This window comes from Malaclemys terrapin, chromosome 4 (genome assembly GCF_027887155.1).
Source record: "Malaclemys terrapin pileata isolate rMalTer1 chromosome 4, rMalTer1.hap1, whole genome shotgun sequence".
Classification (NCBI taxonomy): Eukaryota; Metazoa; Chordata; order Testudines; family Emydidae; genus Malaclemys; species Malaclemys terrapin.
In genome coordinates this window covers 132966764-133092363 of record NC_071508.1, presented here as the reverse complement: position 1 = coordinate 133092363, position 125600 = coordinate 132966764, and the positions used below count along the sequence as shown (strand labels likewise).

General features: G+C 46.7%; 2 protein-coding genes across 4 annotated transcripts; both read left to right on the top strand.

Annotated features, from left to right (window-relative positions):
• The first annotated feature begins 22210 nt into the window (after positions 1 to 22210).
• Positions 22211 to 93020, top strand: LOC128837216 (exocyst complex component 3-like protein 2). Of its 3 annotated transcripts, none has more exons than XM_054028202.1 (12): positions 22211 to 22258; positions 49285 to 49876; positions 62178 to 62289; positions 65394 to 65468; positions 70901 to 71001; positions 72880 to 72972; positions 74128 to 74260; positions 82715 to 82825; positions 84031 to 84186; positions 87118 to 87239; positions 88436 to 88624; positions 89516 to 93020. In XM_054028202.1, the coding sequence occupies exons 2-11, from the start codon at positions 49416 to 49418 to the stop codon at positions 88617 to 88619; spliced, it is 1548 nt and encodes a 515-aa protein (XP_053884177.1). In that variant the 5' UTR covers positions 22211 to 22258; positions 49285 to 49415; the 3' UTR covers positions 88620 to 88624; positions 89516 to 93020. The 3 variants fall into 3 exon arrangements, with proteins under 3 accessions (XP_053884177.1, XP_053884175.1, XP_053884176.1); XM_054028200.1 differs by lacking the exon at positions 22211 to 22258 and adding an exon at positions 46302 to 46706; XM_054028201.1 differs by lacking the exons at positions 22211 to 22258; positions 89516 to 93020 and adding an exon at positions 46302 to 46706 and having other exon boundaries at positions 88441 to 88599.
• Positions 25046 to 26823, top strand: LOC128837220 (uncharacterized). Its single transcript, XM_054028205.1, has 2 exons — positions 25046 to 25330; positions 26262 to 26823. Exons 1-2 carry the CDS (start codon positions 25075 to 25077, stop codon positions 26762 to 26764), a joined length of 759 nt encoding a protein of 252 aa, XP_053884180.1. The 5' UTR covers positions 25046 to 25074; the 3' UTR covers positions 26765 to 26823.
• Positions 93021 to 125600: the final 32580 nt, after the last annotated feature.

Below are 125600 nucleotides of genomic sequence, written 5' to 3'. Positions count from 1 at the left end.
TCTGGGAGCTGAGAAAGAGTACCTAAAGGGGAGCAGGGCTGGGGGAAGGCTAGAGGAGCTGTGGGAGCTCTAGCCTGGAAACCCCTCGGGCTGCAGGCCTTGTTAAAGGCTGGAAAGGATACTGGGGTTGCAAAGGGGCAGCCCAAGGGTAGGCAGAGGCAGCAGGTTCAAACTCCCCTTGCCGGTGATGAGTGGCACTTACACTGCAGTCTGCCTCAGGGAATGGGGGCTAGGTGATGACTAGCAGTGGCCATAGTTTGAGGTGAGGTGGGGATAGAGAGTGGAGATTCCCCTGGGGAGGGGAGACCCAGATCTGTGGGGGTACTGCCAGGAGGCAGCACCCTGGCCTGAAAAGGGCAACAGGGTCCAGGAGGGACTCGGGCCCAGTGGCAGGTGGGACACCGGCCTGCAGAGGGCATTCTGGAGGCTGGAAACACGAATTACCTGGATGACCAGCAGGAGGCGCTGCACCAGTAGTCCTGCCCCATGAGAGACCCCATTATTTTATATGTAGAGTTGGGATTATGTTTTACAATGTGCATTACTTTGCATTTAGGTCATTCTGAATTCTGTTTGATGTTCCAGAAAAACCAATAGAGGTTTCCAAATGCTTTTTGAGTATGGGATCAAACTTGCTGACTAATTCTAAGGTTTCTACATAATTGCCCTGATTCAGGGAGTGATCCAATTTGTTATGCCCATGAAATATCAGCTCTTGTTCTCTGAGATGACATACAACATGAATTACCAGTCTGGGCAAAAATAGCAAAATTCTGACAAACCTTTTCATTGTGTTGTCTCAGAGCAATTCTCTATTGCTCATCTCACTGAAGATGAATGTGAACATGTCCAAATGTTCGTAACTGTTTACAGGCTACTAGATGTTGCCGGCTAGTTTTGTAATGTCTGGAGGCATTGTGTAGGTTGTTTAGTTTAGGTCATTGTGTCCTGCCTTTTACCACACATACTTTTCATTGACAAACAGTAGACCGGGCCAGCAGTATAGCTTGTTTGTTTCTGCACCCACAGATCCATTCCTATTAGTAAACCATTTCACTGAAATCCTGTTTCAGCTCTTTTTCTGCCTTTCTTGAAGTACTCACTAATTGCTGGTTTTGTTGCATAGTCTCTAGTGCAAAATTTGTTCATTAATTCATTTTTACAAAACTTCCTATCCTGATGAAGAGTTTGCACCACTAGCTCTGTTCTATGATGGATGATTCAGTTCTTGAATGCTTAGCTACTTTTTCCAAAGCACAGCCAGTTAGGAAGTCAGCTGCCCACAGAGTAATGTTGCCTAGGCAATGTGATGCAACTTTGAGCAGTGCATGCTTTGCCAGCAAAAAAGAAGACAGCCAATGTGAACAGATTGATTACATGCAAAGCTTTCATATTCTTGTAGAATAAAACTTTTTGTGTGTGTGAATTCTGGGGCATGCAGTGCATGTGTTGCATATAAACATATCACACCACTGTGTGGAGATCTCAGCTGGCTCTAGGTAGCTATTGCCAGGTTGGATTTCTGCCAGGTTGGATGCTGTTCTCTGCAGGGCTGGACCTGTCTGACCCATGCACTGATCCCACAGCAGTTCAATGTTTCCCTTTGTGGGGAACAGGAGGACTGAGAGACTCTCTAAGCTGCTCTTGTTCTCACTCAGTTCCAAACTCAAAAGCCGGAACTGAAATAAAACTTATGCCCTTTGTCTCTGAGGGCTTGTCTTCACTACGGGCTAAACTGGAGCCGCTGTGATCGACGAAGTGGGCATTGATTTAGCGGGTCTGGTGAAGACGCAGTAAGTCGACAGGAGACCGTCTCTCGTCAACATAACATGGTATAGACCAGAGGTGGGCAAACTACGGCCCGCGGGCAACATCTGGCCCGAGGGACCCTCCTGGGATCTGAGCTCTGGGTCTGGGAGGCTAGCTCCCTCCACCACTGTTTCCCCTCCCCCGCAGCCTCAGCTCACTGCACTGCCGGCGCAATGCTCTGGGTAGCGGGGCTGCGAGCTCTTGCCAGGCAGCGCAACTGCAGAGCCGTGGCTTGACCCAGTGCTCTGTGCTGCGCAGTGGCATAGCTGGCTCCAACCGGGCAGCGCAGCTGGCGCTCTGGGCGGCACGGCTGTAGTGCTGCCAGCCACCGGTGCTCCAGGCAGCGCGGTAAGGGAGCGGGGGGGTTTGGGGTGGTGGATAGGGGTTCAGTGCGGTCAGAGGATGGGGAACAGGGGGGCTGAATGGGGGCAGGAGTCCCGGGGGGCAGTCAGGAATGAGAGGAGGAGTTGGATGGGGCAGCGGGGGGCAGTTAAGGGCGGAGGGTCCAGGGGCAATCGGGGGGTGAGATCAGGGAGGGTCAGGTGGGGGGGGGACCAGGCCACACCTGGTTGTTTGGGGATGGACAGCCTCCCCTAACCAGCATTCCATACAATTTCAGAATCCCAGTGTGGCCCTCAGGCCAAAAAGTTTGCCCGCCCCTGGTTTAGACGCTGTGTACATCTACACTTACCGGAGGGTCTGGCGGCAGGCAATCGATGTTCTGGGATCGATCCCGGAAGTGCTCGCCGTCGACGCCGGTACTCCAGCTCGGCGAGAGGAGTACGCGGCATCAACCGGGGGGCCTCCCTGCCGCGTCTGGACCCGCGGTAAGTTCGGACTAAGGTACTTCGAATTCAGCTACGTTATTAACGTAGCTGAATTTGCGTACCTTAGCCCGAAGTGGGGGGTTAGTGGGGACCAGGCCTGTGTTAAGTCAATGTAAGTTATGTCGACTTAAGTTACATGACTTAACTAGCGTAACTTAGATTGACTTACATTGCGAATGTAGACAAGACCTGAGTCAAGCTGACCCCTCCTACTGAGCAATCCTGACTCATCATTGGCCCAGAAAACTGCCTCTATAAATCAGTCAGAAATCTGAAGCCCTGTTGGCTTCTGTGGAGTTTAGTCTATTCTGTCCCCATTCCAGACTCTAAGCATGCTGGGAAATAGTTTCAGGGGACTCTGGTAGTCATTATTATTGTAGTTGATAGGGTAAGTCCTCTAGAGGCTCAGTCCAGCATTCCAGGAGCTGGCAAACGTTAGCTTTTTTTTCTTTTTATATTCTATTGATTTTTATTTTTAAAAATCCTGTTTAACTCATAATTTTTGGCACTTTGAGGCTTTTTGGTGGGACCCTTAGGTTTAATTTTCTGTGGTCATTCTGTACCTCTCTTCTGTCTTTGCCACTCTGTGCTTTGCCTCACTCCTAAGGGCTGCTGAATGCAGGCTAGATAATGGAAATGCAGGACTACCTTTGGTAATGAGGCAAGTGTCATGTGGCTATAACAGGGTGCCAAAGTCTTTGAATACTTCAGTGGTTTGTAGCTCAAATATTTATATTACTATAGTAAATAATTTGCCAAAGTAAAGAAGTGAATGGTACTTGAAATAAAATGTAGAGGCAGAGATTTTTTTTGTTTTGCATGTTTTGCCAAGTTCATTTACAATATTATATAATTAATAAAAACTAATAATGAACACTCATAGCTCATAAAGATCACTCCACACTAGGGTGAGCAGACGTCCTGATAAAATTGGGACCGTCCCGATATTTAAGTGTTTGTCCGACGTCCCGATCGATCTTCGTTGCACTCCGTTTTTTGTTTTTTTTCTCTGCCAGCAGCACTCGGCTGTTCTCAGGCCCCCCCCCCCCCCCCCCCCCCCCCCCCCCCCGAAAACCAGAGGCTGAAGGCATGCATAGCTAAGGGAGGGTGCATAATCTCCTCTGACTGCCTGCAGCACTCGGCTGTTCTCGGCTTCTCTCTCTCTCTCCCCCCCCCCCACACTTCTGGCAGCACTGGGCCACAGTAGGGAATTGGGAGAGGGAGCTGTTTGTGTCGTTACAAATCACACTTACGTTTTTTCCCTGCAAATAGCCCTGTAGACATTCTAGGGCTCCATCTTCACTGCAAAAAATGTCTATGTCCTAAAGTGACTTTCGAGGTTAGCTCTTGAAAAGCATCTTAAATGTAGTTTTGCCAGCTGATGCTGGTCTGCATGGTTAGGGTAAAACTTTTTAAAACCAATGGTTGAAACTCCAGGGATGGTTTTTCAAAAATCATGAAAAAAAAATTTCTGTCCATACTGGATGGCATATGCTTTCTACCTGAAACAATCTGGAAATTTCCAGAAACAGACATTTTTGTAGTGCTGACAGGACCGACAGTACATTTTTATACTATGGTTCAGGGAAACTATGCTAACAACTGTGTTAAACTAGTTTATAACTAGCAAAGTCCTGGTGCTAGTACTCTTTCTGGACCTGATCTTATACGCAGTGGTATAAATCAGGAGTAACTCATATAAGTTAGAGTTACACTGGTGTGGAAAAACTGGTATAAAACTGAGGTCAGAATCCGTCCCCCTGCATGCTTGTAAATTATCCTCTTTTCACTTGAATCTTTTATGTCACTTAAGTCTTGTCTACACTGGGATTTTTTGCCACTGTTGTAGTCACACTGATCTAGCCACATGAGTCTAAACCCTAGGTGGGGGTGATGTGAGGAATCCATGTAGACCCTGGCTTGCATTTCTGCAATTTACCCAAGTTTTTGTACCTAAAACATGCAACCACATCTCTGATCTGCATGAAACCATTAGGTTGTTTCTTTCAGCTGACAATCTGGTACCATTTCCCTCTCTGTACAAATGAACACAAGCTACTCCTATTTTTTTCACCCATTTTACAATCACACAATCCCTCTTCCTTGTGTAATGAAGGGATATTATAGAAGAATGCATGGCTTGTTTTCAGTTTTATTTTATTGCACCTCTCCTACATCTTGAGTTTTAGTATCCTATTAAAGTGGTTAGCATTTCTGTGGTCACATAGAAGGCAAAGCAGAGAACAATTGTTACTCTTCATTGTTATCTCCAACAGGTTTTTGTCAGAGTTTCTTCTAGTTTAATGTGCCACTTTCCCTTGAATATTGGGAATATAGCACATTCTGGGGTGCAATCCAGATCAGTGAGTGGTTGTGTAAGCACCTGCCCTGCAAACATGGGTGCCTCACAATGCTTTGCTGTTGTAGCACCCAACCTGTGTGGCTCACAAACAGCCAAACAACATGCAGGTCACACCCCGAGTGTATAGCTGCAGTCCTGATCCAGCAACTCTGACCCCAGCAGCCTATCAGCAACACACCAGCCACATTCTGGCTTCTAGCAGCCTGTTACCTGCAGTATGACCCCAACATATTCCCAATCCCAAATTTTCTCCAAAAGTGTGTGCTACGCTGTCCAGCTCTCTTCTGGACAGTTCAGATATTATAGGTCAGTTGCCCCTGTAAGGGGTCAGTATCCAACAGCCTGCTACTTTAAACAGAGTTACTAAACAGCTCAGTTTAAACACAACACTGGATTATTTTTGATTAAAAAATAAACCAAGTTTATTTAATTATAATGAGAGCAATTTTAAGTGAGTACAAGTATAAGGCTTTAAAGTCAGAAATGATTACAAGAGAAATAAAGATAAAATGCTTTCTAGTAACTAAAACTTAACAAACTAGACTTGGTTCAAGGTAAAATCCTTACCATATTTTCCTAGCAACAGGGCTGACCAAATTCTCACATCAGAACCCCTCCCATAGTCCAAAGGCTGGTTCCTTTGTCTTAGGTGAAAGAGAGAGAGAACCTGGGGTATTTTTGCCTCTCATTTTTATAGTCCAGTCACTCTTTGAAATGCATTTTCCTGACCCCTCAATAAAGTTCCTTCCCGTTGTGGATGGTGACATGGATTCTCGTGGTAAGAGGTTCCAGGCTGTTGCTTACTAAAATGCAGATTCTTCTCTTCCTGCCCTCCTTCGTTGCCAAAGAATGGCCACTTGACAGGTGATTGCAAATCAACTTTGACTCCTGGCTAGAGGTGTCCGCTTGTCCTTTGTCTTTGAGAAACAGGTTTATCCCCTCCCCAGCCTTGTCTGAAACACATTTCAGTCATAATTTCAGCTTACATTAATAACTTTACATATAATGTTGCTACATGCATTTCACCATGATATTATTGGCCAGTGAGTATTCAAATGATACCTCACAAGGCATACTTTGTACACAGATTATTATAATAGTGTGTAGGGTGTGAATACAGGGGGTGCATCCTGCCACAGCATGGTGTATTAAAAGATGTGTAATAAATACAAAATCATTTGCACTCTTGTCTTTTCCAAACATTCCTGCAGTACTACAGCTATAGCCAAGAGTTTTGTATTAAACCTGATGAATAGGTAACAACATATTACATTACAAATATTTTCTAAATCATAAATGCACAGAAAACAGACATGAGAAAAACCTCTTGGTTCAAATTCTCTGCTGGTGTCAATGCTGGCAACTCCACTGACATAAATGGAGTTGTACCCATTTGGACCAGCAGAGAATTTAACTGTTTAAATCAGATATCTCTGTCAGATATGCATCCGAAGAAGTGGGCTATAGCCCACGAAAGCTTATGCTCTAATAAATTTGTTAGTCTCTAAGGTGCCACAAGTACTCCTGTTTTCTCTGTCAGGAAGTTTTTCCTAATACTCAAGATAGCTTATCCCCCATTATTCCTGGTTATATCACTTCATGTCCACTCTAAATAATTCCTCACCACTCTTGGGAGTTCACACCCTCCTGACGTTTGTAGACTGTTAAGATGTCCCTTCATTTATACATATTCAGTTCTTTAGTTTTGATTAACTCTTAAGGCTTGCCCTGCGCCATTGTTCTAGAAGGGGTACTATCAATTTCCTTGTTCTGTGGTAAAATATAATGACACTTAGCCAAATTCATCTTCAGTGACAATAGTGGATTTATATTAGGGATTATTTTGTGTTTGATTTTTTTCTATGAATTACCTCATTTAACTTTACGTATCTCATTGTGCATGTTCACATATAAAGTACCTTTCATCCTGAAATATCTCGATCTATATACATACTGATTCACCATTCAAACTCAGCTACCTCAGGGCACAGCCAATACTTTGGGGAAGGGATATTTTGGTGACGGGCAGAGGGGCAATACTTCCATGGGAACTTTAGGTGAGATTTTCAAAAGCGCTGTGTGAGCTTAACTCTACTTTATATAGGCTTCAGTGGGGCAGATGTAGGCCAATGGTGAATGCTTTTGAAAATTGCACCGCTGATGCCAAAACTGTATGCCAATCAATTTATCTCCTTAGAAGGAGGAAAGGCAAGCCTGACCCTATTGGGATTCACACTTGCCATCTTCAGATAAGAAAATGTTCAATAACAGATTATTGTTGCAAAGTTACTAGAATCAGTATCTTCTAGATACCCTTGATGTCCACATTTGTTTCATCATCTCCCATAGTTGTTAGGCCCCAATCCTATGAACACTTATACACATGCTTAACTTTAAGCACCTGAGTGCTTGAAGTCAATGTCATTACTCACATACTGCAAATATTTATGCATATGCTTGTATCAGGGCTTTAAAGGTGACCTACAATGGGGGTAAAATTGGTTTGTGCCTTTTTTCTTCATGCCTACAAGGGCTTGGGTACCATTTTTGAAAGCACCTGCACTGCTGAAAAAATTACACATTGTATTTTGTAGGGTACGGCTATGTTTTAGCTTTGTTTTTACATTAGAAATTCAGATCTTGCTTGCTCTAGATGACAGTGAGACAATAACATTAGTAGAAAGAAGGGACTTTTTTAGTTAAACTGTTTTTTAAAAAAAAAACAAACCAAACCAAACCAAAAAAAAAAAACAAAAACAGTTTTAAATCTGGTTTTGTTAACACCTATATAACTTCAGTTACTAATTACTATTTGGATAACGGATCTCTCAGTTCAAATGTAAGAGTTCTCAAGAAACATATTTTGATGCATTCAGCAGGTCCCCTAGCAGAATATGACTTGACCAGACTTGATAAGGCCACCCACCCCGCTGTTCATTCCTCTCTGCCTCTTCCCCTGAGGCTGCTCAATTGCCACTCACACTTCTCTGCAGAGGAGTGAATGGCGGGTCGGGGCCGGGGGTCTAGGGGGTAGAGTCGGGGGGGGGGAGGGCCTCAGGTTGGAGTGTGGGAAGGGTCAGGGTCTGGGTGCCGGTGGCCCTCCCACTTCTAGGGAGCTTTGCTTCTGGCACTCCAAAGGCAGTGGGCCAGTGCACCTCCAAAGGGAGGTGACCCACGCCATGCAATTGCCCTCCCACATGGCTCAGCCTCCCCAAGCCTCTTATATATGCCACCCATGGATATTCCTGATATTTCTAAGTCAAAAACACAGGCTACTCCACCCCCCCACCCCAAACCAAACATTTAAAAAGTACAGATCCTGGAATAGGGTCATTAGTGTCATTAATACATGCCTTCTCAACTTACTATTCTGTTGTTCACATATTGCTACATGGGAGGTGAGTCCTGGGGGCTCCTGGTGTGGGAAAGAGTGTCCCAGTATGGAAAAGTTTGAGAAGCAGTGACTTAGTACATATAAAGAAGGGGGGGAGGGGAGTACAGTCCCATTTTAAAATAATCCTTTCCTGGTCACCAGGAAAGAAAATGGTTAGTTGAATGAGTATGTGATTCCTTATGCCGTGTTGTCAGCTCCTTGCTAGTCACATGATTAGGGAGGAGCCAGTCTGGCTGTGATTCCAGAAACTCCAGCCCTCTCCTGAATTTCAGCTCAGAAAAACCCTCTCTGAATTGCTGCCTTTCTCACTTGCCCATCTCCTGGGGTGAGCCGTTAGTCAGGGCTGCATCAGGAGACTGGCAGGGCTCTCCCCACCCCGCAGCCCACAGTAGCCAGAAGAGTTTTTGTATTGGCAACATTAATCACATGTGTGCATACACACACATGCGTGTGCATACACACAGGGAGTAAATGGGGGGGGGGGGAGTTCAAAAATCAACAGGCAGATCAAAAACCACTAAATAAATAAGTAAATATATATAATATAATTTTAAAAATGTTTTTGGGGCCAATCTCATGAATGTTGGAGGACTGACTCATGATTTTTGAACATTTGTGGTTGTCAAGAGTGCTTATTTCACTGTAGTGTGGGCTGTCTCAAGTCACCAGTAAATACCAATGGTGATCTCTGTGATTGGGAAGGCTCCGTGGTGGTCGTCATCTGCCCTGAGGATAACACTTGGGCTTGCATCCCAGGTCTTACAGAACAATATTTAGTAATAAACATTTGATAAATGTTCCTGCGTTTTTGCAGACAACCAGTTTTGAGTATTACAGCGATTGCTGCTATCATAGAGGTCTGCTGAATATCTGAACCATGCAGAATGAAGAGATTCAAAGCCCATCTCTGCTCAAAATAACACATGTTGGCCTGTCTGGTGAGTTGGTGCAAAGGAGTAGCAGGAGAGGTGCCCACTTACTCCCTTGCACCAGTGCCCCATACCACTGCTTTCTGTGTGCAGGGGAACTGCTACTCCCCCCCCCCCTCTTGTGCAGGTGGGCTCAGGCCTCTCAACACATCCAGTGGCACAGTAATGCTGGCGTGTTGGGAAGCATGTGCTGTGACGTGATCACCAGGTATATCTGCACTGCAGTTAGACACCTGCAGCTGGCCCACGACAGCTGACTCTGGCTCACAGAGCTTTGGCTAAGGGGCTGTTTAATTGGGTTGTACACACTTGGTCTGCGGGACCTTCCAGAGTCAGTGCAAAACCACACAGCCCCTTGCTTTGGGCTAGACTTCACACTGACCATTTGATCCCATCCTTAGGAAATGTTTCCAAAGGCTGTTCTGTAACTTAATTTAGGCTGTGGAGTGTTTACCTGATCTCTGTCGATTTACTTCTCATTGTTCTCTCAATATGCAAACAGAGTTGTGTGTACCATAGTAACACTTCCATTACTGTTGAGAGATCTGTGGAAAACCTGATCAAGGTTGAACTTTAATCTCTGTGCATATTGAGATATACTCGGGACTATGACTCTACAGCACAAGAGGGAGAGTACCAGCCTACTAACATTTATGAGAGAAGAGATGTTATAGTTATATACCACCCACAACAAACTCCTTTGTGTTCTGTATTGCACTGAGTGTGCTGGTACTTCTTAATAAATAACTAACCAATGGGCCAAATCCTTACCTCTTTACTCAGGACTGAATAAAGTCCTCAGCCTTTGGTCTATTCTAATAAAGAAGTGGGGTTGTGCTCCTAAATCCCTCAGGCATGTTTGACAGCCCTCCATAGATAATTGGGGAGGAACACTCATTTCTTACTACTTATATTGTGGTAAGTGCCTACGAGCCCCAGAATCCCATTGTACTAGACACTATACAAACACAGAACAGTTTGCAGGTTCTCATCAATGACCTATTTTTATTTCTGTCCTCTTCTCTGTGACATTTCTCAGACCCCAGTCATCTGTGCCTCAGTAAATCAGGGAGCAAGTTGAACTGACTTGCATAGTTCAGAGCCACGAGAAAAGCATTTCTAAGTTAGACGATATTGCCATTCAGAGCAAAGGGGACAGTGCTCGAAAGTCTCTGCACTTTGACCAGAATATGAAATGCAGATGCTGCCTAAATGCCCTTGAGAATATTGCTCCACTTCTCGGCATTGGCCTGCTGTACTCTGAGTGGCCTTGAATGCTCTGTATTATGTACACTTCTCCCCCAGCCAAGCAAAACTATTTGTACAGCTGGCTTTGCAGCTACTATCTCAATGACATGCAGGCTGGTGAAGAAGGCAGAGTACTTGAATACAGTGTTGCGATAGGGAATGCCCCAGAGCAGTGTTTTCAATAACAGATTACACTTCACTTTGGCTTGGTATGACAGGCTGTAAAGACCCATCTGGAAGCTGGAAGAGAGGGTTAAATCTAGGGTGACCATATTTTCTCCAAAGGAAAAGAGGACACGTTGGGCTAGCACAGGGGTTGGCAACCTTTCAGAAGTGGTGTGCCAAGTCTTCATTTATTCATTCTAATTTAAGGTTTCGCGTACATTTTAACGTTTTTAGAAGGTCTCTTTGTATAAGTCTATAATATATAACTAAACTATTGTTGTATGTAAAGTAAATAAGGTTTTTAAAATGTTTAAGAAGCTTCATTTAAAATTAAATTAAAATACAGAGCCTCACAGACCGGTGGCCAGGACCCGGGCAGTGTGAGTGCCACTGAAAATCAGCTTGCGTGCTGCCTTTGGCATGCATGCCATAGGCTGCCTACCCCTGGGCTAGCACAAGCCCTGCCCCCCTCTGCGCGTGGGGCTGGCGTTGCTGCTAGTCCCCTGCGTGAGGCTGGGGCTGGCATCACTGCTCACCTGAGCCTTGCCTGCCGCCTGCCCAAGCCCACCCTGCACGGGGCTGGCATCGGTGCTTGCCCCCCACATGTTCCTCCTGATCAAGTTGGCAAGAGCAAACGGGACAAATGCTCACTTTTGCCAAAAAATGTCAGGACGGGTCTTAAAGGGACTGTCCTGGCCAAAATGGGATGTGTGGTCACCCTAGTTAAACCCCTTTCCCGGGGAACGGGAAGGACTAAGGACCTTTCTCTGAGTGCAGGCCCCTGCAGCTGTGGGGCATTAGTCAATCCCCTCTAATTGTAGGAGGGAGCTGGGGGTTGAGTCTGAGAGAAAAAAGGAGGAAGGCTGGCTTAGAAGAGAGGTGAAGAACTAGGTTTTGTTTCCCCTCCTCTCCTCTAGAGCTTGGCTGAAGTGACCTACATAATTAGACTTTTTTTTTCTTTTTTAACTTGGCTGATGAGGGCCATGCCTCCTAGCCTTGCCTTGGACTTGGCTGAAAAAAGCCCTATTGTGTCTAATTTGGGCCTTAGAGGGGTAGGACGTTCCTTATGTTTACTTTTCTATTTTACAGTAAAATGTACTATAAGTCTGCAAACTCAGCCTAGCGGTGCAGAATCCTTTCTTGTTCTAACTACCCTGCCCTACTACATTTAAAAAAAAAAAAAAAAGTAACTGTGGGTTACAGATGCCTTGATCAAATAGACTCTGCCTTTCTGTTCCATTGTTTCTGTTTTATGCCTAAGCCATTCCTAGCTAAGATGACCAGATGTCCTGTTTTTCTAGGGACAGTCCCGATATTCAGGGCTTTTTCTTATATCGGTGCCTATTACACCCCACCCACTGTCCCGATTTTCCACACTTGCTATCTGGTCACCCTATTTCTAGCAATCCCTGCTTTGGTAAAAATGATTGTTCTGTATTGTGTGGTTTGAAAGTTTAAGACTGAACATTAAAGATGGGCCTGATCTGAACATCCCTGAACTGTGAAATCAAGATCTCGATTTGTGGCTTGGGCCCATTTCTACTAAATGTTTGTAACATGGTACAGTAATTTCTGCAGCTAGAGGCTGTGTTTCTTGGCTCTGTCTGAGCTGCCTTTGGTGTTGGACTTTTTGTGGGGGAGAGGTGGCTTCATACCATGTTTGTGGCTTCTGGGGTCAGCAGAACCAGTTTGGCTCCTGGTGTGTTAGTCCTGTAGCAGTTCTAAGTGATGCCCATCTGCTTATGGCTCCAAGAGGCTGTTCTGGGCCTAGGGAATAGTGGAATGCAGATGTCACCTGGCTGTGCCCCTTTTCCCTTGGCCTGCCCACTATGCCAATGGCTATGAGGGGCAGTGGTGTACAGCCATTGCACTAGCTTTGGTCACTTTTGAAAATTTGGGCCTAAGTGGGTTGCCTAAAGTGACAGAACACAGGAAAAAACAACAACCCGCCTATCCTAGCTCCAGCAGTCCTGTGTCTTAATCAAATCCTTCCCAAATTTCCATTGATCTTAATTGTGGAGCTTCAAAGGTGCTGACAAGTTTTGGCAACCCTAGACAACTTTCCAATATTTTAAAACTGGACACAACAGTCCCCCTGCTCACACACTCCCCTGTCCTCCCCCCCCGAGCTGGGCTGGGAGCTGAAGCAGAGCCTGTCCATGAGATGCAGGTAGGAGTTGGCCCTGACTGAGAAGGGGCTGGCGCAGGTTGATGACAAAGGTGGGGGTGTTTCTGCAGCAGGTGGGGAGCAGAGAGGAGGGTGGAAAATAGGATGCGATCCAAACACAATCCCGTGATGTGGATTGGCACCCACTGGCTCACAGCCATGCTGCCCCCAGCTCTCTGCAAGTGCCCTACTGTGGTCACACATGCTGCGGAGGGCACTGCCTTCCTCCCCTGGTTCTGGCACCCCTTTGGGCAGTAACCAGACTTTTGGTGTCCAGTCAGTACTTCTGACCAGATACTGTACAGGTCCCCTTTCAACTGAACTTTCTGGTCAAAATCTGGACACCAGGCAACCCTATCTACTAGACAGATCCGCAGTTACTGTGACTAGGAATTATCTTTTCTTCGCTATAGTTTTCCCATGAAAATAAACTAATGAGACTCTTCTCTTCAGGCTCTACTTTTTTACCCTTGCTGTCATCTCCTTTTTCTCATTCCTGCTTCCCCTCCTTCTCCCTAAGATAAGTACAAGTGCTGTTTGGAAACTAGGTAGTTGTATTTATTTCTCTGGTCTTGCTCTCCAAACACGAGCACAGCTCACATATATCTTATCAATTTAACAGGCTGTATCTGATGTCCTGGAAACTGGAGTGAGTGCATTATCGTAGCTTTCAGAAGGCAGCACAATGAGTTGTGTGATCTGGGGGTGTGGCTGCATGTGCTTACAATAAACTGGTAAGTCTGACTTTGGATGCATGTAAATAAGTCCCCAATCCACCAAAGGCTGCATAGAATCATAGAATCATAGAATCATAGAATATCAGAGTTGGAAGGGACCTCAAGAGGTCATCTAGTCCAACCCCCTGCTCAAAGCAGGACCAATTCCCAGCTAAATCATCCCAGCCAGGGCTTTGTCAAGCCGGGCCTTAAAAACCTCCAAGGAAGGAGACTCCACCACCTCCCTAGGTAACGCATTCCAGTGTTTCACCACCCTCCTAGTGAAATAGTTTTTCCTGATATCCAACCTGGACCTCCCCCACTGCAACTTGAGACCATTGCTCCTTGTTCTGTCATCTGCCACCACTGAGAATAGCCGAGCTCCATCCTCTTTGGAACCCCCCTTCAGGTAGTTGAAGGCTGCTATCAAATCCCCCCTCATTCTTCTCTTCTGGAGACTAAACAATCCCAGTTCTCTCAGCCTCTCCTCATAAGTCATGTGCTCCAGACCCCTAATCATTTTTGTTGCCCTCCGCTGGACTCTTTCCAATTTTTCCACATCCTTCTTGTAGTGTGGGGACCAAAACTGGACACAGTATTCCAGATGAGGCCTCACCAATGTCGAATAAAGGGGAACGATCACGTTCCTCGATCTGCTGGCAATGCCCCTACTTATACAGCCCAAAATGCCGTTAGCCTTCTTGGCAACAAGAGCACACTGTTGACTCATATCCAGCTTCTCGTCCACTGTGACCCCTAGGTCCTTTTCAGCAGAACTGCTACCTAGCCATTCGGTCCCTAGTCTGTAGCAGTGCATGGGATTCTTCCGTCCTAAGTGCAGGACTCTGCACTTGTCCTTGTTGAACCTCATCAGGTTTTTTTCTGCCCAGTCCTCTAATTTGTCTAGGTCCCTCTGTATCCGATCCCTACCCTCTAGTGTATCTACCACGCCTCCTAGTTTAGTGTCATCTGCAAACTTGCTGAAAGTGCAGTCCACACCATCCTCCAGATCATTAATAAAGATATTAAACAAAACCGGCCCCAGGACCGACCCTTGGGGCACTCCACTTGAAACCGGCTGCCAACTAGACATGGAGCCATTGATCACTACCCGTTGAGCCCGACGATCTAGCCAGCTTTCTATCCACCTTACAGTCCATTCATCCAGCCCATACTTCTTTAACTTGGTGGCAAGAATACTGTGGGAGACAGTATCAAAAGCTTTGCTAAAGTCAAGAAATAACACATCCACTGCTTTCCCCTCATCCACAGAGCCAGTTATCTCATCATAGAAGGCAATTAGGTTAGTCAGGCACGACTTCCCCTTCGTGAATCCATGCTGACTGTTCCTGATCACTTTCCTCTCCTCTAAATGTTTCATAATTGATTCCTTGAGGACCTGCTCCATGATTTTTCCAGGGACTGAGGTGAGGCTGACTGGCCTGTAGTTCCCCGGATCCTCCTTCTTCCCTTTTTTAAAGATGGGCACTACATTAGCCTTTTTCCAGTCATCTGGGACCTCCCCCGATCGCCATGAGTTTTCAAAAATAATGGCTAATGGCTCTGCAATCTCATCCGCCAACTCCTTTAGCACCCTAGCATATAGCATATAGAATTCGGTTATGTGCAAAATGAAGCAAAAACCAAAACTAGACACATAAAATGTTAATAGACATAAAAAGTTAAATGAGAACTTGAATGGGAGTTGCAGATGCTCAGCTCACCTCATGTATCTATGGCCTAGGTAGCAGTGAATTATTACTTTTACATTCAAGAGATGCAAATTTTTTTCTTTCAGATTTTTTCCTATGATATTTTTTTCTATTTCTTTAACTTTTGGGTGTGAGAGAATGTTAGTAACACTCCAGGATAATATTCTGTGTACAATACCTTCAGATATCCAATAACTAAGCTATGTGCTTATGCATAATTGCAGATGTTTACTCTGAGATACCAGATACCTACCAATGTACTTTCCTGTGTGAGCAGATCAAATAAACATGAATAAATAGTTTTTAAAGAGTCTTGGGGCTTGTCTACACTACAGGTTATATTGGTATAACTTATGTTAATAAGCCACTTCCATGAGTGATGTAAATTACACTGACCTATGCACTGGTGTGGACAGTGCTATGTTGGTGGGAGAGCTTCTAACACCAACACAGCTACTACCTCTCGGGGAGGTGGTTTTTAGGAGAGCTCTTGTCTGCATAGAGTGTTTTCACCAGGTGCACAACAACAGTGCAACTGCATCAGTGCAGCTGTGCCACTCTAGCACTTCTAGTGTAGACTAGCCTTTGGTAATATGGTGGTGGTGTTATTGTAATGGATTAGGTTAAACCTTGTGAAAGGTTGGATTAAATTTTGTTGTTATGGGTTAGGTGTAACCATCTCCCTCCATTCAGGATAAACATAAAGATGTCATTGTAATCATGTGGTTGAAACAGTTAAATGGCATTCATCCCAAACACGGGCCCATATATCTCCAGCCAAAACAAAGTCCTATCCGAGGCCACTCAGGACTTTGAACTATGCGGATGGCTGCTTGTCTGGGTGGTGTTTGGGTAAAGGTTGTGTGTGTTTGTGCGCAAATTTCTCACAATGCATGAACACAGAGTGCTGGCTGCAAAAGCAGGCTTGGAAATGCCTGCAAAGAAATTGTCTCCTGATATTTGATCAGTACTATGTTCAGAGAAATAGAAATTTATGTATAATCTTTGTAAACAGACAAGATTGAATTAAGGAGAACACATGGTACTATTATCAATATCTTCTCCTAACTGGAACAACCTGCAACACCCCAAATTTTGCTACCTGCTGGGGTCAAAAGTGATAATATTGTTTATTATTTGGATTATGGTAGCACTTAGGAACCCCAGTCTTGGGCCAGGATCCCATTGTGGTAGGTGCCGTACAAACAGAGCAAAAAGGCCCTGCTCCAAACAGAGTACTGCCCTAACTTGTGCCTGATTGCCTATGATTAAGATTCTGTCACAGGTATTTTTTTAGTAAAAGTCAGGGACAGGTTGCGGGCAATAAATAAAAATTCACAGAAGCCTGTGACCTGTGCCTGACTTACTAAAAATACTTGGGGTGGGAGGGAAGGGGGAAAAGAGTACTTCCGGGGCTTGCAGCTGCTCCAGCCCCAAGGGGACTGACTCTACCCCAGGCCCTACTTCGGTGGCTGGACACCACTACTCTGGCAGGCCTGGGGCCGGCCACCAGTCAGCTGTTCCAGGACCACTGCTCCAGCAGCCCCGGGGCTGAGAGTTGCTCCACCTCTGCCCCCAGAAGTCATGGAAGTCCTGAAAAGTTACAGAATCCATGACCTCCATGACAGAATCGTATCCCTGCCCATGACCTGAATGGGCCTTGCAGCAGCTGGAAAATACCCAGGACTGCATCCCTACACTTCATGCTGGAATGCCCTCTGCCTGCTCCTGCAACTTACCCTGCACTGTAGGCTCCTGATGACGGAAAGCAGAGTTGGCTGTTCACCTGGTGAGGAGGGCCTTCTGTGCAGGGAGTGTTCTCTGGAGGTACTGCAGGTGAACATGAATGAGGTCCCATGAGAGCACTCCTGGTAGGAAGTTCTGTGTCTGGTAATAAATGTCTGTGGGATCAGATCCTTGCTGAGTATCAGTAAATGGTTTGCAGTGGTTATGGGATATAACTTATATCATGTACATTTCATGTTACTAAAGTGTCATGTTAAATAAAACATTAGCCCCACTGAAAAGGGCACTGGATCTTAATTTCATGCTAAGGACAAGAAAACAAATGAGTGTTTAGAGCATGCAAGGAATGCAGAATCAGCCTGATCTGTTTCAGTCCTACCTCCTAGGATGTCTGGAGCTGAATCTGCTCTCACTTACACTCGTTTTACACTGGTATGACCAGTGATTACAGTAGATTGGAAACAGGCTGGGGGACCCTCAGTGTACCAGCCGAGGAGCAGGTGTGCCTGTGGAGGGACCATTGCTTACTCAAGCCAAGGGGAGGAGGAGGAGCAGTGCATTCCCCTCTTCCTCTCTTACATGAACCTCTGGGGGTAACTTCATGAACTTCAGTATAGTTACTCCTGATGTGAGAGCAGAATCAGAGTAGACCTTTTTGCGGTACTACTGGTAATTTGGCTCACATTACACTTCTGCTTCTGAGTTTCCTTATGGTTCCTGTAACCTGGCATACTGTGAAATTTCCCAATGGCTTGGGAAGGTCCCGTACAGTGTGACGTAGTAAGGAACTCAAAGACAAGGCCATTGTGGAGAAGTTCAATGAATTCTTTGCATCAATCTTCACTGCAGAGGGTGTGAGGGAGGGAGATTCCCACACCCGAGCCATTCTTTTTAGGTGACACATCTGAGGAACTGCCCCAGATTGAGGTTTCCATGGAGGAGATTTTGAAACAAATTGATCAATTAAACAGTAATAAGTCCCCAAAGCCAGATGGTATTTACCCAAGAGTTCTGAAGAAACTCAGATATGAAATTAGTATGTTACCTATTGCTTAAATAAGCCCCCATACCAGATGACTGGAGGACGGCTAATGTAATGCTGATTTTTAAAATCCCGAGGCGACGCTGGCAATTGCAGGCCAGTAGGCCTAATTTCAGTACCTGGCAAATAGGTTGGAACTATAGTAAAGCACAGAATTATCAGACACATAGATGAACATGATACATTGGGGCAGAGGCAACCTGGCTTTTGTAAAAGGAAATCATGCCTCACCAATCTATTAGAATTCTTTGAGGGAGTCAGCACACATGTGGACAAGGGTGATCCAGTGGATATTGTACGCTTGGACTTTCAGAAAGCCTCTGACAAGGTCCCACACAAAAGGCTCTTAAACAAAGTAAGCAGTCATGTGTTAAGAGGGTAGGTCCTCTCATGGATCAGTAACTGTTTAAAATATAGGAAACCAAGAATAAGAATAAATGGTCAGCTTTCACAATGGAAAGAGATAAATAACAGTGGCCCACAAGGATATGTACTAGGACCAGTGATGTTCAACATAATCATAAATGATCTGGAAAAGGGGGAAAAATAGTGAGGTGACAAAGTTTGCAGATTTTACTAAATTACTCAAGATGGTTAAGTCCAAAACTGGCTGGGAAGAGTTACAAAGGGATCTCACAAAACTGGGTGATTGGGCAACAAAAATGGCAAATGAAATTCAATATTGATAGATGTGAAGTAATGTACATCGGAAAACATAATCCCAACTATACATACAAAATGATGTGCTCTAAATTAGCTGTTACCACTCAAGAAAGAGATCTTGGAGTCATTGTGGATAACATCTGCTCAATGTGCAGTGGCAATCAAAAAAGCAAACAGAAGTTTAGGAAACTTAAGAAAGGGATATCATAAGGCCACTATATTAAATCCAAGGTACACCACACCTTGAATACTGCATGCATTTCTGGTCACCCACTCATCAAAAAAGATATTAAAATTGGAAAAAGTACAGAGAACGGCAACAAAAATGCTTAGGGATATGGAACAACTTCTATATTGGGAGAGGTTAAAAAGACAGACTGTTCAGCTTAGCAAAGAGACGACTAAGGAGGGCTTTGAGAGAGGTGTATAAAATCATGAATAGCGTGGAGAAAGTGATTAAGGAAGTGTTATTTACCCCTTCACATAACACAAGAACCAGGAGTCACTCAATGAAATGAACAGGCAGCAGGTTTCAAACAAATAAGGAAGAACTTCAAATAATGCACAGTCAACCTGTGGAACTCGCTGCCAGTAGATGTTGTGAAGGCCAAAAGTATAACCAGGTTCAAAAAAGAATTAGATAATTTCATGGAGGATAGGTCCATCAATGGCTCTTAGCCAAGATGGTCAGGGACACAATCCTATGCTCTTGATGTCCCTATACCTCTGACTGCCAGATGCTAGGCCTGAATAAAAGGGGATGGATTACTTGATAATTGCCCTGTTCTGGTCCTTCCCTCTGAAGCATCTGGCACCAGTTGCTGTCAGAAGACTGGATAATGGGCTAGGTGGACCATTGGTCTGACCCAGCATAGCCATCCTTATGTTCTTATGGTTTGGCACCAATATGTGTAATCCTTGCTGCTTGTTTTCAGTTATCTTTGAAGTGTCAGATTGTTGTTTTTAGTGGCAAATTGGTAAATATCTACATCAATGTGACTCCCACAATAATTGTTTTGTTTTTTACGTGTTTACTCCAAAAAAGATGGCTACAGAAATACTCAGTACAATTCATGCTTGTCTCTTACCATTAATGCTAGCTTTGCTCCAGTATGGATTCTCTGGCCAGTGTAGCTGGACTTTGTTTTCTTGAGATCAATGTTACAATATTGTGCCATAATCTATGTAGGCAGTAGTGTAGCACAGCTTAGCTTACCCAGTTTTTGTACCTCTCAAAGTTCCCAGATTGTGTGGAACAGCACACATTTCAGCAAGCTTGATGGAGATGTCCCATCACCCTGCTACACACCCAAGCTATCCTGCTTCTTGCTCACCAGCCACCTGACACATACAGCTGGTTTCTGAAACCATTTTGCTATGTGTTCAACTTGACAGACCATATCACTGTATCTTCCCACTCCTTTTAAGCCTAGTCATACAGGATTATAAGTGCTTGCCCTGAGCCCAGCACACAGCTTGCATAGCTCCTCCTTGCATAGCTCTACCTACTGCACACATCTATTGCCTGCCATTGCAGGGCCTAGACTGCCTATTCTGCAATGTGGAATGCTGCTAATTAATGCAGTTGTATTCATCTTCGTTCAAGGTGAGCAGGAACTAAATTGCAAATACAATTAGGCCACTGAGATCAATCATTTTTCTCCCAAAAAGGACATAGGTCATTCCAGAAGTTTGACATGTTCTTGACTGCTCAGAGCTAGGACAAGAGAACGGGATGAGCTTGGTGGAAGAATAGAGGACATGGGGGAGGGGAGGGGGGAAGCATGGGGTTGCTTGGAAGAACACAATGTCAGGAAAACATCAAGAGCTCTTGACTCTTCTTTGATCTGTACAGGGCTGATTAGGCAATTGGTTCTCAACAGATAGTACTACTAGTATCTTGATGCTACTTTGGCCTTGCATCTCTTTCTACAATACACTTGACTAGCAGTGCCCATTAACTTGCCTTGAAGGTGCTCTGAGTTTTCAGGTCAAAATGTTGGGCTTAGAGTATCTTTTCATTTTGTTTTTTTATTACAATTTCTATTTGAGCTTGTATGTTTGCTTTAAACATCAGTTATGCAGCCTGAAAGAAAATGGCATTGTTTGTAGCCAATGCATATCACATTTGTATTTTGCAGTGTATTTTTCCTCTTTATTTGTACATAACAAGATTCAGATGCTACAGTGGTAAAAGCCACATTTTGATTTCTATGACTTCCCCTTACATCTTTTTTTCAGTCGTGATGAGCGTACAGAGGTCATGATGTCTCTTTGTAGGGGACCCTGCAACCATGAGGCACCCCATGGTGGTAATCAGTGGTGCTGGAACTAGAGGTACTGGGTAGGGTTACCATATTTTGTGCCTCCAAATGGAGGACACTCCACGGGGCCCCGCCCCCAGCCCCGCCCCAACTCCGCCCCTTCCCCAAAGTCTCCGCCCCCTCCCCTGCTGCGGGAAGCCTGAAGCAGGTAAGGGGGAGTGTGGGGGGAGGAGGCGTGGCCCAGGCTGCCCCCCCCCCCGGCGGCTCCAGCCTGGGTCGGCTCGGGCCCTGGGGTGCTGGCCCCGGCCCCCGGCCGAGCACCCCCGGCCCGGCCGAGCACCGCCGGCCCCCGCCGGCCCGGCCCCGCCGGCCCCCGCCGGCCCGGCGCACCGCCCGGCCCCGCCGGCCCGGCGCACCCCCCGGCCGCCCGGCACCGCCGGCCCCGGGCCAGCCCCCGGCCCAGCGGCGCCGGATTTTCCCGGATATGTTCGGCTTTTTGGGATTTCCCCCCGGACTGGGATTTGAGTCCCAAAAAGCCGGACATGTCCGGGAAAATCCGGACGTATGGTAACCCTAGTACTGGGGGTGATGCCGCACCCCCTGGCTTGAAGTAGTAATAACAAACACAAGATTCATGGTTTCTATCAGCACCTCCACTATAAAAATTGTTCCAGCACCCCTGGTAATAGTGCCTTAGGGTGAGGCCCTACAAACAAGACACCTGTGTGGGGACTTCCTTCCAACTTCCTGCTAACAGCTGAGGGAATCAGGTGCAGCTGATCCTGGTTAGGCTCAGTACCTTAAAAAGCCAGGACAAGGAACTCTGAGGGAAAAAGGGGTCTTGTTCATATCTTGTTCAGTTTTTTATCATTTGGACTTTAGAGTGTTAAGCTGCTTGATGGGAATATAGAGATTTTATTGCCTTGTGTTATTTTGGTTGCAGTGGATGAGTTGCAGGGACAAAAACCAAAACCTTCTGAAAATAAACCTGAAACTATAAACAGGGTTTTTGTTGCTAAACTTGGAACTCTTGCTGGGTTTCATTCAGCTGCAGAGACCCAGCTTCTGCCTTGTGCAGCAGGTCTAGAAGATCTGAGTGTGGATTCTGCAGTCTTAAAGTGTCCTCTGGTATATTTTTGTCATAGATCCTTCTATCACATGCTGCTTCCTGGTTCATCACCACCTACATCTGTAAGCCTGCCTTTTTACTTCCTGTCAGTATCCCTGTCTAGTCTTATTTGCTCACCTGCAACTGTACTCTGCTTTGTCAGAGGGCCAACACGTCTTGTCAGCAAGGTTTCTTCATTCAGTCGTCTGGCAGAAGAGTAAGGGGTCTCAGTAATCAAATGTGAAACTAAAAAACACAAACAATACAGGCAGTAAAATATTCAGCATTCATTTTTTGTGCTCATAAACAAGTCAGACCATCACACAGCTTTCTAAAAATAACAGCTCTGGCAAGTGTTTCAACAGAAAAATGAGACCTAGTTTGTGTGCTACCCACACATAAGAAAGGAGCTTGTGAGGGGAAAACCCATTTGTCTGATGTGGTGTTTGAATCCAGTCAACCAAATCTGAGTTTCAAAGCAGCTAATTGGATTTTAATACCATCGGTGCCTCACCTGCCTCTGCTTTGCTAAAACTTCCAGTAAGTCTCAGTGATGAGACAGTGAAGAATGTCTTTCCAACTGAGCACACTGGGTACGTGTCTTATCACTGACCCTGATCATTTGTATGTGCAAGTGCAGCTTGTGTCCTGAAATCAGTGGGGGTTTGCCATGACCAGAGTCCTCTCATATAGATCCAGGATCTAGCCCTTAGGGAGGAAACTGCTGGTGTAGTGGGGGCTACAGTTACTGTTAAAAAAAGAAATCTTATCCCATCGTAGTCCTTGTACTTTAAAATGGGTACGTTACACATGGCCGGCTCTGGCTTTCTGGCTGCCCCAAGCAAAAAAAAAAAAAAAAACCCGCGGCGGCCAGAACAGCAAAGCGCAAAAAAAACCCCCTGCGGCGTGGCCGGAGCCAGGGTGCAGGGGGACTCTCCGCCCTGCAGATGTGTGCCGGCTAGTGGGGGGAGGGAGCGGGGGGAGAGAGAGAAGGGGGGCAGCCAGGGCTTCAGTGGGGCCCTGCCACGTGCCCCCTCCCACCGTGCCCCCTGCTCGGAGGGCTCCGCACCACTCCGGTCGGCTGGGAGGGAAGGACATGGGCTGCCCTGCCGGGCTTGCTGCAAGGCGCTCCCGTCCTCCATGCTGCTGCCCCCTACTGGGCGGCTGGAGCAGAACAAAAAAAAAAGCAGCCGTGCCGCCCTAGGATTGGGCGGAATGCCGCCTCCTATAAGCTGCCACCCCAAGCACCAGCTTGCTCGGCTGGTGCCTGGAGCCGGCCATGACTTTACAACATTAAAGTGTACGGTACATAGAGTAAGGACAGAAGAACTTTGCTCTTCTATAGTGCCTTTCATTTCAGGAAATCAAAGTGCTTTACAAGTATGAATTAAGCCTCACAACCCAAATGCATAGGAGTTAATAAGAATGGTTATAATACTCATCTTACAGATGGGTGAACTGAAGCACAAAGAGGAACTGATTTGCCCAGGACCATAGAATGAGTCAGTGGCAGAAACAGCAAGAGAACCAAGGAGTCCTGACTCCTAGTCAACTGTCAGACCATTTACAGAAAATCCAATTTGCCATATGGCAAAGTTTTTCACCCTGTTTATTCCAAGGAGGCATAGTGCTGGAAACTGCCTTGTTTGCCTAGTGGGGACAAATTGCAAAAACAGTCTTTGTCAGACTCTGAAATGAAAGCTAGTGCAGTGAGTGTTGCATTTTATGTGGATATTTGAGAATCTGTTACATGACTAATGAATATTGTTGCTTCTCTTAAAACTATAGCCTCATTTTCTTTCTATGATAAGCTTTCAGGCAATACTTGAATTCCTGACTCTCTGAACAGCCTCAATTGCTGGGAAACATTGTCATTCAGGCAGCGAATCTAGGTCAGCTGCTCCTAGGACTAGAACATTGAACAAAATGTACAGGCCTTGGGCACACTATGGGGATTTTTGTTTTGCTCATTATGAGCTCATAAATTTGACATCTAATTTGTGGCATGCAGCTATTGCTTTCTATGACCAGGATGGACTTAGGCGTTGCAGACTTGATGGACCACAACAGAAAATCAGTGATATGATGCAATGTTAACTGTGGATTTATACATTCATAGCAAAGTCAGCATGTTCATTTTAAGCAGGGAAATACTGTAATGTGCTGCACAAGGTCTGTTTTTAGGAGTGTGATGTGTAAAGGGGCTTCAGTTCAGCCTCTTGCATGGAAAGCCACAAGCCTTAGGCCTGGTCTATACTACGAGTTTAGGTCGACTTTAGCAGCGTTAAATCGAATTAAGCCTGGACATGTTCACACGACGAAGCCCTTTCTTTCGACTTAAGGGGCCCTTTAAACCGGTTTCTTTACTTCACCTCCGACGAGGGGATTAGCGATAAAATCGGCCTTAGCGGGTCGGAATTGGGGTAGTGTGGATGGAATTCAACGTTATTGGCCTCCGGGAGCTATCCCACAGTACTTCATTGTGACCGCTCTGGACAGCACTCTCAACTCAGATGCACTGACCAGGTAGACAGGAAAAGCCCTGCAAACGTTTGAATTTCATTTCCTGTTTGCCCAGCGTGGAAAGCACAGGTGACCACGCAGAGCTCATCAGCACAAGTAACCGTGATGGAGTCCCAGGATCGCAAAAGAGCTCCAGCATGGACCGAATGGGAGGTACAGGATCTACTCGCCATATGGGGAGATGAATCAGTGCTAGCTGAACTCTGTAGCAGTAAACGAAATGGCAAAATATTAGAAAAGGTCTCCAAGGCCATGAAGGACAGAGGCCATAACAGGGACGCACAGCAGTGCCGCGTGAAAATTAAGGAGCTAAGGCAAGCCTACCACAAAGCCAGAGAGGCAAACAGAAGGTCCGGGGCAGAGCCGCAAACATGCCGCTTCTATGCGGTGCTGCATGCCATGCTAGGGGGTGCAGCCACCACTACCCCAACCGTGTGCTATGACTCTGTCACTGGAGAAACACACAGGGAAGAGGGTTCGGGGTACGAGGAAGAGGAGGATGAAGATAATGTAGATAGCTCACAGCAGCAAGGAGGCGGAGAAACCATTTTCCCCAACAGCCAGGATATGTTTATCACCCTGTACCTGGAGCCAGTAACCCCCGAACTCACCCAAGGCATGCTCCCAGACCCTGAGGGCACACAGGGGACCTCTGGTGAGTGTACCTTTGTAAATATTACACATGGTTTAAAAGCAAGCGTGTTTAATGATTAATGATTAATTTGCCCTGGCAATCGCGGCCAGTACAGCTACTGGAAAAGTCTGTTAACGTGTATGGGGATGGAGCGGAAATCCTCCAGGGACATATCCAGAAAGCTCTCCTTCATGTACTCCCAAAGCCTTTGCAAAAGGTTTCTGGGGAGGGCTGCCTTATCCCGTCCGCCATGGTAGGACACTTTACCACGCCAGGCCAGTAGCATGTAGTCTGGAATCATTGCATAAAAAAGCATGGCAGCGTATGGTCCTGGTGTTTGCTGGCATGCAGACAACATCCATTCCTTATCTCTCTTTGTTATCCTCAGGAGAGTGATATCATTCACGGTCACCTGGTTGAAATGGGGTGATTTTATTAAGGGGACATTCAGAGGTGCCCGTTCCTGCTTGGCTGAACAGAAACGTTCCCCGCTGTTAGCCACGCGGTGGGGGGGAGGGGTGAAGTGATCATCCCCAATAATTGTGTGTGGGGGGAGGGGGGTTACTTGCGTTTGTGCTGCATGTTAACCTGGGAACCGCAGCCCCTCCTTTTACATTGCAAACCCATTTTAAATGGCCAACCCAACGGGTGCTTGGTATGGGAAATGAGGGCGCTACTGTTTGAAACCATTCCCACATATTAAGGAGGTTTTAAAAAGCCAAAAGACTGTGGCTACCATGGCTGCCTGCAAGCTGAAATCTGTTGCCTGGCACTGTGTGAGTGATCTCTCACACCAAACCGGCAGGCCCTCAATATAAGAGGAAAAATGCGACCTTGTAACGAAAGCACATGTACTGTGTAATGTGAACAGCAAAATTTAACGTGAAAGAGTGTACCCGTTGTTCTCTAAAATGTGTCTTTTTTTAACCACCTCTCTCTTCTCCTCCACCAGCTGCAAATGTTTCTCCTTCACAGAGGCTAGTGAAGATTAGAAGGAGAAAATGGCAGACTCGGGATGACATGTTCTCAGAGCTCCAGATGTCCTCCCACGCTGAAAGAGCACAGCAGAATGCATGGAGGCAGTCAATGTCAGACTACAGAAAAGCACAATATGAATGGGAGGAGAGGTGGCGGGCTGAATTGCGAGATGAACAGAGCAAATGGCGGGCTGAAGATGATAGGTGGCATCAGCTTGCAGACAGAAGGCAAGAGTCGATGCTCCGGCTGCTGGAGCATCAAACTGATATGCTCCAGCGTATGGTTGAGCTGCAGGAAAGGCAGCAGGAGCAGAGACTGCCACTACAGCCCCTGTGTAACCAACGGCCCTCCTCCCCAAGTTCCATAGCCTCCTCACCCAGACGCCCAAGAACACAGTGGGGGGGCCTCCGGCCACCCAGTCACTCCACCCCAGATGATTGCCCGAGCATCAGAAGGCTGGCCTTCAATAAGAGTTAAAGTTTTAAACTGCAGTGTGTCCTTTTCCTTCCCTCCTCCCCCACCCATCCCGGGCTATGTTGGCAATTATCCCCCTAGTTGTGTGATGAATTAATAAAGAATGCATGAATGTGAAGTAACAATGACTTTATTGCCTCTGCAAGTGGTGCTCGAAGGGGGAGGGGAGGGTGGGCTGGTTGGTTTACAGGGAAGTAGAGTGAACCGGGTGGGACGGAGGGTTCATCAAGGAGAAACAAACAGAAGTTTCACACCGTAGCCTGGCCAGTCACAAAACTCGTTTTCAAAGCTTCTCTGATGCGCACCGCGCCCTGCTGTGCTCTTCTAACCGCCCTGGTGTCTGGCTGCGTGTAATCAGCGGCCAGGCGATGTGCCTCAACCTCCCACTCCGCCATAAATGTCTCCCCCTTACTCTCACAGATATTGTGGAGCGCACAGCAAGCAGCAATAACAATGGGGATATTCTTTTCGCTGAGGTCTGAGCGAGTCAGTAAGCTGCGCCAGCGCGCTTTTAAACGTCCAAATGCACATTCCACCACCATTCAGCACTTGCTCAGCCTGTAGTTGAACAGGTCCTGACTACTGTCCAGGCTGCCTGTGTATGGTTTCATGAGCCATGGCATTAAGGGGTAGGCTGGGTCCCCAGGTGCCCATGATTGACAGCCACTGCAGTACGACGACGACGGATACCAGTCGTAATATACCATCTTCTACCAAAAGGCAAGGGGCTGCTGCTGTGTGCAATGCAGCCCCACGTCTGCCAGCCCCACGTCTGCCAGCACCCAGATCGCCGATGAAGGCTACCAGTCATACTGCACTGTCTACTGCCAAAAGGCAATTAGCTGCTGCTGTGTAGCAATGCGGTACCACATCTGCTGGCACCCAGATGACATATGGTGATGCTGAGCTGAGCGGGCTCCATGCTTGGTGTGGTATGTTGTTTGCACAGGTAACCCAGGTAAAAAGGCGCGAATCGATTGTCTGCCGTTGCTCTGACGGAGCGGGAGGTGCCTGACGACATGTACTCAGAACCTCCTGCGACACTGTTTTGCATCATTCAGGCATTGGGATCTCAACCCAGAATTCCAATGGGTGGCGGAGACTGCGGGAACTGTAGGATAGCTACCCATAGTGCAACGCTTCGGAAGTCGACGCTAGCCTCGGTACTGTGGACGCGGTCCGCCGACTTCATGCACTTAGAGCATTTTATGTGGGGACACACACAATCGGCTGTATACAACCGATTTCTATAAAACCGGCTTCTATAAATTCAACCTAATTTTGTAGTGTAGACATACCCTTAGTTAGCTCGAGTACAACTATACGAGGGCTCAGAGGGAGAAAATTGAAATGACTGTGAAAATGAACCTAAAATAACTTTTCTCTACGTACCATAATTTCAAATGTGATATTATAGGATCTTCCAGGTGCAGGGGTCAGATTTTCAGAATTAACCAGCACCCTCAATTGGGTCTAGATTTTCAAAAGAGATCAGCATGGTAGGTGTATAGCTCTTCTAAAAATCTGGCCAGGAGTGTCACATTGGGAGCTGCTGAGTGTTTCTGAAAATCTGGCTCTTGTAGGCATCTCTAAGTGGGAGCTGAGCTCTTTTCTTACCTGGCCACAATTGTGGGTGCTCACCATGGAAAATCTGGCCCATGAAATATATATTGGTTCCATTGGAAAGATAGGATTGTCTGTTTCCTAAAGCTCCTATTTCCCAGCCCTGTTGATTTCTGAGATACCTGATCTTACCTCTGCACTCATGACAGCTTTAAACTCTGACTTTCCCCAAGGACTAGAAATGGATGAGTTCTGATCCTGAGTTAATGCTTAGTTGTGTAGCACTCCTGTATGACAGCTTGCAAGCTAGCCTGAAAACCAATTTGTAGTTATGACTTGTAGCCTCCAGGTGGTGCTTAGCAGATGTGCCTGTGAAGAGAGAGCAATGCAGTGACAAAGAAATGTTGCTGATTAAAAATTAAAGAAGCACTGGCCTCTTGTGGCAGCAGAAGAAAACACGCAAACAGTTTTGGAAACCATAATGTGAGTTGTCAGTCCTGACTTGAGCTACAGCTGTGATATTCAGGAAGTTTGTTACAGGGCTTGCAAAATTAAACCTGAATTATTTATTGCAATAGGTGGCATATGAAAAATGTGCAAGAGGAGTTCTATCTATCCAAATAGGGCTAAAAAGACAGGTTAAACTGTTATATTGGGCACAAATGGACACTGTACACTATTAAAACATGCTTTATTTTAAAAAGTGCAGGCTAGTTCACTGAGCCATTTAAAAGGAGAAATAGTGATAGGGTTAACATGTTATTAATATCTTTAACAAATGGTACCCATTTATAATAAAAATACATTTACATTACAAGGGACCCTAATCCATGTTTTAGTTTTACCCTGGTAAACTTCTACAGATAGAGCTCTCATTAGGATAACTCTAATGATAACATTCCTAACACTTACTAAGGTGGAAACTAGAAACCTTGTTAACCTCTTCTCAAAGTTAATTGGCTCTGGGTTGCTTGCCCTCCAGGGATGCTATCCAGACTGACACTGCCGTAGGCTTCTGGGGATGCAGCATAAAAGCTGCTCTGTTATATTCCAGCAACATATGCTCCTAGTGGCATTCTGAGGCCAACTGAGATTTGCCCCCTTCCTTTCTGCTGAAGGAACCCATGTGAGCTCTGGAAAGAGGCGGAGGTGATGCTGAATGAGTGCAGGAAATAGCAGGATACAGGGGGTGAAAAGCTCACGTTCATGATCTCTCCTTCCTCAGGATCTGCTTTCCTGCTCCTTTTAGCCTAGCCCAGTAGGCTATTCTTTTCCCTGGCAGAGGAGTCTTTTGAACCTCTTGCACACTGGTAAGTGTAGTATGGATATATTGTCCTTTGGTTTGGCTGGAGGCATGTATAGTGTGGTGCAAGGTTAGACCTTGGGTTTGGCTACATGGACACTTAGTTTGCAGCAAACTAGGGTGTAAATCTACCCCTCACTAGCCAGGTGGACCCTAAAAATTCCATAGTGCACTTTGACCTACTATGCTTTGAAACCGGAGTAGATTAAAGCACACTAGGGAACTTTTAGTGCACAACAGCAGGGTCCATACAGATACGTGGTTGGCAGCAGGCTAGCTCGGGGTAGATGTACATCCCAATTTGCCATGAACTAAGTATTTGGTAGATAATCCCTGAATCTTGTCACATGGTTCCCACCCACAATTGTGGAGGTATTGGAGAAGCACATCCTCCAGAAGATCGGGCCTACCATTAGCAGGACATTCTTTCAACCATTACTTATTCCATGACCATTCATCTCCCTGATCACTCCTCATCTGTGAAGGCTCTTGTGCACCTAACGGAATGAAATATCCATTCTCCCTTAAACAGCCTATATTTCTAACTGTGCTGGGCCGTAGAATCCAATTTGGGGCTTTTGCTAAACTGCACCATTTTGAGGAATTCATTGATTTGGGCCCTCCATCCAGCTGATGCATTTGGAACACAGAAATGTCATTTTCCTTACTACAGCTCAGAAGAACCCTCCCCCCTGGTGTCTGTCTGGTGCTCCTGAGTTCCTAGCTTACCACATCATTGCAAAGACCATGTTTACTTTATATCAAATGTGCTGGAGTGCTTTCAAGGTTGTAATTCACTTTAGGAGCTGTGTTGGCATCTGAGAGCACCATGGGAGGGGTGTATCACTGATAGGGAGAATCCAAGGTGACTTTGTGCCGTCTTGTTATTTCAGGGACCACTATTTATATTGCTAGGGCTAAACTGCATCTTTAAGTCACTACATGCATTAAAGGTAGCCGCTGTGCTCAGGCAGCAGCAGCAGCTCCCAGGGGAATTTTAGTAGAGGTAGACACAATGCCTCCTGAGTGCTGGGAGAATGTGCAAAATAATGGCATCTTACGCCCTTCAACAGGGTGCGCTGTGGACTTTTCCTGCCCTGACCCAGTTCTGCTGGCCAGTATCATATGCCTGTGGGACCACGGTGCTGCCTTTTATTCCACCCTCCCCAACCCGTAAGTAGTTTTTTAATGCCCACCAGTGGTGTAAGGACCAAGATCGCTTCAGGCTTCTGTGGCACTTCTGCACCTGTGCAAGGCTAAACACAATCTAGCTCCCCTAACATGACCTTCAAAGATATTAAACCTGATTGATTTACCTTGAAATATTTTATTAAAAAAAAAAAAAAGCATTGACTTAGGCCAAGCATTCAGTGTGTGCTTTCTGAGGAACCTGTTAAGTTCCTTAGCTATGGTGTATGTATGGCACCCCTTTGCTTGCATGAATTCTTGCAGAGAGAAATCTTTCTCTTGCCCTGAAAAATAGGAGGAAGCTGAAATTGCTTCAATAGTCTTTTGTTAATGCTGGAGACCTGCTGTGTGAGATCAGTGAAAGGGTATTTCTGATTCCGTATCTTGGTTTGCTTCCTGAGATAACTGTAACCCTTACAATGAATCCATGCTGTTTGAATTAGTGAGAGGGCAAGATACAGATATTTCCATTACAACTTCTAAAAGTCCTGGCTCAGGCCCTATTTCCATACATCTTTGTAACTTAGGTGTTTTTTATTCTTTGTTTTTAAACAGTGAACTTACACACTCAAGATCTTTGTTTCTTCTAGAGCAATACAGAATGAGACAACTAAAATGTTTTCAAAGGAGCAATAAACTAGGTTACTAACTAAATGAAAATTGATATCAGTTTAAAGTCATTTCCTCATTTAAAAAAAAAAAGAAGAAAATATGGACTATGTGAATTGCCTACTGTAGCACGGTGGGCGCTCACCACCACAGCACCTCCTGCTGGTCAGTCCAGGAATTAGCTCATCCAGCCTCAGAGCGCCTCCTGCTGGCTGGTGTCTCCCTACCAGTACCTGCTTTTTCCTGATCTCCACCACTGCACTTTAGGCCCCACACCCATCCCAGTCCCCCGTGCCCCTTACCTTGGGGTGCTGCCCCACAGCAGTGTCCCCACACTCTGGGTCTCCCCTCCCAGGGAAACCCCCACCCCCTATGCCCACCTTGCCTCAGTGGCTACTGCCAGTCATCATCTAGCCCCCTTTCTCTGGGGCAAACTGTAGTCAGTATGGCCACTCATCATTGGCAAGGGGGTTGGACCTGCTGCCTTTCTAGCCCCAGCTGTCTCCCTGATTGGGTCCAGTCAAAATTGAAATGTTTCCATTTTCTTTTTTAACCTTTGCTTAGTACAAACTAAGTTAAATTTCAAAATGAAAAGTCATTTAAAAGAAAAAAGTGAAAACTTTTCATTTTGAAAATGTTCAATTGTCCCATTCTGATAATTTCAAAAATGGGTTCCCGCCCTACCCCAACATTTTTGCAAGTTGGGAAATTTATCAAATCCAACTGCGATGTTTCTCAGAGCACCCAGGGCTGTGAGTCACCTCGTTGCCACTTGCCTTCAGCTTGAGGGAGTCTTGTCTGTGCCAGCTAAGTGTTAGGCCCCCCGCAACACAACCAGCCACTCCAGGACTCTCCTCTGGGCTATGGTAGCCCTGCCTTTGCCCTGCAGGTTGACAAAAAACACACCCCAGCTCCTGTGTGGCTTCAAAGTGACCCTCTGTGGTGTCCAGCCCCAATCACTGGATACCCACAGAAATCCCAGCTCCTCTATCCCCAAATAAACAGTGTATCCCAGTGTCTCTCACACAGCACTTGAGTTTGATTATAGGAGAAGAAAAGGAAATTTATTTTAAAAAGAACAGAGATCCAACAAGAAACAAGTGTGAGCGATGGAAACAAATGGTTATATGTAAAACAAAATCATAACACGCTTGCTAGAGCCTAAACTTAACTCGCAAGGTATGCTCCTGTCAAGGCTGGATCCCCACTTTGAACTTTAGGGTACAAATGTAGGGGCCTGCATGAAAACTTCTAAGCTTAACTACCAGCTTAGCTCTGGTTCCGCTGCCACCATCAATTTTCCCTCTCTGGGAAGCCTTGAAAAACCTTCACCAATTCCCTGGTGAATACAGATCCAAACCCCTTGGATTTTAAAACAAGGAGAAATTAACCATCCCCCCTCCTTCCTCCCACCAACTCCTGGTGAACACAGATCTAATCCCCTTGGGATCTAAAACAAGGAGAAATTAACCATCCTCCCTCCTTCCTCCCACCAACTCCTGGTGAATCAAGATCCAAACCCCTTGGATCTTAAAACAAGGAAAAATCAATCAGGTTCTTAAAAAGAAGGCTTTTAATTAAAGACAAAAGTAAAAATCATCTCTGTAAAATCAGTATGGAAATTAACCTTACAGGGTAATCAAACTTAAAGAGCTCAGAGGACTCCCCTCTAGTCTTAGGTTCAAAGTACAGCAAACAAAGATAAACACTGTAGTAAAAGGTACATTTACAAGTTGAGAAAACAAAGGAAAACTAACATGCCTTGCCTGGCTATTTACTTACAAGTTTGAAATAGGAGAGACTTGTTTAGAAAGATGTGGAGAACCTGGATTGATGTCTGGTCACTCTCAGTCCCGAGAATGAACACACTCTCAAACAAAGAACACAAACAAAAGCCTTCCCCCCCCAAGATTTGAAAGTATCTTGTCCCCTTATTGGTCCTTTAGGTCAGATGCCAGCCAGATTACCTGAGCTTCTTAACCCTTTACAGGGAAAAGGATTTTGGAGTCTCTGGCCAGGAGGGATTTTATAGTACTGTACACAGGACAGCTATTACCCTTCCCTTTATAGTTATGACAGCTCCCATCTAAAGAAGTTTCTTACCCAAAATACTTTCCAGCATTTTCAGCCAAGCCTGGCTGAGATCCCTTTTTCGTGAAGCAAAATCCACTGTCATTTTACTTCCTCAGGGAGAGACGCTTGGTGTTCAGCTGTACCCCAGATAGTTTCCAAAGTTCATTGACTTTTCTCCTAAAATGACCCCTGCTGTTTTAGATTTTTTCTGCAGGCCCCTGCAATCTGTTGATTAGCATTTTGCTCAGACTGTAAATGGTCAACTATTGTGAACTATACAATACTTAATTTGCACATGACCTGTCAGAGAGAGATAAGCCTCCCTTTCTCCTGACACCAGTATGTGACTAACCACCTTTTGGTGACCTGCCTTAACTCTCAAATCTGAAGAACATATTATATATATATATATGGACACACACACACAATCCCTCCTTACACATGGGGGAAGGGATAGCTCAGTGGTTTGAGCACTGGCCTGCTAAACCCCAGATTGAGAGCTCAATCCTTGAGGGGGCCATTTAGGGATCTGGGGCAAAAACCTGTCTGGGAATTGGTCCTGCTTTGAGCAGGGGGTTGGACTAGATGACCTTCTGAGGTCCCTTCCAACCCTGGCATTCTATGATTACACTGCTCTCCAGCCAAAATGCTTCTGAAATAAATGTAGTCAAACTTTACTAATTCTGGGTCACTGAGAACGAAAATGATGCTTAAAATTGTTGATTGGCTCTAGTTTTCAAGATATGCTATTGGGTCAGTATATACGACCCTTGACTTGGGAATGGCGGAGGATAAGTGAGTTATAAAGGGAAGGGATCTCAGTTTAAACCAGAAATGACTAAAATACATCTTTGACTGGATCTATGAATAAATCTATGACTGGGTTTGGACAGTACTTGCTTTTTAGGCAAAACAATGAATGATGCAATCTGAAGCTGGTATTGCGTCATACGTGATGTGAATTGCATCATGTTATTCCTAGAAGTCGTGGATGATGCAATCATAACGAAGCTTACATCACTCTGCTGAACAAATTGCCCTATATCAGCTCTAGAAATCATACAGTGTCATGCTCTCTTATTTGTCAGTGTTTGATTTTGCAAAGGGACACATTTCTGTTTAGCCAAAGTGAGCAGAGATGCCTCATACTTGTGTGAACAGTGCAGATAACTTCTGCTATGTTTGTGGTGAAGTGACTTTTGCATCACAAAAGCGCAGTATAACCACTATGGTTAAGAAAGCCTATCACCTTTATTTTGGCTGCAAAATTGGAGATCAGGACAAGAGGTGGGCCCCACACATATGCTGCAACACTTGTGCAACAAATCTTCGCCAGTGGTTGAACAGGAAAAGGAAATCTATGCCTTTTGCAGTGCCAATGATTTGAAGATTGCCAACAGATCATACCAGCAATTGTTACTTCTGCATGGTGCCTCCAGTTGGGAAAGGTGTGTCAAAGAAGAAAAAGTGGACTGTGCATTATCCATACGCCCAGTACCCCATGGAGAAGGACTGCCGGGTTCCTGATGCACCAGAATCATTCTCACTTGAGTCAGACGAGGAAGAGGAAGAGGATGAAACTTCTGGTCCTGAACCATCAATGTCAGAGGACCCACATTTTCTCCCATCCTCCTCCTCTGAACCACACCTCATAACACAAGGTGAACTGAATGACCTTGTCAGGGATTTGGAACTACCCCAGAGTAAGGCAGAGCTGTTGGGCTCCAGACTACAGCAGTGGAATCTCCTGGCAGGTGATGTTAGGGTTTCCATGTTCTGTGACTGTCAAAAGGATCTTGTCCCATTCTTCTTCATGGAAGGTGATCTTGTAGCCTGCAACAACATTGATGGTGTGATGGCAGCCCTCAACATCGTTCACGATCCAGATGAGTGGAAACTGTTCATTGATTCATCGAAGACGAGTCTTAAAGCTGTTTTACTGCATAATGGCAATGTTTTGCCATCAATTCCAGTTGGTCATGCAGTCCATATAAAGGAAACCTATGACAACATGAAACAACTTTTGAGGTGCATAAACTATGACCAACATCAGTGGCAGCTTTGTGGCGATTTGAAGGTTGTTGCTCTCTTGCTTGGTCTGCAGACTGGATACACAAAGTACTGCTGTTTTCTCTGTGAATGGGATAGTCGTGCAAGAGATTCCCACTACATCAAGAAAGATTGGCCACTCCGACAGTCATTGGAGCCTGGGAGGAAAAGTGTTCAGCATCCACCACTTGTTGAATCAAGGAAGATTTTGTTACCACCCTTACACATCAAGCTGGGTCTGATGAAGAACTTTGTCAAGGCCATTGACAAAACACAAGCAGCTTTCAAGTACCTCCATGGAAAATTTCCAAGGTTAAGTGAAGCTAAGATAAAGGAAGGTGTCTTTGTTGGTCCTCGTGAACTTCTTCGAGATGATGCTTTTGACCATGCACTGCGTGGCAAGGAAAAGACGGCATGGAAAACCTTCCAGTTAGTGGCAATAAATTTTCTCGGAAACAACAAGGCAGACAACTACAGGTTGTTGGTGGAAAACCTCCTCAAGGCACACAAAAGCCTTGGTTGCAACATGTCACTAAAGATACATTTTTTGCACTCTCATCTAGATTTTTTTCCACCGAACTGCGGAGCAGTGAGCAACGAGCATGGCGAGCGATTTCACCAGGACATTGCAACAATGGAGAAGTGCTATCAGGCAAATGGAGCCCATCAATGCTTGCAGACTATTGCTGGACAGTGACAAGAGATGCTCCATTTAATGAATACAAGAGACAAGCCAAGAAGCACCGAGTAGATACTGAATAGGACTAAACTATGTACATAATAGTTTTTTGCCTTTTGTTTCATAATACATTTTATTTATATAACCCTTTTGCTGATTTTTAAAGTGTTACATAAACAGGACAGGTGAAATATTATCATGTAAAGCAACCATAAACATATGAAAAGACCTAGGTTTACAATTTATGATTAAAACTCTACTATCTACACAATATACATAGACATAAAATGTAAAAACTTAAATATCTTAGAAACAGTAGCCAATCAGTTGTTTTAATTGTCATATTTGAATTCAGCACATCAAAATACATAATAAATAGCACATTTTATCTCTGAAGCAGACGACGTCTCAAAAATTGTAGACCAGTGTTATCACATACATTTCACAATGATTGTGATAACCAATGTGACACAGGCTTTCATTAGAGAGCATATATGACCTTCTTTGGTGAAACTACTCTGTGGATCCCAGACTCAGGAGATCTCTGTCACCTTTATTCACCCCTGTGCCCTCTGCCAATTGGCACAAAGAGGTCCCTGGGTCACACTGACCCTTTCTCACCAAGTTTCAGTTTTGATGACTCTGCATATTTCCATGGGGAAAAAAAAAGTTTAAGTGAGAAATTCCCAACCAGGTTTAGCTGCTTTGCTTACTCTGTGACATTCCATCATTCACCTTGGTGCGATTTCAGTGCTAACATAGAACTCCAGCCCCACTGGACCCTGGCAAGCATCTGTTGAGGGATAGGAGAAAGTGGAGAGGTCAAGTCAATGACACTTTTTTGGATCAATATTTGCATTGCTTATTTAAAGAAGTTAAATAACCCAACAGGATAGTAGAAAACAATACTCTACTTCACATAGCATTATACACGACTAGTACTGCGTAACTAACAAAATAAACTCTTGTGTAGGAACATCACAAAACCTAGTAATTCTACTTGTGCTGTAGAACTAAAGAAAGAAGCACAAATCTAAAGAGAAGTATGCCTCACTAATGATTTACATAATTATTTCTTTGATCATTGACCTTTCTACTTACGAGTGAAGTAACACTTTTCTGTGAGTACATGGTGTAGTTTTGAAAAATGGTTTTGCATTAGTTTACATTCTAACTTGCTGCATCATTTGCTGTATTGTCCCCCGAATATTTTGTCACCACAATTAATATTTTTTCTGTCACGTATTCATGCATTTTGTTCAAAGTGGTGGTGACGTCAGTTTGTTTTGAAATCAAGCAAAAGGGGCAAGATATCCCTCTCTGGATATCTTGAATCCAGCTACCCTGGCAGCATTCATGTACAAGTTATATAGCAGCTTCCATTGAACAAACAATGTCCATTGTATATTCATCGTTGTCTTTACATAACCGATCCCCGTCTCTACAAAATGAGGTGGGGCACCATTAAATTGCTGCAGTTGGAATCTTAATTGTTGCAGTTGGAATCTTACAAAGGCATTGCATTGTAAGAGAAGTGCAGATAGTCTGACTTCCTCTGATTGGTATCTAAACCCAATGACTAAATTATTGCTCAAGTTAGCCATACAATCCATTTATTATAAAGAGTTTTTGTACACAGGCAAAAAATGGGAAAGTGCTAGATACCAAGGTTAAGTCTAAGATGACTAGAGGAACTCTGCAGGGAATTTATTTGAAATATTTTGTTTAAAAAAAGTCCCTAAAGATAAAGGGGTTACACAGTGTTGGAAAATGGCAAGAGTACCAAGGCTTGGCCACATCCAAGCAGCACGGGGCTGTTGCTGCTGTGCTACAAGATGCAGGAAACCCCTTTAGGCTGGGGACATTTGCTTTTTTCAGTGTCCAGAATCGCGTAAAGGGGCCAGGGCAGAATGGAGATACCCCCCCCCCCCCCCGCCCCCGCCCGCCCGGTTTGGTATAGAGAATAGATAATCTTTTCACCCCTTGGACTATGGATAAAATAGTGCTAGAGATCTAATCCGATGTCTGAAGCAAAGAGTTCCAGTACAGTGGAGGATTAGAGTTGGTAGGCCAGGCCGCAGCCTGGAAGAAGTGAGCTTTGAGGAGGAAGAAGCTGGTCATTTGGCACATGAGATCAAGGAGGCTGTAAAGAAACAGAATTACATTTATTAGAGTATTTTCTTCTGATCAGTTTTCTACTGTCATTCCATCCACTGCTATGGTCGATCTTTTGTGACAACAGCCTCTGATGGCTGTGGAAGATGGGAAGCAGGGAATGCAGTAAAAGGTTTTCATCAACACACCCAGCAGTGCCCCTTTGGGGGTTCATCCAGACCCATAAAAGGTCATGTCACCACCTGCCCTGTAACCCTGGGTGCTTCTGTGCTGTGCTGCTTTGGCTCAGAGCTCTGACACCAGCAGCCTGCTACAGTGCAATGGTTTCACCCTGGCTTTCACCAGTCTGGTTACTGCTTGCAGGGTGACGCCAACAGCCATTCCAGTCATGAGCTTCTTCAAAACCATCTCCCCTGCAGTGTCCAGTCCCTCTCACTCTAGCACTCACAACACCATCTCAAGTTGACTGCTCCTTTAAAGAGACAGTACACATCACCAGCCTGTCAGTTTGGCTGAGGATTGTACTCTTCAGTTTGAAACGCTGCACTGAGATGGGTGTGTAATAAAACAAGGTTAAGTTTTTTAACAAAGAGCAGCTATTAAAATGATATCAAGCAGATGGAATGGGGATAGAAATGGTTACACACAAACAAAAGTAACAATACGCTTCTAAGACTAAAACCTAACTTCACACAGTAGGGCTTTTTGTTCAGAGTAGTTTTCTCACTACAGTCATTCTTCCACCAGGGCTCGCCAGGTCCTGACCAGGATCCAACACAGAGCCCAAAGTACTTGATTTCTTTTTCTCTTCAGGTGAAGGACTCCAAAATGACTTCCTCTCCCTGCTTATAACCTCAAAGTGTTCCTTTGTTTTCAAAGTCAGGAAGTCCTCCTGGGAGCTGTCTCCACCAGGGAGCTGATGTCATGCTAGTTTTTGCAGTCTCCTCCCCCATTGTGATAGTTAACTAGCTATCTCTCCCATTCACTAGTTTGATGGCTTGGTTTATCTTTTATATAAATATACTTCCATTTTCTCTCCTTATATTGGAGAAACATTCAACCAGGTGGAACCACACTCCTTTATCTAGGGCAGGGTGATTTTAGCAACATATTTCCAGCACACATTTATAACTTTTCCTGTATCATCCATATATACATCACACAATAATATTAGTGACTAGTGTGTTACCAGTTAATATAAGAACAGCCATACTGGGACAGACTAAGGGTCTATCTAGCCCAGTTTCATGTCTTCCAACAGTGGCCAGTGCGAGAGGCTTCAGAGGGAATGAACAGAACAGGGCAACTGTTGAATGATCCATCCTCGTTCAATCCCTGCTTCTGGCAGCTAGAGGTTTAGGACACCTGGAGCATGGGATTGCATCCCTGATCATCTTGGCTAATAGCCATGGATGGGTCTATCCTCCATGAACTTATCTAATTCTCCTTTGAACCCAGTTATACTTTTAGCCTTCATAACATCCCCTGGCAGTGTGTTCCACAGGTGGACTGTGTGCTGTGTGAAGTACTTCCTTGTCTTTGTTTTAAACCTGCTGCCTATCCATTTCATTGGGTGACCCCTGGTTCTTGTGTTATGTGAAAAGGTAAATAATACTTCCTTAGTCACTTTCTCCATCATTCATGATTTTATAGCCATCTGTCATATCCCCCCTTAGCCTTCTCTTTTCTTCAGTCTCGTTAATCTTGCCTTATACAGAAACGGTTCCATACCTGTAATAATTTTTGTTGCCCTTCTCTGTACTTTTCCCAGTTCTAATCAGGATCGTATTTACACCTTATGCACCCCTAGGCACAGCATCTTCAGTGCCCCCCTCCCCTCCCCCCGCCTACAGTCGACCCCCCACTTCCCTGCCCTACTGGCCGAGACTGGCCCAGGTTCTGCACTTGGCTCCAGAAAAGGTGCCAGAAGTGGGGAAAGCAGCTGCCTTTTGCTTCCTGAAGGGGTGGGGGGGGGAAGGGAAAAGAAAGGGAGGGGGAAAGAAAGTCCACCCCCACTGCCCCTTGCTCCCCACCTGCCAGGGCAGTTTATGTAGGGAAATCTGCAGCTCCCCCTCAGGCAGGCTCCATGGGGAGGTCCGCCAGCTTCAGTTACAGGGAAGGGAGCCCTCCCAGCTCCACCTCTCCCCAGACAAATTACTAGCCATTTTGCTCAAACTGCTGCTTGCTGAGCCACCCCAGGCTTCACAGTCCTGTCAGCAGGCAGAGCTGGTACCTGGGACGCAGAGCAGGGGCAAGCCACCGTGGCAAGACTTCGGGTGACGCTGGCTCAGGAGAATCCAGCTCTGGCTCCTGCCGCTGGGACAGCAATTCCCCCAGCCCCCTTCCCTTCCCAGCAGCTGCAAGTGGCATGAGCCAGCAGGTCAGAGCCTGGCAAAACAGAACAGACTGGGGAGACCGCTCCTCCCCCCCACCATGCCCCAGGTTTTCTCCCAGGGCCGGCAGACCCAGAGCAGCTCCCGTTCCCAAAGCCCCTTCACAATCCAACTCCTGTCCCTAGCTTGAGAGGCACTGGGACAAGTGGGGCTTAGCATCTGGCCTTGCAGGGGGCAATGGAAGCTCTAGCCAGGGGGGCCCCCGCACACCCAGCTCTGGGCATTCCCCAGGTATAAACACATTTGTGATAGATGCATAGACAATATTCCTAACTTCAGATACCAGAATGATACATGCATACAAGTAGGATAATCATATTTAGTGAATCATAACCTTTTCAATGATATCTCACATGCCTTATCTTGCACAAAATACATCATAATTATGACATACTCATATCCTGATAATATTACTATGAGGAATATGGGGCATAATGCCACCATGAGCAATCCTGACTGGAGGCTACAGCAGCAAAGCAGTGTAAAGGGCACCCCAGATTAGAAGGCAGGGGTTGCACAGCTACTCACCAGTCTAGATTTGTACCCTGGGTATGTCACAATCAGAATTTCTCAGGTGATGGGAATTTCAGATTTTGACCAGCTCTTTTATGTTTATTCTATCAAACGTGTTTACAATTTTTTATTTCCTGCTTCCTTTTCTTGTTGCTAGGGAAAGTAACTGTTATCTGATGGTTTGCACCGTAGGAAAGAGCCAGGAAACTTGAGACACCAAGATAAAAATAGAAAATGTCGACAAAAAGCAGGATAAAATGTACATGGTTTCAAAACAGAAGCTAGTAGGATTTCCCTGGCATAGAAATGTAGGGATAACTTGAGGGTAAATTCTGGATGCCATACCCAGAGATTTAACTGTATGTATCCCATTCATTCTAAATCAGTGTTTCTCAAACTGGGGTCGCCGCTTGTGTAGGGAAAGCCCCTGCCGGGCCGGGCCGGTTTATTTACCTGCCGCGTCCGCAGGTCCGGCTGATCGCAGCTCCCACTGGTTGCGGTTTGCTGCTCCAGGCCAATGGGGGCTGCAGGAAGTGGTGCAGGCCGAGAGACGTACTGGCCGCCCTCCCTGCAGCCCGCCAGGGGCTTTCCCTACACAAGCGGCAACCCCAGTTTGAGAAATGCTGTTCTAACTGCTGCATGGAAAATTTACCCCTTAAGTTCTGATACCTAGTGAAACCATTCTTTAATGATATATGGTTTGTAACAACTATGGCTTTAATGGGACCAGATACTCAGCTGCTGGAAATTGGTGTAGCTCCTTGACTCCCTTATTAGCAGTAATGAGAGAAAAAGAAAACAAATTGCAATTATTTAAACAAAACAGAGCAAGTTAAGAGTGGAATTTCAGCTTAGCTCTGAGTGTATTAACATAAGAACAGCCATACTGTGTCAGACCAATGATTCATCTAGCCCAGTATCCTGTCTTCCGACAGTGGCCAATGCCAGATGCTTCAGAGGGAATGAACAGAATAGGTAGTCATCAAGTGATCCATCTCCTGTCATCGACTCCCAGTTTACCGTGGATTTATATAGTGGCATTATGATATTTTCTGTTTTATTATCTATCCCTTTCCTAATGGTTCCTAACATCCTGTTGGCTTTTTTGACTGCCACTGCACACTGAGCAGATGTTTCCAGAGAAATCCACAATTACTTCAAGATCTCCTTCTTGAGATCTTGGTAACAGCTAACTTAAATCCCACCATTTTGTATGTACAGTTGGGATTATGTTTTCCAATGTGCATTACTTTGCATTTATCAACATTGAATTTCATCTGCCATTTTGTTGCCCAGTCACCCATTTTTGTGAGATCCCTTTGTAACTCTTCACAGTCTGCTTTGGACTTAGCTATCCTGAGTAATTTTGTGTCATTCGCAAAGTTTGCCACCTCACTGTTTACCCTTTTTTACAGATCATTTATGAATGTGTTGAACAGAACTGAACCCAGTACAGATTCCTGGAGGACACCACTATTTAATGCTATCCATTCTGAAAACTGACCATTTATTCCTACCTTTTATTTCCTGTTTTACAACCCATTACTGATCAATGAGAGGTCCTTCCCTCTTATCCAAGACTGCCTACTTTTCTTGAGAGCCTTTGGTGAGGGACCTTTGCAAAGGCTTTCTGAAAGTCCAAGTAAACTATATGCACTGGATTGCCCTGTCCACATATTTGTTGACCCCCTCAAAGAATTCTAATAGATTTGGAAGGCGTGATTTCCTTTACAAATGCTGTGTTGACTCTTCCCCAAAAAATCAAGTTAATCTATGTGTCTGATAATTATGTTTTTTACTATAGTTTCCACCATTTTGTCTGGTACTGAAATTAGGCTTACTGACCTTTAATTGCCAGCATTGCCTCTTTAAAAATAAGCATTACATTAGCTATCCTCCAGTCATTACTCCTGGGGAATTCTGTGCCAAAAATTTAAAAATTCTGATCCAAAAAATAAAAAATTCTGCACACAGTATTTTAAAATTCTGCATATTTTATTTGTCAAACTAACACAATATAATCATCCTGGTTTCAGTTATTTTGGTAATTTATTTAAACTACAATACACTGGATGGAGAATGGGAGTGGGCAGCATTAGAGGAAATCCCCAAACCTCATTTGTCTAATAGTAATGTAGGTAAGTTTCACCCTGTATTTCTAGTTATTAGTCAACAAATATATGCAGCCATATGCTCAGTGTTACATCATAGGCAACTGAAGAGCAAGTGAGGGCTGATGAATCAAACTCACAATTTATATTGGCTACTGACCATCTCCAGAAAGCTCAGTAGCAAACAGTTCATGGAGCATAGTTTCATAGGAAATGTTTTCAGTCCAAACATTTAGATCAGTTCTAATCACTAAAGCACCATGAGCATTTATAAGCCATACTGTCCTTTACAATAAGACTCCTTTACAGCACTCTGGCAATGTAAAGGAGCCTTAAAATTTTTACATCTGTTTTATACTCCTGGGTAACTCACAAAGAGAATGGGAACAATTCACTAAGAACAATTCACTAAGCAGGCAGGCTCTGCTCTGTCTGAGGGGACAGAGCCTTCCCCATGCCTACCTGCTCAAAAACACCCCAAAGCCCTACCCCTCCATGCCAAGCATGTCGTAATAGCATGTGAGAGGGACAGAATGTCTTCCTCTCTCAGACGCATGACTGCCCAGCACCTCACCTCCCCCCTGGCGGTGATTTACATCTTTACTGGCTGCTCCAGGCACCCAAACCGACCTGCCTGAGCTGCTGGGGAGGGCATGTGACCAGTCTTGAGGCTTCCGTTTGCTTCTCCGTCAGAAGTCATTTTACTGCGGGGAAGCAAAGAAATCTGCAGGGGACATGAATTCTGTGCATGCACAGTGACACAGAATTACACCAGGAGTAAGTCATTTGGCACAGAGGCTGATTTAAGCAATAGGTTACATACCACAGTTAGTAGTTCTGCAATTTCATATTTGAGTTCCTTCAGAACTCTTGGGTGAATACCATCTGGTCCTGGGGACTTACTACTGTTTAATTTGTCAATTTTTTCCCAAACTTCCTCTGTTGACACCTCAGTCTGGGGCTGTTCCTCAGAATTTCACCTAAAAAGAATGTCTCAGGTGTGGAAACCTTCTTCATATTCTCAGCAGTGAAGACTAATGCAAAGGATTCATTTAGCTTCTCCGCAATGGCCTTATCTTCTTTGAGTGCTCCTTTAACACCTCAATTGTCTTTCTCTTATTAGTTTAGAGAGAGACTTTTAAAACATGAATATACTTTTTTGCAATTTGATGCATTAAATTAGATTTACTGTGTATGAATTCAGTCTGGTAAACATGGGCCAGAACCTCTTCCTAGATCTGGGCCCAAGAAAATGTCTGTAAGTGTTGAGGGGGCAGAATTTTCCTCTGCCCCCAATGTGGAGTTTGACTAGCAGATATACATAGTTGCGTACGCATCGGATTCTGCTCCTCATCATACCACTGGATCTTTTGTTAGCTGGGGTAAAGGACACATCATGAAGCACAGCCCTGTGGCTCACCATATTGAGGACCCTTTTCTGGGCTTCATGTATTTTACCACCACCCACAGTGCATTAGAACTTCACTGTTTCTGTTGTGTTCAAGAGGGAGGGAAAACATTTTCCCCTTTATGATGAGGTCCAGCGTGTTTTTCTCTGCACATAAGTGGGTCCATCCAAGTCCTGATCATTTTACTTCTGTAGTATCATGGAGGTGAGTGAGAGCAAGATTTGGTTTGCTGCAAACATCTGAGTTCTTGACCTTACCTTGCATGAATTGCTGGAGGGAATCAAAATCTCAGCTTGGATTCTCTAGTGTTTGCCAAAAGCAAATTTCAAATTGCATATTCGGTTATAGAATTCTCAGCTTTGTAATTCACACTCTGTGGTTACCTACTGCCAGTCGGGAGAGAAAAGCAATGCTATGTGATTTCTGGAAGCCAACAATATAGCACAAATCGCTAACATTCACAATGTGTGAATTATCTGCAACCCAAGAGTTATTAGCAGAAATGCAATTAGTGAATTCACTTGAATTACAAGAAAATCACAGTCTGTTTATGTACATTTCACAGACACACACACATAAATGACAACATTTGATGAATTGAAAACATTATTAATTCCAGATTCTTTGCTCTGCTCTAGTGGGTCATAATAGCAGTGGAAGAAAGTTGGGGATTATCACCATTTATAGGGGCACAAGTTGCCTTGCCCTTTAAATATTCAGGGTTGGGTCCTCAGCTGGTGTAAAATATCTATCGATCAATAGACTTTTGGTAATACAATGGATACATTTAAAGATACATTTTCATGTGTCTGTTCCTCTTTCCACACTTACAGCCATCCCCATGAATAACAATGGGAGTTACTGTATGAAAAGAAAGGCCCTAATTATGTAGGATACCATACACAGACAGGGATGAGAGAGGCTGGCTGGTTCTCTTGTTGGTAGATAACCCAGGGGATAGTTGCCCCCATAACTTTAAAATTTTCATTTTCTTAATTTAAAAATGCTGGGTTGTGTATAACTGCTGGAGGGCAGTCCCAGGCAACCGTTGGGTACCCCAGGAGTTCAGGTCACTCTCATCACATAAGAACCTCATATGAATGAACAATGAAAACCAATGCCAGTCCTTCTGGGGTTTGCAAACCCAAGGGCAGAATATTTGATTTTCTTAAAGATGGAGGCAAATTTGGGTCTAAAATAAGGGATGATCTTGGTGCTGAGAAATAATACAGAGTCGGTAGAAAGGCATGTGCATCAGTGTAGAGCTGCTGTGTGTATTCATGGACACTGTCAACAACAAAATCTCTTGGACTGAGAGGACTCTGAATCTAAATAAGTTGGCAGCATCCAGGGAAATTTTAGTCATTTAGAAACTGCAGAAAATTCCATTGGCTTTCCTCCAGCACTTGTGGTTAGGTTATATATTAAACATTTGCTGCTGTAATGCTGCAGGGGATCATTTACATAATAGAGCTGGTAGTTTATATATACTACTGGACTAAACAGTGATATGAAGTTGGCTGAGTGGTCTGAAAGTCAGTTAAAGCAGGAAGTAGCACTGATACTGAATCTAGGGACAGACGTCGTCTCACGGAGAGGAATTCTTAAGGCTGAGACTGTAAAATCACATTGAGTTACCGTGGTGCCAACATTTTCCAGTTAGCCTTCCCAACCTGATAGCAAACACTTAGCTCTTGCTGGGAGTATGAGGAAAATGAAACGTGTCTGCTGCCGAGTCACTGGAATGAGAAAGCTGCAGGTAGCATCTGGTGAAAATACATCAATACTTCCCAAAGAGGCTCAAAAGGAGCAGAAATCAAATGGGATAGCGAGAATGAAAAATATGGCAGACAAATTGCTGAAGAATTTGTCCCCTGTGACGGAGAAAACTGAAGAGAAGCCTGTGGACAAAGAGTCTGGTGGGAGGCAGCATCTCTCAGGTACTCTCTGCTAGTCTGTCCTCCCCACTGGCCTCCTCTGTTTCTTCTCACCATGGAGACTATTTTCATCAGCTCCTGCCATTTGGAATAGGCTTCCTATCTCTCTCCTCCTCCTGGATTCACCCCCGTTTCAAATCCTTTCTGAAATGTATATTTCTCCTTGCCTATGTTTTTAAATTTTACTCCCCTTTCTGTTGCTCATTTGTATTTCACTTTGCAACTGTATTATCCATCTCTGTAAATCACCTTGGGTTAGTTTGTAAGAAATATGTGATACAAAGCAGAGTTGGGTTGTAAGAGTGTTCATATGGTGGTCTGTTCTTCCAGTAATGTGCAGGGGAGCATGCGTAGGTAACCTATCCCAACATAGCTCCCTCTCCACGCTACATCTATTGGCAGGTGCTGGGCCCTTAAATGTCAATACCAAAGAAATCTCTTGCCACAGGCAATTGATATTTAGTGATTGTTGCAAGAACCAGAGAGTTAAAAGCACACTTTTTAACTAGATGCAATAAAGTGTTTTGTAGGAAGCTGGATTCTGGGAAATATTTTCCTATGTGAGTCCCCTCCTGCAATGCCCTCCTAGATCCCGACTCTAATGACAAACAGTAAAGTTATAGACACAGTTACAGGACGAGCTGGGCTTTAGATCCCTTTTAAGGTGTGTCTACAATGCCCTCAAGCTCAGGTTTGTGGGACCTGTGCTTGGGGACTTGGTGTTTCCAAACCCGTGCTTGCATATCCACAAACTGCATTGTAAACCTGGGTTTCACAGCCTTGCTCCCACATCCACACTGCACTATGCAGACCTTTTGTCACAGGTCTGCAGCTTAACCTGCATCCATGCTGCAAAATGACAGGGCTTGGACCTGAGTCACAGCAGGTCTCAGGCTCTGACCCACCCCCAAGCAGGGTCCTAGGATTCTGATCCTAAGTGATTGCTGACCTGAGTCAGACTGATTTGTGTGTGGATGGAAGGGGGTCTTGGGCTCAAACCTGAGTCACAGCCCGGGCTTAGTGTGCAGTGTAGACACACCCTTAATCCCTCTCGAGTGCACCCCTCAGGTGACAGACCTGGCTGCCTAAACCACTCCCAAGGTTGGAACCATGTGGCTTTACCACCCTTACACTAAATCTCAGGATTCAGCCCTCTGGCTAACCTGACAGACCCAACTGGGTTTCGCACCTGCAGGTCCTTTTCCTCTGGGAGCCTGTGACAAAATGGATTTGCAGGGACACAGAAACAGCTTCTTCAAAACAAAGCATTGGTTATTCACCCCAAGGTACAAAGCCTGCAAAGCAAAGGTACCCAGCAAAAATGCCTGTGTGCATATTCCCCCTCGCCTACACCTTAATCTTTCCTTGCAAGCTTTGATAAACTCCACTCAACACAGTTAATCCCATTTCTGGTCAGAAGAGTGACACTGCATTCTGCAGCATGCTCTGTGACTCCCTCTCCCAATGTGTGTGTCTGTCCCCATCATGACAACCCACTCAACTCCCTTCTTTCCTAGGCCAACAACTTTAAGGTTTTAGCATCCCCTTGGATCCTGGTTTAGGTCTGGGAAGAGTGCACCTTGCCATAGTAGCTGGAGCCAGGCATTGAGTATTCCCCAATCAATGGATCCTTGTTTGTCTCCTTAGAGACACTTTGTATTCTATGGACTGTACCGTATCTTTGCCATTGTTTCATTTCCTGTTGGTTTCCCCCTTCCAGCTTCTTTTCACTATGTGTAATCAGGCACAAGTATACTGAGGCGCCCATGATATGTATAAAAAATAAGACACAACTACCTCATTCTCCACAGGTATATTTGAAATCGGTCACACCCTGGAAACAATCACCAATCACACCTGCCTGTTCAGCATTGGCGCCCATGAGAGCAGGGTTCCCTTCCTGGCTCTGCTGTAGCTAGGCTTGGAAGAGTTAGATTTTTATTGGTAAATGTCGGTAAACATTGTTTTCCCTGTGTGCACACTAACTGACAAAAAATATTTCCATCACTAATAACCAAAATTTACAGATAGGCAGAGTAAGAAAACTGCTGCTTGAGAACTTATTAGAGTTTGATTTAAGGCTATTCACTTTGTATATTTTGACTTGTGATGTTGACAATTGTGTTTTAAGGGTTATAAAGCTTTAACTTTTTGAATTGCAGCATCTACTGCCATTAAATAATTATTGTCTGACTCGTCCCATTTCCCAGAACTGAGAAAGCTTAAATCCATAAAAAATTTTAAAAAGATTAAACCCCATAATTTTGTGCAACTGTGAAAATGTAAATGGATAAAAATGTTGAAAAGTGTTGAAAAACAAACATCAATACTATTTGTCAAACTTATATATATAAAAATAGAATTCTGCCACGCCTAATTATAGATGACTGTGGGAAAATCACTTAACCGCACCAGGCCTCAGTCTACCCACCTGTAAAATGGGAATGATTCCCTACCTCACAAGGCTGTTATGAGAATACATTCTTATTATTTGTGAGTTGCTCAGTAATTACTATGATGATTGCCATAGAAAAGTCTATAGATAAGTCAATAACTTCTGGTTGTGTTTTTACTGTTTCAGATCAAGCCATTTGTGAATTGATAGATCAAGCAAAATTTCTTGAAGCTTGTAATCACATTTACGATCTGGAACAATCTGAACATAAGAGTGAAATAAAGATTGACTCACTTTACAAAAAAGTAGCAGAAAGAATGTGGTCAGTTGTGCAAGAAGAAATCAGTGGAGGTGATAGTATGTTATTGGAGCCACTGAAATCAGTAGGTGCATCACTGAAGTGGGAGAAAGAGAAAGAAAAAGAATGGTTTGACAGTGTCAAAGACATGGAATCTATTTCAACCTGGAGCCCAAAATACTGGAATAAAGATCTGGAGAAACTGCTAATGGAGTGCATGGCAACACAGATTCCCTCTTTTGTGTCTGCTAGCAACACAGATGAGTCTGCATTAAAAGATCATCTGAGTCAGTTGGAAACCACAATTTTTCCCAACCTGAGATGTAAAAGAGATGTCTTCAAAGAAGCAGGATTGCTCACTACCTATACAAAATGTTGTAATGCCTGTTTGTCCTCTCACCTTTCCACACTTACAGACGGTGATATGAGCTTCAGCAAATGTCTTCTCATATATGAATGGGGCTTTAATATGTACAGAAGGTATGTTCCAAGTAATTCCTCTTTTACTTTATACCTTTCAGTTTCCCTCTTAGTTCTGAGCATGGTCCTTCTTGAGCTTCAAGGCAGTGATGCTGAAGGAACATAAAGGGAAAGGTTAGCCAATAACCCTTGTGGGTTAGGAGGAGAAATTGATTATAGGTATTTCTTTGGTGCAATCCTGTTTATTTACAAAGAATGGACACAAAGTCCTGTTTCCCTAAGCACAGTAGGAATCAAACAACAAGAGGCATTTTCTTTGCTCACAGTTCCAAGCTCTTTTCCAGTCAGCGCACTGTCCCAAAAACTCTCTCTTGGCTTTCTCTCATGGTCTCACTACCAGCGCTTCTCTTACTGTCTCCTTGGATTTCTTGCTGCTTTCTGTCTTCTTCTGATTTCTTCTGGCTCACAGACATGCTCAGCTCTATCAAACAATGCCCCGCCTCCCTGCGTTTGTATTCTAAATTCCTTAGACCACATGGCTCAACTCCTACTCCAGCCTTGCCATGCTGGTATGTTATTTTGGGTGGTGGCTTCTACTCATGAAAGAGGCATTTAACTGCTCCCTCATTTATCCTAAGCTAATGGAAGGCAGCTATCATGCCTACCAGCACTGCCCATAGGCCAAAGACACACTTCATGGGAGCCACCCAGCCTCCTGCATAACAGTTCTTTTCTATGAGTTTGATTTTGCTTGCTCTTAGTGAATGGATTTCCTTTCCAGACCTAGGCCATGTCTACACTACAGACCTATATCGGAATAACTACGTTGCTCAAGGGCGTGAAAAAATCCACACCCCTAAGTGACGTAGTTATACTGACCTAACCCCCTGTGTAGACAGTGCTATGTCGGCGTAGGAGCGTCTTCACTAAAGCGCTACAGCAGCGCAGCTGTACATGAAGACAGCTGTACATAGCACTGTACATGAAGACAAGCCCCTAGATACCTACCAATTTATAAATGGTATCATGGTAGCTGAATCCCTGACCATCTAGGGCTCTGTAGAGCACAACCTTGAACTTCACCCAGAACTGACGAGAGAGAGAGAGTCTAAAGAATAGGCATTATGGAGCAGATTGACTTCCCTATTTTGCTCACTTTGTGCTACACAGATTGGAAATCACCTGCATCTCACTTAGGGATTCCCCTGGTGTTGGGGAGTTTCCAGTGGGGTTAGGGATAGCACAGTTGGCTCCTGCATTACCCCTGCTGCAGCCCTGGCTCAGAGCACAGGAAAAAGGTGTGGCTGGATTGTATGGTGCTCCATCTGTCTTTAACTGGCAGATGGTACTCTAACCATGTTAGGGAAGAGCTGAACAAAGAATTGAGGCGCTGTAACCAGCCCTCTGGCAGTCCCCCAGCTCTGCTGCACTGAGTGGAACTCATCCGTAGCACATAATCTGCCCACCTACCCACAGATGGCTCACCCCACTCCCAAGGTCAGCCCCTGCACTCTGGCCAGGTGAAGCCTTCAAGTGCTTGTCAAGGATGGCTCAAGCACAAGACAGCTAATTGCAGCCATTTAGCCTTGAGCTTAACAAGTGAAGGGCTCACCATGGTGTGATCTGATTAGAACAGAGCAAGCATAGTGGTGTGCACTGCTCTTCTCTTAACTCCCTGCAGGTTGTTTCTCCTGGTAATGTGGTGCCCATTACTGATCACAGTATCCTAGGGGTACTTTGTTTAGCAGGGGTAGCACTTCTTTAATGGAGAATGGAATCCAGCCTTCCCACAGGGAGACGTTAACAATTCTCACCAATAATGGAGCATCCGTGCCTGTCTACAGAATACTGGCCATGGATGCAGTTCCCTCAGTATACACCCAACCTCTTTCTAGCTACGGTACTTACATGGCTACTATCACCATAGTATCTGAACTCACTTCTGTATTTTTAAATTATTTATAGGGCAGCACTATTATCCCCATTTTACAGCTGAGGCACAGAGAGCCTGGGGGACTTGCCAAGCTTCACACAGGATGTTTGCAGCAGAGCAGGAATTGAACCTGTGTTTCCCACAGCACAAGGTAGTGCTTTAAGCACTGAACATCTGTCCCTGTGTACTTAAGAACCTGTAGATGTGGCCTAGAAAGTGTTAGTGGGGATAATCATCAGTAGACCATACCAGTCGCATTAAAGTCTGGATACATTGATCATTTTTATCATTAGGGTACTGTGGGTGGGAGGCAGGGATAGCTCAGTGGTTTGAGCACTGGCCTGCTAAACCCATTGTCATGAGTTCAATCCTTGAGGGGGCCATTTAGGGATCTGGGGCAAAAATCTGTCTGGGGATTGGTCCTTGTAGTGAGTCGGTGTGGCTCCCCCGCATGGGGGAGATGAAAGGACCTGGCCCCGACACGCGGGAGCCAGTCTTAAGGGGGTGTGTGTGTAGTGAGTCGGTGTGGCTCCCCTCCTGCCCAGAAGAGGAAGCCCACGTGCAGGCACCAGAGTGGGTGGAGCCACCGCCGCCTGTCCCCGCCCCCCGGAAGTCAAGGGGCGGGACAGGAAGTATAAAGGCCGGCCGCCAGAACTCAGTCGGCGGCCAGCCACCACAGGGAGCAGACGTGCGGCCGGGAGCTCCCGGCCAGGAGACGGCCGAAGACCGAGGCCTGGACCCTAGCTGGCCTGAGCTACCCCGGGCACGCTACGAGGAGGAGCCGCCGGAGCCCGTCCGCTCCCGTCACTGGGAGAATCCCTGGGAACCCCACCCCACCAACCCTGAGGGTGAGACTGCACCCGAACCCCTCCGCCCCTGCTGCTACCCAGAGGAGCCGCCCGAGGACCGTTGGCCTGACTTCCCAGCAGAGCTACCGGACCTGCCACCGAGCCCTGGCCGAGAGGAGCCCATGCAGATGGACTGGCCCGAGCCCGGCGCGACAAACGAAGTAGGCCTTGAGGGGGATCATGGAAGTAGCCCGGGGGTAGCCGACCCCGGTCCGGCTGCAACCGAGTGTGAGCCAATGTCAGTGTGTTGCGGTCTGGATACCCCACTGACCAGCAGCGGCAGTAACCGCTGCTAGGGCCCCGGGCTGGAACGCAGTGGAGTCGGTGGGCCTGCGTTCCCCCCTGCCACCCCGCTCACGGGGGGCAGGCTTCCCCCTCACCCAGTGCTCGGCTACAGAAAGCCTAGGCGTGCCATACCTGAACTATTTACTCGCTCAGTCCCCTGCGACTAAGGGGTCTGAGCTAAACTGTGTTTGCCCCGCCCTGATCCAGGGCCTGGGCCCCTGAATTGCTTGCTCGCTCAGCCCCCTGCAAACAAGGGCCTGAGCTTAGCTGTGTTTGCCCCGCCCTGATCCAGGGCCTGGGCTCCTGAACTGTTTATTCGCTCAGCCCCTGCCAACAAGGGCCTGAGCTCAACTGTGTTTGCCCCGCCCTGATCCTGGGCTCTGAACTATTTGCTCGCTCAGCCCCTGCAACAAGGGCCTGAGCTTAACTGCGTTTGCCCCACCCTGATCCAGGGCCTGGGCTCCTGAACTGTTTATTCGCTCAGCCCCTGCCAACAAGGGCCTGAGCTAAACTGTGTTTGCCCCGCCCTGATCCAGGGCCTGGGCTCTGAACTACTTACTCGCTCAGTCCCCTGCAACCGAGGGCCTGAGCCCTGAGCTAACTGTCGGCTTTGCTCCACCCTGCATCAGAGAGCCGGAGCTTCGGGACTAACTGACTGCTTGTTCCCCCAGTAGTGAGTCGGTGTGGCTCCCCTCCTGCCCGGAAGGGTCGAGCCCCGGCTAGGACCGATTACATTTGGCGCCCAACGTGGGGCCCGAGCCCCTGCCCCTGTGAGAAGGGGCTAGAGGGGGAGTGGCCGTTGCCCCCACCCCCGTTCTAAGGAGCGAGATGCCGCCCAACTCCAGCTACAGCAGGAGCAGCAGGAGCAGCACACGGCCCAGCTCGAGCAACAGCAGCAGTTGGTGCGGCAGTTGGGGGTCCAGCTGAAGCAGGTGCTGGTTACGCTCCCTCGCCCCGCACCGGGGCCGGCGGGGGAGGCTGCGGAGATGCCGCGGTTAGCTGCCCCTCTTCGTTTGACTAAGATGGGCCCGGACGACGACCCTGAGGCCTTCCTGGTCACATTCGAGCGGGTAGCCCTCGTCGCCGGGTGGCCCAGGGACCAGTGGGCTACCCTCTTAGCCCCCTACCTGACGGGGGCGGCCCAGGTGGCCTATCGTGGATTGGCGGCTGAGGAAGCCCGGGACTACGACCTGGTGAAGGCCGCGATATTGGACGCCCTTGACGTCAGTCCTGAGACCTTCCGACAAAGGTTCCGGAGCCAGACTTACCCCGCCGGGGCCCGACCGCGGGTAGTGGCCCAGACCTTAAAAGAGGCTTGCCGACGGTGGCTGCAGCCCGACACCCGGACGGCAGAGGAGGTAACCAAGCAGGTTGTGCTAGAACAGTTTGTGCACACTCTACCCTCCCGAGGGCGCGCCTGGGTGCTTCGCCACCGGCCGGCGACGCTGGCCCAGGCAGTGTCGCTAATGGAGGACTTCCTAGCCACCGAGAATGTAGTGGGGCCTGCCTTCCGACGCCCCGGCCCCGGGCCCAAATCAGCCCGTGGCGAAAGGAAAGGGGAACCCACGAGCGAACCACGACACCCCGCACTTAGGCCTGACTCCCGCCGCGAGACCCGGATCCGGCACCCGAACCCGGCGCCTCGGACCGGGCCAACAGCCCCGGGCCCGGGGCTCCCCAGGACTCGGCGAAGCCCCCCCCGGAGCCCAAGCCGAGAGGGGCCCCGGAGCAGACGACCTGAACTCGGTCCCTGCTTCGGGTGTGGGAAGATGGGGCATCTCCAGCAAAACTGTCCGGAGATGGATTGTAGCTATGGGCAAGTGTGGGCGGGCCACACTCGAGCCCGGCCAGCCATGAGTCCCAAGCTGACTGTCCCGGCGGCCGTTGGAGGGCGGACTACTCAGGCCTTGATCGACTCTGGCTGCGGCCAGACGTTGGTCCATAAAGACCTGGTTCCGCAGGGCGATACCCGCCTTGGATGCATCCATATACAATGCATCCATGGAGATGTCCGACCCTACCCCAGCGCCCGGGTCCCCCTAACAATCGCGGGGGTCACCCGGCACCTGGTGGTCGGCGTAGCTCCCCATCTCGCTTATCCTGTGATCCTAGGTCGGGACTGGCCGGCCTTCGAGGAAGTAATACGTTCCACGCCAGCCCTGGAGGCCAATCGGCTAGGGTCCTCCTCCCAGACCCCCGAGCAGGGCCCGGTGACCGAGGTAGACGACGCAGACACGGTGGGGCAGCAGCCGGAGCCCGCCCCTCAGCCCCGCTTCGATACCGACTTCTGTCGAGATCAGCGAGAGGACCCCACCCTCAGCCGCTTCTACGAGCAGCTCGCAGCAGTAGACGGGAGTGTTGTGGACCCCCAGCGGGCCACCCAATGGCCCCACTTTGAGCTGCGCCGGGACCGGCTCTACCGCGTGGACCGTGATCCCCGCACCCGGGAGCCACAAACCCAACTGTTGGTGCCCCTGTGTCACCGGCGGGCTGTAATGAAACTAGCCCACGATGTGCCAGCCGCCGGGCACCTGGGGCGAGAGAAGACCCTCGCTCGAATCCTGGGGCGCTTCTTTTGGCCGGGAATCTCTCAGGAGGTGAAGGAGTATTGCGCCTCCTGCCCAGACTGTCAGCTGGTCGCCCCGCCCGGGATCTCCAAGGCACCCCTGATCCCCATGCCATTGATGGAGACGCCCTTTGAACGGGTCGCCATGGACCTCGTGGGCCCACTCCCGAAATGCGCCGCGGGGTTTCAATACATTCTGGTTCTGGTGGACTATGCCTCTCGGTTCCCGGAAGCCATCCCCTTGCGGAGTATTACCGCCCGGACCATCGCGGGGGAATTGCTGAAAATCTTCGCCTGGGTAGGACTGCCTAGAGAGATCCTAACCAACCAGGGAACGAACTTCACTTCCCAATTGTTGCGACAGGTCTGTGCCCTCTTAGGCATCAAACAACTCAGGACATCCGTTTACCACCCGCAGACGGACGGGTTGGTGGAGCGGTTTAACCGCACGTTGAAGGGCATGTTGCGGAAATTCCCAGCAGAGGACCTCCGCCACTGGGACCAATTCCTTCCACCCTTACTGTTAGCCATCCGAGAAGTCCCGCAGACCTCAACGAAATTTTCCCCATTCGAGCTGCTGTATGGACGCAAACCACGGGGCCTCTTAGACCTGATGAGAGAGACCTGGGAACAGTCGGCCTCCCCAGCCCAGAGCCTCCTGAAATATGTCACTCAGTTACAGGAATACCTTGGCCAGGCCGGAGCCCTGGCATGCGAAAATTTGAAGACGGCGCAGGAGCGGCAGAAACGAACCTATGATCAAGGAGCCCAAGTCCGGGAGTTCCAACCAGGGGACCGTGTTCTACTCCTCCTCCCGTCCAGTGAGTCCAAATTGTTAGCCCGGTGGCAGGGGCCTTACGACGTCGTGCGTAAAGTGGGTCCTGTCACCTACGAGGTACGGCAACCAGACAAGCGTAAGGGGACCCAACGGTATCATGTAAACCTGCTGAAACGGTGGCAGGACCGGGAGGGCCTTTTAATTAACCCGTGCCCGCCCGAGCCGGAATTGGGACCCCGGGTGCCCTCGACGGATGATCCCACGGCACCCCTGCTAGGACAATCGCTCACGGAAGAGCAATGCAAGCAAACCAACTGCCTTCTGCAGGCCTTCAAGAGAACCTTCACGGCCGTACCGGGCTACACGTCCTTAGTCAAACACTCAATCCAGACTGAGCCGGGGAAAGTGGTTCGAGAGACGACCCGGCCCCTGCCCTATCTGATACGTGATGCGGTCGAGGAGGAAGTAAGAGCCATGCTGGCTCTGGGCATCATTGAGCCGTCCCGGAGCGAGTGGCGTAGTCCGGTGGTCCTGGTGCCCAAGCCGGACGGTACCCGCCGCTTCTGCATCGACTTTCGAAGGGTAAACACCATCTCGCACTTCGATGCCTACCCGATGCCCCGTGTGGACGAGTTACTGGGCCGCCTGGGGGAGGCCCAGTATATCACCACCCTGGATCTCAGCAAAGGCTATTGGCAGATCCCCCTTGAAGAGACCTCAAAGGAGAAAACCGCCTTTGCCACCCCAACGGGGCTGTACCAATTCACGCGGATGCCATTCGGTCTCCATGGGGCCCCAGCCACCTTCCAGCGACTGATGGACCAACTTCTGCAGCCCCATCAGGACTATGCGGCTGCGTACCTAGACGACGTGGTCATCTATAGCCGCGGCTGGGAGGACCATCTGTCCCGGGTTGCGGCGGTCCTAAGGTCCCTACGACAGGCGGGCCTGACCGCCAACCCCAAAAAGTGCCGTATTGCCTGGCAAGAGACCACCTACCTCGGCTATACCGTCGGGGGCGGGCGGGTCAAGCCCCTCGTCAGAAAAGTCCAGGCCCTCCTGGACTGTCCCACCCCGTCGACCAAACGGCACGTTCGGCAGTTCCTGGGCCTCGTTGGGTATTACCGACGGTTCATCCCCCAGTTCGCGTCCATAGCCGCATCCTTAACTGGGCTTCTGACGAAGGACAGTCCCCGGCAGGTACAGTGGTCCCCAGAGTGTGAGGCTGCCTTCCGGACACTACAGAAGGGCCTCTGCCAGGAGCCGGTTCTCTATAGCCCGGACTTTAAACGCCCATTCATCCTGCAGACCGACGCCTCCGGGGTAGGGTTAGGGGCAGTCTTGTCCCAAGAAGTGGAGGGAAAGGACCACCCCGTATTATACCTCAGCCGGAAACTGTTCCCCCGTGAGAGGAATTACGCAGTGGTGGAAAAAGAGGCCCTCGCTGTGAAGTGGGCCTGCGATGCCCTTCGCTTCTACCTCCTCGGGGCCCCGTTCACCCTCGTCACAGACCACGCCCCCCTCCGGTGGCTAATGCGGATGAAAGATAATAACGCCCGCATTATGCGGTGGTACCTCGCCTTACAACCCTACGCGTTTACGGTTCAGCATTGGGCTGGCAAGGACCATACGAATGCGGACTTCCTATCCCGCATGGGGGAGATGAAAGGACCTGGCCCCAACACGCGGGAGCCAGTCTTAAGGGGGTGTGTGTGTAGTGAGTCGGTGTGGCTCCCCTCCTGCCCAGAAGAGGAAGCCCACGTGCAGGCACCAGAGTGGGTGGAGCCACCGCCGCCTGTCCCCGCCCCCCGGAAGTCAAGGGGCGGGACAGGAAGTATAAAGGCCGGCCGCCAGAACTCAGTCGGCGGCCAGCCACCACAGGGAGCAGACGTGCGGCCGGGAGCTCCCGGCCAGGAGACGGCCGAAGACCGAGGCCTGGACCCTAGCTGGCCTGAGCTACCCCGGGCACGCTACGAGGAGGAGCCGCCGGAGCCCGTCCGCTCCCGTCACTGGGAGAATCCCTGGGAACCCCACCCCACCAACCCTGAGGGTGAGACTGCACCCGAACCCCTCCGCCCCTGCTGCTACCCAGAGGAGCCGCCCGAGGACCGTTGGCCTGACTTCCCAGCAGAGCTACCGGACCTGCCACCGAGCCCTGGCCGAGAGGAGCCCATGCAGATGGACTGGCCCGAGCCCGGCGCGACAAACGAAGTAGGCCTTGAGGGGGATCATGGAAGTAGCCCGGGGGTAGCCGACCCCGGTCCGGCTGCAACCGAGTGTGAGCCAATGTCAGTGTGTTGCGGTCTGGATACCCCACTGACCAGCAGCGGCAGTAACCGCTGCTAGGGCCCCGGGCTGGAACGCAGTGGAGTGGGTGGGCCTGCGTACCCCGCTCACGGGGGGCAGGCTTCCCCCTCACCCAGTGCTCGGCTACAGAAAGCCTAGGCGTGCCATACCTGAACTATTTACTCGCTCAGTCCCCTGCGACTAAGGGTCTGAGCTAAACTGTGTTTGCCCCGCCCTGATCCAGGGCCTGGGCCCCTGAACTGCTTGCTCGCTCAGCCCCCTGCAAACAAGGGCCTGATCTTAGCTGTGTTTGCCCCGCCCTGATCCAGGGCCTGGGCCCCTGAATTGCTTGCTCGCTCAGCCCCCTGCAAACAAGGGCCTGAGCTTAGCTGTGTTTGCCCCGCCCTGATCCAGGGCCTGGGCTCCTGAACTGTTTATTCGCTCAGCCCCTGCCAACAAGGGCCTGAGCTCAACTGTGTTTGCCCCACCCTGATCCAGGGCCTGGGCTCCTGAACTGTTTATTCGCTCAGCCCCTGCCAACAAGGGCCTGAGCTAAACTGTGTTTGCCCCGCCCTGATCCAGGGCCTGGGCTCTGAACTATTTGCTCGCTCAGCCCCTGCAACAAGGGCCTGAGCCCTGAGCTAACTGTCGGCTTTGCTCCACCCTGCACCAGAGAGCCGGAGCTTCGGGACTAACTGACTGCTTGTTCCCCCAGTAGTGAGTCGGTGTGGCTCCCCTCCTGCCCGGAAGGGTCGAGCCCCGGCTAGGACCGATTACAGTCCTGCTTTGAGCAGGGGGTTGGACTAGATGATCTCCTGAGGTCCCTTCCAACCCTGATATTCTGTGCAGCTTCTCATTTGACATTTTAAACTTTTCACCCTGAAATGTAATGATTGTTGTCCTCATCCTAACAGCATAAATTTGTAGTGAAGATCAGTTCTGACCAAGCACTGCTCCCTCTGTGTGCAGTTCTGGAAGCCAGTGACCCTAAGAACTGACTGTACAACTTGGGAAATGGCTTGGTTGCCCCAATTCAGCAAAGAACATGATGACTTCAAGCAAGTGCGGAGTCCATTGACGTGCTTAAGTACTTTGCTGAACTGGGGCTGTATGTTTGCAGCCAAATATTATTTACTTTCCCAGCCCTTTAAAAGTGACTATGATGGGCTGGTTCTGGCTCTTTAAGGTCAGGATAGGTTGTGTGAGAGGCCAATTACCCAATGTCTGTTCTGGTTACCTGGAAGGAGATGAGAGGCAGGTGGTACCATGGAATAGTTAGTTTCTGGGAGGGTGAATGGACAGGAAAAACCCAGGCTAGTGTTCCTTTACGAGCCCAGGACCAGCAACCTTGCAGAGTGGTTGAGACATGGCTCTCATCTCTCCCAGCTGGCCCAGGCAGGTGTTTTGGTTGCTAGACCCACCTGGGAAGGAGTAAGGGAGTAGTCAGGTGACTGGGTAGATGAATCAAAATGGAGGTTCCAAGCCTAGTCAGGGAAAGCTGCTGAGGGGAAGAACTCAGCTAGGGTACAGCCCTAAGAAGGAGGGCTATGCAAACGCTGAACCTCAGGGGAAAGTCCACCAGCCTCACTGGGTAAACACAGGCAGGCCCCACGAAAGAGGACTGTGGATACTCTGAACTTGAGGGGAGATTTTACAAGCTGGGGAGGCTGGGGCTAGATGTACAAAGACCAAGAGGGAGGGCTGTGAAACCCTGAATCTAAAAGGAGCATTCTTTTGGGGGAGCTGATTAATCTGAATAAAAGAGACCCTGGGGTGGAGGGAATATTGTTTTTAAAGACTCTGCTTGTAAGTGGATTATTGTGAGAAGTCAGAGGGAAACTGAGGCAAGGTGTGTGCAGGGCCATCCCAGGCCATTGGGGGGTGCCCTGGGATGGCACGTATCCACACAGACTTTATCATGTATATTCTGTAAAATATGAATGTCTGCATTAATGATTGACTCTTGCACATGAATCAACATAGCTTGTGTGGAAATAGCAGGAGAGCTCTATTATTTCCCAACAGAGACTCTTGAGTGCCCAGAACTAATAGAACTTTTGAGAGGGCTGATGATGTTCTAAGGTCTTTGCATTTAACTATGCTGAATATCTCTTTAAAAACAAATATAATAGGTATTCTCAGCTGTAAGCATATTTATCTGAACTTGTACATTGCACCTTTCTCAACACCAGGCTCATTACACAAATGTTACCTAAAGCACATTTTGAAGATCAACAACAGGCTGCCCAAAACTAGTGACACCAGCAGGCCCTATTGCAGATGTAAAGAATTTTTGTCTCCTCTTCCCATTGTCAAATAACATTACTCTGCCCAGCCTTCTGACTCCTCAGTCATCCCATCCATCAATCACATACACATTCCCTCCAAGAAAAGCCTTGGAAAATGTGTAATTGTGTTTCTTACGGCATGTACCGAAGGTCACCAAATCTGTGATCTGTTGGACCAAGTAAGGAAGACAGTTCCAAAGCCTTTTGACTTATACTGGTACTGTATAGTTATTCCCCTTCCCATACAGGAATATTACCTTTGAACAGATTGTGGTAGAAAAATTAACCACACGTTGTGTTTGGATCAGAACAGTCTGAAGCCCACTTTATTACAAGCATGCAGGGAGACACAGCCAGCCTAGCTGGTCTGCCTCACAAAGGAACACAGAAGCTTTTATAGCTTAAAACCACATTTAGTCAAACACACTTTTCATTCATAATATCTGTTTAAACAGAAAAACAGCTCCTTATTAGGAATACAAAAGCAACAAGCTTACCTATTATTCACAGGTGTTTCTCTTGCAAGCTTTTCCTGTTATTCACAGGTTGTACTTTTGCGGTTAAGGCTTCTAGCGATTACAGATACATTTTTCATTCTCTTTTTTTCTCCTGACCCTTGTACACAGTTATTTTAATTAAAGTTATCCTGGTCAAAGTTTGGGCCTACTTAATTTTCCCTTACACTATATAGCTGTATCCACACTGTATCCACAGTTGTTTTCTGCATACAACTTTCTAGTGCAGACAAGGCCAAGAGAGAGAGATGCAGGAAGGAGTGGGGACAGAGGAGAGGGAATCAGAGAGGGGATGATGTAATTGGAGAATGGGGCCACAAAAAGGGCCAAAAAGAGAAGAATAAAAAAAGGGTGGGGCTGGGAGGATCGAAAAAATATTTTACCTAGTTTCAGTTGTTCCTAAGGCTACATCTACACTACGGGGGGGGGGGGGTCGATTTAAGATACGCAAATTCAGCTACGTGAATAGCGTAGCTGAATTCGATGTATCGCAGCCGACTTACCCCGCTGTGAGGACGGCGGCAAAATCGACCTCTGCGGCTTCCCGTTGATGGCGCTTACTCCCACCTCCGCTGGTGGAGTAAGAGCGTCGATTCGGGGATCGATTGTTGCGTCCCGATGGGACGCGATAAATCGATCCCCGAGAGGTCGATTTCTACCCGCTGATTCAGGCGGGTAGTGTAGACCTAGCCTTAGATGAGAGCTGAATGCTGCTTTGTGCATGCAATTAGCCAGGTGAGCTACACATCATAAATATGGCCATAGCCAAGCACAGACTCTCAGTACTGGGATTGGAAGAGCCACAAAACTACTAGAAAACTGCTGCTCTTACTGCAATTTTGTTTTCTGTGTGCAATTACAGCGAGAAGCTGCTGATGCCCCACTGGACTCCACAGCAGAGGCTCTTAGCTGATACATATGTTCTCAAGTGGATTTTTTCAAATGTGGAGGAAAAGCTGCTCACAGTCACCCAGGTAAGAACTCCTTCCCATAGCATTGTGGATTGTCATTTAACGGCTGATCCATCCTCTCATAGAGACAGGGCAGGGCGAGGGTATGCACAGATGGATGTAAACTTGGAAGGAGGCCCAAGTTCAAAGTGACCCACAAAAGGGAAAAAATGGAGCATGCATCTTTCCCCCTCTATTTTTAATGCTGAAAAAAGAAGGCCTGAAAGTTGTGGGGTGGAGGGGGAGGTTTGGTTCCTGCTTGTTTTTTACATGGGAAGTTCAGATCCTCTCTAGACTGGAAGACTCTATGGTGACTGGAGAACTAGCAACATCACTAGAGCTAAACATGAAAGTTTAGCTAGTAAGAGAGAGAAGGATTTTTCATCAGAATGTTTATTTGGTTTTGGTTAAAATGTTTGACCAACTGTGTAATAATTAATGAATACTTTGTTAAAGATTCAGTACTCTCATCCTTTCAATAAAGTTAAGGGCCCACCATAAATTCCCTTATACTTCCCACAGGTCTGCCCACAAAAAACAGGGATAGCCAGATATTGCATTCTTGAGATTTGTAAGCCAAACAAATAAACAAAAAAACTGCCCACAATCTAAAAAAATAAAGGTTTCAGAGTAGCAGCCATGTTAGTCTGTGTCCGCAAAAAGAACAGGAGTAGTTGTGGCACCTTAGAGGGGATATATATATACACACATACAGAGAGCATGAACAGGTGGGAGTTGTCTTACCAACTCTGAGAGGCCAATTAAGTAAGAGAAATTTTTTTTTGAAGTGATAATCAAGCTAGCCCAGTACAGACAGTTTGATAAGAAGTGTGAGAATACTTACAAGGGGAGATAGATTCAGTGTTTGTAATGGCTCAGCTATTCCCAGTCCTTATTCAATCCTGAGTTGATTGTGTCTAGTTTGCATATCAATTCCAGCTCAGCAGTCTCTCGTTGGAGTCTGTTTTTGAAGTTTTTCTGTTGTAAGATAGCCACCCGCAGGTCTGTCATTGAATGGCCAGACAAGTTAAAGTGTTCTCCCACTGGTTTTTGAGTATTATGATTCCTGATGTCAGTTTTGTGTCCATTAATTCTTTTGCGTAGAGACTGTCCGGTTTGGCCGATGTACATGGCAGAGGGGCATTGCTGGCACATGATGGCATATATCATATTGGTAGATGTGCAGGTGAACGAGCCCCTGATGGTATGGCTGATGTGATTAGGTCCTATGATGGGCTGAACTTTGTGACTTTGTCCTCACCCACAACTATTTCACATTTGGGGACAATATATACCTTCAAGTCAGCGGCACTGCTATGGGTACCTGCATGGCCCCACAGTATGCCAACATTTTTATGGCTGACTTAGAACAATGCTTCCTTAGCTCTCGTCCCCTAACGCCCCTACTCTACTTGCGCTACATTGATGACATCTTCTGGACCCATGGAAAAGAAGCCCTTGAGGAATTCCACCATGATTTCAATAATTTCCATCCCACCATCAACCTCAGCCTAGATCAATCCACACAAGCGGTCCATTTCCTGGACACTACTGTGCTAATAAGCGATGGTCACATAAATACCACCCTATACCGGAAACCTACTGACCGCTACACTTACCTACATGCCTCTAGCTTCCATCCAGGACACACCACACGATCCATTGTCTACAGCCAAGCTCTAAGATATAACCGCATTTGCTCCAATCCCTCAGATAGAGACAAGCACCTACAAGATCTCTATCAAGCATTCTTAAAACCCACCTGCTGAAGTGAAAAAACAGATTGACAGAGCCAGATGAGTACCCAGAAGTCACCTCCTACAAGACAGGCCCAACAAAGAAAATAACAGAACACCACTAGCTGTCACCTTCAGCCCCCAACTAAAACCTCTCCAGCGCATCATCAGAGATCTACAACTTATTCTGAAAGATGATCCTTTACTCTCACAGATCTTGGGAGACAGACCTGTCCTCGCTTACAGACAACCCCCAACCTAAAGCAAATACTCACCAGCAACCACACATCACTGAACAAAAACACTGACCCAGGAACCTATCCTTGTAACAAAGCCCGATGCCAACTCTGTCCACATATCTATTCAAGTGACATCATCATAGGACCTAATCACATCAGCCATACCATCAGGGGCTCGTTCACCTGCACATCTACCAATGTGATATATGCCATCATGTGCCAGCAATGCCCCTCTGCCATGTACATTGGCCAAACAGGACAGTCTCTACGCAAAAGAATTAATGGACACAAATCTGACATCAGGAATCATAATACTCAAAAACCAGTGGGAGAACACTTTAACCTGTCTGGCCATTCAATGACAGACCTGCGGGTGGCTATCTTACAACAGAAAAACTTCAAAAACAGACCCCAACGAGAGACTGCTGAGCTGGAATTGATATGCAAACTAGATACAATCAACTCAGGATTGAATAAGGACTGGGAATGGCTGAGCCATTACAAACATTAAATCTATCTCCCCTTGTAAGTATTCTCACACTTCTTATCAAACTGCCTGTACTGGGCTAGCTTGATTATCACTTCAAAATTTTTTTTTCTCTTGCTTAATTGGCCTCTCAGAGTTGATAAGACAACTCCCACCTGTTCATGCTCTCTGTATGTGTGTATATATATCCCCTCAATATATGTTCCACTCTATATGCATCCGAAGAAGTGGGCAGTAGCCCATGAAAGCTTATGCTCTAATAAATTTGTTAGTTTCTAAGGTGCCACAAGTACTCCTGTTCTTTTTTTTTTTTTTAAATGCTAAACAATGTCAGGTCTTCTCTGTTCATCATAAGAAGCAAAAAAAGGGCACAAGCCCAATTTATTAAAAAATCCTTTGCTGTTCACATTTAAGCAATGAAAGTTTTCTCTATAGTGTCAGGTTTGTTTTCAGATTTTGTTTTTATGGTGTATCCAAAAGTCCTCGGCCAGCTTCCCATAGGGCAGCTGCATGATGTCCGCTTGGGTTAAACCGGACTGGACTATGAGCATAACACAAAGGCAGAAGATCTTCAAATGCACAAGTGTAGGGTGAGATAGGGAAACCTAACAGATTACAAATTGGGTCGTATTGTAAATGTTTGTATTTTAACTTTGTTATATTCAGAAGGAAGTGAGAGAAGCGCTCAGACACGTAATTACCGCGGGGGAAAAACCCTATACAGACACTACAATCATTCAGGTAAACCACAGTTGATGTTCTTTGTAGCATGCAAGTCATTACACGCAAGATCCTCAGCATTTGCTAATATACTCTAATTTTACCAATCTAGACTCAAGTCTGCTGTGTTGCACACCTGCAATCTTACTGACTTCAGCTGTAGCTGTGACACTGAGAGCAGAGTTTTTCCTCTTCTGTATAAAAGAAAAATAATGAACTTTCCCATGTTTCTCTATATCCGGGGTCAGCAACCCTTCAGAAGTGGTGCGCCGAGTCTTGATTTATTCACTCTAATTTAAGGTTCCGCGTGCCAGTAATACATTTTAACCTTTTTTAGAAGGTCTCTTTCTATAAGTCTATAATATATAACTAAGCTATTGTTGTATGTAAAGTAAATAAGGTTTTTAAAATTAAATTAAAATGCAAAGCCCCCCGGACCAGTGGCCAGGACCCGGGCAGTGTGAGTGCCACTGAAAAGCAGCTCACGTGCCGCCTTCGGCATGCATGCCATAGGTTGCCTACCCCTGCTCTATATCTTCAGCAATACCCTGCTCCTGCTCCCACTGAAGTCAGTGGGAGTTTTGCCATTACCTTCATTGTGGGCAGGCTCATGCTTGAAATGCTGCATGCATGTTTGCATGAAATTTTAATATGTCTATAATGGTGGTGTAGAGGCATTGGTCCAGATTTTCCTAACATGACCAAGGACAGGATAGGCTCATTACTCAATGCAGGGCTGGGGGGGAGAGATAATAACAGAAAACAGGGAAATGTCAGAAGTGCTAAATGCCTTTTTTGTTTCTGTTTTCACCAAAAAGGTTAGTAGTGATCAGATGTCTACCATAGTGAATGCCAGTGAAAATGAGGTAGGATCTGAGGATAAAATAGGGAAAGAACAAGTTCAAAATTACTTAGACAAGTTAGATGTCTTCATGTCGGCAGGGCCTAATGAAATGCATCCTAGAATATTCAAGGAGCTGACTGAGGAGATACTAAGCCATTAGTGATTATCTTTGAAAACTCATGGAAAATGGGAGAGATTCCAGAGGACTGGAAAAGAGCAAAGGTAGTGCCAATCTATAAAAAAGGGGAATTAGGAAAACCTGGAGAATTACAGTCCTGTCATCTTAACTTCAGTACCTGGAAAGATAATGAAGCAAATAATCAAGCAATCAATTTGCAAACTCCTAGAAGACAATAAGTTGCTAAGTAATACTCAACATGGATTTGTCAAGAAAAAATCATGTCAAACCAACCTAGGAATGTGCAAGTGATAGTTTGCAAAACTAGCTAATACAGGAAATTTGCATGGGCACATATAGAGGCCAAGTTGAGGATCCTTTGAAATTTGGCCTGCCAAGGTTTCCTGTGTGGCCTGCCAGTTAAGCTCTGTCTGAGCAGCAGGAGAGTGGTCACTGCTGGCCGGGCACCCAGCTCTAAAGGCAGCACCATCGTCAGCAGCAGCACGGAAGTAAGGGTAGCAATACACCATACCATGCCACCCTTACTTCTCCGCTGCTGCTGGTGGCTCTGCCTTCAGAGCTGGGTGCCTGGCCAGCAGCTGCCGCTATTCAGCTGCCCAGCCAGTGCTTAATTTGTGCTGGGTTGAGCTCCGGAATCTCTTTCATTACAAATTAATCACTGCAGGTAATAATGTTGATTTATAAACTTTGTTAAAAGATAGAAATACTAATACTTATGTTCCAATCAAGGTCTTTATTTATTGGGAGCTGAAGTTTTTTTTTCTTTTATTTTGTCAGTCTTCTGCACAAATGGCCTGCCTCTTGTCATAAAATACTCAAATCGGCCTGCAGGCTGATCTAATTGAGTAGAACAGCATTGGAGTTTGGATTTGATGGTACTGAAATGACAAGTTATTGGACTCAGTGCAGGGGTAACTGGGTGAAATGTACTGGTCTGGGATCTACAGACAGTTAGATTAGATGACCTAATGGTCCCTTCTGGCCTTAAACTCTATGAATCTATGAAATCTCTCAAGGTGTTCTCATGAGATTTCCACCAGCAGGGGCTGCATCCAGAACTAGTCCCATAGGGACAGTGAGACAGGGTGAAACATCCAAGAAAGGATTAAGGGCTGCCTGCCTGTCGCATGACTAGGGTGACCGGACGTTCCGATAAAATCGGGACCGTCCCAATATTTCGGTGTCTGTCCCGCGCCCTGACCGATCTTTGGTTGGGATGCATTTTGTCCCGATATCCGCCGGCAGCACTGCGGGGTATTTTTGTTTTGTTTTTTTTCTCAGCCAGCAGGACTTGTTTTTTTTTTGCTCTGCCGGCGGGCACAACCCGCCCCCCCATGTGTTCCGATATTTTCTTCCCCTCATCTGGTCACCCTACGCATGACTGAGCAGGGGATTTAAGGAGATGCAGGGGGAAAACCTGTGGGGATTGCAGCCTGCTTTGGTCAGGGAAATCACTTTGTTTTGTTAACTTCCTGAGTTTGTGTTTGTGAAAGTGTGCCCTGATCACGGGAGGCGGATGAAACTTCCCCTTGGGGAGGCTAGCCCTCTGCCCTGCCTCTTTCGGGGCGAGGCCATCCCCTGCTCGCTGCTCTCAGCCCCTCTGTGGCCCCGGGTGGGGTGGGGGGAGCTGAGAGCTTGGCCCCTCCCCCACATGGCCCCAGCAGGGGCGGGGTGGGCTGAGAGCTTGGTCAGGTCATGGGGAGGGAATGGGGAGGGGTTTGGCTTAGAGCTCAGCCCTGGCTGGAATCGAGCTCTCAACCCCAGCTGGGACCACGGCAGAGCTCTTGGCCCTTGCTGGCGCTCCAAGCCAGGAGCCAATCCCCTATTCCGCCCTTTTTGCCTGCAGCCCCATCCATGGCCCCACCCCATTCCGCCCCTTTCCCCGCAGCCCCGCCCATGTTTCTTCCCCACTCGGCCTCTTCCCCTGAGGCCCTGCCCTCTGCTTGCTTGCTACTTTCACACACACCCCGCTGGGGCCCTGAGATCGGAAAAGCTCTGCGGCTGGGAGTGAGACCTCCTCCAGTTCTCGGGCCCTGGTGGGGGGAGATTTTTCTGGGGCCCCCAGATTGGCCGAGGCTCCTGGGCATGGCATGATCCTGGTTCTTCCCTAGGCCAGTAAGAAAGCCACCTGCTTACAGGAAGGTTCAGACCCAATTATTCAAATCAAACTTGTCTCCCAAATCTGATTGTGGATTCAGACTTGAGGTTCCAATTCAGGCCCATCTCTACATGAAATAAATATTTAGGCACAAATCTTCAGACAGTGGCCTCAGTTTCTCTTCAGGCACAAATTATGTCTGAAATTTGATCAGATGTTTAAGTACCTGCTTTGTGGCTCCATCAGGTATTTAGCCATCCAAGCCAATGTGGCCACAAATGACTGCACAGGCTGGTTAAGGAAAGGTGGAAAATGTTGTCTTTAACATGGCACATAGGCATATTAGGGCTGGTCTACACTGGCAGGGGGATCGATCCAAGATACGCAACTTCTGAAGTCGAAGAATCTTGGATCGAATTACCTGGGGTGCAGACGGCGCGGGATCGATGGCCGCGGCTCCCCCGTTGACTGCGCTACTGCCGCTCGCTCTGGTGGAGTTCCGGAGTCGACGGCGAGCGCGTTCGGGGATCGATATATCGCATCTTAACGAGACGCAATATATCGATCCCGGATAAATCGATTGCTACCCGCCGATACGGCGGGTAGTGAAGACGTACCCTTAGATTAGCTATCTATATCTATCTATACTGTCTATAATATCTATACTGGCAAAGCCTCCTAATGGAGACACAGCTTATACTGGCCAAAGAGTTATTTTGCTAGTATATTTTATACCAGTTCCCCAAACGAAATAAGGCATAACGGCCAAGCACTTTTTTGCTAGCATGACTGCATCTACACTAAGGTTTTTGCCAGCATAGCTATGTCAGCTACAAGTGTGATTTTTTTTTTTTTTTTTTTTTTTTTTTTCATACTCCTAACTGAAGTAACAATGCCAGCAAAATTTAACTGTAGAGCAGGCCTAAGGTTGCCTTTTAAATGCTGTGTACTTTTTCCAAGAGACACTGTTGTTCAACTTGATGTCCTGGTCAAGTTCCTGACTCAGGTGGAATGTGATTACCCAGCTACCATTCTGTACTTGTCGACTCAATATGGCATTCTTCACTCTCTGTCCTAAACTGGTGCATAGTATTCTGTGCCCAGATTAACAACTGCTAGATCTGGCTGCATTTCAGGGGTGTATATAGTTGGTGCTGTTTGGAGAAGGCTTTGGGATGTTTTTTTGTAATGCAAAGTGCTGTATGAATGTAAGATTCTGAAAATATTACTTACTTTCTTTTTGTTCTGTGTTTGTATAGTGCCTAGCACAACAGGGACCTGATCCTTCACTGGGCACTTAGGCATCATCATATCTATATACCTAATGTTACTATTAATATTACACATTATGTAAGATCATGAAAATAGTACTTCTGCAATTTTGTTTTCTTAATGCCTAAAGAAGAACAGATCATCAATATTTTCACAATACGTGTCTCGTGTTCAGATTAGGGGAGTGTGCTTTCTTCCTCCTTTTTTGCTGAACTGATACATTTATTGTGGCTAGTGCATGGAAAATCCCACTCTCTCTGTTTGTCACCATTTGTCTCTCTGATACTACGCAGATCACAGCCTGAACACAGAATTTATTATTCTGTCTGTCTCCTTTTTTCCATCTGGTCCTTTCCTACTGCAAGGCTCCATTTCAAGAGAGTAGCTAATAGCGTTAAGTTAACACCTGTTCAAGTCAATCCAAACAGAGACTGATTTTCATCCTTCTGGCAGGAAGAAACTAAGTGCTCTGCTTGGCTTGCCATTTGAAAGTGTAAGGTGGCGTCAGGGGGAATTAGCATGAGCAAATTGTCAGGACCCTATTTATTATCTTATGCCATGAAACAGGGCCCACCTATTCCTTGCTGCCAGTCTGGTAGAATAAGCATCTCACCCCAGGAATACTGTCTGTGTATGTTTTTATATAGGCATCTTTTTATGATCAAAGATGGCATTTCTCTATATAGTCATATCTATTCAAATACAAGGTCATGCTAAAGTTGCTGGCAAACCCCACAGAAATGAAGATGGCAAATATTGTATGAATTGGGCCCTGCAGCTGAGTATTATTAGTAATGCCCCAACGTGAGGCCAGATTCTTCCACTCTTATTCGCACTGAGTGGCACCTTACTGCACAGGAAGTCCTACCGACTTCAGCAGAAGCATTTGTGGAGTAACATACTATTCACTGTGAGTCTGAGTATCCAAATCTAGACCCTAGGGAGTATTTTTATTCACATGAGGATTTTTAAAATGAGGAACTAAATCATTCCCTAAGAAGATGGAGGGACTTTCAAAGGTGAAGGAGGTGTGAGAAATCATGTGCACCTAATGACATTTGAATAACTTCAGAATGTTCTATCACAACTTAAATCGACAGGTATTAACAGGGAGGGCACAGGCAGTCCAGCATATCAGTGATACCATAAAAGACAAGGTGGAAGCTGTATGTTTGGAAGAACTTCTGCATTTTCTGCATAGGTAAGAGGCCCATCTTTTTCTGCATTGACCCATCGTCAGTAAAAGAAAGAAGAAATGGTAGCAGATTTATTGGTGACTTTTTGTTTGTCTGAACCTATTTCTATTTCCCAATTCCCTATTTATTACCCCATTTTACAGCAAGTTCTCATCAAGCTGCCAGACTCAAGTTTCATCACCTTTCTTGGAGATTTTATTCCTCTGGACTTTTTTGGTTTTCTTAAGTACTTGGTCAACATTTATTCTGGGAAACAATAGAAAAGGACATTTCACACCCTGTTAGTACCCAGGTCAGGTGTGTTGTATGTGTAACAGTAATGTACCAGTGCCATGCACATTCTGGGGTCTGAGGGCCTCATCCAGTGACTGCTGAAGTCAATGGAAAGACTCTCATTGATTTTAATGGTTTGGGATCAGGCCCAGAATAAGGCTCTCACTAAATCACAAGTAAGGTTTTTTTTTTTTTTTTAACTCTTTCCTAACTGTTCAGAGAGAAGACTCTTTTCCCACTCTTAGTTACTAAAAGCAGAGGACACTGCCTCCTCCTAACCCTTTCCCACTTGAATAAAGTACTGCACCCTCATCAGAGACAACACAATAATCAGTACAATAGTGAGATTTTGTTTAGAGAAACATTCTACATTAATATAATAATCGGGTCTCTCTATTTAACAGGCTTTTACCATACACTCCCCAGGGTGTGTTGTTTCTGGTGGTTTTCTTAAACCGAGTGATGCTTCTGATTATACATTTATCAAACAAGACATTTATTACAAACGTTAATATTTCAAAAAATTGGACAGCTGTCCGTAGTATCTGTTTGCCAGAAGCTGGGAATGGATGACAGGGGATGGATCACTTGATGATTATCTGTTCTGTTCATTCCCTCTGAAGTACCTGGCATAGGCCACTGTCGGAAAACAAGATACTGGGCTAGATGGACTTTTCATTTGATCCAGTATGGCCGTTCTTATGTTCTTAGGTGTGCTTTTTTTCTTTTTTCTTTTGCTGGCTAATGTGCTTTGTCTGAGTACTGAATAAATGATAACCAAATATCTAAGTATTTATTGTCCTATGTCTATTTTGCTGGGAATGTAATTGGTGGGTTAATTTTTCCATAACAACAATCTCCCATATTTCTCTTCTCATTTCTAGCTGCTGAGAGGACAGAGCTCTGGTCCCTCCTCTTGTTTCTTGGAGGAGGATGAGTGCGCTGTCTCTGTATTCCCACCTGCCATTCTCTATAACAGGGATGGGGACTTATCATTTCTTCTGGCTCCTTCCTTCTCTTCTTTTTCCAGTATGGGTCTCTCACTGTATCCCATCCAGCAGAGAGTCCTGTACTACTACTTGTAGGCAATATATTTTCAGAAAGGAGTGTGATTTTTTTTTTTCTTTTAAAGTTCACTGTCCCTTTAAATTAACAGAGGGAAGGAATTAAGTTCAAGCGTGAGTTGCCCAGCAGTGCTATAAATCTGAGGGACTCAAGCTCTCACCAGATTTCACTGATTACTCATGCACATTGAGTCTTCTAGAAGTGCACGAGGTTTCGGGCAAGTCCCTTTTGCTTTGTCGCTTACGAAGAGCAAGTATTTAAAAAAATTAACACACACAATCCCCAGAACCATTACAATGACACATGCCTAACCTGAGTAACTTCCCAGTCTTATTACTTTAACACTTCCCTATCCCTCCCAGCTACTTAGGGCAGGGACTGTATCTTTTTCCTATTCTAGAAAGCATCTAGAAGAGTAAAACTGTGCACGCTAAGAATCAAAGTATTAATGGAATATTTCGTCTGTTTGCTGCCAGGCTATCCGATTCTGTAATGTTGGCAGACCTTGCTATTTAAACGTGTCTTTGTTACTTTGTTTTACCTAGCTATAAACATGAAGTAAGAAGCCTTCTCCAACTTGACACCTTTTCTGAGACCTACAGCAATTTGCAAATACTTGAGAACTGCTGCATTTTCAGGTGAGAAAACAGAACAGTGTGACATGTGAAGCGAAGTGAATTTTCTGCTTTATGGGCCTCATCTAGCTCCCATTGAAGTCAATGAGACTACTTGAGTGCTTAAAGTTAAGCAAGAGCTTAAGTGCTTTGCTGGATCAAGCCCTATATGAACACCCTACATTTTACCTCTTTTTGTTAAAAGGAACAGGAAGCAACAAAGTATAAAAGGAGAGAGGAGGTTCTAGGCACCAAAATGCTCAATTCAGTAATGCTTGTGACAGTGGTGAAAACAGGCTCACTGGTGGTTTTTCTGGGGATTACCAGATTTTTAAAGTGGTTTTAAGATTACCTGGGGATCTGCTGGAGTCAACCAAAAAACCCTAACCCCAAAAATAGCCATAGTGTTTACTTTAATTTTGGAGTCAGTCATGTGCAAGTAATTTTTTCTTTCATAATATATGCGCTGTGATATGTTGCTTACAGTGAAGGCAAGAGTCCCATGATATGTTGCTAACACTGTGAATCCTAAACTGAAGATTTATGTTGGCTCCACTGAGTAGAAAATATTTATATTGTTCTTTTAAAATGTGAAACTAAAAATTCCACATTAACCTTTTCCAGAAAATAAAAATGATGATTTCTGATTTGTGAACATCTTAACTTGGGACTTGCATGATTATGTAGATTTGAAGAATGCTCTGATTGTATATGTCTGCATTTTTTGCTTGTAAGCTTTGGCCTTCTTAATGTACGGTGCTATTCAATTTGCATTTGTTATGTGCCAAATGTACAAAGGATCCCTGACCCAGTCTCCATTTATCTGCAAGCTGTCTTATATGTGCAAATCCTGTTTGTGGGCTATTTTTGTGTCCTCTCATTTGGGAAAATGACAGAATTTGCATTTGCAAAACCCATTTATGTTTGATTTGCATGTACAAGTGGCATTTGTTTGTGTAAAGTTGCACACATTAACGAGAGAACTCAAAAATATATGCACAAGTAATTGGGCACTTAGGTCCTCATCCAGTGATGCAGTTAAACATGTACAACCTTTAACCATTTGAAAAAAATCCCATTGACTCAAATGGGAGTTGGATCAGGCCTTAAGAGACCATTGACTGAAAATATGGCCCTATGTGCCTTTTTTTTTTTTTTTTTTTTTTTTTTTTTTGACAGAGCTGCTTGGCATAAGCTAACCTACATCTACAGTGCTAGTGCTGACACTGATGCTAAAGTGAAGGAATTTATAGACAGTACAGAAGAACAGAGTAGAGAACTTCTTCTGCAGGCAATTACTTCTAAAGTCAAGGTATTTGAGACCAGTGTTAACATTTAATGATGTTTTCATGCTGTCAGGCAGATGTTCCTATCCTGATCCTGGGGATGATGTATGGCTTTGTCTGCAGGACTGATGAATTGATATATTTTAGATCTGTATCTTGGAGCTTCTGTATATTTAATCATTCAGGATTCTAATACAATGCTTTTTGGAGCCATAATCTTTTCTGCTATTACTAAAGGTGCACCTATGGCTGCCCGCCTGTATTCAAATCCCAAGAGCTGAAGCGAAAAATATTAATTTCTAATGGCTATGAATTTCTCAATGAACAAAGTTAAATAATGTGATGCCATTTATCTTTGGTGTGTTGTTCACTTCTTCGCAAAGCTGAAGACCACTACAAACATATCAGATGGCTGTCAAAGCCTGTGTGTGTGTGTGTGTGTGTGTGTGTGTGTGTGTGCGCGCCCCCTTGGTTAATCCTAAGTACAGAGAAGGTAGATTGAGGGCTTCTGTTCTCCATATCTCATAACTCAAGAATGAGGGGACATTTGGTGACACTGAAAGGTGGCAAATTCAAAACTGATAAAAGAAATACTTTTCTACATGGTGCACAATTAGACTGTGGAACTCATTGCCACAGTAAGTCATTAAAGCCAAGAATTTAGCAAGATTCAAAAAGCACCTGGACACTTATCTGGAGATCAAGAATTTCCAGAGTTATAATAGCTGATGGAAACAAAATTTGGGAAGGGATTTTAAACCTCATGCTTCAGGCCTTAAGTCAGTCTCTGACTGTTAGAGATCAGGATGAGGCTTAATATGGAGGGCAGATTATCTCGCATATACCTGCTGCAGGGTTCTTGTACCTTCCTCTGAAACATCTGGTGCTGACTGTTGCTGGAGATAGGATGCTGGACTAGATGAACCACAGGGTTGATCCAGTTTGGCAGTTCCTGTGATCCTAATCTGTGAGGGCACATTCTGCATAGCCTCACTGATATAGCTATTGCTCCACTGAGACGCTGTCTGCCTTCCACAGTCTTATGCAGTGTTGTTATAGCCGTGCTGGTCCCAGGATTTCAGAGAGACAATGTGGGTGAGGTAATATCTTTTATTGGACCAGCTTCTGTTGGTGAGAAAGACAAAATGTCGAGCTTACACAGAGCTCTTTTTCTGGACTGGGAAACTTTTTCAGGCCGGGCCAACACTACAAACTTACACATAGGCCCTGGAACTAAGGGTGCATGGGGGTGGGGGGTGGGGTGGATGCTGCAGCATCCCCTGGCTTGAAGTGGTTTCCTTCATATACAGGGTTTACAGTTTGGTTCAATGGCTCTCAGCACCCGCACTATACAAATTGTTTCAGCACCCCTGAACTTCCATTGGTATAACTACGTTGCTCAGGTGTGTGAAAAATCCATACCCCATAGCGACATAGTTATGCCGACCTAACCCCTGTATAAACAGCACTTTGCTGATGGGAGAGCTTTTCCTGTTAACATAGCTACTGCTTCTCATGGAGGTGGATTAACTGCACTGACAGGAGAAGCTGTCCCATCAGTGCAGTAGCATCTTCACTAAAGTGCTACAGCTGCAGTGCTGTACGGGTAGACAAGCCCCCAGAGTGAGTGTCACACCTAATGCAAGATGGAACAGATTGTTTAGTTTAATTGTTAACACATATTTCAAGGGACCATTGAAGGTGAAGTGGTCCGTTAACACCCCTCCACTCATAGAGAGGAAAGGAAGAGGGGGGAAGCAGCTGGGGGAGGGGGGCATTATTAGTGGATTACAGATTGTTCTAGTAAGCGATAAATGCCGTGTTTCTATTCAGTCCATGATTTTTAGTGTCTAGCAAAGTTATGAATTTAAGATCCCAGACTCGTCTTTTGAAAGTGTTGTGCAGGTTTCCGTTGAGGATGAGGACTGAGAGGTCGTAGAATCATAGAAGATTAGGATTGGAAGAGACCTCAGGAAGTCATCTAGTCCTATCCCCTGCTCAAAGCAGGACCAACCCCAACTAAATCATCCCAGCCAGGGCTTTGTCAAGCCGGGCCTTAAAAATCTCTAAAGTGGAATTTCCATCCACTCCCTAGGTAACCCATTCCAGTGCTTGACCACCCGCCTAGTGAAATAGTTTTTCCTAATATCCAACATAGACCTCCCTCACTGCAACTTGAGACCATTGCTTCTTGTTCTGTCATCTGCCACCACTGAGAACAGCCTAGCTCCATCCACTTTGCAACCCCCCTTCAGGTAGTAACATAAGAACGGCCATACTGGGTCAGACCAAAGGTCCATCTAGCCCAGTATCCTATCTACCGACAGTGGCCAATGCCAGGTGCCCCAGAGGGAGTCAAGCTAACAGATAATGATCACGTGATCTTTCTCCTGCCATCTATCTCCACCCTCTGACAAACAGAGGCTAGGGACACCATTCCTTACCCATCCTGGCTAATAGCCATTAATGGACTTAATCTCCATGAATTTATCCAGTTCTCTTTTAAACGCTGTTATAGTTCTAGCCTTCACAACCTCCTCAGGCAAGGTGTTCCACAAGTTGACTGCTCTGTGTGAAGAAGAACTTCCTTTTATTTGTTTTAAACCTGCTGCCCCTTAATTTCATTTGGTGGCCCCTAGTTCTTGTATTATGGGAATAAGAAAATAACTTTTCCTTATCTACTTTCTCCACATCACTCATGATTTTATATACTGCTATCATATCCCCCTTAGTCTCCTCTTTTCCAAGCTGAAGAGCCCTAGCCTCTTTAATCTCTCCTCATATGGGACCCGTTCCAAACCGCTAATCATTTTAGTTGCCCTTCTCTGAACCTTTTCTAGTGCCAGTATATCTTTTTTGAGATGAGGAGACCACATCTGTACACAGTATTCAAGATGTGGGCGTACCATCGATTTATATACGGGCAATAATATATTCTCCGTCTTATTCTCTGTCCCCTTTTTAATGATTCCTAACATCCTGTTTGCTTTTGACTGCCTCTGCACACCGCGTGGACGTCTTCAGAGAACTATCCACGATGACTCCAAGATCTTTTTCCTGATTGTGGTAGCTAAATTAGCCCCCATCATAATGTAGGTATAGTTGGGGTTATTTTTTCCAATAATTTACTTTACATTTATCCACATTAAATTTCATTTGCCATTTTGTTGCCCAGTCACTTAGTTTTGTGAGATCTTTTTGAAGTTCTTCACAGTCTGCTTTGGTCCTAACTATCTTGAGCAGTTGAAGGCTGCTATCAAATCCCTCCTGACTTTTTTCTTCTGCAGACTAAATAAGCCCAGTTCCTCACCCTCTCCTTGTAAGTCATGTGCCCCAGCCCCTAATCATTTTCGTTGCCCTCTGCTGGACTCTCTCAATTTGTCCACATCCTTTCTGTAGTGGGGGGCCCAAAACTGGATGCAATACTCCAGATGTGGCCTCACCAGTGCCGAAGAGAGGGAAATAATCACTTCCCTCGATCTGCTGGCAATGCTCCTACTAATGCAGCCCAATATGCCGTTAGCCTTCTTGGCAACAAGGGCACACTGTTGACTCATATCCAGCTTCTCGTCCATCGTAATCCCCAGGTCCTTTTCTGCGGAACTGCCGCTTAGCCAGTTGGTCCTCAGCCTGTAGTAGTGCATGGGATTCTTCCATCCTGAGTGCAGAACTCTGTCTCATCAGATTTCTTTTGGCCCAATCCTCCAATCTGTCTAGGTCACTCTGGACCCTATCCCTACCCTCCAGCATGTCTACCTCTCCCCACAGCTTAGTGTCATCTGCAAATTTGCTGAGGGTGCAATCCATCCCATCATCCAGATCATTAATGAAGATGTTGAACAAAACTGGACCCAGAACGAAACCCTGGAGCACTCCACTTGATATCGGCTGCCAACTAGACATCGAGCCGTTGATCACTACCCATTGAGCCCGATGATCTAGCCAGTTTTCTATCTACCTTTAGTCCATTCATCCAATCCATACTTTTTTAACTTGGTGGCAAGAATACTGTGGGAGACCATATCAAAAGCTTTGCTAAAGTCAAGGTATATCACATCCACCACTTTCCCCATATCCACAGAGCCAGTTATCTCATCATAGAAGGCAATCAGGTTGGTCAGGTATGACTTGCCCTTGGTGAAACCATGTTGACTGTTCCTGATCACCTTCCTCTCCTCCAAGTGCTTCAAAATGGATTCCTTGAGGACCTGCTCCCTGATTTTTCTAGGGACTGAGGTGAGGCTGACCGGTCTGTAGTTCCCCGGATTCTCTTTCTTCCCTTTTTTAAAGATGAGCACTATATTTGCCTTTTTCCAATCGTTTGGGACCTCCCCCAATCACTACAAGTTTTCAAAGATGATGGCCAATGGCTCTGCAATCACATCAGGTCAGCTATAGAGTGATCGCTTTGTGAAAAGTGTTCACCCACAGGTGATAGGGTGTTTTTGTCTTTTATCATTGTCTTGTGTGAGTTCGTTGGGAGCACAGTTGTGACGGGTTGGATCACAGAAACCCCCTTGGGAGCTGCCACCAGATGTGCAAAGACTACCCCTGCTTCTGTTTTCCCTGCCAGCTCAGGACTCCAGCACCCTGTCTTGCTGAGCCAGACACAGATCCAGGGTCCGAATCACTTGTCCCAAAGCTGCAAGTTTACCTGAAAACAGCTCACAGTAGAGTGCTTGTCTTTAGCACTCAGATGCCCAACTCCCAATGGGGTCTAAACCCAGATAAATCCGTTTTACCCTGCATAAAGTTTATGCAGGGCAAACTCATAAATTGTTTGCCCTCTTTAACACTGATAGAGAGATATGCACAGTTGTTTGCTCCCCCAGGTATTAATACATACTCTGAGTGAATTACTAAATAGAAAGCGATTTTATTAAATACAGACAGTAGGATTTAAGTGGTTCAAAGTAGTAACAGACAGAACAAAGTAAGTCACAAGCAAAATAAAATAAAATGTGCAAATCTATGCCTAATCAAACTGAATACAGATAATCTCACCCTCAGAGATGCTTCAGTAAGTTTTTCTCAGGCTGGACACCTTCCAGGCCTGGGCACAATTCTTTCCCCTGGTGCAGCTCTTGTTGCAGCTCAGGTGATAGCTAGGGGATTCTTCATGATGGCTTCTCTCCCTCTCTGTTCTCTTCCCCCCTTTATATATCTTTTGCATAAGGTGGGAATTCTTTGTCTCTGGGTTTCCACCCCCACCTCACTGGAAAAGCACCAGGTTAAAGATGGATTCCAGTTCAGGTGACATGATCACATGTCACTGCAAGACTTCGGCCTAGTCTTCACTTACCGGCTGGTCCGGCGGCACGCCATCGATGTTCTGGGATCGATCCCGGAAGTGCTCACAGTTGGCGCCGGTACTCCAGCTCGCCGAGAGGAGTACGCGGCATCGACGGGGGGAGACTTCCTGCCGCGTCTGGACCGCGGTAAGTTCGGACTAAGGTACTTCGAATTCAGCTACGTTATTAACGTAGCTGAATTTGCGTACCTTAGTCCGATTTGGGGACTTAGTGGGGACCAGGCCTTCATTACTCACTTGCCAGCACACACATATACAGGAAGACTCACAGGTAAATACAGCCATCTGCAGACAATGGGAGTCATCAAGATTCCAAACCATCATTAATGGTCCACACTTTACACAATTACAATAGGCCCTCAGAGTTACATTTTATATTTCTAGTTTTAGATACAAGAGTGGTACATTTATACAAATCAGATGATCATACTCAGTAGCTTATAAGCTTTGTAATGATACCTTACAAGAGACCTTTTGCATGAAGCATATCCCAGTTACATTACATTCACTTATTACCGTATTTTCTCTAAAACTATCTGTTACATTATATTGACTTATTATCAAGTTTTTATAAAACCATATAGACTGCACAACGTCACAACAGTGATTGTCTGGTTTCATCCACATAGTTGCTATTGGGGCATTTATTGCACAGGATGAGGCACACCACATGTTGTGATAGGCATGTGTAGGAACCATGGATTTTGTAAGATGTGTTGGGGAAGGGGGTGTTGATCATTTTAGCAGTGGAGATATGTCTGCATGTTTTGCATCTGTTATTCTGGCAGGGTCTGGTCTCGCTTTGAATTGGTGTGGCCTTGTCTGTGGAGAACTTGCTCCTGATGATACTCCTGGCGATACTGGGCATTGTTTGAAGGCCAGAAGAAGGGGTTCAGGAAAGATTTCTTTCAGGATGGGGTCCCCATTGAGTATGGCTTGTAGTTATTTGTTTATACCCCATATGGGTTCCAATGTGGGGTGGTAGATAACAACTAGGGATATATGATTAGAAGGAGTTTTATTTCTGTATTGGAGCAGGTTCTCTTGGGATATTTGGGTGGCCAATTCCATGATGCGATCTGCATGTCTGGTGCAGTGTCCTTGTTTGGTGAAGGTGATTTTGAGTGTGTTAAGATGTATATCCTAGACTCTCTTCTTTGAGCATATTCTGTGGTATCTGAAGTTATGTCTACACTAGCACTTATGTCGGCAAAACTTTTGTCGCTCAGGAATGTGAAAAAACACCCCTCTGAGCGACATAAGTTTTGCCGGCATAAGTGCTCATGTGCACAGTGCTACGTCAGTGGGAGATGCTCTCCCACCGACATAGCTACAGCTGCTTGTTGAGCTGGTTTTATTATGTTGATGAGAGAGCTCTCTCCCATTGGCATAATGTGGCTACACCATTGATCTTACAGCGGCACAGCAGTATCGGTACAGCTGTGCTGTTGTAAGCTTGTAAGTGTAGACATGGCCTGAGTGTCTTGCTGTAGATTACAGATTTCTTGGTGAGTTTGGGATGATGACTGGATCTATGAAGGTCGGTGTGGTGATCCAAGGGTTTCTTGTATATAGTTGTCTGTAGGATTCCATTGTTGAAACTGATTGTGGTGTGCAAGAAGTTGATGCTGGTGTGGGAGTGTTCCAGAGGTAGTTTAATGGATGGGTGGTGGTTGTTGAAGTTGTGATGGAAATCTATGAGGCATGTAGGTTGTCTTTCCAGAGGATGAAAATATCATTAATATATCTCAGTGTGTGGGAGTATGTGATGATTTCTTGTTTGAGGTGGTTCCTCCTGAAGCATGTGAGGTGCAGTAAGTGGTTCTTCAGTTTTTCTGAAGTCCATCTGCTGAGCTGTTCAGCATATTTGGAGTTGTATGTAGTGGTCAAGAGTGTGTTAGATGATGAGACCGCTGGGGATAATGTTTTGTTTCTTGTATTTGTTCAGGAAGTAGATGTCGTGGTAAGTTTTGCTTCCTTTTTCTTTGTTGTGTAGTTTCCATTTCAGATGGCAAAATTAGGTATCTTCCATTATTGCATGCAATGTTGTTGTAGCCGTGTTGGTCCCAGGATATTAGAGAGACAAGGTGGGTGAGGTAATTTCTGTTATTGGACCAACTTCTGTTGATGAGAGAAACAAACTTTGGAGCTTACTCAGAGGTCTTCTTCAGCTCCCCATAGACCAGGACACACCAACTTAAAGCAGAACCAGACCCTGTCAGAACAAGAGACATATCTCCACTGCAGACATATCTCCACTGCTGTAATGATCAACACACCCTACAACACACCTTTCAAGATCCATGTATCCTACATATGCCTATCACAACAGGTGGTGTACCTCATCCAGTGGATAATGTTTTCACTCCTCAACTCACAGAGTAAATGCTCCAGTAGCAACTACGTGGGTGAAAGCAGACAGTTACTACAGTCTTGCATGCATTCACCCAGGAAAATGATAAAAGACAAAAACACCCTATCATCTGTCGGTGAACACTTTTCACAAAGCAGTTATGCTATATCTGGCCTATCAGTCCTCATCCTCAAAGGAAACCTGCACAACACTTTCAGACGATGAGTCTGGGAGCTTAAATTCATAACTTTGCTAGACACTAAAAATCATGGACTGAATGGAGACCTGAATTTATGGCTTATTACAAAAAATCTATAACCCATTAACAACCCCCCCACTTCCTCCCCACCCATTCCTCCCTATGATTGGAGGGGTGTTAATGGGCCACTTCACCTTAAATGGTCTCTGGAAATATGTGTTAACTATTTATGCTAAACAATCTGTTCCATCTTGTATTTAGCTGTGACACTCTGAGTAAGTTTCCCAGACCTGAAGAAGAGCTCTATGTAAGCTCAAAAGCTTGTCTTTCTCACCAACAGAAGTTGGTCCAATAAAAAATATTATCTCACCCACCTTGTCTCTTCCAGAGCCTGAGGTCTTCCAGTGTTTGGCTCAACATGTTAATTTAGTCTATCTTGGGTTTTAATTGTTTCTGCTTTCATCGTTTTGCTTATCATTTGAAACAAAGGAATGAAAAGAAGATGCTGCAGCACTTGAATGACTCCACCTGTAAAAGTGGATGGAGCAAACAGAAATGATGCTTCTGTGATGTTTCTAAATGGCAGGCCTTGACCTCAGTTATTTCCTATTCTTCAGGTGGCATTGAAGGATCACTTCAGAAAAGATAATAGTGATTTTGACAAATTTCTAGACTGTTTACGGTCAAGTTTTTCAAGGTTTGAGATGAAAAATACAGAGACCTATGAGGTAAGAAATAAGCAAGATATTACTAAGAAAAACCACCACAAACCATGCCATTGGATGTTGGGATTGCTAGGTATTTCAAAGTTAACCCAAACTCCCATTTAGCCCCAAATGGTTTAGAAGAAGGCCTGATGGTCTCAGTCCAGTTCCTAACAGACAAGTGTCAACATCACAAAAACCACTATTATGATTACAACTCTTGTTGTGATCTTAGCAGAGAAGCCAGGAAATGAATGGGCATGGAAACGGGGGGCAGGAGTGAGTTGGACTACCTTAAAAGGTTCTCCTCCCTCCCCGGTCATGGCTGTAGCAATCTGTCTAGCTAAGCACTTATAAGGCCCCCATTACTGTAGTATCTGAAACCCTCATAACCTTTAATGCATTTATCCTCAGAACATCCCTATGAAGTAGAGACTTGCTATTATCCTTATTTTATTGGTGGAGAATGAAGGCCAAGAGAAACTAAATAACTTCTCTAAGGTCTCACAGAAAGTCTGTGGCACAGCAGGGATTTGAATTTGGGTCTTCCATGTAGCCAGCTAGTTCCCTAAACACTGGGCTATCCTCCCTTTCATTATAGGGGAAGTTTGCATTGCTGCTGCCTGTGCTATGTGTGTCTTGTGGTTAGAAACAAGACTTCCAATTCTACGTCTGTAAACATGGCACCTTTCACCACCACTAATTTCAATTCAAAGATAGAAAAAGCATTGCAACATTCTGTTTGCTCTTTAGAACCTGTCACTGGACATTGTGTCACATGAATGCCATGTCAAGTAGCAGTGCTGGGGTAGAACACTAAGACAGAACTGATTCTGTGTTGCTAAGTTTGTTTGGGGGCAGTGCTAGAGATTTACTATGTGCTTTGACGGCAGCCTAAAACTGACCTGATTTAAATTGCTAATGAACTGTAGTTTTGTCCAGTGAACTGTCTTTTCTTAGTGATATTGAGGGCTAGATCTCTCTCACTCCCTTTAAGTACTTACATGGCCCTCATCACCCATAGTCTCTAAGTAGATTGTGCCCACCTTAGTACATCCATGTGTTAGACTAGCACTGCTAGACTCTTTAAAAGGGCTCAGAGGGGGAAGATTGGGGCCTGCTTCTGAGTGAAACCAAAGTGGCCAGTGTCTTTCTAGCTGGAATCTGGCCTTTACTCATAGCCACACTCAGCACAAAGAGGCTAATCTTTGTTTCTTTGTTTGGAACAGACCCTCATCCAGGCTGTCCATCACATCATTGTCACTGAGTATGTTCAGGCTTTCCTAACTGCTTCTGGGAAGTCATCTTCTGCAAAGCGGAGGAAAATTGCCAACAAAATTGAAGTGGATCACCAGGCAATTCGAACGCTCTTTGAAGAATGCTTCGTAAGTCTTTGATTTGGCTTTGCAGTGTTATGTTTACTCTTTCCACTACCGAGTACAAGAACCTGGACAATGAGCGGCACATTTCTGAATGGAACAGGAGCACTTAACAAACTGATACCCAGATCTCCATACATAAACATCAGTCATGTTTCAAGACATCATGTTGGCAGTTCAAATCTGCTATCAGTGGTGCAAAATATTGTTAGTTTGTAGCTTTGGAATGTAGGGGGACCCCAAGCTTTCTACTCTTTCCCCTGCAACAGGAAACAGCGAGAGACTCAAAACTGGGGGGTGTTAATTACATCAACTAGGCTTGTTGCACTTCACGGGGCAATTGCCTCAGTAGAGCAGGTGATGTTGTCCATGTGCTCTACCATGCGGCTCTCGCCAGTTGGGCAATGCAGAGTCCTATAGAACCTACACTCTACTCAAAGGTCTGCTGTAGTATAGTTTCAGTGGGATACGGTATCCTTCTCACTTCCTGCTCTGACAGGTTGTTGCACACTTCTGTGTTCCACTACAGAAGTTACTGCATTTCAGTGGTGGGTAAAGGGATTGCTGTATCTCTTTTACTTATCTCAGAGGGATCAGGATTATCATGAAGGTTTGTAAAGCACATGTAGAGAGATGGGTAAAATGCACTGCAGAGGGCCTAGTAATGTATTCTAATTAAAAATACTGTAATTCTTGGCTACCTGATACATTTTCCCAATCAAATTACTGGTGAGTACAAGATAAAGCAAAGCAGAGGCCAGGTGGATCCAGAACAGATGAATTCCCAAAGGAGGCTGGATGTTTTGTGTGAAATCAAAAGGAAGTGCATGCAAACAGCAGTCTGGGATGTGAAAAGAGGCTTTCGTAGTGTTGCCAGCACTTTTGATTTTATAGCAAATCTCTCAACATCTGGCATTTTCTATAATCCCTCAGCTACTGGAGTCATGTGATTATATCAGGCTCTCAGCTTTCATTTAAAAAAATTAAGTTACTAGTCTTATGGTTGGAGAGAAAAACTGGAAAACACGAACCCAAAGGGCTCAGAAACCAAATGGCGCAAATAAAAAGACCCCAAATTAATTCTTTTAGAAGAATCTATGAATTTTAAGCCGATCACATGATTTCTTGGGCGTGACTCATTATTTTTGAATGCTTGGGTTTGGCAATCCTGCTTTCTACTTCAGTGAGAGTTGCAGTAGGCTGGTTGTCAGTGATTCAAACTCTGTGTAAATAAACAAATAATTTTTTAGCCTCCCTTGGAAAAGCTCAGACTCACTGCAATTAGCCCATTAGTCTCCGTATGGAAAAATGAAAACTGCCAGTACTTTTAAGGTCTATTGTATCACGTAGGCCATTTAAAGAGACCTTAACACTTTCAGAGACCATCAGAAATATGTTGTTAAAAAAAAAAAAAAAAAAGATTCTCTAACAGATAGCTCTTAAACTTACCATTCATGCTGTGCTCAGCATTGTATAAGACATGGAAGAAGAGCTGATCTTATTATCTAAATTAGGCAATGCATAGGCAATCCAAAATAATATGATTGTGTACACACACACACACACACACACACACACACACACACACACACAACCTCTAATATACACAGGTTGAAGAACAACTCTGCATGCAGTTGGTAAAATGCCACTCCCTTCACCCATGCTCTTTCCTCTCTCATTGCTCAGGGTATTAGCCCTGAAAACCTTGCTAAAAGAAATATACTTAAAAATGTGGGTCTGATGTTCACTCAAGTTAGGTGCACAATTGTGCAAGCAAAATATATGCTCAACTGTACAGTTAATTTATGCATGCAGTTACTACCATGGTTGCACTTGCTTCCTGACCTAGCCTGCCATGTGCACATGCTTTCCCCTTTCAAGTCCCTTCTCAAAACACATTTTGAAACTCCTAGCCCTCTCCTCAAAGAAGTGTTTGCTAAATAATAATTATATATATTGTAAAAGAAAATCTAACAAGATTGTGTTAAGAATTACTGCTCAGTCACCTACACTTTGGTTATTTGAGTTGTAGTAGACCCTTTTAGATCAGGGATCTTATCTTCCTACCTCTCTGTATAGACCCTTTTGGCACTCTGTAATAAATAACATTTGATAATGATGAGCTTGACAAACCGGGAATATTGTACAGTTTGAGTATGTTAGGGAGCAAAATCCGGCAATAATTATAGTTTTCTTGGTATGCAGAGCTATACACAGTCTGTATTTCTGCAATGCAGAGGAAGAGAGAGAGGAGGGTTGAATCTAAATATTATCTTTTGAATTTATGTTCAATGCAGAGATGCGCTAGCTCCTGGAAAATCCAGTCTGATTCTCGGTGCTAAGTGATATCATGGGAATGTGTTTTTATCCTGAAGTAATTTGAACAGCACATTCCCTAGGTTTGCTTTGCCATAGAAGTTATGCTGATATTGTGGCATAAATAATTCAGAATAGCAATTTACTCGCATTACCTTTCTACTCAAAATGTGAGCAAGATCTGAAGCTAACTCTGGGTAGTTCATCCCAATCCTCATTTTTCAAATGTCATTAAAATGTAATATTTCTTTGTTTTCGTTTATAGGGCTCAGTCCTGCAGGAGTGCACAGATCCGTGCAGAATCAAACCCTTTTTTCACTTGCTTTCTGTTCCAATTTCCTCCCCACCCCTTCCCGCCTTGCTCTTTCGGTGGGCTTGTTTAAAGTCAGCCATAATGCAGTTGCATGTATTGGCCAGTAGGGGTTGCTAATGCAGTTGTTTGATTAGATTCTACTTTATTCTTACATCTGGGGGGGAAAATACCACACAACCCCTGCAATGCTCATAGCTTTTTCTGGTCCACAAGTAGGTGACCCAAGTCTGATCCTGAAGCCAGATCTTCACATTGTACTCTGCTTCCTCTGCCACTCCAGTTGAATGCATATGTTCTTCTATCCCTAGGGCCCTAAAACTGCTTCACTGGATGACCCTATTGAAAGTATCCTAGATTTTATTCTACTTACTGACATCGAAGCAATGAAAATACAGCTTGTGCTGCTTCTCCTCAAGTTTCCAGATCTAAGGTAAGGCATTGCATGGATTATAGTTATTCAGGCTGCTTAGCGGATTATTTACAGCCATAAATCCTGTAACAATATTTGTTATCCAATACACTACCTGTGCACCTTCTTGGCTGTGCTTTGGGATTATTATAGTCAGAGCTGGTACAAACATCTATAATGAAGGCCGCCTCCATTATTAGATCCTGGTTTTGGCTGATTATAACTATCAAATGTTGACCATTTGGGTGAAATTTCCCATTCTGTGCACTGAAGGAGGCAGGGGTCCAGGGGAAAAAAGTTGTATGTGATCATGTAATTAAAGACTACATCATCATGCACATGCACAGGGGGGCCAAATTAGTGTTGTACGAACAACCTTAATTCAGGCAGTTCTGAACTTTTGAATGTTTAACTTGGCAACCTTAACATTCTTTTAACGTAGTTCTTTTGTGTGTCATTAATTATACATTATCCAGCATGCATTCAGCACTTACATTTCACACAGGAAACTGACAATAGGAACTAATACTGACTTTTAGTTCCTAAAATGAAATGGTAGCTAATCTCAGTTTGTCAAACTGTTCTGTTTTTTTTCCTTCAGTTCCTTCCATCATTTTTCTGATGTCCTGTTTTAGTAACTGTATTTTTCCAAGTTAACTTATATGCACAGACAATACTTGGAAAAATACCCATTCTGATCATAGTCTCTTAAGGCCAAAGTTAGAGCTGGTTCAATGTCATTGACTTCAATGGCATCACACCTGCTTACATCACATCTGACTTGGGTTCTTACTGCCCGCATCATTAAATAGGGTGATAAGTGACAGTCCCATTCAGCCAAGCAACTACCACACAAGGGAAAAAAACATCTTCCAGGTGACCAAGAGGTCACCATCTCTTTGCAGAAAGGGTAAAAAAAATGCTCTTAAAAATAAAATGTGGAGTCACCATAAAAACCAACCTGCCAAACAATCAAACAGTCCTGCTCTGCTCTTACTAGAGAACTGGGTTAGGAACAGCTTTGGCTAGGTGAGATCATAATTTTAAATACAGGTATAACATTCTGGGTGGCCATAGGTGTTAGAAACCCGTTTATCAGCAGTTGGAGTTTAACAGTTTCCAAGACTCTGCTCTTGGCCCTGTGTAATTGGGTCTTATCAAGCAGACATATTTGTCTCCTCTGTTTTACTGATCTGATTCCTGGTACTTTTGGAAAGGAAAGAACATCTGAATATAATCTTGGACCTCAAAGGATCTCTCAATGGGACAGACAGAAATGCCATGTTGGAGGTGGTTTATGATAATTGTGTGGGATTTGAAAGAGGACACAATTCATTTTTTGAAGCGATAGAAATAAAGCCTGGAAAATATGGCATCTGTGGCTGCTGCTGCTGCTATTAGGAAAGGTGAGTGTGTGTGAATACATATGCATATAGGTGTGTGTAAATAGATTTATAGCTAGATAATGTAATAGTTGCTGTGACTGTAATGCCACTTTTTTAGATTTCTAATACAAATCTGCATTAATAACTCTTATATAGCATTTTCCACCTGTAGATCTCTGAATGTCTTTAAGTATCATTTTGCAGATAGAGCAACTGCAGTACAGAGTGCTTAAGTGACTTGACCAAGTTACAGCAGGTCGTTGGAAAAGCTGGGAATAGAACCCAGAACTCTTGGCTCCTAGTCTAATTTTCTTTTCCTGTTTAGAGACAGCAGAGTGAATCACAGAGCACAGGGCCTGGTCATACAGTCCAACCAGCCCTGCTTAGGAGTGACAATCCCTATCCTTTTAAAACAAATACTTAATGTTTTTCCATTTTGTCCCTCCATAAATCTCCCCTAGTCCAATGCATTTCAACAGAGTTCATAGATTCATAGATTTTTAAGGCCATTAGGAACCTTTATGGCCATCTAGTCTGACTTCCTCCTTAACACTGTCCAGAGAATTTCACCGTGACTCCTGCATTCAAGCCCATAACTTCTGGGAGAACTAGCACATATCTTCTAAAAAGATATCCAGTCTTGATTTAAAGACTTCAAGTGATGGCCAATGCCTACTCATTCCAGTGGTTAATTACCTTCGCTTTGAATAATTTACATCTTATTTCTAGTCTGAATTTGTCTAGCTTCAGCTTCACACCCTAGGATCTTGTTAAATCTTTGGCTGCTGATTAGAGCCCTCTCCCCATGTAGGTTTATCTCCTCGCTCTGTACTGAGAGTGCATTCACACACACACACACACACACACACTGTTTTATTTCAGTTTCACAAATCTTTCCTTTCTTTCACTCAGGTCTAATATGGAAAGTCAGAAGCCACCCTCCTTGCCTGTGTCACAAAGACTCCATCATCAGCAGGCAACATCTGAGATCACAGCTACTTGAAAGTTACGAGGAATGGCAAACAGTATTTGTCTGCTGAAAACAGCCTGTAGGCCATCCGAGAACATGTGCCAGAGTGTTCAAGACAAGATGATCACATAAACCCAAACTGTGGTTCCCTGCACAAAGTCCAACTGAAAGGGGGAATGCACATGGTTAGTGGGGTAGAATCCTCCCTGAAACCTGCAGCTAGATTCTTGCTTAGCTGGGCTATGGCTGCTAGGGAGAGAAGCATTGGACAGAGCCCCATCTTGCTTCGGTCAGGGATTGGGTCAGTAAGCCCCTGCCATTTCCCCTCTCTTCCCACAATGCTCCTTTGCACAGTCCTGCACAGAGAGCCACTATGTAGCATGTTCTGCGGCATGCAGAGGGCTGCAGAACCCTTCTGGTGCATGGTTACCAGCTACCATCCTGCTCAGCCGGAAGGTGGCATCTCCACAGCATTTGGGGCCTTGTGCACCCACGGAGGGGAAGCAGGATGTGGCACTTAGCTTTTGTGTCCCATTCAGTTGCTTAAATGGAAAGTCATACTAATAGCACAGAACTTACCTCAGTCCCTAGTAGCCCATTGCAATGGATTGTGGATATAGTGTAATTAGTATCTTCGTTTTATAACTGGCTTCAGAGCTGAGTTTGTCTTTCCATCCATATAACTCAGTTGACTGAAAATTTCCCCTGCTGTAAAGCTCTAATTTCTTTAAGGTGGGAATTTTTGCTGTGGAAATCTCATGTGCAGTGGACAGTTAAAATAGCTGTTTCCGCTAATCCTCTGGGTCGGTGTAAACTGCTTTCAGATGTGAATAGACAAGAAGTACAGTATGGGAAAATAATAGGCCGCCTTTTTGCCCATGTATAGGCTGGTCATAATTTCAGAGCTGGATTTGGTTCAAGGCCTCATTTGCTATTGTGTTAATAGAGGTCACTGCCATTCTGGTGCTCTCTGACAAGTGTAAACAAATTAGCCATGCGGAAAAGAACTGCTCTATCAGACACTCTTCAACTCTCCTAGGCAGCCATTCTGCATCAGTGACAGCTTCCTCAAACATGGCCTTTCACCCCTGGTTTGCTGGCAGTTCAGTGTGCTCATGATTAATTAGGAACGGAACAAGAGAAGCAAGTTGGTTGGTTTTTGTGTGTATGAAAAGCTTGTAATCAAGCTGCTCTGTGAGCTGTTTGGGGGAACGTCCCCTAAATCCAAATGAAATTTTAAAAGGTGTCACACTACAAAACTATAAACTCTCGTCTGTGCTCTTTGCTGAGTCTGAAAGCTCATGTCTTTAATAACCTATCTTTAAAGGCCAGATTCTGCTTTCCTTACTCTTGGTGAATGGTACCTCACTCTACACGTAGTCCCAAATAGACCTGTTCCAAGTAAGGTGACACACAGTAGGCAAATATGTAGGTTTTAAAAATCAAGTCAAACAACATTAGAATTATCATGTAATCTGCCTTATGTGACCTTTCAAGGACCAACAAACACCAGCTGAGTTACAGAGGTTGTTCATTAACCACAGGTGGCACAACACCGTACCAAAAAGTTGCTCTCCCTTGTTTGCCATCTCAGCTTGAACTCTTAATTCACTTTTCCCTGTGCAGCTCTGCCCTGGCCTATGCCTTGGATCTGATCTGTTAACATGGCCCATGTCCTTTCCATGTCAATCGGCCAATGTGAATTTCGTGAATTTGTCTCGGTTTTGCCAAATTGGTGAGAAATTGCTGAGAAAAACAAACAAAATCCCTTAAAAAGGACTCAGAGAAAATCAAAATGTTTCCTTTCAAAAAAGATGAAACATTTTGATTTTTCAGCTCAAAATGACTGTTTTGAAAATGTGTAAAATAGTCAGACGTGGTCAGCAGTGAAGCGAACATTTTGTTTGACTTGACACTATATTTTTTCCCAACTTTTTGTTTTGCCAAAAATTTTGAAAAGTTTCAGTTCAACCCAAGCGGTTTGGTGTTTTTAATTTTCCAGAATGGCCAACGAACCAGAAAATCCATTATTCGCACAGCTCCACTCACAGCCTTCTGAGTTTATTTCTCCAGGCCCATCTTCCACCTTCCTCCACAGCCAATACAAAGGCAGCTGGCCCTCCCTTTCCCCTTTTAACCTCCTCCTAAGACCTGTTCTTCTCTGAGGTCTGTAAAGACCAAATACCTTCTGCAGCCCAACATTAAATAATTGGATGAAGAAAAAAAAAGCCTTATCTTTCTTTGGGGATTGCAAACAGGTGTCAAGGGTTCAGAACCACCCTGTCCTTCCCATACTGCTAATTGTTGAGGGTAGATGGGAGGGGAGCTTTGGTGGAGGTAATTGGTCCTGATCTATGTCTGTGTTCTAGGACCCAATCATGCAAATACCGACTACTGGGGTGAGTAGTAAGCACTACTTTGGATTGTAAGGTTTTGCAGAATGGTGCCTTTACTTTGTGAGCCTCACAGGGACAGGAAATGGGGGAGTATTAATATTATTTTTGTCTTGTACAATACTGAGCACATCTTCAATTCACACTGACCAAATGATTTAATCCCCAATAGACTCTTTATTGCTTTTAATGAATTGTGAGAACTTCAAAGTCATAAAAGTCAATTTCAGCTATTAAAAGATGAGGAAGAGCGTTACAACAAAAGTCAATCATTTGGCTACTCTTCCAAGACAGCTGACTCCCTCTTCTGTTTGAAAACAGAGTTTCTAAAGCTTCAGCTGGTCCAGGTATTAGATAAATGTGCAATTTTTAGTCCAGCTAAACATTTAATTGGATTATAAACCACTCAGTAAAGCAATTAAAAAAAATTCACTGCCACTTTGCACAGGTTGGAAGACAACACGGTCTGCATGTTGCACCGAGCTCATCCAGCCTCAAACTTCTTGCCACACAAAGAAATATGGACATCTGTCAAAATATACAGGGCTGGGCTCTGAATTGTGCTGGGTATATCAAGCCAGTCACAGTAGTCATCCTTCTGTGCTATGATTTACGCATTTATTTCCAGGGGCGGGGAATACATTATATCTACAATTTCTTGGAGATAGGGTTATAGTGAGCCCATGTTTATTGATATTTAAATCAACAAGCATTACAGAGAAAATAAACAAAAACACACAAAACCCCTTGGACATCCTGATCACAGTTGGTCTAAAAATACATTCCACAGCACTGGAAAGATTTCTTCCAAATAAATATTGATAATTAGTTGCTTCTACTCTATCTGATACATTCAGAGAAGGGTATTATGATTATTTAATAAATAAATGTCAATTGGAAACTGGCGTGTATTTGGAACACAGTGTTATGTAAGTAAGTCCTGTCTGTGTCTGTATATACAATGTGTTCTGTAATATATATCTGTATGTGAAAGATTTATTTTAAATAATATTTCTTCATTGTAAATTTCTCTTCTTATTTTGCAAAGGAGCCATAAAATATTCAAATACACCTTAAATGAAGAAAAATGCACTCTTAGACTTATTCGCCGCATATTGGACTGCAGAGTTTGGAGGTGAATCTGCCCTGATCTGATAAAGCTCTCAATCCTATGGACTTTCTAGACATAATCCTGTGACATATTTAAACCCATCTGTGCTGTGCTTCCAGGAGGATAGGGGACAAGGGTGGCTTTAACTGCCCTGTTTTACCCTTATTTCTGGACTGTGTAGAAGCCAGTGCAAGCACCAAAGGACACTCCACCAGAGAAGTAGATCACATCATGGAACGGGCCACACAAATAACCTGCGAAAACATACTTCAGTAGAAATATAACCCCCCACCCCCAACCATACCCCCCTAATTGTCACCTACCACCCCACAATGGAACCTTACAGGGTATAATCGAAAAATTACAACCCATACTTGATGGGGACCCTATCCTGAAATAAATCTTTCCTGAACCCCCTTTTCTGGCCTTCAAACAACCCCCCCAACTTCTCCAAGCTCATCATCAGAAGCAAACTCCCCACACACCAGGGCACACCGACTCAAAGCGGCACCAGACCCTGGCACAATAACAAATGCAAAACCTGCAGACATATCTCTGTTTCTACAATGATCAACACTCCCCACAATGCACCTTTCAAGATCCATGGGTCCTATACATGCCTATCACAAGATGTGGTGTACCTCATCCAGTGCACTAAATGCCCCAATAGCAACTAAGTGGCTGAAATGAGATACTCGCTACGCGCTCAGATGAACTCGCACAGAAAAATGATAAAAAACAAAAACACCCTATCATCTGTGGGTGAAAACTATTCACAAAGTGATCACTCTGTATCTGACCTCCCAGTCCTCATCCTCAAAGGAAACCTGGATTTCTGGCTTATTACAATTTACAATCCACTAAACAACCCCCTTCAGCTGCCCTTTCCCTCCTTCCTTCCTATGACTGGAGAGGTATTAACAGGCCACTTCACCTTGAATGGCCCCTTGCAATATGTATTAACTGACTGTGCTAAACAATATGTTCCCTCTTGTGCTTAGCTGTGACACTCTGAGTTAGTTTCCCAGATCTGAAGAAGGTCCAATAAAAAGATATTTCCTCCCCCATCTTGTCTTGCTGATAAATTTTAAAGCAGCCAGGACCTCCTGTACCTTAGAGCTAACTTAGAGCAGCTCGGAGCTGTCAGTGAACTGCCAGTGGGCTGTTCCACAGTCTATAGCAGCACAGAATCTCTGTAGCTCTGAGCACTCCAGACTCCCCCGACAATGAACCGCCTCCACTCCCCTGATACACTGGCTGCGGGGCTTATGATGCTTGCATGGCATATAGGGGCTGCAGTGGATGAGGAATTCCTCCCCTCAATTCGCACCAATCAATGGGAACAGAAGATGTTCAGCCCCTCCCTGCATTGGGCGCAGGGGTTCTGCTCCCATTAAAGTCACCTCATGAGACCACTGGCACCAGGACTTTAAAAGGGAGGGAGATAACATTGGTTCCTAGGATTTAAACAGGTTTAAATATCTCAGCTTTTCTGAGAGATCCTTTCTTCCCATTTCCTCTTGTGACTTGAACGGAATAGAATCATTGATTGCTAGAAGACGATGCCTCGTCTGTGTTCCATGGCTGCGGTTTGGCTGGAGCAATTGCAGGGACTAAGAATAACAGCTTCCTGCGCTGCTTGTGTGACTTAGGGTATGTCTACACTACGAGAGTAGTTCGATTGTACTTAAATCGAATATGTGGAATTGATATTACAAAGTCGAACATGTGTATCCACACTAAGGACAGTAATTCGACTTTGTGAGTCCACACTAATGGGGCAAGCGTCGACATTGGAAGCGGTGCACTGTGGGCAGCTATCCCACAGTTCCCGCAGTCCCCGCTGCCCATTGGAATTCTGGGTCGAGCCCCCAATGCCTGCTGGAGAAAAAATGTGTCGAGGGTGGTTTTGGGTAACTGTCGTCATCCAACCGTCACTCCCGCCCTCCCTCCCTGAAAGCGTCGGCGGGGAATCAGTTCGCGCACTTTTCTGGTGAGTGACAGTGCAGATGCCACAGCACTGCGAGCATGGAGCCCGCTGCAACCATCGCTGCAGTTATGGCCGTTGTCCCTCTCACAAAGCACGGGACCCCATGGGTCTGCAGGGGTGGAGTGACAGTTTTCACGGCCCCTGCCGCCCCTCCTTCTTGGGACTTTGGGTGAGGGTGGTATGGGAGTTTGTGGCAGGGGAGGGCGGTTAGAGATAGACTGCAGCGGGGCTCTGTCCTCCTGCCTCCGGTCCTGCAGAACATCCACAAAGCGCTGGAGCGTGTCCGTTTGCTCCCTCATTAGTCCAAGCAGCGTTTGAGTCGCCTGCTGGTCTTCCTGCCGCCACCTCTCCTCCCGTTCGCTGAGTGCTCACTGGTATTGTGACATGTTCTCCCTCCACTGGGTCTGCTGGGCCGCATTGGCTCGGAAGCAGCCCACAAGTTCTGAGAACATGTCGTCCCGTGTCCTTTTCTTTCTCTGCCTAATCTGCGCCGGCCTCTACGAGGGGGATGCCAGGGTAGGTCGGGAGACAGTCGCAGCTGTGGGATGGGAAAAAGGGAGTGAATTCCTCACGAAGATAATTTTTTGTGAACAATGAACATAGTCTTTCTCTGCGAACAAGACCATGCACAGCACCTATCACATGCGCACTCAGGATAAGGTCGAATTTTCGGCCTTCGCATTCAGTGCCTGGGGTGGAGATCAGACAAGCGGGGCAGGACAGCGGAATTTGGGTAGCAGGCTGACATGGTAAGCCGTAGACTTTTGGTTGCTTAAAACTTAAATTAGAGCAGTGCCCTCCTTTCACGTTCAAAGCAATGCTCCTATCGTTGGGCAGTTCCTGCTGCCGGCAATCCGGCAAGCATGAACTCTGCCCCGTCCCACCCCCTCGCGGCTGTCCCCGGGAAAGATCCCTGTATGCTGCCCCTCTCCTGCCTCCATCGCGTGGCGGTAAACCGCTGGTGACAGTTCTGTAAAGGAACAGGCAAGCAGTCCCAATAGTAACATTCCCCTAATTCTAAGCAGGTCACCATGAGTGACATCACTCTGCTGAGAATTTCTGAGACCGAGAAAGAACGCATGCTGCGTGAAAGCTAGCAAAAACCAGGGCCGTATGCTGCCATGCTCTGCAAGGCAATGATCCCAGAGTACTTGATGATAGCCTGGTGAGGAAAAGTTTCCTACCACGGAGGACACAATAAGGCCGCTCTCCCCAGGAACCTCATGCAAAGGCTTTCCAATTACCTCCAGGAGAGCTTTGTGGAGATGTCCCATGAGGATTTCAGCTCTATCCCCGGACATATAGACCACCTTTTCCAGTAGCTGCACTGGCAAGGACTAAAAAGTAGAGCGCCTAGGGCAAACTAATCATGATAAACTGGACATTGTTAAATTCTTTTGCAGTAGTTGCACTGCCAAGGACTAAAACGTTAAGCGCCTAGGGCAAACAAATCATGAAAAACCCATTCTTAATATTCCTGTTCTGTTCAAAATAAATGTTTACATGTTTAAAACACTTACCGACTGATCCTTCCCCTGATTCAGGATCTGGGTTAACGCCTGGGGATGGTTGGTAGGGGATCTCTGTGAGGGTGATGAAGAGATCCTGGCTGTCTGGGAAATCAGCATTGTAAGCGTTGTCGACTGCCTCCTCCTCCTCCTCCTCACCTTCCTCATCTTCCCCGTCTGCTAACATCTCCGAGGAAGCGGCCGTCGACAATATCCCATCCTCAGAGTCCACGGTCAGTGGTGGGGTAGTGGTGGCGGCCGCACCTAGAATGGAATGCAGTGCCTCGTAGAAACGGCATGTCTGGGGCTGGGATCCGGAGCGTCCGTTTGACTCTTTGGTCTTCTGGTACGCTTGTCTCAGCTCCTTGATTTTCACACGGCACTGCATTGCATCCCGGCTGTATCCTCTATCTGTCATGGCTTTTGAGATCTTCTCGTAGATCTTTGCATTCCGTCTTTTCGATCGCAGCTCCGAAAGCATGGACTCATCGCCCCACACAACGATCAGATCCAAGACTGTCCGATCAGTCCATGCTGGGGCCCTCTTTCTATTCTGAGATTGCATGGCCATCTCTGCTGGAGAACTCTGCATCGTTGCCAGTGCTGCTGAGCTCGCCACGATGTCCAAACAGGAAATGAGATTCAAACTGCCGAGACAGGAAAAGGGGCTTTTCCTATGTGGCTGGTCAGAGCATCTGAGCTCGGACTGCTGTCCAGAGCGTCAACAGAGTGGTGCACTGTGGGATAGCTCCCGGAGCTATTAGCGTCGATTTCCATCCACACCTACCCTAATTCGACATGGCCATGTCAAATTTAGCGCTACTCCCCTCGTTGGGGAGGAGTACAGAAATCGAATTTAAGAGACCTCTATGTTGAACTAAATAGCTTCGTTGTGTGGACGGGTGCAAGGTTAATTCGATTTAACGCTGCTAAATTCGACATAACCTCCTAGTGTAGACCAGGCCAAAGAAACCCTGGCAGGAGGCCCTAAAAGAGGGGAATCTGTGCCCCGGTGTACCATGGAACACTGCCAAAACATCTTTCTATGGCACCAGGGAGGGGCTCTGGGACAGGGGACAGGCTGGGGATGGGAAAGGGCATTGGCAGTGAACTATGCTGATCAACTGGTTCCCGTCCCAGTGAACGTGGTGTACATTGCAGACACAGCCCAGCTGTGCATCTTCTCTGTTCACTACTTAAAGGGCTAGAGGGCCTCAAACTCCTGTAGGTCACCTGTACATTTCACATGTACTTAAGCTCTGTGTGGGTGAGCACAATTCCACCCCATATCATTCATAGAGATACAAATCCTGTGGGATTCTGAGGGAGCATCTATTAAGAACTGCTGAGGAAAGCATGTGAAACAGCCCAGTGACAGGCTGACAATGTTAATCTGAAACCACTCGCCCAGCTAACAGGTCTGAATCCTCAGTGAAGGGAAAGGGTTAAGTGGGTTTTGCTGACTCACTGTTATCAGTTGCCTACTTTCCCTACCTGGGAGGGGCTTTCTACAGACAGAGCCTGCAAGCCTGGGGCTGTTGGAGCTGAATTTTGTGCCTTGAGACCAGCTCTAGTTTCATCTGTTCCCAGAATAGCTTGGCAGGTAACCCTCTTACAGCTACTGTAGGGGCTCAGTTTAATTATTAGTGGGGTCTCTGAACAGTGACGTAGTGTCTAGAAAAAGGGTAATTATGAATCACATTGTATTTCCAAGAGACTTCTGATCCCCCAGGTTAGTTAGATGTCTACAGCGGCCACCTTGGCTCACAAGAGGGTTGAGACGCCATGAAACTAACTCCCCTGAATTGCACTGCAAGCACTAGTGCACCTTCTAGATGTAAGTTAGAAGCAGAGGCTCTCAATAGAGGCTTAGTGAGATGTGCAGAGTCATGTGCACATCAAGGCTTTATTCAATAGCTTTGCCAAGGCAGTATGATGAATGGGGAAGGAGGATATAGTGCTTAAGGCAAGTGTGTGTCAGCCTTTCAGTTTCATCAGACATATAACATCCTCTGGGGGAAGAAAAAAAGACCCACAGCAGTTGTACCTCTTTAGGAACAATTCCCTTGGCAGTGTGGTCTCGTGGATAGGAAACTGGCCTGCATGCAGGAGAGCTGGCGTCTATTGCTGCTGGGTGACCTTAGCAAGTCACCTGTGCTCTATGTGCCTCAGTTTTCTCATCTGTAAAATAGGGGTAATGATACTGACCTCCTTTATAAAATGCTTTGAGATTTACTGTTGACAAGGACTCTATAAGAGCTAGGTATTGTTACTATATTAATTTGTGATTTTTCCCCCCCTCCCAAAAAGGAGAATCCAGGGAGCTAGTGAGTCAAACATTGTGTCACATGTCTGTCACCACATTGGCCAGAATAACTTGTGTGTGGAAATTTCTTTCAGATTTTGTCCTTAGCTGTGACTTTGCAGGTCAGGTTACAGATGAGAACAGAAAACCCCAGCCCAGTCATCAGTTTCCTGACATGGGAGAATTGTAAACATCCAGGACAGACAAGACAGTGAAAGGCCAGATTGGATGGTACACTCATGTCTTAACAACACTTAAGAGTACGGATAAAGCCAACTAATCTTTATTACAACAAACATCCATAGAAGTTAATAATGTTAAACACTCTACAAAACACTTGATTAATACAAAAGAGACAAGGTGGGTGAGGTAATATCTGCTAATGGACCAGCTTTGGCTGGTGAGAGAGACAAGCTTTCATGCTACACGGAGCTCTTCAGGTCTGGGAAAGCCAGGTCCCCAGAGTGTCACAGCTTGATTAATATGGTCAAAGAAGAAGGAACTGAAAATTGTGGGGAGCTGTGGCCCCAGGACATCATTGTAGGGTAGATTCCAGAAGTAGCAGAGTATAAGAAAGAGCCCTTTGATTAGAAATTGTGATAAAGACAATTATTTACCAGGAGGGGAAGGGCACTCGACAGCACAAAGGACAGCTTAAAGGCTGCCTTAAAGCTTAGTGCAGGGGTCGGCAACCTTTCAGAAGTGGTGCGCCGAGTCTTCATTTATTCACTCTAATTTAAGGTTTCGCGTGCCAGTAATACATTTTAACTTTTCTATAAGTCTATAATATATAACTAAACTCTTGTATGTAAAGTAACTAAGGTTTTTAAAATGTTTAAGAAGCTTCATTTAAAATTAAATTAAAATGCAAAGCCCCCCGAACTGGTGGCCAGGACCCGGGCAGTGTGAAACAGCTCGCGTGCTGCCTTTGGCACGCATGCCATAGGTTGCCTACTCCTGGCTTAGTGTGTGTCTTACAAAAGTACAATGGGAGCAATAAAAAGAAGTGGAAAAGATACACAATTGCTGCCATCTAGTGGAGCTGGGGAGGGGAGGAGAGAGGACTAGCAGGTTGTGATCCCTTTTATTATAGCTCCCAGTCTACAAAGGGTGCATACTTTGGGCTGACTAGATACTAGAATTTGCTATAATAATAAAGAGGCAATAAGAAAACAGCAGATGATGTGATAGCCTGAAAGTTACCTTGCGAAAAACAGGGGTTCGGACTGTCTCTTGTTTCTGTGAGTGTCCGCTTTCAGCAGCAGCAATCCCTGAAGTCTGTGAGTTGAGCTTCAGGGAAGTCCTATGGCCTGTGTTATACAGGAGGTCAGACTGGGAGATCACGGTGGCCCCTGCTGCATTATCATCTTTGAATCTATTAACGTAACCTCGGTGCTGAGCAGAGATTGGTCAAAAGTGCCCCAAAAGTCACTCGGTCAAACTGGTGACTACTAATGCACCTCTCTTTGCTGTTACCTTGTCCTTCCCACTTCTGTTTGTCAGTTTATTCACCTGTGGTTTGTGTCCACATTCTAGACTAAGAGCTTTCTAGACTGGGAGATACTGTTGGTGTTGTGTTGTCTGCAATGCGCGGCTAACCCCTGTGTGGTGTGCTCTGCCACTGCAGCAATGGAACGAATACAACTAGCCACCATTTGTTGGACTACATCCATGAATGCAGTCTGGACAGCCCTCTGATGCACCTTCTGCCAACGTTCAGACAAGCACATTTGATGTGCAGAGAGAGAAAGTGTCATGAATACTCATGCAAATATGTAGTCACGCCACCCAACCATTTCTGCCCCCCAGATAATGGGTGAATTAGGAACAGAGTCTGTTTGCAAACAGCAAAGGAGAAAAAATATTATTTGTACTGTGATAACACCTAGGAGCCCCAGTCACTGGCCAGGCCCCATTGTGTTAGATGTTGTATGGACATAGATCAAAAGGACAAAGCTTACAATCCAAGTATAGGACAAGAGAACTTCTTTTCTGTGAATAGTTCACCCAGCTCTAGCTCAGGGCAGCAGCAAACAAAGGCTGGAGACTCAAAATTCCCAGGCAAGAAGGGACCATTGGGATTATCCAGCCTGACCTCCTGTATAACACAGACCAGAGAACGTCCCCAAAATGGTTCCTAGAGCAAATCTTGGGAAAAAACATCCAACCTTGATGTAAACCTTGTCAATGACAGAGAATCTACTACAGCCCTTGGTATATTGTGTAATTTTTTAACCATTGGAACCTTATTTCCAGTCTGAATCTGTCTAGCTTCAACTTCCAGCCATTGGATCATGTTATACGCTTCTCTGCTAGATTGAAGAGACCATTATCAAATATTTGTTCAAATACTTATACTGTCATCTGTAACCAAGTCACCCCTTAACCTTCTCTTTGTTAGGCGAAATAGACTCAAAGAGCTCAGGCTATCACTATAAGGCACATTTTCTAATTCTTTAATCATTCTCATGACTCTTCTCTGAATCCTCTCTAATTTATCAACCTCCTTCTTGAATTGTGGGCACCAGAACTGGCACAGGATTCCTGCAGTGGTCGCACAAGTGCCAAATACAACTTTTCTACTCCTACTTGAGATCCCCCTGTTTATGCATCCCAGGATCACATTAGCCCCAGTGTCACACTGCGGGGAGCTCATGTTCAGCTGATTACCCGCCACAGGCCCAAAATCTTTTTCAGAGTCACTGCTTCCCCAGATAGTCCCCCATCTGCAGGTATGGCCTACATTCTTGTTCCTAGATTAAACCAATGGAAGTGAGGAGCCTAACTACTTTTTGAGGATCTGGGTCTAAACCCTGAACTGAACCTTCCTGGAGCAAACTGGTCTGTCCCCTATAAGGGCATTGGGAACCCAGGACCAGCCAACCCTGTTCCAAGACTGGCCCCTTTAAGAACAGTTCAGTAAGAATCAGCAGACCAAGCTGGGAATGTGGGCCAGGTGCTACTGTCAGGTGATTACCTCCTGAGCATTATAAAGGCTGCTTTCAGCTCAGTCAGGATGGAGAGATCCACATGGAGATAAAATTCCAGTGGGCTGAGGAATGCTGCCTGGGTTAAAGCATAGCTAGGAAGGAGGGCTGCAGAAGCTCTGTTGCAATGGGGAAGATGTTTTGGGCCCATGATTGGGGCTAGAAAGGCATCATGGGGGAAAAAACTCTGCAGACAGGCCAGATTGGCACATAGAAAGGCCCTGGGAACAGGGGTGCTGGAACAAATTTTATAGTGGGCGTGCTGAGAGCCATTGAACCACACTGTACACCCGGTATATGATGGAAACCACTTCAAGCCAGGGGGTGCGGCACTCCCCCCAGTTCCAGCACCTATGTCTGGGAAGGAAAGATAGCCAAGTAATCTAGGGTTTCTGGGGTTGAGAACCCATAGTAAGGCTGAGTGTGGGTCCCCCCCATGCTGCTACCCTGGTCAAGGGGTCCAACAAACCCTGCTGTTCAGGGAAGGGAAAAGGGACTGACTGGAGCCCAGGAGGGTGGGAATTGGAGCCCACAAAGAGGCTGGAGACTGTTGTGTGTAACTGAAGCGACCCTCAGAGGAATGGCTGCCTGGTGTGAGCTGGGGGCAGAAGGCTGATGCTAGTGTTCTCCTTTGTGCTCTGATTATCCCAAAAGGGGTGAACATTTGTGATTTGGCCAGCGGGCTGAGTCACCTCCACAACTGAGCTGTGCTAAATGCTGAGGGAACTATTGGAGACAAGGGGAAACTGAGGCAGGGTGACTGCACTGCCACCGTGCACCATGAGGGGGGTATGCTCTGGGGAAAGTTTGCAATAATCAAGCCTCCATGTAACCTCCTGGGTTACAATACTGCTACTGCGCTTTATGCTTGCTTGTTTTCACTGGTGCTGGGATGCTGAGTCCAAGGTTCATGGCTAAGGGTTAGAGGAAGGATGGGATTATTTTGGCCAAGATTTGGCACTGCAAAAAAACCCAATGACATGAAGCATAGGCGCCAACTTCTGCTTGCGCTGGTGGGTGATCGACCCTCCTCTGCCCCGACTCCGCCTCTGCCCTACCCCATTCCACCCCCTTCCCCGAAGTACCTGCCCCAACTCCGCCCCCTCCCTGCCCCTATTCTGACTCCTTCCCCAAATCCCCGTCCCAGCCTCGCCTCTTCCCTGCCTCCTCCCCTGAGCACGCCAGGTTCCCACTCCTCCCCCGTCCCTCTCAGCGTTTGCTATGCCGCCAAACAGCTGTTTGGCAGTTGCAAGCTCTGGGAGGTAGGAGGAGGAGCGGGGACGCAGCGCGCTCAGGGGAGGAGGCAGAGGCGGAGGAGGAGGTGAGGTGGGGTGGGGAGGGAAGCTTGGCTGCCAGTGGGTGCAGGACACCCACTAATTTTTTCCTGTGGGTGCTCCAGCCCTAGAGCACCCACGGAGTCGGCGCCTAAGACATGAAGTGTACAGGAAAAGAAGCAATTCTGGAAATCACATGGTCTCTGTCTGTCTTGCAAACTTTCCTTTCTCAATCGTGATACAAGACAAAACCTGCTGTGTAGTTTGGAAAGTGCAAGTACAGAAGACAAGCCAGCAGCAGCAGAAGCGTGGGGGAAAGTGATGAGTCACAGAGCTGGGAAAGCTCAGCTTCTCCAAGAGAAGCACATTTACATTTGCATGACAACAGTCCCTTCCGAGACCCTGTTTGATCCCACTCAGATAGGTGATGGGAGAACAAAGCTCATGTTACCGCTCTCAAATATTCTGACTGAAAAAAATTTAAGTCTCTTTCCTAGGGTTACCATACGTCCGGATTTTCCCGGACATGTCCGGCTTTTGGGGGCTCAAATCCCCGTCCGGGGGGAAATCCCCAAAAGCCGGGCATGTCCGGGAAAATCGGGAGGGCTGGGTGGTGCTCGGCCGGGGCCGGCGGTGCGGGGCCGGGGGCATGGTGCCGGGCCGGGAACCAGGGGCGCAGTGCAGGGCCGGGCGCGGGGCCGGACGGGGAGCTGGGGGCGCGGTGCCGGGCCGGGGTCCGGGCTGGGAGCCGGGTCGGCTGGGCCCGCGGGGAGCCGGGCCCGCGGGGAGCCGGGTCGGCCGGGCCCGCGGGGAGCCGGGCCGGCGGGGAGCCGGGTCGGCCGGGCCGGCGGGGAGCCGGGCCGGCGGGGAGCCGGGTCGGCCGGGCCCGCGGGGAGCCGGGCCGGCGGGGAGCCGGGTCGGCCGGGCCGGCGGGAAGCCGGGCCGGCGGGGAGCCGGGTCGGCCGGGCCGGCGGGGAGCCGGGTCGGCCGGGCCCGCGGGGAGCCGGGCCGGCGGGGAGCCGGGTCGGCCGGGCCGGCGGGGAGCCGGGTCGGCCGGGCCCGCGGGGAGCCGGGCCCGCGGGGAGCCGGGTCGGCCGGGCCGGCGGGGAGCCGGGCCGGCGGGGAGCCGGGTCGGCCGGGCCCGCGGGGAGCCGGGTCGGCGGGGAGCCGGGTCGGCCAGGCCGGCGGGGAGCCGGGCCGGCGGGGAGCCGGGTCGGCCGGGCCCGCGGGGAGCCGGGCCGGCGGGGAGCCGGGTCGGCCGGGCCCGCGGGGAGCCGGGCCGCCGGGGAGCCGGGGAGCCGGGCCGGGGGTGTGCCGGGCCGCCGGGGGCCGGCAGTGCTGGGCGGGCCGGGGGTGGTGGGCCGGGGCCGGCACCCCAGGGCCCGAGCCGACCCAGGCTGGAGCCGCCAGGGGGGCTAGCCTGGGCTGCGCCTCCTCCCCCCCACACCCCCCTTACCTGCTTCAGGCTTCCCGCGAATCAAATGTTCGCGGGAAGCAGGGGAGGGGGCGGAGACTTTGGGGAGGGGGCGGGGTTGGGGAGGGGGTATGGGCGGGGCTGGGGGCGGGGCCGGGGGCCGTGGAGTGTCCTCCATTTGGAGGTACAGAATATGGTAACCCTACTCTTTCCCCAGAAGGCAGCCCAGAAAGAATATGCATTTCACTGTTTGGGTTCAGCTCCTGTCCGTAACCTGCTCACAGTATGCGTGTCTGGCCTATCAGTGAATTACAGAGAGCCCCTAGACCAGATTATAATGCTGGCTTCAATTGTGTGCCATCTGCTGTTCTGTTTCCACTTATAAATGGATGTTTATCGTTCCTTCAGGCCCTCTTCACTGTTAGGCCTGGTCTACTCTACAAAATTAGCCATCGACCTAATTGTGTATATGTCTTCACTTACATTTGGCTCTTGCTGACACACGTAGGGTTACCATTCGTCCGGATTTACCCGGACATGTCCTCCTTTTCGTGCTAAAAATAGCGTCCGGGGGGAATTTGTAAAGCACTCACAATGTCCGGGATTTCCCCCTCCCCCGGCAGAGCGAGCGGCTGGGAGGGCTGCAGAAAAATCCTGGGCTGGACTCCTGAGCAGCTGTAGAGGAGCCGGAGCCGCCCTGCATTCTGAGTTGGCCTCTCCTGCAACCCGGTCCGGCAGCACTGTGCAGGGCCAGGGACCGGGTTTTGTTGTGCAGGGCCAGGGACGGGTTTTGTTGTGCTGGGAAGCGCAGCCACGTGTCCGGCTCGGCTCGCACAGAGCCCAACACCCTGTTCTGAGCAGCAGGGTAAGGGGGACCGGAGGCAGGAAGGTTCTGGAGGGGGCAGTCAAGAAACGGGGGGGGGCTTTTGGGGGGGGTGGAGAAAGTTTTGGGCAGTCAGGGTACAGGTAGGGGGTAGGGTCCTGGGGGGCAGTTGGGGGGGGTCTTAGGAGGGGGCAGTTAGGGGACAAGGAACAGGGAGGCTTAGGGGTGGGGTTCTGGAGGGCAGTTAGGAGCAGGGGTCCCAGGAAGGGGCAGTCAGGGGACAAGGAGCAGGGGGGTGGGGAGCTGGGAGTTCTGGGGGGGGGCTGTCAGGGGGCAGGAGTGGGGAGAGGGATCGGAGCAGTCAGGGGACAGGGAGCAGAGAGGTTTAGATGGGTTGGGAGTTCTGGGGGGGGCTGTCAGGGGGCAGGAGTGGGGAGAGGGATCGGAGCAGTCAGGGGACAGGGAGCAGAGAGGTTTAGATGGGTTGGGAGTTCTGGGGGGGGCTGTCAAGGGGGCAGGAGTGGGGAGAGGGATCGGAGCAGCCAGGGGACAGGGAGCAGAGAGGTTTAGATGGGTTGGGAGTTCTGGGGGGGGCTGTCAGGGGGCAGGAGTGCGGAGAGGGATCGGAGCAGTCAGGGGACAGGGAGCAGAGGGGTTTAGATGGGTTGGGAGTTCGGGGGGGGGCTGTCAGGGGGTGGGGAGTGGTTGGATGGGGCGTGGGAGTCCCAGGGGTCTGTCTGGGGGTGGGGGTGTGGATAAGGGTTGGGGCAGTCAGGGGACAAGAGGCAGGGAGGCTTAGATAGGGAGTGGAGTCCTGGGGGGCAGTTAGGGGCAGGGGTCCCAGGAGGGGGCAGTCAGGGGACAAGGAACGGGGGGAGGGTTGGGGGTTCTGGGGGGGCGGGAAGTGGGAGGGGCAGGGGCGGGGCTAGGGCGGGGCTCCTCCCGTCCTCTTTTTTGCTTGCTGAAATATGGTAACCCTAGACACACGTGTCCTGTTGTGTTGACTTAATACCACCTCCGCGAGTGGCATAGAGCCAAGGTTGAAGTACTTAGGTTGATGCAGTGCAGACACTGCTTTATGTACATCAGCCCTTGCTGTCCTCCAGCAGCTGTCCCACAGTGCTCCAAACTGAACTATCTGGTCACCATTGTGAACTCCGCTGCCCAGGGAATCCCACCCCCCCTTTAAAGCCTTGTGAATTTTTGAAATCCCTTTTTCTGGCTTGGTGAGCACGCCTAGTAGCTATCCATTGTTCAATGCAACTGCCCAGGTGACCATAACCTGCAGACCTGCTCCTGCCTGGAGTAGACAGGAGATGTTGGATCTCCTGGGCCTGTGTGGAGAGGAAGCTCTACAGACAAAGCTCCGATCCAGCTGTAGAAACGTGGACAACTACAAGCGGATTGCTCAGGGGATGCAGGAGAAGGGCTATGACAGGGACCAGCAGCAGTGCCACGAAAAAGCCCAGGAGCTGCAGCAGGCAAACCAGAAGGCCAGAGAAGCTAACAATCAATCTGGAGCCAAGCCTCAGACCTGCTGCTTTTACAAAGATCTGCATGCCATCCTCGGCAGAGACCCCAACACCCTTGAAAAAAGAACAGGAGTACTTGTGGCACCTTAGAGACTAACAAATTTATTAGTCTCTAAGGTGCCACAAGTACTCCTGTTCTTTTTGCGGATACAGACTAACACGGCTGCTACTCTGACTCCAACACCCTTGACAGCACCATGGATACCTCCGAGGAGCCCAAGTCACAGGCCCTGCCATGAACAGTGAGGAGGAAGAAGTGGACAAGGAAGAGGAGGAGGAGTATGGGGGACAGGTGACCAGGGGATCCAGCTGCACAGCGAGCCAGGACCTGTTTTTGACTCCAATGCAGATCCAGCCAGTTGAGCACGGGCAAGCCTGCTGCAGGGGAAGGAATCTCGGGGAAGTGTGTAGTTTAATTTTCAGTATCAGGGATGCCCCCCGACAGTAGCAAGAGACAACTTTGGACTTATTAATTTACTTGTGTTAGAAGAGGTAGTGGTACAACCAGGGGAGGTAGAGTTGCTATCTGCTGTTCACTCCCCTCTTGAGTAGGCGGGGCATAAGGAGCAGATTGTTTATGTGCAGCAGGATATCCCATGAATCCTCTGGGGAGATCTTGATGAAACTTTCAAGGAGGTGCTCCGCTGAAGGTTTCTAGGGAGAGCTATCTTATTTCTTCTGCCGCGGTAGGACATTTTCCCACACCCTCAGCGATAACTTTAGCAGGAACCACTGCATTACACAGGCTACCAGCATATGGACCCAGGCAGCTTTGGGACACCAGCAGCAGCTTTGCCTCTGTTATTCTCAGGCGTGAGATATCAGCCGAAATCTCCACTACCTGTGGAAAATGGTGCCAGTGTTCAGTGACATTGCACGATTCTAGTAGAATAGAGCACCTGAGCAGTTCCCTCCTCATTTTCCCAACTCAGAGAGCCATACTCACCATGGCTGGTGCTGTGACTGGCCCTGGGAACAAGCAATCCCAAGCAGAAGTGGGAATGTAGTGCCTCAAACTTTGGGGGCGCAAGGGGAGTGAGTTCAGCATCTTCAGTTTTACTTTCTGTAACGAAGTTCCCGCTCATATTTTTCCATCCAGGTGCGGAATGAATTTTGTTATGTGCAGCACCAATATCAAGGTGATGGGCGGATGTGCGCAACCAATAGAAACAAAAAACGGAGGGGTAATTAATGCAGATCCCACCTCTCTTCCCGCCGTAGCCCCGGGGCTGAGGGGAGTCCTCTCTCCCCACCCTCAGTATGGCCGTTCTTCCCTCAGCCATCACAGAGTCCCTCTGAAGTCAGCGAGACTCCAGCGCAGCCCATCCCTAGCTTGTAGGATCAGAACCTTAGATTGCACATGTTCTTTGGGGCAAGGACTGACTATTTTATGTTTGTACAACACCCAGCACAATGGGGCCTGGATCTTGACTGGGGCCTCTAGGTACTACTGTAATATAAAGAATTAATAATAACTTCAATGCCTCCAACATCCCAAGTGGAGAATCCCTTCTGTGGGTACCACATTTGAGTCCTATCTTCGGTCTATTACAAGAGACACGACAGAACCCACACACTGGCTGGGTCTCCCAGGATCACTTGGCATTTCAACATTGCCAATGATAATCTGCTGGTCAGGAAAGAAAATCTCTGCTTGCAGCTTTCTGAACAGTCCTGTGTTCTTAAAGATGTGTGTGTCATGCACCTTCCCTGACCAGCCAACACTGATGTTGGTGAAGTGTCCCCAGTGATCCACCAATGCTTGTATAACCATGGAATAGCAGCCCTTTCTGCTGACGTATTCTGCCAAAATAGGGACATACGTCACGCGCCATCTATCGCTCCACCGCAGTTCAGGAACCATAGCTGCAAAGCCATCCACTCTGTCCTGCACATTGCCAAGAGCCACAGTCCTGCATGGCAGGGGGTGATTAATGGCCCTGCCTGGCCTGCACACTTATATGACAACTGACCCCATGGTAGATTTCCTGACTCCAAATTGAATTCCCAATTGATGGGAAGCAATCTGGCATTACAGGTTTCCACAGTGCAATTGCCACTCACTTCTCCACTGTCAGTGCAGCTCTCATTTTGGTGTGGGGCTGGGGCGAGTTCGGTACACAGACCCAGGAAAATGGCCTTGCACAGCCAAAAGTTCTGCACCCACTGCTCATCACACCTGTTGGGGCTGTTATTCTAAGACTTGTCATCTACCTGGCTACTGCACCAGTAGAAATTGACACAATGGAGGATTGCATGTTGGTTCACTGTGTTCAGAGCACAGTTCTGGTCAGCTGTGTTCCAGGTGGTGGGGAGAATTCCTATGCATCAGGCAGAGAAATGTTGTGTGTGCGTTTCAGGTGTATTGGGGTCCAAATTTTGTAAGTGGAAACAAGGCTCTATTAAAATCACTGGAAATTTAGGCTGGGAAAGGAATGCATGATTGGTACATAATATTACTTTACATTTTAATCCGTAGGGCGTACTGGAAGCCTGCCCAGTCTATTGGTGCCATCCATATGATAATACAGCTTCGATATTGAAGTGAAATTGCAAACCATCCACTAGATGGAGCTACAGAACACAATAAACTGCCTCAAAATATGGTAGCGTTCTCTTCCAACACTGTATGATTGTTCCCTGGCTTTAATACTCCACTTTCCCCCTGTGCCATGAAGGGAGGGGAAATGATCTTTTTCATTTAAAAATGCATCACTATATCCACTGTGCACACCATGTATTTAATATTCCAGGTCAGTGTGGCATTCTGTGAACAGAACTTGCTTATAGTGAACTCTGATTCACCAGAGTTAGTTTAAAATCAAGTAGAAAGAAAGTCTCACCTAGATTTAATATGCTGCAACTTGCAAGTCATAATTGTGGATATAGTGAACATCAGAACATGATCAAGTTATTCTGTGGGGGGCAACTCATTGTTTGCAGATATGGTTCTGGGACAAGGTAGAACCCAGAATCTGCTTATACATTGAACGGAGAAATGTCAGCTCCCCATTTTCAAAAAGCATTTCTTACTATAGATAAGCTTCTGCCCTAGAACACAGCTATATCAACATTCACAGATTTCATAGCTTCCAAGGGCAGAAGGGATCCCGTGATCTTCTAGTCTGCCCTCCTGGATAACACAGGCCACAAAACTTCCCAAAATAATGTTAGAAAAACATCCAGTCTAGATGTAAAAATTGTCAGTGATGGAGAATCCACCACAGCCCTTGGGAAATTGTTCCAAAGGTTAATTACTCTCACTATTAAAAGTGCGCCTTCTTTCCAGTCTGAATTTATCTAGCTTCAACTTCCAGCCATTGGACTGTATTATGTCTTTCTCTGTTAGACTGAAGTAAATATTTGTAAGTAGGAACTTACAAACTGTAATCAAGTCTCCCCTTAAATTTCCCCTTGTTAAGCTAAATAGTTTGAGCTCTTTGAGTCTATCACTATATAAGGCGTGTTTTCTAATCCTTTAGTCATTCTCATGGTTCTTCTCTGGATTCTCTCCAATTTGTCAGCATCCTTCTTGAATTGCAGGCACCAGAACTGGACAGAGCAACAGTCACACCAGTGCCAAATACAGAAGTAAAATAACCTCTCTACTCCTACTTGAGATTCCCCGGTTTATGCATCCCAGGATCGCATTAGCTCTTTTGACCACACTGGGAGCTCATGTTCAACTGGTTATCTACCCTGACATCCAGTGTTTTTCAGTGTCACTGCTTCCCAAGATAGAGTCCCCATTCTGTAAGTGTGGCCTACATTCTTTCTTCCTAGATGTATACATTTACATTTAGCTGTACCAAAATGCATATTGTTTGCTTGAGCCCAGCTTACCAAGAGATCCAGATCGCTCTGGATCAGTGACATGTCCTCTTCATATTTAGTGCTCTCCTAATTTTTGGGTCATCTGAAAACTTACAGGGTGATTTTGTTTTCTTTCAGATTGTTAATCAAAATTTTAAATAGTGTAAGGCCAAGAACCTAACCCTGTGGTACCCCACTAGAAACAAACCTGTTCAAGGATGATCCCCTGTTTGCAATTACATTTTGAGACCTATCAGCCAGCTTTTAATCCATTTAATGTGTGACATGTTAATTGTATATCTTTCTAGCTTTTTAACCAAAGTGTCATGTGGTATCAAGTCAAATACTTTATAGAAGTCTCAGTACATTAGGTCAACACTATTACCTGTAACAATTAAAATTGTGATCTCGTACAAAAAAGATGTCAAGTTAGTTTGACGGGATCTATTTTCCATAAACCCATGTTGATTGGCATTAATTAAATTACCCTCCTTTAATTCTTTATTAATCAAGTCCCATATCAGCAGCTCCATTATCTTTCTTGATATCTATTTCAGACTGACAGGCCTATAATTAACCAGGTCATCCCATTTACTCTTTTTAAATATTGGCACAACATTAGCTTTCTTCCAGTTTTCTGGAACTTTCCAAAGACTTATTGAAAAATCAACATTAACAGTCCAGTTTGCTCTTCAGTCAACTCTTAAACTTCTTGGATGCAAGTTATTTGGACCTGCTGATTTAAAACTGTCTAACTTTAGTAGCTGCTGTTTAACATCCTGAGATACTAGTGGAATAGAAAGAATATTATCATATGATCTGACTACATCATCTGTTTGGTCCTTCCAAACACAGAACAGACTATTTATTGAACACTTTTGCTTTTTCTGCATTATTATTCATAATTCTACCATTTCCATCTAGTAATGGACCAATACTATTGTTAGGATTCTTTTTGTTCCTAATATACTTTAAAAAACCTCCTTATTGTTGTTTTTAACTTGGCTGGTTTAACTCACCGTGGGCCCTTCCCCCTGTTCATCCTCTCCCCTGAGGCTTCTAAGAGCTGCCCAGGGAGCCCGGGCTGCTGTGGGGAGCCCCCGACCCTCCACCTGCCCAGGGTGGTATGCCGAAGGGGGTAGGGGGAACACAGAATGGGGGCTGCTCTCGGGCCTCTAGGCCTCCCGATTCAGGGCAGGTGGAGGGTCTGGGGCAGCTCTTACCTTGGCCTGTCTCTGGTTTCTAGCCTGGCCAGGGGGTGGGACTTCAGGGGAAGAGGTGCAGGGGGTGGGGCCCCAGGGAAAGATAAGGTGTAGGGGCCTGGCCACAGTTCCAGCACTGGTGGCCTTCCCTCTTCTACCCAGCTTCCAGCATTCCTGGGGCCCCTAAATTGGGCCTGTGCATTAATCTGCCATTGGCTGAGCCACATGAATCCCCAGGAGAGAGAAAACCTTGGTAAGGGGAAACCGAGGCAGGGAGCTGCAAAGCCACATTTAGCCAGTGGGGTTGCTATGGCAGAGCCATGTCAGTGACACAATCATGCAGGCACCCCTCTGTATGTGCCTGAACTAGATTACTCATTCCCATGGACAGTACGGCTAGTTAATGCTCACTTCAGGGTTTGTCCCAGTTCCAGTTCACAGAAGAAAGTCCCTGGAACACTTTCAGAATGTTTATCCTGGAAAATATTTCCTATAATGGATCCTTAAATCAGAACATTCATATTAGTTACACATAGTAGCGGGGGTCACTTTTTTCTTATGGCCTGCCTCCAAACTTTAGATACAAATAGCAGGACACAGTTACCAGAGCATGCCAGGAAGCACACTAACTTTCTCCCAAAAGAAGGTAACTCTACTTAGTGCAATGGTTTTAGAATACTACCCTATGTGCATTTGGGTATTATATTTATTGCTTGTTTGTAAAGCTCTGATAATGCACATAGTGTTCACAAGGTGGTGCATCTATCCCGTTGCCCCCCAAGTGCAAGCTATGGGGAAGAACTGAACCTATTCCAGATCAAAAAGATCAGTAACGTCATCAACTTGACTTCGCTTCTGTGCTCTTCTGAATTTTCCATCTCCCTGGCTGTTTTAGATTTCTCTGCCTTGGATTGCTGCACTGGGGCTTTCCTTTGGTCATATTTTTTGTGAGTCAATCGAAGAGTCATGCCAGACAGACAACTGATTGCTTTTCCTCGCAGGCTATAAAGAGTCTGAGAGGAAAATGAAAAATAGGACTTACAATAGTTTAGGAAAAGGATCCTTCTCATATTTTGGGGTGAATTATTCCAAAGTGACCAGCTGCTAAGTTTGTTCCTGGAAGGGTGGTGCCCATCATGGGACTAGGTTTGGTGGGACAGCCTCGGGGACCAGAGAACTGCAGCAGACTTATTTCCACAAAAGCTCTGTTCTGAGTAATGGAGTGCTTACTGCCAAAAGCACAGTGGTATCTTGGTCCTGTGGAGATGCCGTGCTGCAGACAGGGCTGCCCTGCACTTGTGGAAATACAGTGGCCATACTGAAAGAAACTCTGCAGGCCTGCCCTGGGGTGCTCTACTCACCACTAGGTGGTGCTTCCTCCTGGCTGTTCTGGGGATTAGCTCACTTTCAGGTCTGACACCTCCCCTTGCAGTCTCTCCCCACCCATTGTCCTCTTCTCCCTCTGCAGCACCTCTCACACCAGGGACTGCAGCTTCCTCTTCATGACCCAGCCCACCGGACACTGCGTGCTTTTCCTTCCAGGGTATAGGGATGCACTGGACCAGCTGTCCAGGCTATGCCACTCCAGCTATGGCTGGTAGGGAGCCCAGGCCTGCCCACTACTCTGGGTTCCAGCCCAGGGACCCTACAACATGCAGCCAAGGTTTGCTCGGTCTTCAGCCTTGCTGCCCTCTCCCTGGGATGCTTCCTACTCGCTTCCCACCAGTTTTCTTCTCCAACCTTCTCTTTTCTGAGTATGACCTTCCCTCAGGGCCAAGCTCTTAGGAGGGTGGCTGCAGACTCCCTCACTGCTACCATTTCTTTATACTAGCCAGGCCACCTGCTCAGCTGAGCTTCATCCACCCATCAGGGGTTGCTTCTTCAGTCTAAGCCAGTGGTTCCCAAACTTTAACAACCCACGAACCCCTTTCACTAAATTGTGAAATCTCGTGAATCCCCTCCTAAATGTGAATATTTCCAGGGATTTAAGTTTAAATTTCCTCAGGGTGATGGATGCCCTTGCTTTGCTCAGCATAGGTCTTGGAAGTCTGGAACCACTGGAGAAAGATGAAGTCTCAGGTCTGGTTCGGCATCAAATCTGTTTCCGTATTTGGTTTTCAGATGTGTATATGAGGAAAACACTTTCTCGCATAAGTACATTGTTGAAAATGGTAACAAAACTGTAGTAGCTTTTTCTGCCAGAAGGGGGTACTTGTTTCTTAAACTCAGCCAAAAGTTGATCAGTGACAGATTTCTGAAACTCCTTTTCAGTTCGTAATCACAGGAGAGCTCAATCAATTTCTCTTTTTCCTGGGTTCAAGATCTGTGTTGAGAAAATGGTATCATCAAAAGGGTTGCGTATCTAGTCATTATCGCCTGACATAGCTGGAAAGTATTCCCTGAAAGTTGTGCAAAGTCCTTTTATGTGTGCAGTTATATTGGCTTTAGTGCACTGATCCAACTGAAGTTTATGTTCTGCCAGGAAGTCATGAAGATTACTGAAACACTCCATTTGATGGTTTTCCAAACAACTTTCCCAGAACTGCAACTTCTTTATCATGGATTCAACTCACTCTTGCACATTGAAAACTGTTACATTGAGGCCTTGAAGAGATAAATTTAGGTCATTAATTCTTGAGAAAATATCTGCTAAATAAGCTAGGCTCTGGAGCCAAACATTATTGAGCCAGGTAGCTGTTGAAAAAAAACTAGGATTTCTGTTCTAAGCTCAAACAAGTGCACAAGGATTTTGCCCTGTGAGAGCCATCTAACTTCGGTATGGGTCAACGGACAATTCTGTATACTACCCTTTTCTTCAAAAAGTACGTGAAATATTCTGGAATTTGTTGGCTGTGATTTTATGAAATTCACCATTTTCATTGCATTGTCCAGCATTTCCTTCAGTCTCTCAGGCATGTGTTTTGTTGCGAGGGTTTGTCTATGGATACTGCAATGAGTCCAAGAGACTTTTGATGCAACCTTTTTTGTTCAAGCTACAAATCCAGTATACTTCCCCGTCATTGATGTGGCCCCATCAGTGCAAATGCCTAGGCAACAAGACCAATCTATTTCCTTTTCTTGAAAATATGCATTAATCATATTGAAGATATCTTCTCCAGTTGTATGTTCTTCCAATGGTTGGCAAAACAACAAGTCTTCTTCAACCATATCTTCATTCACATAACGTACAAACAGTAGCAAAATAGCTAGATTAGCTACATCAGTTGATTCATCCAACTGTATGGCATAATATGGACTATTTTTCACTCTATGTACAATTGTGGTCTCTACATTATTTGACATGTCATTAATTCTTTGTGACAATGTATTATTGGATAAAGGTACCATGTCAATCCTTTTTGCAGCCTTTTCTCCGAGCATGTAACGAACTACGTCTTTTATATATTGGCCAATCAAGCTCTCTGCTATGGTATGGGCTTCTGATGCTTTTGCTACTCGGTAGCTCATGTGGTATGATGCTTCAAGTGCATTTTCATTATCAGTACTTGCTTTGGATAGAAAATTGGTAATTCCACTTTTCCTCTCAGCTAATTTTTGCTTGAAAAAAACAACAGGCTTGTTGAGTTGTGCAGGATGCCTAGTTTCTAAATGGTACCAAAGTAGGGAAGGTTTGAGGCTGCTGTTTGCTAGAACATCACCACAAATTACACACAGTGGTTTTGGACATTCTTCATCACCAATGCATGTAAAGCCATATTTTATATAATCATCATCATATTTTCTTTTCTTTGCAAGTGACTTTCCAGGACCATCATGATCATTACACTTAGATTTTCCACAGTGTGGACTTGAGGAAACATTAGCCGATTCTTGCGTCTTTACACTTTCCTTTTTCAGCCACTTATCCATTGAACTTGTGTACAAAAGTTCTAATAACAATAACACAGAGAGACTGCTAACAACCAACCAACTAGCAAATGAGAAGATTCACTCATGTCTCACTGAAGCAAAACAGCACTCCAGAGAGAATGACTTAGTATGGAATTACTGAGGCAGCTTAACGCTGCTTCACTGGCTACATCGTGGTTCCGGCTGGTTTGGCGCGCAAACACCTTTTCTTCTGCCACCAGGGGTGTCCCTAGGGGGGTGCCCCACGAGGGACAAATTAGCCTGGACCACCCCCCACGTACAGGGTGGGCCCTGCTCACTCTGCCCTTCATGCAACTTCCTCTGTCTGCCAAGGACAGGGGTCTGAGCTGTCACCTGCGCGCCTGGGGTCCCAGCTGCCACCTTGCCCACCCCGGTGCTCGGGCTGCTGGCCCCACGCTGGGATCTGGGCTGCTGGCTCCGCACTCCACGGGGTTCAGGCTGCTGGACCCCATTGTTCGGGGCTCAGGCTGTCCGCTCAGCGCTCCACTGAGCTTGGGCTGCCAGTCCCCGCTGACCGCTGGGGTTTGGGCTGCCGGCCCCAACTACCCAGTCCCGCTCTCCATGGGGCTTGGGCTGCCAACCCCATGCTGATCGCTGGGGCTTGGGCTGCTGCATCCCCCCCGCTGACGGAGGCAGGGCTCGGGCTGCTAGGACCAACTGCCCAGTCCTGCTCTCCATGGGGCTTGGGCTGCTGGACCCCCTGCTGACAGGAGCTCAGCTGTGTGCTTTGCAGGGCTTGTGCTGCTAGCTCCAACTGCCCAGCCCCGCTCTCCATGGAGCTCGGGCTGCCGAGCCCCCCACTGACCGGGGCTTGGCTGCCTCCTCAGTGCTCCAGGGGGATCAGGCAGTCTGCCCTACTCCTGGGTCCCACCTGCTGCCTCCCAAGCCCGGCGCTCCTCTGGCCGCCATTAGGGAAATTTTTCTGGCAACCCCCCTGTAATGTTGTGCGAACCCCGGTTTGGGAACCACTGGTCTAAGCCCTTCATGTGGGGGGTCTGTCTTATTAATTGACCCATTCTGAGCTTCCTTACCCCTTTCAGGGCTGGTGTGGGGTGAACACCCCTTCGCAGGGCCCCAGTTTTCTCCCTGCTTCCCCCGTGCTATAGGAAAGAGGTGGGGGTAGTAATTTAGTGCTGGTCTACACCAGCAGTAAGTTACTGCCATCTCTGGCTGGCATATTAGGGGCAAAAACTAAAGCGGCAGCAATTTCCCACCCTTGTTCACCTGACCCAGCTTCTGGCCCAAGTTTTGAAATGGAGCTCTCCCTTTTTGCATTAGTGGAAGTTGACTGTAGGCCATAGGGCTAGCTTAGCCTTTATTAGACTCAGCAGTAACTCTAGGCACCTACAGGCCTGTATCCTGCAAGACGTGAGCTTAAGCAAGTTAGCATAAGCAGGGCCAGCTTTAGGCCGATTCAGGCGATTCCCCTGAATCAGGCCCCGCACCTAAGAGGGCCCCGCGTCTTTGCTGCCGCCGGTACGCCGTTTTGAAATGAAAAAATAGAACTGAAACACTGACAACCTTGAATTTTTTCAGGTTTTGTCTTTTTTGCCCTTAACTATTTTTTTTAATTTGACCCCAATTTGCGAATAGTTCCAGGCCCTGAAAATTTCGCTTTGGAGGGAACTTCCTATTCCCTGAAGAAAAATTCCCCAGCTCTGCTTGTGAGTTTTTGAAGATAAGTAGCTGAGGTAATTGGAATAAGAATCCTTTATCATAATTAGCAAGCCCTACAGCACAATGCCCTAACCTGTCTAACCGTCCTGGGAAATGGCTAAGCAGCAGCGTGCCCATTTCACAGAGGGGGTAGGAAACTCCGTGGTTAAATGACTGACTTTAGGTCACAGAACAGGACCTTGACAAAGCTGGGAGTAATGGCCAGGAGCTCTCAGACTTACACTGATGAACTGTAGTAGATACAACATGGGGCTTTTTTCAACAGTTCCTTCCCTCAAAACCCATTCTGGTGAACGCTGAGTATGTGTTTCCGGTCCTCAAACCTACACACCAGAAATGTAACAGTATTAATGAATCCGAAGTTTCACCAGACAACAGAAAAACCAGGTGCACAAGGCTATTGAAAGCACAAATGCTAACCCGAAGCTGCATACGCTGTTCTCACAGTCACAGCCGTTTAGCCACAAAGGCTAATGGAGAGGAAGTGTGCGTGAGAAGAATTGAATTACACAATTTTGGTTGCCATGTGATGCGTGCACAGCACTGGACAGTATTTGGGAGCATTTCCGCTTTTGGCAGTGTCACTCAAGTGTAGGGTGCACCTGGGAGCTCTGCAGTGAAACATAGTCAGTGAGACCAGATGCTGCAACCCTGTCATTTCCATATCCAGGACATGTGGGGCCCCTGGAGTAAATGGTTTAGAAAGAGGTTCATATTGTTGCTATCTAGTAATCATTTGGGATATTTGTTTGTATTTGGTATTTTTGTTAGTAGCTGGATACATTTTAATAAGAGAAATGGGAGCAGCCCCATTAAGAATAGGGTGGGGAGGCTTGGAGGGCATTCTTGCAGGGGTGAGCAGCACCGCATATATTGCTGCTGCAGGAGGAAGCTGGATTTAGCAGGGTACTGGGGACATCCCAGCCTTAAAGAAGCTCCTAAAGCAAACGTTTGACCTCCCAGAATACACCAAGTTCTCCTTTTTAAAAGCAAAGTCCTGTGGCTGAGGGTGTGACACACACAGCATGAGGAGTGCTTCAGATTGCAGAGACACTAAGGTTCAGGTCCGCAAAGATATTTGGGCTCCTAATTTCCTCTAAAACCCAAGCCAGAAGCCTAAATTCTGACTTGAACCTTCCTGGAAAAAACTGTTTGGCCCCTATTTAAGGGCAGTGGGAACCCAGGGCCAGCCAACCCTGTTCCAAGGCCTGGCCCCTGTCAGAGGTGTTAAGGAAGGATCAGCAGACCAAGCTGGGAATGTGGGCCAGGTGCCACTGTCAGGTGATTACCTCCTGAGCATTATAAAGGCTGCTTTCAGCTCAGTCAGGATGGAGTGAGTCATATAGAGGTAAAATGCCAGTGGGTTGCACAGGTTATAGCCTGGCCTGGCTGCCTGCAGAAGCTCAGTTCTAAGGGGGAAGAAGTTTTGGGCCAAGGACTGGGAAGCCTCATGGGGGGAAAAACTCTGTAAACTGGTATGTAGAAAGAGGGGAAGGAAAGATAGCTAAGTAATCTAGGGTTGGGAGCCCATAGTAAGGCTGGGTGTGGGTCCCCCCCATTCTGCTACCCTGGTCAAGGGGTCTAATAAACCCTGCTATTAAGGGGTGGGGAAAGGACCAGCTGGAGCCCAGGAGGGTGAGAATTGGAGCCAAGAAAGAGGCTGGAGACTGTTGTGTGTAACTGAAGCGACCCTCAGGAATGGCTGCCTGGTGTGAGCTGGGGGCAGAAGGCTGATGCTAGTGTTCTCCTTTGCACTCTGATTATCCCAAAAGGGGTGAACTGTTGTGCTATGGCCAGAGGGCTAAGTCACCTCAGCAACTGAGCTGTGCTAAATGCTGAGGGAACTGTTGGAGACAAGGGGAAACTGAGGCAGGGTGACTGCAGTGCCACCGTGCACCATGAGGGGGTATGCGCTGGGGAAAACTTCCAATTAGCAATAATCAATCCTCCGTGTAACCTTCTGGGTTACAATACTGCTACTGCGCACCCTGCTACACCCCCGGCTTTATGCTTGCTTGTTATCGGTGAAAGAGCATTTCTTATTTCAGCCTAGTTACCTTCCACACAGTGCACTGTCTGCTGGTGCTGGGATGCTGAGTTTAAGGTTGATGACTCAGGGCTAGAGGAAGGATTGGATTATTTTGGCCAAGGTTGGGCACTGCTAAAACCCACTGACATGAAGTTTACAGGAAAAGAGGCAATTCTGGAAATCATGGTCTCTGTCTTCCTTTCTCAATTGTGACACAAGCCAAAACCTGCTGCATAATTTGGAGAGTGCATGTGCAGACAAGCCAGCAGCAGCAGAAGGCGGATGGGAGGGGGGGGGGGAAAGTGATGAGTCATAGAGTTGGAAAAGTTCACGTTCTCTAAGAGAAGCACATTTATTATTTGCAGCATGACAATTGTCCCTTGTGTGACCCTGTCTGATCCCACCCAGATGTGTGATGGGAGAACAAAGCTCGTGTTTCCTCTCTCAAACAGATCTTCTCAAACGGTGGTCCGTGGACCCCCATTCAGCAGGTCCGCGGATAGTTCCCTCTAAGATGTATGCCTGGGTGGTCCCACATGAGAGAATGAAGGGCCACCCACCTCATTTGTGGAGCCATGTAGGCATGGCTGAACCCTGGAGAAGAGGCACATGTAAGTTGAGGTGGTGGCCTTGGGGGAAATAAGGGGTAGGTGGGAGAGGGCAATGGGGTGAGAAGAGAGGGTGAGGGGAATTTGGGACATGCAGGGCTGCGGTGGCCAGAGAAAGAGATGACTTTCCCCAGCTTCAGGGCTGCAGCTGCCAGGGCAAGACCCCCACTCCTTCCCAGCCTCAGCTCTGTGGGTGCTGTGGCGGGGGAGAGACCCCACCCCTCCTTCCCTGCCTCAGCTCTGTGGCTGCCACAGCGGGGAAGAGAGCAAGAAATCCCCCTCCTTCCCAGCCCCAGCTCGGAGACTGCCGTGGCAGGAGAGAGAGGGCATATCCATCGCATTAGAAAGATAAGTCTGCTGATATTAAAATATGAGTTGTGTGCTTTTATTGTAAAACAAAAAAGTTAATTATTTTTTTTTTTTATGTAACACTTTCATCCAAAGTGCTTTACAGTAGTTAGCTAATGGTACAAACAACATTTGGAAAGATCATTAAGTGGTCTGCCGAGACCCTCAGCAATTTTCAAGTGGTCCGTGGAAAAAAAAGTTTGAGAACCACTGCTCTAGAACCAGGACCGGCTCCAGGGTTTTTGCCGCCCCAAGCGGTGGGGGGAAAAAAAAAAAAAGCCGCGATCGCAATTGCAATCGGCGGCAGCTCCACCGTTCCGCTTTCTTCTTCGGTGGGAATTCGGCGGCAGAACAGCCCGACGTGCCGCCCCTTCCCCTTGGCCACCCCAAGCACCTGCTTGCTGGGCTGGTGTCTGGAGCTGGCCCTGTCTAGAACATTCTGATTGAAAAAAATTAAGTCTCTTTACCCAGAGGGCAGCCCAGAAAAAACATGCACTTTATCGTCACTGTTTGGATTCAGCCCCTGTCTATAACCTGCTCAAGGTATATTTGTCTGGCCTACGAGTGAATTAGAGAGAACTCCTTGAGCAAATTATAATGCTGTCTTCAATTGGGTGCCATCTGCTGTTCTGTTTCCACTTATAAAGGGATGCTTATGGTCCCTTTCGACCCTCTTCACTGTGTTAGAGACACTGAAGATTGACTGGTGAAGTGCCCTTTTAGACTAAGGTCTTATCTACATGAGGAAATTGACCAGAATAGCTCCATGTGTGGACACTATTCTAGAATAAAAGTCACTTCTGTTCTGCAAGAATTACTCTGCTTTGGAAGTGCACCAATTATTCCGGAATAAGTGTCCACACCAGGGAGCTATTCTGCCATAGCTGTTCTGGTCAACTTCTTTATGTAGACAAAGCCTAAAAGGAAGCTTTTCATTCTCTCTCACTTGTCCATACTTAGAGGGAAAAAAACAGCCTATGAGTCAGTTCTTCAGCTTTTGCGAAGTAGCACAGAGCCATGTTGGTTTACAGCAGCTGAGGGTGTAGCCTTCAGTGTATTTTTCACATTAGAGCAAATCTGAAATAAAAGGAAATGTGTGTATATAAAAGGGATTCTGCTTGCCCACTCCTCTTCCATACTGCTCTTTCAGTTATTCGCATTTGAATAAAAACTCTCTATCTTACATGGATTCTTCAATGAAGTCCTTATCTGTCTGACTTAGGGTTTTATAGGGTGGTATCTGAGTGCCCTTAATAGCAATAGCAAAGCCCCTAATGATCTTAATAGAGCCTCTGGCCCATCTCCCTTTTCCGGGCAAAAACTCTGCTGGGGGTTGGGTAGAGTTACCATACGTCCAGATTTTCCCAGACATGTCCGGCTTTTTGGTCCTCAAATCCCCGTCCAGGAGGAATTTCCAAAAAGCCGGACATGTCCGGGAAAATAGGGAGGCATGGTAAGGGGACCACCTCCTCCCCGGGCTCCAACTTTCCGGGGCCAGGCAGCAGCTGTTAGTTCTCCCCACCTGGGCAGCCAGACTCGGGAGCAGCCGCTGCTGCAGCTCCCACTGCCGCGGGGGGGAAGTGGCCAAGCATGTGGCGCTCGGCGGCTGCGGCTCTGGTGCCCGGGGCGTGAAACCCCTGAGCCTGGGCCTGCTGTGGGGACCCAGCTGGTGCAATCCTGCAGGTGGCCCCAGAGTGAGGGCAGCAGGCCCCAGTCCCCCTGTCCCGCTCGGGTCCCGCAGGGGAACGAACGGGGCTGCCGAATGCCGATGCCTCCGCCCCGGGGCCGCCCGCGGGATTGCACCAGCTGGGCAGCCAGCCCAGACGCGACTGGCCAGGGGCTGGGCGCAGCGTGTGCGCTGCTGGGTCCCCACAGCAGGCCCGGGCTCGGAGGGTTCGGGCCCAGGCACCAGAGCCGCAGCCGCCGAGCGCCATGTGCTTGGCCGCTTCCTCCCCCCGCAGCCATGGGAGCTGCAGCAGCGGTTGCTCCCCAGTCCGGCTGCCCAGGTGGGGAGAACAAACAGCCACCGCATGGCCCTGCGGGTCGACCCCTACTCTCCCTCCAGGTACAGCCCGAGTCCTGCCTGTGCTGGGACCACCGTCTCCCGGGCCTCCCTCCAGTGCTTGCGGAAGTTGCGGCGGGAGGAGGAATGGTGCGGCGGTTGGTGGTTTTTTTTGCTCTGGTTACCCTGGGGCCGGAGTTGGGGTGGGACCAGGGGCGGGGAAGGGGTGGAGTTGGGGAGGGGCCAGAGCCCCGTGGAGTGTCCTCTTTTTGCTGGATTGAAATATGGTAACCTAGGGTTGGGTTACTATTTCTGACTTGCAAACAGTGGATTTTTTTGGTTTGGCAGCTGAACAGAAAAGACATTGTGTTTGGTTCCAACCAAAACCATTTTTAATTTTTTTTCTGTCGTTGAAAATTTCCTTTTTATTTTTGAATCAACCAAAATGTTTTGGTTAACTCAAAACTTTTTTTTTTTTTTTTAATTTTCGTTCGATTTAGCTGTTTTCAGGTGTTTTTCACCCTTATGTGGTTTTTTTCTTCTAAAATGTGGCCACAGTTGATAATAAAATGCCATTTCCAAATGAAAAGTTGAAATGAAACTCTTCACCTTATTTGAATTTTTTTTGCAAATAATTTGGAGCCCCCACAATGAATTTTTTTCAGACATTTCTATTCGCTAAAAAAATGTGCTCTATTTGTGACATTACTCTATCTTACAAAGGAGTAGGATAGACTTAGGGTTGGTCTACACTGGAGGGGGATCGATCCAAGATACGCAACTTCAGCTACGCAAATAGCGTAGCTGAAGTCGAAGTATCTTGGATCAAATTACCTGGGGTCCAGATGGCGCAGGATCGATGGCCGTGGCTCCCCCGTCGACTGCGCTACCGCTGCTCGCTCTGGTGGAGTTCCGGAGTCAACGGTGAGCGTGTTCGGGGATTGATATATCGTGTCGTAATGAGATGCAATATATCGATCCCGGATAAATCGATTGCTACCCGCCGATACGGCGGGTAGTGAAGACGTACCCTTAGAGTAAAGTTAGCATGTGCACTTTCCAATATTTTCCTGTTAGCAAAAAGATTCACTGAAAATCAGTGGGGAGGGGGAGGGTTTCACTTAACTCCATTAGCTTCCTTTGAAAGACTGTATTCACCACAATCTTAAATGCACAACTGTTAGGTTTGCTAACCCAGCAGCCATGCTCTTGGAGCTGTAGATTTGTTGTGTTCCTCACCCAGCCCCTCCTTCAGCTCCCTGTGCTAGCTCTCCGTGTCAGTGTGCTGCGCATCTGAAGAGATCGGGTGTGATCTGAAACAAAATCAGATAATCAACTTTGGAAACTTAACAGCATTCCCTGAAAGGGTTAATAAAGCAGGCCCCGGTGTAAGATTTCTCAGCCACAGTTTCAGGAGATTTGTCCAAATGGTGAAAACAGCTGTTACCAGGAAGGTCCGAAGGCTCAGAGGCAAGACAGTGACCCAGAGCCAGGAGCAGTGATCAGTCACTCCCCAGACCCAGGGAGTTCAGCAGCCAGTGGGGATACAGCGGTTCAATCCCCTGAGACTAGACCAGTGATACTCAGACTTAGGCTTGCGAGTCACAAGTGGCTCTTCAATGGGTCTCCTGTGGCTTTTTGCAGCACATGATATTAAAACGCTGTGTGGCTTAGTTATTAACCAATCAGGCTGCTTTTACTATGTTAACCAATTTTACTTGATAAAATAAGAATACTTGGTTAGCCATTTTGCTGTGAGAATAAAATATATAAAAACTAAATATTCCCCCTGTCATACTGTTTAGATATTGAATATATAGGACCATAGTAAATGAAACAATGAAGTCACACTACTGTGGCTCTTTTGGATAATGTTGATTGATAATTTAGCTCCTGAGTCACTGAGCTCGGAGTATCACTGGACTAAACTGATACCTGTTCAGAGAGCAGGGCTGGACCAGGCTGTGGCAGATCTCTTAAACACGTGTGCCTCATTAGGCAGCACACCAACAACCATGGGTGGTGAGTAGCATTGGCTGGGGAAGGCTGTGCCTCCACAAACAGCCTGATGTGGCCCAGCCACACTTTGGCCCCAGGCCCCCTCCTGCCTTCTTCCAGTGCTCTTCCGTGGTGGAGAGGCTGGGCAGGCTGGAGCCAGTGCTCACAAGACCTGGGGCTGGGGGCACTGGGAGTGGAGGTGGGAGTGCTTCAGCCGCTCTTCCTGCCCAGCGCTCTTGGGCTAGGGCAGGGGGTGCTCCGGCCGCGCTGCTCACCCAGTGTGCTGGGGCTGGGACTGCGGGTGCTCTGGCCGCGGTGTGCTGGGACTGGGGTGCTCCAGGGTTGGGGGCGTGTCGGGGCTGGTGGCCATGGGGAGGGGGGTGCTCTGGGCTCCAGTGGGGAATGGGAGGGGTGGGACCATGGGTAGAGTGGGAGGGGCCGGGGCCGAGCCTCCCACAACAGCTTATTCACCTGCCACCCATGGCAACAACCAACAAACCAGGAAGCAGGATGTCTTCAAAAGGACTACAGAATTTGGCTTGAGAGCCAAATGTTTCCCATTTGATGTCTCTGGGCACCAAAGCCTTGCATATGTCATATCACTTTCTTAAAATCCAGACCTCGGCACTGACCTGAAACCCTGTTGTAAAAGTGGAGGCAGGCCAGAGGAGAAGAGCACATTTGCCTCTTCAAAGGGCAGAATGTGACCGGTTGCTCCCTTTTAAGATGCCACCTGATGTGCTGAGTTACCACTGAGCCCACCTGTTCTGCCAGCTTGGGCACTCTTTTTACTTGTCTTGCTGAGCCAGGCTATTAAGCCTCCTCCAGCACACACATAGGCAAGGCCACACCCAACTGCAGAACAACACAGACACTGAGATCAGCTCTAGGAAGACTCAGAATAAGGGATTTGCCCCAACACTCAGGTGTCCACCTCCCTGGGAGTGCAGATCCAAAGATATACACCTCTACCTCGATATAATGCAACCCGATATAACACGAATTCGGATATAATGCAGTAAAGCAGTGCTCCAGGGGGCAGGGCAGCGCACTCTGGTGGATCAAAGCAAGTTCGATATAACACGGTTTCACCTATAATGCGGTAAGATTTTTTGGCTCCCG

What these genes read in the sequence shown, in the direction of transcription:
- LOC128837220 (XM_054028205.1), top strand. Translation starts at nt 25,075, where the DNA reads ATGCTAGGGGGTGCAGCCACCACTACCCCAACCGTGTGCTATGACTCT. An exon ending in GGGCACACAGGGGACCTCTG is followed by an intron (nt 25,331 to 26,261) that starts GTGAGTGTACCT and finishes CTCCTCCACCAG; the next exon opens with CTGCAAATGTTTCTCCTTCA.
- LOC128837216 (XM_054028200.1), top strand. Translation starts at nt 46,472, where the DNA reads ATGAGGAAAATGAAACGTGTCTGCTGCCGAGTCACTGGAATGAGAAAG. An exon ending in GGCTTTAATATGTACAGAAG is followed by an intron (nt 49,877 to 62,177) that starts GTATGTTCCAAG and finishes GTGCAATTACAG; the next exon opens with CGAGAAGCTGCTGATGCCCC. An exon ending in AAAATACAGAGACCTATGAG is followed by an intron (nt 82,826 to 84,030) that starts GTAAGAAATAAG and finishes TGTTTGGAACAG; the next exon opens with ACCCTCATCCAGGCTGTCCA.